Genomic DNA, 110782 nt, shown 5'->3' on the forward strand with positions numbered 1-110782 from the left:
CCATTCCCAAAATAACTAGCAGAACAGGAGCTTAAAATTAACTAATCAACCACCGCTGTGTTCATAAGAGCGCTTATTAAAAATCGCAAAATAAATACCAAGACTGAATATTATGGATCGGATTGTCTCTGCCATTGCCATGGCATGAGGTTGCCATGGCAACGGGTGTGCCTAAATGACAGAGAGACACGGAGAATAAAAAGGTGCAAGTTGTTTAGAGTTGATCACCTGTTCAGATTGTTTTACCTTTGTTTACCTTTGCCTTGATGCATCACAGCCACTGTAGTTTCTGAGGTTCAATAAACGACAAACTTGGACTAATTACCTCGTTCTGTGTGAGTATACATCATTTACAACAAACATCAAACACGGTAAATATGTTTCATTAAGTATTTAACAAACAAATGGCTTCTACCGTGATAATTATGTGAAATTTATTTGTCTAATATAAAAAAATAGTTTGATGCTGTCGGGCTCAGAGTTTGAGTCTTTTCCTTCATCAAACAATTTTTTTCCCTCTTATTTAGTGGAAATGTTGATGTTGATGAGACTTAATGATAACCTTTTTCAACCTTTAGAGCTCCACTGTTGAAAATGAGAAGCTAACATTCACAAATGACAGTGGCATAAAATCCAGTGCAACATCTGGTTTGAGGTGATTCTTCTGGAACCTGTTGGAGGAAAAATATCCCAACTTCAGAAGATGAGCTTTAACTTAACAGAGCTCTGTGGTTCCTCCTATCAATCAGTATGAGAGTCGGTGTGAGGAGGCGCCATGTTAGGAAGATGAAATGGAAGCTGAAGGATCTTCAGAACAAACAGGTCATGATTCTGAATTACTGATTATTCCTCTTTCAGGACACAGGATCAATATAACCAGTTGAAAAGCTAAAATTAATGGTTATATGCCAGACATGGGAAAGTGGGATGCACTCCATGCCATGATGTTCAGAATTTAGGTCTCGTGGCATCTCAAGGTGTCAACATTGCAGCCAGTGGGCTGAGGGAAATACAGCCTTATTTTGTAGCAATTCAAGAGCTACTCAGCTTTTATCGCTTTGCAAAAACGTTAATCAGCACAGAAGCTCCAAAGCTATATTTATTTATTTATTTATTTATTTATTTATTTATTTATTTATTTATTTATTTATTTATTTATTTTTGTCATCGTACCCCCAAGATTTTAAAACTACTTTCACCCCTGCCTGTATGTAAATGAGAACAGTCAGAGGCAGGTCATTATCAGGTTATTGTTAGGGTCTGTGTTTTTTCCGTTCGTCTTGTGTGGTTTTGTGTTGTCTTTAAGTTCATTTTATGTTGGGTGACGCCTGCTGCTTCCAGTAGCATCCACAAGATGCCGCCAGTGACACCACTCCTGTGGAGTGCCGCGTTACTACCTTCCTCACCTGCGGCTGATCAAGAGGATGATTACTGGGCTTCTTAAGCAGCAGTCAGATGTCTCCTCCCCGCCTGAGTGTTAACTACCACTGGTAACACAGCGTTCGGAGCTAGGCCCTCTTGTTGATCACCTCGTTGTTGACTCTTCGTTGTCCTCCCTTTCAGATCGTCCTTGTGCCCCCTGCGTGTGCCGTCTGCCCCAGGAGCTCCGTGATTCTGGTTCCCCGTCGTCTGTCTGGATCTCTCTGTGCTGCTGTCGGACGCCGCAGTACCTACCTGCCGTTATTCGGATCCATCTGGGGCTGTTGTCCTCCGGACCAGTTGTGCAGCCGCTCCGTCTCAACTGAACCAACCATCAGAACCAAGGAGACAACCCGTTGGCTGATCCAGTTCGTGTTTTCCACCTCTCCTTCCCGATCACTTATTAAACACCTTAACTGATTCTCTGTTCCACTGAGTCGTGTTCTGCATGTGGGTTAAATCCCTTAAAACCACCATGACAGTTATTGCTTTTACTGAGGGCAATCTGTGTCATGTGACTAAGCTTTAATAGTAACATGACATGTGATATAGATATATAATGTAGATATGAGGATATAGATATTCACATTTACCTCACAATATTTTAAGACTGTGTATGAATGTTGGTCCCTGTAATAATTTGGTCTTTTTCGTGTCAATTTCTGTAAACCTGAAAATTCATCAGATATAAACGTTCTCTCTCTGTAAGGGAGCGAGTTCATCATCAGCTCATATAAAGCTGGTAAAAGTTTATTTTATTTGAGATGTTTCACTTTAACAAGTTGTACACAACAAGATTAAAAAGGAACAGGAGCAACATTCAACTCAACTCGTCATTGATGACGTCATCCTCAGGTAGCATATTCAAAGCCCGAATCACACGTCACATATTGACGTCAATGAAGGACTGAACCAGAGTCCTTGAATGTAGGTATTCTACCATCATTTGGTCACTAAATTTCTTTTCGTCTTGCAGAACGAACCAGTTAGACAGGTTCTCAGGAGTTTCTCCTTCCTGTCTTGAAGGTTCAGTGTTCCCACACAAGACGACAAAGAACTGGCGCTCTGCAGGATGGGGGGCGGAGGAGTTGCCCCTCCTGCAGTCGCGCCAGGCCCGGCGACATGGGCTGCCTTTGGCGCCCTGCGGGATGGGGGGCGGAGGAGTTGCCCCTCCTGCGGTCGCCCCGGGCCCGGCGGCATGGGCTGGCATTGGGGGGGCATTGCCCCCCCTCAGAGTCAGCCTTGCCCGCCCTGGATGGGAACCTTTTTTTTTTTAAACCTCAGAGTGGCCAAAACTTTCTTTTCTTTTTTTCCTATCTCCATTGGTCAGTCATACAAATCAACCAATCATGACAGGCCAACTGAAAATAAAGTGGGGCGGGTCTTTAGGTCACTTACTCATGGAGCTATAGCGGAAGTTCAGGCTGGAAGACTCCGCCCCCTCCGTTCGCCCATCGACGTGATGCTCATCTCCGACCTCAGCTCTGGACCTCACCCGTCTCGTTCAATCAGCAATCAGGCTCTGCATAAAAGGATCCACACCCAAGCCGTCAGCCAGTTCCCAGCTGCGTTCCTCCCCTTCTCCACCCACATACTTCGGCTCTCTAGGATAGCACCCTTTCCTGACCACCACCACCAGTGTCCAGCCCCGGGGGAGAGCATCCCTAATCGGTTCTCGGGATGTTCATCGAGTTCACATCAAATCTCAGATTAAATCAGCTACCGGGGCCCGAGCGCCAAAGAACTGTTATTCATTCATGTCATTACATTTTTTAATTGTTCTCTTTTCCCCGTCTGAGTCTTTAGATTGAATTATATTTATGTTTATCTTTACGAATAGACCTGCTTTTGTTCGTGCAGCATGGCTATTCGGACTTATTGAAAAACTAATAATCGGAGGACAAAAGGTAACAAATATATTTTTAAAACAAATAAAAGACTTTGTCTTAAAAAGATTAAAAAAAACTTACACCTTCCCGCATGACGGTAGGAAACTGGCTCTCTACGGGGTGGGGGAGGAGGAGTCGCCCCTGCTGCTGTGGCGCTGCACGTCCTGGAGGGCAGACCTGCATGCAGGGGTGAAAGTAATGGGGTACGGTAGGGTACTGCGCACCCCTATAAGATTTAGCGGGGGTACTAGTACCTGCAAAAGATGGGAGCGGCTGTCTGCTGTAAAAAAAAATCAATGGGTTCACTGTGCAGCCGTGAGTGCACCCACTAATCAGCCGTGACTGATTAGTTTTTCATGAACAATCTAAAACACGACTTAATCAGTGAATAAATAAAATTTTTTCCCCCATTTCATGTTGTTTCTGAACTGTTCGTGTTTTACTAGAGCAGCGGTGCAATAAGTCGATCGTGGGAGGTTTTGAGTCGATCTCGGCATTAGGTGACAAACTGAACGCCAGGAGGCTGAGAACCGCACGACCTCTTCTGATTGGCTCATCAAAACGTTCTTAACTTTATTAAAGAACAACAACAAAAATCAATAAAACGTGTTCAAATTAATGACCCAACAACAATAATAATCTCTGTAATTATTGTTTCAACAAGGTGTTGCGCAATTCTGTGCGTTTCGGTTCCATTACCAAAATAACTAGCAGAACAGGAGTTTAATATTAACTAACCAACCATCGCTGTGTTCATAAGGGTGCTTATTAATAATCCCAAAATTAATACCAAGACTGCCGTTGCCATGGCATGAGGTTGCCATGGCAACGGGTGTGCTTAAATGACAGAGACGGAGAATAAAACGGTGCAAGTGGTTTAGAGTTGATCACCTGTTCAGGTTGTTTTACCTTTGTTTACCTTTGCCTTGATGCATCACAGCCACTGTAGTTTCTGAGCGTTCAATAAACGACAAACTTGGACTTATTACCTCGTTCTGTGTGAGTATACATCATTTACAACAAACATCAAACACGGTAAATATGTTTCATTATGTATTTAACCAACAAATGGCTTCTACCGTGATAATTATGTGAAATTAAATTAATTGTCTAATATAAAAAAATAGTTTGATGCTGTCGGGCTCAGAGTTTGAGTCTTTTCCTTTATCAAACAATTTTTTTCCCTTTTATTTAGTGGAAATGTTGATGTTGATGAGACTTAATGATAACCTTTTTCAACCTTTAGAGCTCCACTGTTGAAAATGAGAGGCTAACATTCACAAATGACAGTGAGATAAAATCCAGTGCAACATCTGGTTTGAGGTGATACTTCTTGAACCTGTTTGAGGAAAAATATCCCAACTTCAGAAGATGAGCTTTAACTTAACAGAGCTCTGTGGTTCCTCCTATCAGTATGAGTCGGTGTGAGGAGGCGCCATGTTAGGGAGAGGAAATGGAAGCTGAAGGATCTTCAGAACAAACAGCTTCTGAAGATCAAGGGTAAGGTAGGTTCCATTGTTTACCTTTGCCTTGGTGCATCACAGCCACTGTAGTTTCTGAATTACAGCGGTGTAATTCAGAATCAGTTTATGATTCTGAATTACTGATTATTCCTCTTTCTGGAACACAGGATCAATATATCCAGTTTAAAAGCTAAAATTAATGATTATATGCCGGACATGGGAAAGTGGGATGCACTCCATGCCATAATGTTCAAAATTTAGGTCTCGTGGCATCTCAAGGTGTCAACACTGCAGCCAGTGGGCTGAGGGAAATACAGCCTTATTTTGTAGCAATTCAAGAGCTACTCAGCTTTTATCGCTTTGCAAAAACGTTAATAAGCACAGAAGCTCCAAAGCTATATATGATTATTTATTTTATTCATTTTTTTTGTTATCGTACCCCCAAGATTTTAAAACTACTTTCACCCCTGCCTGTATGTAAATGAGAACAATCAGAGGCAGGTCATTAGCAGGTTATTGCTTTTACTGAGGGCAATCTGTGTCATGTGACTAAGCTTTAATAGTAACATGACATGTGATATAGATATATAATGTAGATATGAGGATATAGATATTCACATTTACCTCACAGTATTTTTAGACTGTGTATGAATGTTGGTCCCTGTAATAATTTGGTCTTTTTCGTGTCAATTTCTGTAAACCTGAAAATTCATCAGATATAAACGTTCTCTCTCTGTAAGGGAGCGAGTTCATCATCAGCTAAAAAAAGCTGGTAAAAGTTCATTTTATTTGAGATGTTTCACTTTGACAAGTTGTACACAACAAGATTAAAAAGGAACAGGAGCAACATTCAACTCAGCTCGTCATTGATGACGTGATCCTCAGGAAGCATATTCAAAGCCCGAATCACACGTCACATATTGACGTCAATGAAGGACTGAACCAGAGTCCTTGAATGTAGGTATTCTACCATCATTTGGTCACTAAACTTCTTTTCGTCTTGCAGAACGAACCAGTTAGACAGGTTCTCAGGAGTTTCTCCTTCCTGTCTTTCAGTGTTCCCAAGCAAGACGACAAAGAACTGGCGCTCTGCAGGATGGGGGGCGGAGGAGTTGCCCCTCCTGCAGTCGCGCCACGCCCGGCGACATGGGCTGCCATTGGCGCCCTGCGGGATGGGGGGCGGAGGAGTTGCCCCTCCTGCAGTCGCGCCGGGCCGGCGACATGGGCTGCCATTGGCGCCCTGCGCTGCGGGATGGGGGGCGGAGGAGTTGCCCCTCCTGCGGTCGCCCCGGGCCCGGCGGCATGGGCTGGCATTGGAGGGGCCTTGCCCCCCCACAGAGTCAGCCATGCCCGCCCTGGATGGGAACCTTTTTTTTTTTTTTAAACCTCAGAGTGGCAAAAACTTTCTTTTCTTTTTTCCTATCTCCATTGGTAAGTCATACAAATCAACCAATCATGACAAGCCAACTGCACGAACAGACCTGCTTTTGTTCGTGCAGCATGGCTATTCAGACTTATTTAAAAACTAATATTCGGAGGACAAAAGGTAACGAATATGCTTTTTTTATATAGGCTTTGTCTTTAAAAACACCCCAGACTGAATGTTATGTTTTTAACGTAATCTCTGGTCGGCTTGTGGAGCGCAGGAGGTTGCCATGGCAACGGGTGTGCTTAAATGACAGAGAGACACGGAGAATAAAAAGGTGCGAGTGGTTTAGAGTTGATCACCTGTTCAGGTTGTTTTACCTTTGTTTACCTTTGCCTTGGTGCATCACAGCCACTGTAGTTTCTGAGCCTTCAATAAATGACAAACTTGGATTAATTACCTCGTTCTGTGTGAGTATACATCATTTACAACAAACATCAAACACGGTAAATATGTTTCATTAAGTATTTAACAAACAAATGGCTTCTACCGTGATAATTATGTGAAATTAATTTAATTGTCTAATATAAAAAAATAGTTTGACATCTGTGCTGTCGGGCTCAGAGTTTGAGAGGATTTTCCTTCATCAAACAATTTTTTTCCTCTTTTTTAGTGGAAATATTGATGTTGATGAGACTTAATGATAACCTTTTTCAACCTTTATAGCTCCACTGTTGAAAATGAGAAGCTAACATTCACAAATTAGAGTGACATAAAATCCAGTCCAACATTTGGTTTGAGGTGATTCTTCTGGAACCTGCCACTGTGCAGCCCATCAACATCAATATTTCCACTAAATAAGAAGCAAAAAGAAATTTTTATAGATGAAAAGCCTCTCAGACTCTGAGCTCAAAGCAAGATGCCAGAGAGTAATGAAACTATTATTTTTGAATTAGACAATTTAATTTCACATAATTATCGCGGTAGAAACCATTTGCTTGTTAAATACTTAATGAAACATATTTACCGTGTTTGATGTTTGTTGTGAACAGTGGCGCAAAAAGTGGGTATGCAGGGTATGCAACGCATAGGGGCGCAGCACTAGAGGGGGCGCCAAAACCCCGTCTCGAAAAAAGTTTTTTTCTTGTTGGCATTTTCTATATTTAACAGAATGAAATGATCATTAACAGGGAAACCGCACTGATTAGGCGCCCCTCAGCTCCTTCACGTCACTCTCCCTTCCCATACAGGTGGCTGTGCACTTGCCCCTAAGAGAACGCAGGCGCGCCTTTTGAATTTTTTTATTTTAGATTTCCACTCGTAGTGCACTTGACAAAATGGAGCGGCAGAAAAAAAAGCTGTCCGGGGCGCAAAACAGAAAACGGAAAAGTGAGAAGGATAAAGATGTTGGTGGGATGAAAAAAAGCCTTTCAATGTGGTTGAAAGATAGTAGGTAAGTACCGTCAGTGTATTAGCAGGACAGGAGGGTGGTAAATAATCAGGTTAGCTAAAGCTAGCCTAATACGGAATCGTCCCATATTTGGCTGTTAAAAGTTGCATCCCCTATTAAACCATTAAGGGACGCGATTTGTTTCGTATTTCTATGAATATCTGATACATAAACCTGTCACAGACACATAACCGCACACTAGTGTAAGAATGACCTAAATAAAACTCAGGAAATATTAACACGGGAAAGCTAAAGCTGTTGTGGCAGTGCCCAGCTATGGTCCAACACTTAGCTCTCCAGGGCGTAATTTTTTCACTCATGCATTATGGATTCTTTAATTAAAGATGAGTTGTTCAAGTTCATGTGTGTATCAGACAAATTCCTTAGAGTCACTTTAGCCCTTAGACTCAAAAAGGTTGGTTACCTATTTTACCAACCTTTTTGGCAGGGGGACACTTAAGTTTAAATGTCTTATTCAATACTACTACAGTGGTGATGTGATGTATCTGATAAGTCAGATTAGATGCAATGTCCAATCAGTAACTGTTATCCAACAAGGAGATGATTTAAATTAAAGTTTCATTTATATTGTGGTTTGACTGCTGTATTTTTTAAGCCTATTTAACACAAGATTTATGTCATTCAGCTGTGATGGTGGAGAGAAAGAAGAGAAGATGATGAAAGAGGAAGAATCAGGACAGACAGGGGAAGGCAACAGGTTGGTCTAATGCAGGTGGAAGTGAGGGAGCAACTAGTCCATCTCAAGGACTAATTTTTAAACATTATTTTTAAAAACGGTATTAAGATCTGTAATTTTTACAACTAATATGTAATGCTTTTTTGACCACATGACTTAGTGACACCCGGTGGGAAGCAAAGCTAGACTCTGTCAAAGCTATACGTTTCCAGATGGGGGGAATTTTAGATGCACTACAAAAGCTTGAAGAAGTGGCAGGAGACAGCAAAATTGTCTCAGAGGCAAAGTCACTATCTAATGAGATTGTTAGTATGGAGTTCGTTGTGTGCCTCATAGTTTGGTATGACTTATTATGTGAGATCAGTTTTGCAAGCAAGGCACTACAAGCAGCAGATGTGTCAATGGACACAGCCATTAGGCTAATCGAGTCTCTAAAAGAGTTTTTGCTCAAATATAGAGAAGAGGGCTTTCAGAAGTCACTCAACATTGCAGGCAAGATAGCCATTGAAATGGATGCTTCTCCTGGGTTCAAAGAGAAACGACTTAGGAAGCAAAAGAAGTTCCCAGATGACAATTCATGCCCTGGTCATCATGAAAAGGAACCCACAAGGCACTTCAGGTGCATGGTTTTCAATGTTATTGTTGACACACTCCTGCAAGAGCTGTCTGAATGGTTTTTGAATTTTCAACTTGTGTCTGAGAAATTTAAAGTCATCACTAAAATGGAGCACATGACAAAAGCTGAGCTCGAGGAATCAGTGACCACATATGCCCTGACTACCTGTGATGTTTCCAGAGATATCATTCAAGAAATATACCCAGCAAGTCGTCTACTGAAGGGTTACAAGGCTCTAGAAAAGTTACATTTCCTCATTCAAGAAAACCTTGATTTGGTATTCCCAAATTTGACAGTAGCCCTTAGAATATTTTTAACCATGCCTCTCACAGTTGCATCTGCAGAGAGATCATTTAGCAAGCTGAAGCTCATCAAAACATACCTCCGTTCAAATATGAGCAATGATCGCTTGTCCCAGTTAGCAGTGATCTCTATCGAAAACGATGTGGCACAGTCTATTTCATTTGATGCTATAATTGACAAATGGGCAAGTGCAAAGTCACGGAATGTAACAATTTAAATTCCATAAATGTTAAAACTCTGACAAGGAGTGCAAGCTGTTAAGATTTCATATTTCCAAAACACGAAATGTTGAGCACTGAGCGCCCTTGCTGTTAAATTGCGTTAAATATTTGTACTCTAATAAACTTCTTATTTGCTTATGATTGAAAATTTCACCTGATATAATATGTGACAATGTATGTTCCAAGTGCGTGACTAAGGGAGGAAACCTGAGAAACTGGGAGGGGGGGGCGCCGATGATGTTTTCGCATCCACCTCACAAATATGTAGTTGCGCCCCTGCCTGCAGCTATGCAGCGCCGCTATTCCCCTGCTTGAATCTCTGAGCTGCCTCTCAGACTGCCAGGATCTCATCGTTCTCTCAGTCTCTGATACTCTTTGTCTGTTGCTAATAAGAATGATCGATCAGCCATTGTTATCATGGAAATCCTCACTGCGCCGCGGATTCCGGCTGGGGTTTTTTCCTGCTCAAAACAGAGCGCCGCAGCGTGCCCGCTTCGGATGTTATCAACCCATGTTCATTCTTCAGGTAATTCTTTATATACAGAACAGAAACCGCCAAGCTAAAAACTAATTATGAAGTGAATGCTACCAGTCGAAATTTGCAATAATTTTGCGATCTCACTGCTTTTGCAGCTGCTCCGTTCGCGCCGCTGCTCCTTTCCGCTTCTCTTTCCCGGTTACTTGCGCAACTTTACTTCGTTTCTCAGCAACAAAATACAGCCCATCATTATTTATTGAAGATTTCACATTTCCAAAAAACACAAGAATCTAATGTTTCGTTTCGTTTTGTACGCTTGGAAGCTCTTTCCCTCTCACATAACCGAAAAATCCGGGGAATGGCGGCGCTTTTGACATTTCTCTGACAATCGGAAAAATATGGTTTACTAATTTTAGCATAACTACGGTTATGCTTGGCCTATTAACACAATTTAAAAACTGGTGTGTAGTTTATAATGTGCACTTTAAGCTCAAGTTGTGAGAGTGAGACTGAGGGAGGCGGAGTTTTGCTGCTACGCCGTAACAAACTAGACAAAAAGAGCTATAAGGCTATGGACCCCTATGGTTTAACGGATCGGTATTCGCGGATGAAAAATCGATACTTTCCGAGGGCGGAAAATGTCGATATATATCGCCGAATCGATTTATTTATACAGCCCTAATTTATAGTGTAACTTTTGACAATATACACTAGTTTTTGGGTAAATTAACACTGAAGTGTATTTGATTTAAACTACTGTGAGTGTTGAATCAACTCAGAAATAACACATTCAAAAGTGTAACTTCTACACCATCCAGTGTGGACCTATATAGACACCTTAAAAGTGTAAATTTTAACTCTGTAGGAGTTGATGGAACACTTCCAAATTTGCTGTGTACGTGCAGTATTTGAATGTAGGCCCTTTTACTTTTTCATCTTGTTGTGTAAAGCTCGTCAGAGTGAAACATCTCAAATAAAATAAGCCTTTACCAGTTTACAGCTAATCCAGCAGGCTCAAATGAACTATGTCAGATTTAATTTCAACACTTTTAAAGTATATGGGTCCACACCAGAAAGTGTTAATTTAACTCTTTTTGGAGAGTGGGTACCTTAGCTCTTATTAAGGGTTAAATACCAAATCTGTCTGGAGTTAGTAATTTAACACTGAGTAACTCGGTATACTATACTAACTCGGTATTAGATCTTAAATATCAATTCTCCCATAGTATTTTTTAACTTCATAAGAGTTTTGTGTAATTAATACTAAACAGGTGTACATTTTATTATTTTGAACTTTTAAAAAGTCTTTGGAAAATAATCAACTAATAAAGAGGCAATGATTTTATGAGATGCATTTATTTAAAAACATGCACCATAATTAGAAAACATTTTTCAACATGCACAGTGGCGCAGTTGGTAGAGCTGTTGCCTTGCAGCAAAAAGGTTCTGGGTTCAATTCCCGGCCCCGGTCTTTCTGCATGGAGTTTGCATGTTCTCCCTGTGCATGCGTGGGTTTTCTCCAGGTACTCCGGTTTCCTCCCACAGTCCAAAAACATGACTGTCAGGTTAATTCAAATGCTTGGAAGCTAAGCTGGTGAGGCAGCAGTGAGCAGAGCTTCACCTGGGATTGCGCAGCCTCTCGCAAACTGCACCAGTTGCCATTCTATGAGAACATGCTCCTCCTGTCTGTACATCGCCAATAAAATGGTTAAAAACCTTTAATGTATGAACTGATTTTCTATAATTCAGCTTATGTATTTAATGTACTGTGTTTTTATTGTCACTAACTGTGTGTAACGTGTTTTGTGTGCTGAGGAGCGATCAGAAACGGCAGAGAACAGATTCGAGGTGAGGCAGGCAGTTCTCATGCCTCATCGCTGGGGGCGCTTATGAACTCAGACATTGTGACTCAACAATTGCAGAGTAAGAGACGGTAACAGCGAGCTAGCCATATAGTAGCTACGCTGATACAGAGAGCGAGAAAGACATGGTTTTGAGTTGTACTTTAACTGTTTCTCCCTTTGCTGTTAAGCACAGCACGAAATTAATATCTACATGTCTAAGTTTGATTGAGATAAAGGAATTATTCTGCAGCGGCGGCGCAACTAAACATCACATGTTAAAGAATAGTCTTTTTGCCCTTCAGCATTGTACGCATGCGCGAAATTTCCTTATGTAAACAATAACATGCAGGGGGTCTAGATTTGCAAATCCGATTATAATGGGGTATATGCCACGGACTTCCGTTTTAGCACTTCCGCATTTTTTTGCCACATAGAATGGTTCCGGTGCACAGGCAACAGTATGTTAACAGTGGCTCCTCAGTCACTGCAGGACTATTAATGATGCTTATATAATTATTCAGACGTCCTGAAACGCTCCAACAACAACAAAGGATTTAAGCTGGATGTGTCAAACTTCACAATAACTTTGAAGGTAAGTTAATAAATCGTTTGTATTCACCATAATGCCTCATATGTCTGACGTAGCTAACAGGGACAAGCTTAGAAAGGTGCTATGTAAACATTAGGTGTTTTGATTATCTGTGCAGTGTGCAATCTACATAGATAGATATAGATATATATCTATATAAACATATAGATCTATCTATATTGTGCCCAAGCTATCAGTCGAAGCTGAAGTTAGCTTCCGAATGTAGCATCTAATTCGGAAAATAGCTAAAGGGCACTTAATTTTTCACTATCTTGAGCTTTTTTAATGTGCTGTACTTTAAAAACTACAACACCTAGACATTTCAAACCAAACTACATTATTCTGTACTAACAGCAGAATAAATAAGACATTTGTGAAACCTTCTAATTGATTTGTGAAATTTGTAAAATGTCAATAATAGATTTCAGAACACATTAGATCTGAATTATTAATTTGGCATTGTTATTTTAGCTTTCTGTTTTCTTTCTTTTTTTAATCTTTATTATAGTTGGAGTTGGACAGGAGTTCTGCTTGATGGCTTCCTGGAGGGAGAGATTGACTGAGCTAATGTTGCCAACAACTTTTCTCCTATTAACTTTTCTGCTTTTCTTTATATAGAAAGTATTTCTATCAGTTGCTCTGTTTCCATTTTGCTCTATTTTTTTATTTTTACCTTAATGATTACCTGGTCAGTTGAGGTGGAAATGTACATCCTCTTGATTACTGACAAATGTCAGAACTACATGGACTGAGCTGGTTACATCAGATCAATCTGAATCTTTATTTCTCATTAAAACGACTCCTTGAAATTTTAAGACATTGTTATAAAATTGCATCTTTATTCTGCTGTAACGATGACTGCATTCTTGTAATTAAAAATTCTTGTATCCTGACTGTAATTGCTCCTTTACACAACTCACAGAACAGATGATTGAAATAAAGGCACTTTTTGAAAGTATATTCTGTGATTTTATTATAGAAATTGAGGACGGGAGGAATCGATTAAAATCAAATCTGGTATGAAAAAAAATCTTGTAAGTCATATCATTCAGCCTTATTAAATTATACAACAAACTAATTACTTAATATTAACATTTCTTTGCTGGTATTACCTAAATGTGCTGCATGTTAACATCTCACTTGAATTCCTGATCTACATGCAAATACTTGATATAACGTAAACACTGAGAAATGAGGAAACAAATGGTTTGTGAAATGTAGATGTAACACTTGTGATTACAGTACTAGACTCAGAACAGGACCAGTGCTAGGTTCGGCTACGGGAGTAGGGAGAAGTGCAAGTGTATCAATGCTTGGATCCAATGGAAAGGTAATCGGCACAACAATCATGGCTCAGAAACACATCACGAGGTGTTACGGTGCAAACCTGAAAATTAAAAACAAACAAAAAACTAATAAGCGTCCATATTTAGCTGCACAACGTGATCAAAACTAATAAATCCTCAGCTCTTTTTGAGAGGTTTGCTTGAAAATAAATTGACAATATCTCAGGAAATTAAATGTTTAAGTGAAATAGTTCTGGTATCGCAAAGAAACTGCAAAAAATGTTTCAGAGGTGTAACATCACTGAAGTTACTGAGTAAGAGTGAACTGAAATATTTACTACTTAGAAAATGCATGTTAAAATCTGAATACTCTTGAAAGTGTGCAGCTGAAATTAATTTTAACTACTAGCAGGCAAAGCACCGTGTTCGCCTAATATCTGTACCAACAGTAATATAAAAAATGATACAAAGAGGCATTAGTTTATAAAAGTCGAGGCAAACCTAAATTTACCATTTTAAAAACAAAAAGCAGCGGGAGGATGTAACTTCATAACCTAATTTTCTAAGCAGAATCTCAGAGGGGAAAAAAAGAGAAATTACGTTGTGTAAAGCAAGAACAGATTATAGCAGCCACCTAGAAAAATTCACTCTAACGTGGATTGTAATTATGAAACAGCAAAGGTAGATGTCATATTTTCGGGATTCGGGAAATACGTGATTTGTACCGTTTGTTCTGTGGGTTTTTTATGTGGATCGGTGCCACTTAACCGGCTGTAAAGCGAAGGTTTTGGACCTTGAATGGTAGGAGGGACCATAGACATAATATAAGAGTAGACCCCGCATTGGCTGCTCCGGCGCAGGAAATACGGCGGCCATCTTGGAGCGGTATACCCTCCTACTTTGCTCAATCAAAACAGCAGAAGATGCCTCAGCACTGAGGGATATTGTTGACCAGATCGATGGACTATTGATGTGAGAGCTCCACAAACAACATTTCACAAGTAAGATGGACATATTATTGTGTATATTCTGTGATTGGTGTAATACGGGGTTCAGCCCCGCTATAAAGGATAATTTATCCTATAAATTATCCTATAAAGGATAAAAAAAATTCATTTAAAAAAATCACAATTTTTTAATGAATTTTTTTTATAATTCATAAAAAAATGAATTATTCTCTAACATTGACTTAGATTATCTGACACAAGAGCCTACATTAGAAATGAAACAATGTAACACTTATATTGCGTGTTATAACATTCACCAGCAAAGTTTACACAGGTGGTAAAGACTATTATTTTTATGTAATTCTCTCACTCTGTCAAAAGTAAGATACATCCCAAATCTTCCGTTTTTATTTTGAAGGTTTTATAAAGACACGATATGAGGAAAAAGTGGGAGATATCTTTGAAGAGAGACAGATTCACTGCAGCACGGACGAATCTCGGATCGGATTTTGGACTCAATCTCAGGTGCGGAATCACTGAAACTAGAACTCGTCGGCTGGAAAACATAGATATATATCTATATATGTATGGATGTATATACATACATCCATACATACATATAAACATGTATCTAATATATATTATTCAGTATTAATCATTATTTATTTGTCATTATTAATCGTTATTTATTTGTGTTTGTATAGTTATATAAATATGTATTGATCCTACTAAATAAATTATTAAATAAATTATGAACGGCTGTGTGCTTTGTATTATGCTCATCATACATCATTATCAGAATATTCCATTCCTATTCTATTGTTATTGCAACTAAGCATATTTAAATATGCTGAACTAAACATACTTAAAAAATACAATTGTTTATAAATGTAGCTTTGATAGATGTTTGAAAATGGTTTCCAGTAACAAAAAAGCGTGTTATGATCGATTAAATGCGTTGATATGTCATTGTGCCTGCTAAACACATAACGCTGAGAGGAGTGGAGTACCGCTCCAAGATGGCCGCCCTAAATCTCGTCAGCGACAATAGGCGAGAGCGGTCCATGAGGCATCTACTCTTACATTATGTCTATGGAAGGGACGACCGCTCCAAGATGGCCGCCGTATTTCCTGCGCCGGAGCAGCCAATGCGGGTTCTACTCTTATATTATGTCTTTAAATCGGTGCCTCACCAGCTATGAACCTCACCGCACGTCACATCAACACACACGGTTTTTTTAATTAAATTTTTTTAACTACTTTCAACCTTGTTACTATATCTAGAACACCAGGGCGTTCAAGAGTTAGGCCACGTTGTGTCTAGAAGAAATCCCAACCAACTCTTCGTCATGCTATGAATAAGTGTGAGAAGAATTGACGTTACGTCACTCTTTACCCACAATGCAAAGGGCTTGTAAGATTATTTACATCGTTCTATTTTATTTTACTTTGAATTCCTTTTTGCGACTTTCAACGTGGCGATCTAAACTGAGAAACTGTGTGTGTATATATTTTTGCAGTGTTTACATTTACTCAAGTTGTTTTTGAAAAACCGTCAATGAAAAGGCGGTGTCAAAGAATGTCCTCTGGTTTCGGAGCTGTACTCGACATGCACTCTTGTTTCTCTTCAAATCGTAAAAATCTTTCGCCTTTTACTAAAGATTTCCGTGGAGAGGAACAATAAGAGTTTATCCTAATTTTTAGACGCCCCGCGAAAGTGGGGCTCACCTTTCTTGTAAAAATTAAAAAGAAAATTACTAAGTTCTTTACTGATTTGCTGAGTTAGTTATACAATAACGAGGAGCTATCTTCCGTTCCAATGAACTTTAGCTGAAGAAACAAACCGTATATGTTGTAATGACTGCAAGTGACCGCTAGATGTCAGAGGTTTTCTGGTTCTTTGTGGTCAATGTGTGACAATTTGCTGAGAAATCTCAGTTTTAATATGCCGTAGTTAGGCAGCAACAGACATGAAAATGTTACATTTAGAGCATTATCTCTCCTCTTTCATCACAATCCAAGTCAACGGGCGGCAACAACACTACAGCTCTGAAATGCTAAAATATTGAAGACACCTTACGAAATTAAAATCAAAAATTAAATTAAAAGGAAAATTTAAAAAAAAGTATTTAAAGTCAACAGCCAAGAAGTGCATTTGCTTTCCAACTGCTGTACAATTAATCAGAAAAACAGGACACAAAACTTAGCAAAACTTCTTCTTCTGTATTTTATTTAAAACACAAAGCTTTTTAACTTCAGCTAAGCGAAAAGGTAGAGTCATTTTTCTGTCAGAACCAGCATCAACTTTTCAATAACTACCATAGCTCAGCTGTTGGATCTGCTTGATTTAACTGTCTTGTTTTCAGGTGTTTTTATGTTTGTAGTCTGCAAAGTGCATTCTTAGATATTCAGTAATGAGTGATTAAATCCAACAAATTTGAGCACCACTTTTTACTTTTTCAACCTTCTACTGGTTGTCCACTCACACCTTCACCTCCTATATTATTTACTGAAAACTACAATGGTGCTCTGCTTTTTTTCTACGGTACAACTGGTGCACCAGAGCCTTGAAATGAAATATTTAAACAGAGACTTGGTGATCCTCAAATATTGCTCTTTGCCATCGCCTTAAATTCATCACTGTCCCACTTAGACTCAAAAGTGCAAAAAGTGAAAACTCTCTTTATTTCCCACTCTGGCACTTCATAGAGACACCTGAAGGAAAGAGAAAGTCACAAATAAATAATAATAATAAAAAAAGCTTCATACATTTATTCAAAATAAAGTTAATGTTTTCCTAAAATAATTCAAGGTGAGATTATGTTAACTTAAACAAAAAATGAATTTCTTTGAAGTCTTATTAAACACCTTTATCAGTCAGTTAGAGAGGATACAACTATAAGTTGCCTGCACAACCCTGTGAATAACATGAATTATGTCTACATGTTTTCAATGCAATGATTTAGATTTAGCTGAGAGTTGGTGCCTATTAAATGTATTTAACAGGGAAAAAAAACTAAAGTATAATTATTTATTCTCATAGACAATCATTAACAGGCTGTCTGCATTTGCTTCTTCATCTCTAGAAAGCTAGTTCCATTTTTCTACTTGTTATTAAAACCTGAGCTCACAAAATATGCAGTGCTTGCTTCAAAGCCTCTGTGTGCTATTCTGAACACAACAGTCTAAAATGCTGACGAAGAAAATAACGAAAGGTTTTTCAAATAACCAACATGTCAACGACAGAAATAGATCACAGCAAACACAATAAAAGAAAACTTGAATTTTTTTTGCAGATCTTTTTTTTTTTTTTTCTTGCGTATTGTTGCACTTTATGTGAAGGTGATCTCCTGAAGAAGATCTGCAGGGAAGTAGCCCAGCTTGCGTCCTGTGCTGACCTTCAGGTAGCCAGCTTTCTCATCTCCTTTCTTCACTACAATCTAAAAGACAATTATCTTCCTTTTATCATTTTGTTTCTTTCTTTTTATTTTAAAGAGGCGTCTCGTTGTTCACGTACGCGCCCGCTAAATTCTGGAAACTTACCTGATCTTTCTTGAGTGTAATTTGTCCCATTTCTCTGTTGCCCACAAAGGAGCGGGTCACCTTGTAAACCCGTTCAGACGCACGCACTTTAATGAGGTAGTTGGCGGGGAAGTAGCCGGTCTTCTCCCCCATCTTTCCCTGATTACATAAGGAAGAGCTTCAGAGTTCATCTTGACGACAGCGGAGTGTTATAAATCTAAACATAGGAATGAAACCCACCCTCCACCACTCTTCATTGGAATCATCCAGAACTATGATCCGATCACCAGGGCTGACCGAGTCAAAATGGAGTTTAGAGCAATTAGGGTTGATTTGTCAAATTCCGTCAACGGAAAATGTGTCATTACTTATAAAGTGGATACACCGAGACTCATTTAGATCTCTCAAACATACTGGAAGTCAAGGTCGTCTTTCTCGATGGCTTTGAAGCGGTAGAGAGCCAGGTAGTAGTGGGACCCGGTGAAGGTGCCTTTAGCCTGTTGACAAAAAGCACAGACGATGCAGCAGGAGAGAAACGATGAAATTATTTACCTTATTTAGTCGCAGGTTGAAGAACATGAAGCTCGCTCTCACCTTGTCATCTGCTTTGTCTCCACCTTTTTCTTTTTTATCTTCAGGCTTCCCTGCATGAACACATGAAACAGTAACTCAGAAACAGGCCTTGATTTTTCGTCTTTGACATCTACCCTGCACTTTGCCAAAGTAATCTATTTTTTTAATTGTTTGAACAAGTTCTTGTTTATGTCCTTTAAATGATCTACGGTATTCTCTATCTCAGGTAACATCATAATTTAAGTTTTACCTTCTCCTCCCTCTTCGTTTTCTTTGGGTTGTTGGTTTTCTTCCTCCTCCTCTTCCATCATCATCATCATCTAGATGACACGGAATGTGAAAAATGTTAAACAAAAACGATCATTTATTGATGTTTCAAATTTATGTTTAAAGTCGTTAACATCTTTAACAGTGCACTGATTGTGGAGGGTTCTGTAAATTATGCAGAAACTTTTTTAAAAATTAAAAAAATATCTCTGCCTCCTGTTCGTTTTTTTCTTCTTCTGTGCTTTTCATTTTTTTGATTGAAATATGACCAAATTACTCACATTCTTCTTGTCATTTTCATTCTTTTTGCGTTCCTTGTTGGCCATGATGACACCAACCCTCAAGGTATCAAAGACGGGGTCGTTCCGGTTCGGGTTGTCTGGTATCAGCACATTATTTTAAACCCAAGTTATGATCATTTACGGTAGTCATTTCACCAATCAATTTGCAGTGTGAGAGTTGCTTTTCCGAGTCTAGAAAATATATAATCTCAGTAAAGAACAAGTGCAACTAAAGCTTTGAAGGACTCACTTGGGTCTGGTTGGTCACTGCTGTACAGTGGGGAGCTATAGGCCCGCCTGAAGCCTGGTGGCTGCAGAAAAACACAACGCTTGAAATTTTTTGCATAACTCTGTCTTTACTGGTGCAAAGAAATTAAATATTTGAATGACTTGCTCTGTAAAAGGCATGCTGGATAGCGAAGAAAAACCCACAATTTTTCCAAAGCACCTCTGGAACTCGACGTAGTGCTGACACGAATGATGGATGTTGGTCTTGCAGTTCTTACACCTCAGACAGAATTTGTTGTTCACTAGGTGGTGTGCAAAAGGAATATCAGTGAGGAGAACCTGACAGCATGTGGTTGAAGCAGCGGTTCAGGTGCAGAATGTATTATGAGTTCGTCTCCTGCATAATACATACAAACGATCATGCGAGCACAGACGTCACAGAACTTGGGCTTCTTGCAGTAATGGTCCTTAAACTTGTGGGGTTTGTCATTGATCCGAATAACAGGATCTGGAGGAGGCTCTGGTTCCTTCTCCTCTACCTCCACCTCCTCCTCATAGATGAAATAGACCTGGAGAAACAAATAAAATCCTGAGGTAAGTTTTTATGTCCCTTGTTTCGGGCTGGGTTTGGATGTGCAGTGACATTTGGAAAGACGGCTTTATTTTTAAAACTCCCCATTTCTGGTTTGGTTATTATAATTTTTTTTTTCATCAAAGAGACAGAAAAGACACGGTGAGTTCACAATCTTAATGTTAAAAATGCCATTGAACTGTAGTCCTGCCTCGAGGTTGACGCTATTTTAAACACCCTGGGAACGCCCCTGCTAACATTGGCTGGTTAGCATGGTGCTACGACTCACAGTGTCTCCATCTTCCCTCACTACGTTGTCAGGAGCTGGAGGATTGTCATGAATATCCACAGAGTTTTTGTCATCCTCTCTAACACACAGACACACACACACACACACAGACACACACACACACACACACACACAAAGGAAAATAAAGGAAAAAACAAGAAAAGAAGTTCAGATAGTTCTTATTGGGAAAAGAAAAGTTTGTTCAGCTTGTCAGACAACAAATGCACATGTCAAACCACCCAAAGTAGGACATTAACGTAAAATATGACTTAGATAAGTGCTATTTTATCTTACATGCAGGCAAAGAGTTACCATTGTTAGCTTGGCTTAATTTTAATGGCTATTTACTCCATTTCTGAACCAATTTTGATATTTTTACTTGTAAAAAAAAACAAAAGAAAATTACTGAAAAAAAGTGTCATCTTCCATCTCTTTTGACAGTTGTGCACTACTTTCTGATGGTCACTCCCAATAAAATACATTGAAGTTTGTGGTTCTGAGGAGGTATGCATGCAAACCTAACCCACCGGTAACACTGTTGAAAGTTTGTCCAGTGCTACATTCAAGAAATCAATGGATGTTACTTTGTACAAAACAAAATGTTACACAATATGTCTCTTCATCTAAACATAGGTTTGCTTTATCTGTTATTGTGTAGAAGAAGACTAGGAGAACCGAACTGAGTGTTTAGCTGTTGATAAATATGGATATCAAACGGCGTGCAGGAGGAGAAGCATGCAGGAACTGTACTCACTGGTCCATGTGCAAGGCTAAACTTGTCAACACACCAAAGTCTAAAAGAAATCAGAATGATTTTATTGTTGCACTACCTCTCCGTCCCGTTCAGGATGCATTTTGATTAATTAAACAACTACAGGTTTGATCACAGCCTCTATGAATGATTATATTTGTTGCATGAGCCATAGACATATATATAGTCAATGCATGGAAGAACCAACTGCCGATTGACTGCCCATATGCATAAAAGCAATAGAAAATATGACCAGGACACAAATGACAGATGTTATTATTACTATTTTCATGTTGTTCCTTTACACCCCCAATTCTAATGCTGCCCAGGGAATCTGCCTTCATACTTCATATAAAAAACACAACTTAAATGTGTTGAATGTTAATTAAAGAGGATGATGTAGTGGAAACTCAAACGCAGATACAAACACCACACTACAGTGTTTATGGCAATCACTTGAAGCACACAAAGTGTTTGGGGGGCACTGGTCTGCTTAAACTGAACTATTCTTGGTTGGTGAAATTTGATCTCATCTCAGCTAAATTTGGAAGTTGCTGCCAGTCAAAAAAGAAGAAGAAAAATTACATTTTAAATCCAGCACTGGAGAAATACTGCTTCTATGATCGATAGGTGTCAACTGGACTTTCTCATAGAAACCAAGGTAGACAAACCGAAAGATCAGAGCCTCTTTTGGTCTGTAGAGAGATGTTTTAATAAAAGAATACGACATTTAAGCTGAAACACCTACCTTTAGTTCAAATGTGTACAGATCACACTGAAGTCTTCACCAGCTGGTAATGACTGTCGTATTATTAGTTCTGTGTGGTTGAGTCTAAGAAGGAAACTGACCAAAATGTTTCCTCACTTCCCAGAGCCTCAGGATTCAGTCTCTGTCTATAGTCCCTCTGATGTTTTCTTCATGTTATTTCTTCTCTGATTCCCTCTGTGACTCAAACTCTCGTAGATTTGGGAAGGTCTTTGTGATGTGTATCCATGATTTTCTGGGCGTAATTGTATGCACGGCAGGCTGAGCCCTGCTATGTGAGGTTGATGGGTCGGAACAGCTGAGGACCTCAGATTGAGCACCAGTGACGATGGAAATCAGATACATTCCCTCCGAGTGGCGACATTAAATGCACACACACACACACACACACACACACACACACGCACACACACACACACACACACACACACACACACACACACACACACAGGTCTTTTATCTTGTATCATTTGTTCACAGGCCACAGAAATACACACAGAGGCAAGTTCAGGTATTTACATAATTATGTTTACAAGCCACGCAGATTTGAATGTTCGGTAAGAAATTAAGATAGAACAATTTTTTTTGTGAAACAGCTCTATCGGTTCACCACAACAAAGTAACACGCAATCTTTTCTAATCTATCTCCATCTCTGGATTTCATATTTATTAATTTCATTTTTTTTATTATTATGTCATACACTTATTTGTCTATTTAATGATGTTTTTACCCAGTTGTTTATGGTGCTCACCCAATTCTAAATGCAAAAATAAATCTTTATTGATTGAGATTTTCTTTGATTTCAGCATTTCAACAATTAAACCATTAGTCAATGCAAATAGGTTGGGAGTCTCACAGTGATTTAAAGACCATTTTCTGTTCTTGAATTTTACCAAACCTGTCTCAGTGAGTTTAGCAATTCCCACAAAGTTAGTAATTTTATTGTGCTAATTGACAGCAATGAAATCCAAAACCTATTTCTAAAAGCCTAACTGCAGAGTAGATCTGAGACTTAGCCTCAAAGACAGAACAGTTTCAGTTTCTTTCATATGTAGCAATATTCCATGTCTTGCACCTGATCAAATAAATTTGAACTAATAAAATAGTGTTTTTCATCCATCTTTACACTTCTGTGTAATGCAGAAAAAAAATGACCTTGTTAGATATTCAATTCCTGATGAGATAACATTTTAACTCGGCCAGTTTACCAGTTTTACCCACTGTTTAATCACTTTTAAGAGGGTACATATAATTGATTTTGGCATAGCTTAGTGCTTATGTTAAAAGGTTCTGGTCTGATATGTGTCAAAATCTAAATGTCTATATATATTTTGTGAATTCTTGATACTTCTATAATGCGTTCACTTAATTTCTATTTTTTCGTCTTTGATGTCGACTGTACGTTTTTAAAATAAGGGTAACTTTTTTCTTCTTCTACTTCTTCTTCTCCTTCTTCGTGTTCTTCTTTTCTTTAATGAAAGTTCTGTGGAAAATCAAAAGCGACACAATGAGCGAAGCGCTATTTAGGAGCCAAAAGAGCCGGTTCACTTTGATGAACTGAGCCGAATGATTCGGATCTCAGAACAGAGCCACAATTCACATCACTGTTCGCAACACTACAAAGGTCCCGTTGCATGTTGGGTACAATATTCCTGAAGCACTGAATGCGCATGCTCAAAAGAAAACTCCATTATTTTTGCTCGGAATTTGTAAGAAAAAAAAAACACAGTGGGTAACTGTGAATTGGGGATTACATGGGTCGTTATGTTTTGTCGAAATAGGTTTGAATGCACCGAGAATTAGCAGAAGGAGAGACCAAAGTAAGGATCTTATAGCTGTGGAGCGGGACATCCCTCTGTCTTGCTGGGACACTCCAGAAACAAGTAAATTTCACTCTGTTAGCTCCTCCAGCTAGCCTTAGCAGGGAGCGTTAGGCGCAGTAAAATGAACCGTTATTGCCCTTTGTTTTTTTTAAGCCGGACTGGCTGACTAAACCCTGTGAGCTGATTCACCGCGCCAATACGTGGTTTGGGTTATGTAATCATCTAAATTTACAATTATTTAATAAAGTATTAATCGTTTTCGAAACATACTCTCTCCAGTTCTGTGGCTAACTGGCTAAGTCTTAATTTGAGCCCAAAAAAGAGCGAAGACTTCAAAACTTGGCCAACACACAGCTTGAAGCAAAGAAATGTTGTTCAGCAAATGTTGACGTTAGCGGACATATGCCTGTAAGTAAGTGTAATATAATGTCCAAATTATTCTTATTTTTATTGTGAGGCAGTTTTGTAAGCGGGTCAGTTCACGTATCCGTAGCTAAGACGCTGGAGTTACGCATCGGGAGTGTTTTGTGCTCCTGACAGCTGTCACGACAACAGAAGTGGATTTAGCCTGTTAGCTTAGCCGTTAGCTTACACGCTAGCTGCTGTGCATTCACTGCAATATTACAAATTTATATATACAAATACTGCGAATTTAGGTAAAGTTTAGTCTTTGTGCCAGGTTTTGTCGTATCGTTCAAGTTTGTTGTTGGTAAGGCAAATGTTCACACTGTAGGCAACCATTCAATAAACTAAGGGCCTAGCAAAACACGCCCTCATACTTCAAAATAGCCACAGCTCGCCCTAAACTTGTACAAGTTCAGTAAATTAGATGTAATCATTTTTCAGCCATGACTGGACGAGGAAATATTTACTGCACCATTTACTTTGCCCCCTCCCCCTGACAGATTACATAATCCACCTTTCTTTGCAGGCTCCTCTTCTTCCTCTAAGACCCAAAAACTCTCATGTGAGTTGAACAGATTGATTTGTTGGAAACGTCCCAGAAGTTGAGGATCAGCCTCACAGTGGTGGAAATTACAGTTGTTTTGGACAAGTCAGGTTTTACAGGCAGAGTGAGTGCTTCTCACCCACCAGCATGTACATTGGACAACGGATACCTTAGCCAAAATAGATCCTGGCTTCCCGAAGATGACAAGGTATTGAGCATCTTATTATTATTCTGTCATTTATTTGTCTTTGTCAGTTTTTAATAGATAGTTTACTGTCATTTGTGTGAAATCAATTTATTTATTTTTTGGTGTGGCCACACCCACTAAATAGGAAACACATTGGGTTCTATTCAGTCTAGACTGTTTTTAAGAAACACTTTACTTCTTGGAAAACAATAAGCAAATAAATGTTGAAAGCTTTTTTTTTTTGGTGTATGGAAACTGATATAAAACTACAGAAATGCGCATACTTTTGTGCTGTTTGTATTTACAGTCCTCCTGACTGGGCATGGTCAGGGACGAGATTTTCGAGATACTTTAGCCTTGTGCAAAAAAAAAAAAACATGGTTACAGTTAATTAAAATAATGTAGAACATATTCTAACTGCTTTCTTTAAAAAGCTACACACTGCTTCTAAAACTATCAAAATGCATAGGATACAGTAGAAACATGCAATATGTAAAAGTTTTCTTGTAAATGTGCTTATTGGATTGAACGTTACACTTATTTGCTGGTTAATTAGGCTGCTTGGCTGAGCCAACCTGCAGTTGAATGCTTAACAGACTTGCAGCTTGTAGAATACTAGCTGTAGTTTTAAGTGTTATCCTTCTCTTTTCCGTATCCGAAGTCTGCTAGTCGTCTTTCAGCCAGCAGTGCACAGCAACAGCTGGGGAGGGGCTTCACTGGCTTTGATCCATGCTCCTCACAGATGGACAAAATCTGTTCATTTCAGTGGTGTTGAAATCATAACAGTTTATAACCTTAGTTTACCTTAGCTTATGCCTGCTTACAATTCAGTTTATCCAGGGTTTTTGTGTCGAGCAGCTAGTTTAATATTTTCATATTATAACTTCATTGTAGATTCTTGAAACTTTGTATTACAGCCTTTCCATTTAATTTAGTTCTGATTTTCATTTGACTCTTATGAGCCATGAAAAGTTAGTTCCAGAGATGCACCAAGATGGCTCTGTGTGACTTCCTGCTTGTAGGCATTACTAATTGTAGCCACAAAACAAAATTTCAGAGTTGTAGGAAGCAGAAAATGACTTTTGTTGTTTCAGGAAGCACAACACTTTGAGCTGGCTGCTATGAATAGAGGTTTGGTCGACACAAGAAATCCCGCAGTAGACAGCTTGATTTTGTGCTCTTAAAAGTTGTGTGTGAAATGAGAATAGTGAAAAGACCTGTACCTTTAGTTTGTACATACTGTGTTTATTTTGGGAATGTTGCTGACATGTATTTACCTGTACTTATGAGATAACACCATACGTATATAATATTTAACATAGTTAAGCCATGGCGTTCTTTCTAATGGCTGTAAAACATCAAAAAGAGTTTGAACTGACTCTTTAAACCGAATTGTTAAATTAAACAATTCACTCTTGCTTAACTGGTTCTGAAGGCCAGTTACTTCAGAACTGGCCTAAAATGTTCTGAAGTAAAAGTGAAATAAAAGAATAAGAGAACGAATCTGTCAAAAATGTTTTAAACTCGGGTGACTTTAAATTTACAAATTCCTAACGACGTTCTTAGTTTAATTAGATTTCTAAACATTTAAAATTCCATGCGTTTAAACAGCCGTTCGTCTAATGGCGTGCGGTAATTCTTTGCTGCTTTTACAAGGTGCTGGCAGGACGCAGCAACAAAATGATGGGAGGCAGTGAGACCGTCAGCAGAGACAAGGATGCGGTCCACGCTGCTGCAATACATGTCCCCATTGGCTGGCTCCGGAGAGTGGAGAGAGGGCAGGTGACCTATGTCAGGTGCGTTGGGTCATTTGAAGACATGTAGAACAGGAAAGTAGGCTTATTTATTGATGGTCTGCTGCTAATAGACTCTGGAAATCTGTACTGTATGAACTCTAAGCAGTTAGCCTGCAATGTCATTGATTTGTATGTAATTTATTCTGAAAAATGATCTTTTGTTTCTTCTTGTAAACTGGGTGGAATTTGAATGCTTGAAGCTTTACAAAAGAAACCATGTATCAATGTTTCTGTTGCTTTCTCCAGTTTCTTTTAACCCACATTCCTAAATTAATAACGGTTTTCACTGTGTTTCTGAATCCTTGAACAGGGCTAAGTCTGTTTCTGTTTCTCATTCATTAAGTTAATGATTAAACCGAATATTCCCACTCAATTTTATTGGCATTATAGGTTCCACATTACCATGACCGTGTCCCATACTGACTCACTGATGACGCTCAGACGTGGCTCAGTCTGTCACTGCTGTGCGTTTTATGACAGTGGTTGGTATTTCTGCCTGCAGGGTTGTCTCCTCCAGGTTTCACAAAGCTGCTGTGATGCTCTAAAACACTTTAAAAAAATTTTACAAACTCTTCTGTCCTCTTCTGAGGACATTTTTATAGGAGGACATTAGCGTAGCAGGCTATTGCTAGCTTACCTCACTTTTGTAGTGACTCTTGTAATTTGACTTTCAAAGCGTATTCCTGTGTTTTCAGGTAATTATCGTTAGTTAAACTTACCAAAAGACGTTTCTTTTCCTTCATCCATTTTATCACAAAAATAAATATGACCAGAGGTTTTTTGGAAAATGTGGTGGATACGCAGTAAGAGTCAACAAATTCCTTGATGTTTCCTGTTTTGAAGCTGTTTTCCTCCTCGTTTTCTGCTTTGCAGCATTTACAAGAAAGTAAACTTAACCTCATTTACACTGATTTTGGAATCGCGTTGAGTCTAAAATTGAAATAGAGCTAAAAGAAATCTCTTCAGCACAAGTCAGTCTCTCTTTGATTACTAACATTCTTTGCCTTCCTCGCTGTAGTCCCAGTGGCACCACCCTGTCCACACTGGATGAGGTCAAAGCCTACCTGCTGACTGATGGTACCTGCAAATGTGGTCTGGAGTGCCCACTCATCATTCATAAGGTAGAACTATTACTTTGCAGTCTGTTTAATGCATCAGATGCAAGAAAGTTTGGCAATTTTTCTGGTTCTTTTGGACTTTTGAATGTTAGAAAATTATTTTTGATTCTCTGCGTTCAACTCTGAGGGTGTATTTAAAATGCCAACACATTTATATCTACATATAAAGCAAAAGAACCACAAGTAACTGTTTTAATTTTCTTCTAATTCATCTGACCAGTGCAAAAAAAATAAAAATTTTCCAGAACAGGAATGAAAAATGCCTGCTATACTGCCCTCAGCTGTGATTAGATTCCATGCATGATGTTTGTCTTTAACTTATTAATCATTTCATCCTCCTGTTAACTTGTGCCATGCAGGTTTTCAACTTCAGTGTGGGTGTGAAAGTGGAACAGAACAGTCAGCCGTCATGTAAAGCAGAGCAGGACATGACCAAATTGTGCAATCACCGCAGGAAAGTGGTAGCGATGGCTGCTCTGTGTCGGAGTATGCAGGCCTCACAGCTTCCATTCACCAACTTTCATCATCCAGGTAAACTTTAAAGCCCTACAGCATCACACCTGGGGCAAGCTGCTGTTTTAAGGAGACAGACAAACCTACTAAGTTTTAACTCACAGGGACAGATTTTTTTTTTTCAGTATTAAAGAACAAACAACAAATTGTTTTCCTTCCAATATAGAACTAAAAAGCTAACAAAAACTTTGAAGGATTGTAGGAAAGTTATAGGAGTACAAATATAAAAACTTCCCCCATATGTCATTATATCTGAAACTTGAATTCAGGAAATGACTCTTCTAGTGATGTGGCGCTTTTGATTATACATACCTCTTATGGGCACCAATTAACAGATTCTTGTCTTGGAATTGATGTGTTTAGAAATGAGAGACTGATGGTCCTTCGCTGTCTGAATGATCTTTTCCTTTTAGAAATGAGATCGTATCAAGGGTCAAGCTAGACAGCTTTACTATTGATCAGACTCTTTCGCACTAAGAACGCTGAAGTCTTGTTCATGTTTGACTTTAAGACTGTGTGTTTTTTTTTGTTTTTGTCAGATGTAACTCGAGGGGACAGCGGGGATCCAAAAAAGGAACATTTGGAGCGCAAAGAGGACGAGCGAGGACTTTTTTATTCAAAACACAATCCAGTACCCACTCGGGGGCACAACAACCTTCACCCGAACCCTTCCCCCAGCCCCAAATCCTCCCATCACTTCATCTACCCTTACAATGGTTCCTCCCCTGTGCCAAATACAGGCACAAACTGTCATCACCCCCTAGATGCTTTTAGAAGACATCATCATCATCCTCCTCTCCCAGCAGCCTCCACTGCTTCCACTAGCTCTTCGTTTCCACCTCACAGCCCTGCCCAGAGGTCACCCCGCACGCCCACGCCTCAAAACACCAATCAAGGTCAAATAACACCCAAAACCCCTGAGACCCCCAGCTCTCCTTGGTTAGGTCCCCTGTCATCGCCTCCTCCCTCTTCCCCTATGACTCTTGGAGGAGTGAGAGGAGGACAGACTCATTACCCTTTAACTCCCCTTTCTCCATCTAACTCTTTCTCTCCCTCGGTGCACCCCATGGGTTTGACTTCTCATCAGCGATCCCGCCACCCGTCGGCCTCTCCTTCCTCTGCATCCGAGCATGGAGGAGGCTCCACGCCGGCCGAAGGAGGAGGAGGACTGATGGGAAATAACTTACCCCACAGGAGGAAGTCTGCCTCTTCCTCTCCGCACTCCCCAGTCCCCGGTGGGTCCCCTCTTCCCAGCCCCCACTTCCCCAAGTACAAGCTGGACGACATCTTGGAGCAGTTTAAGTACTCAGGCAACAGCAGCACTAACAACCACCACATCCTGAACCCCGCTAACCCTTCTTTAGCCACCAACCAAAGCAGCAGTCACCCTCACACCGTCTCCTCAAAGCCCACCAAGGGCACTGCGACTCCTGCCGACAGCGCGGGACCAAAAGGTTTCGGTTTGAGTCAATCGGCGCCTTCTAACTTGCCTCTGGGGCCGCTGCTGAATCACCACTATAGCCATCAGGGCAAGCTGCCACACCCAGTTTCGTTCCCCGCCAGTACCCTGCTCTCTGCAGCGGCTAAGGCTCAGCTGGCCAACCAGATCACCCAGGGCTCAAACGCGTCCAGCAGTGCAGGGAACTTGCACTCCTCTCTGGATGTGTTGAAAGAGGCCCAGCAGCAACAAAAGGTAACAAACAGCACTTTACATAACAGCATCTCTTCCTCTTCCATCGCTTCTGCTAGGCTTCCTCATCCTTCCCTCGCAACAGCTTCTGCTGTTCTCTTTCCCCCGTCCCAAACTCTGGCCCAGTCCCTCGTGTCCTCCTCGCCCCGCCCGCCCCCGACAGCGGAACGCGGCGCATCGCACAGGAAGAGGCGGCGGCGATCCCCCACAGTCATCAGTGCGCTGAGAGACACGCCGCCACTCGCCAACGGAGTCCGAAAGGCGATACCTGACGAGGCCGCATCTGCTACGGTTATCAACCTTTCCTCTTCTTCCACATCCTTCCCCTCCTCCTCTTCCTCTTCCTCTTCACACTCCTACTCTACCTCAGTTGTGCAAAATCAGAGTACAGTCACTTTGGAAAACCATCATCCCAGACTCTCCGCTCCTCCAGGACATCTGTCCAGGTCTCCTCGGCCGAACGAGACTCGGAGTTTCACTACAGCCCCCACACCCATTCCTCTTAGCATAGACCCCCCAACCCAACCGCTGTCCGCTTTGTTACACCTGCTCAGCGTTCAGAACGCTCAGGCCTCTGTGTCACACTCAGCCTCAGCTCCGTCTAGACCCGCCGGAGGTGGTGGACACACTAACGAACCGACCTTGAGGCAGTCCCCACCTTCTCCTTCTGCTAATGCCAGAACCCAACAGAGTCGACCCGTATGCCAAACAGATAACACTAATCCCCTACCCCTAGTGCGGCAGCCATTTTCTTCCCCTTCCCCCTCCTTTTCTGTCACATTACAGCCCCACTCTCCTCCACAGTCGACTGTATCAACTCCTCTCCAAAGAGGCTCTCCTTGTAAGTCAAATGAAGTTTTTCAGAGCAACTCTGACCCTTCTCAGCGAACCACTTCCTCTCTCGCCGACACGGATCAGCCATCTGACAACCACATTCCTACGTCAGACTCGCTTTCCCAGGCGTCTCCGTACGCGGCCTCTCCTCGGAGAGCCGTCACCGTGGAGACCAGGAGCGGCAGCCCACCAACATCATTGAACCTGAGTCGGGCAGAAGGCAATGCTTCTGCAGGAGTACCCTCTTCTCCGAAGCCTCTGGACCTCAGTAATCACGTCTTGGCTCTTTTCTCCGCTCCCTCCACTGCGACTCAGACGGAGGGGGATTCCTCCAACCACGAAGCTCAAGCTGATGCGTCTTCCACAGAGAACCCTGCAGCAGGTAACGTTATATATTCAATCTGTGTGTTTTTCTTATAGTACGCATTGTTAAAGTGTTGATGTTCCTTGAAATCTTCCATTTTGTGTAATTTGGAGGATTTTGTGGAATGGAGCAACAACGTTGCGCATAAATGTAAAGTGGACACAAAACGATAGATGTTGTAATAGATTGTCTGGACTTTGACTGGGCCACTCTAAAACTTTATTGTGCTTTGATCTAAATCTTTGATTATACCTGTAGTTGTTTGTCTAGGAGTGTCCTGCTGGGAGAAGAGCCTCCTCCCTAATCGCAAATATTTTGCTGCCTCTAACAGGTTTTGCGATGTGTCCATCTATTTCCACATAAACTTAAACTTAAATGTTTCTGATAAAGAAAGGTATCCCCTCAGCATTATGCTACCGCAGCTATGTTTTACTGTACAGATAGTGGTGGTCTCCCAACACACGTTGCATTTTACATGTGCAGCAGATCAGAAAGTTCATCATCTTTGCCTCATCTGAGCCTTGGATCATTGCTCTCTAGACCTGCACAATATATTGAGCCATTGTCGTAATATCAGCCAGTTAATATGCATAATATATTTGACATGTTGGATGGACTCTAAACTGCCCACTGTTGACCTATATTTCTATTGGTTGAGCTACTAAACAATATAAATTTGCCTGACAAACTTCTGAGGCCTTCACAGAACAGCTGTGTTTAAAGTGAGAATAATTTAGACACACTTAGTTCGCTCTATTTATTAGTGAGATTACATTTGAACACAATTAGTTGCTTTGGATTTAATTGCAACTTGAAAATCTTGTTTAATTTTCCTTCCAGTCACAACTTTTTTTTTTTTCAAGGTTTTATTGGCTCTAGTGGCCTTTATTTGGTAGTAAATTGACAGGAAAGTGGGTAATGAGAGAAGGGGGAAGGCATGTGGCTCAGGGAATTGAACCTGCGATGGCCGCGTTGAAGACTAAGGCCTCCATATGTGGGTTGTGCTTAACCCCTGTGCTACCACAGCACACCCATGAACAACGTTTTGATAGTTTTACCACATGAAATTCCAATAAAATGCATTGAATATTGTGGCTGCAGAATTTCAGTGCTTGAATACTTTTGCAAGGCACTGTAAATAAACTTGCAATGTATAGTGAATAAGTATATTCAGCAGTTTGCAGTATTATAAATGTTGAGGTCTCGTTTCTCATCCTTATATTATTTAGCAGTGAATCCTTATATCAGTTCGCTTAAAGTTGAATACTGTTTTCAGTGGCATTTTTGTCAAAACTATTGCTGTCATGATGTTTAAAATGTTTCATTCTCTGTACACTGCAAAAACACAATCTTACCAAGTATATTTGCTCCAGTTTCTAATGCAAATATCTTGGTTCACTTGAAATAAGATAAAACTAACTTACAAGTAACTTCTGAGCAAGATATGAGAGCTTGTTTTAAGGCAATTGTTCCTTATTTTTGGTGAAAAAGTTTTAGTTCCACTGGCAAACTATTTCTCTGAAAATATGGGAAAATATCTTGTGATAAGTGAAATAATCTGCCAATGGAACAAGTGCTTTTTTTCATCAATATTAAGAAAAAACTGACTTAACAAGCTCATATTTTTTTTGCTAAAAAGTTATTTGTAAGTTAATTTTATCTGACTAAGATATTTGCACTAGAAACTAAACCTAAAACTACTTGGTCTAGTTCCTTACTTGATAAAAATGTTGTTTTTGCAGTGTAAGATATCTTTAAAATTCCTCTTCTTGTTTTTTTTTTTGTTTTTTTTACTCTGAATAAAAATGAATGCTTCTGTGTTTTTTTTTTTTTCTCCACAGTACAAGTGGAACCTGAACATTTAGATCCAAAGACGCCCCTGGCCTCCACCAGCCCCACCTTCAGTGTCTCTGCGCACCACGAGGGGAGTCACAGTCCCGCCAGCTCGTCCAGCGTGGGAGAGACCGCGGCTCCGTTGGCGCTGGCGGAAGCTTTTCCCTTCATGAACCAGGAGCAGCTGCTTCAGCTGCTGTCGTCCACAGGAGGTTTACCGTCGCTCTTGGATTCCACAATCCTAGCATCTTTGCCCTTAGGGGGGCTCTGGTTGGGAGGGCAACATGCGCAGTTACCTCCCGCCTCCGTTACGCCGCAGCCACCGCCAAACCTTGCAGAGCCGCACCAACCAGAGCAGCCGCATTTACTGGTGCAGGAAACGCAGCAACAAAACCAAGAGCAGCAGCAGAAGCAGCAGCAGCATGTTAACAACAACCCTCTGTTTCCTTTGCTACCCCTGTTGAGTAGCGGGCATGGGGAGCTGCCGCTGAACCTTCTGGGCCTGCTGAACCCGCTCGCTGCCTCGGCGCTGTCTGCAGGACAGGAACCGGACCTAACAGAGAGATCAAGTCTTCAAGCCCTGCTCATGGCCTCTGTTCTGGTTGGGCAGCAGCCCGCCTCCTTGTTGCCTCTGTCGGTGCTGGGTCACCTGAACCAGATCAGCTTGGAGGTTCCGATTCAGCACTCCCAACAGATCCCCGCCACTCTGGAGGGGCTCAGCCTCGATAAGACCTCTGGCCTCCTCGATCCGACCTCAGGCCTCTTAGACATAACCCACGGCCTTCTTCCTCTTACTGCCGGAACGGAGAACCCTATCCAAGCTCTGCAGTCTCTGCTCCTTCCTGCCGCTCTTCCTCCTCCCCCTGCAGCCTTCCTGCCCCTCAGCCCCGCTCTGCTCACAGCTGCCCTGAGCTCTGCTGAGCTCCACTCTCCTCCCAACACCCAGTTAGCTCCTGCACAGCAAACCCAACATGCCCAGCCTCAGGTAGGCTCCGACCTCCTGCTACCTCTTTCTACTCGGCTCATTCTCAATTAGGGCTGCAACTAACCTTTATTTTAGAAGTTGAATTTATTGTTTGACACCGTACAGTGAGATTAAAGTCTGCTCCAATACTACAAACAATGTAGGAAATATGTACAAGATAAATATGGTGATATTTACAACATTAAATCAAGCAAATATATATACATTCACACATGCATTCAGTTACAGATTAATCTATTGATTATTCTGATTCATCAGATCAAAAAATGTCACGTTCTGAAGATCTCTCATTTAACCACTTAAGCCTTTTTTTAACATTAGAAAACCTTTTTAAATACAAAAACAAATATTGTCTAAAATGCAATAACTGAATCTGAACCGGGTGAAACTAAAAGTAGCCTAACTATATACATATGAAGATTTTGGCTTAATTACTGCTTTGAATATGTTGGGGTTTTTTTTTTCGTTTGGCCTGTTTTAGTGTCTATACTCCAGCTAACAATTAATTGATTACAAAATTTGTTGATAATTATCATGATTAATCCGACTAATTGTTTCAGCCGTACGCTATTTAACCTTCAAAGTCCTGAGGATTTTATTTATTTTACTGCTCTGTTGTCACTGTTTGTTCAAAATAAATCTTAGTGTCCGTTGTTTTTTTTTTCTTTAAGATTTTAGTTTCAAAAAAAAAATAAGTTGAGTTTTGTTTCCAAGAGATGTAAATGAAAACATTTTAGATAAATTTTCAGCATAAAGCATGTGTGGGATGTTTATACTAACAATGCTGGTAAAACAGAAATCAAGTATTGTATGAAATATAGTAATTTCAGGCACCACCTTTTTGTCTAAATAGTATTAAAAAAAAGGATTTAAATATTGCATTTTCAGATCTGGTTTAACTCTTGGGACCATTTTATAATCGCCACATCTGTTCCAAAATGTTAGCCATCATCAGTGATCAAAAACAGAAATGATAATCAATTAGGAAGATGGAAGTTGTTGGAATTTATTATAGAATCATTTTAGTAAAAATCAACCTGTTTATTTTTGGATTTTCAGTTTTTCGATAGTAGTCTTTTTTTGCTAAAGATGTTGAAAGTGTATCTTGTTCTGTACGATGCTCTGCTATGCAGGTACCCACTGATGCAGCTGTTGACACCCTCATCCCAGTATCTCTCCAAGGCAAAGATAATTCTCTCCTCCAACAATTACTTCCCACTTTGCTTAACCCGTCTATGTTAGGTGAGTCGGTGTCTAAAATAATTTGATGTTTAAGTTTAGAACATTAAGCATTTAGCTATTTTTTTTTTCCAGCAACATATGAGCAACCCAGTGCCTTTGTGTCTCTTTAGGAGACGTTCCCAGCATCGCCGGGCTCCAGAACATGGTTGGCCTCGGAGCGGGTTCCATTCTTCTCTCCCCAGTTCAAGCTTCTGCTTTGGGTTTGCTGCAGAGCCCTGATGGAGGAATCAACTTACTCAACAACATCCAGGTAGGTTATTGCTGCTATTTAGACTTCTGACATTGGGTGTTTTTGTTCTGTCAGCGTATCACTGCTTGTGTTGCAGCATCGCTCTTGTTTGTGACACTGAAACCATGAAACCAGACGTCTTGCTACACATGCATAAAAGGACAAAATTGAGTGTATACCGTTTGAGAAGAGTGAAGTAGCTGGCCTACAGGCTGACATCAGTGCCAAAATTCAGCTTGAAAGCACTAAGATCAAACAGGGCAATCTTGCAGTGCTTTGTTCTGCCTTCCTTTTATCTGCTGAAAGTCTCACGCTTCTTATTATTAATACTGAATAACACAACTATTAACTAGCAGCATCCACACTGAAGAGTGTTGTTGTCTGGAAGGCTTGGTAGTCTTCATTTTGTTGCCTTTACTGATTAAAAAAAAGATATTTGAGTTCCCAAGTGAACACTCTTTAGCGCTTCTCAAGCTACATATCGACTTTCTCTCTTCTTCTTCGGCTGTTAACCATGTCGTTTGTTTCCTGTCCAGCTGAATCTTGCGTCTCCCTCAGACGGGGAGAAACCCGGCTCTTTGCAGGAAACCCAAAGACCAGCCGTACACGAAGGTTTACCGGCCAGCGAAATCGCTCCTGAAGTATCTCCATGTCCTGTTTCGGCTCTGGCTCCTCCTCCTGCTCAAGAATCGCCCCCACCCGCTCAGAGGGTGTCGGAGGGCAGGTCCGTCATTGACCCTTACACCTCTTTCATGGACACCATTTATACCTCTTTTCTTCAAGTGAGTGCTAAAGAGCAGGAAGACGGGGCTCAGCTGGGGCCATCAGACCCTACTTCACCCTTCTGTGCCTTACCGCCGGTTTCTTTCCCCCTGGAGCACCAGAGCTCATCCTCCAACACCCCCACTCTACCCCAGGCGAGCGCCCCCGTCTCCCTGAGCCCACGGCGAGCTTGTGCGCTCCGCAACTCGGACTTATCACGACTCAGCCTGGAAGCTGCCGCTCATTCTCCGGCCCAGGGGACGCCCAAGCCCACAGAGGACGGGCCTACGTCACCCCTACAGAGGAAGCCAGTCATAGAGGGACACACCCACCTAGAGCCATCTTTGCACCCCGTGTACTTGGAGGAGGCCAAGACGGACTGTACTGGTCCGGCAGCAGCAGTTTGTCCATTCGTGGAAATGGGCGTGGACAGGCAGGGACAACGTCCCCACGCAGGATACCTCAGTCCCAGAGACGGACGCAGCGAGAGGCCCAGCGAAGAGACAACGGAGACATTGCTGCTCACTGGACAGGGAATGGTAAGCTTTTACGTCTTCTGTCTTAAGACAGAATTTATGTTCCGGTTCTGAATTATTTACTTCTGTGCCTCTAATAATAATTTTATATGGACTTTAAAAAAAAGGTGGACAAGGTATCATGATTAATTAGAATTGCCACCAAGATATAAACTCACGAGAATGTTGTAATCTTAATCTGTGGTTCTGCTTCAAGGATCAAGCAGGGGCTGCAGGTGGAGCCAGACGAGGAAGGAAAAGAAAACAAACGTAAGTTCATCTTGGAGATTCTCTGGACACTTTGCTGCTTTAATTTAAACATTTGGAGTAAAAGTCTTTCCCTCAGTCAGCTTTAATTGTAGCGTTTCTACTTTGTTAGGCTTCAGAACGTGTTAGAAGATTTCAGAGACATGGATGCTACAGCACTAGAGGAAACCAAGGCTACAGTAAGACACACCTGCCCCTTTAAGACTGTTTATAAGTTGTATTTCATTCTTAATAAGATTCTTTCCAACATGTCTTGTTTAAATATCTTTTATTCCATCAGAATTAACCAATTAGGTGTTTATATAATTTAGTACATAGTATCTTCCACATGTTGTTTTTCCACCTTCCCCTCATTGAAATGTCTTGTCTATTGAACCCACAAAAGTTTGCATAATATAAAGTTTGTGACTTTATTGAATCCTGGACTTTGCAGCAACTTGAGGAAATCTGCAGTAAATATAAATTCTTCTTTTTAATTATCCTTCAAGTTGTTTGAGCTGTTCATCCTGAAAACCTTAAAGGAAATGACATTCCTTCCTATGAGTAGCGCATTTAAATTTCTGTAAACACTCATGTAAGTAATTTAAATATTCCCACAGTTACAGTCCAGAAATCATGTTTCATGAACACAACAATTAGGTTGAGCTTTGATTTAAAAAGTGTAAATGCTATTGGAAAAAAAAAAAGAAAAAGACTCATTGACTTTGGTTGTTGAGAAAATGTTTGCTGCTTAGATGAATGCAGGTCCAGTCTGGCTGAGTAGATTGGATTTAGCCAGACTAAATCCAATCTACTTAGCCAGGTCTGAAAATCATCCAGACCTGGATTATTTTCCAGGTCTGGAACGAGAACATCAGAGTTCCCTGTAATATTTGTACTTTTTTCAACCCATTGTTAAATGACACCCTTCCTCCTTCAAGTACTTCCTCTCCTTTCCTTGCTTGTGTCCTTTCTTTGTGTTTGTGAAGGACTGAGAACTTGGGATAATTGAGTTTTTTGAAAGCTGGATTTAAAAAAAAAAAAATTTTTTTCCCCTTTTTTACTACAAAGATGTGCTGTAACTCTGAATTTATTTGTTACGGGAAGAGGTGAACGTTGCGCTTACTTGAGGCTCTCTCCCGTTCCAGGCGGCGCTCCTGAAACCCGACAGGTCTGTGCGCGGCAGGCGGAGACGAGGTACCAGATCTCAGAGGCAGTGATTAGTGGAAGAAGACATTCAGCAGTAAAACGGCGGCCAGGCGCCTCCCGACGCACCCCATCCATCTCTCTGCTGTCGTCACTACTGCTTCGAGCATTTTAGTGGGAGTGGAGACGAAACAAAATAAAACAAAAAAACAACTGCACTAATAGGATGCTGTCGTCGGGTCAACTTCAGTGTGGCAACCACTATTTAAAATAACACATAGGAGAAAGATATAGTCAGATGAATTTATTTTTTAAAACTGTGTGGGAGGGAGGGGGAGATTTTTGTGGATAGTTTTTTCACTAGATTTTCTCTTAAGTCATGAAACAATGTCTGGACTTTGTGATCAGAGACCGTTTCAACTAGGTTGGTGTTACATCAATGAAAAACAAGCGAGTACTGTTTTCTTCTCATCAGTGTGTTACTATGAGTCAGGATAAAGCCCGTCTACTTGAATGATGTTCTGTGTTGAAAATGTGTCTCCACAACGTGTGTGTGTGTGGATTTTGTCTTTGTGTGCTTGAGCGCGTGCTGCTGCTGAGCCCCAATCGTGTTTGTCAAAAATTTGTTTTGGTATCAGTATAGAAGAACCAGTCTCTCATAGCTGTTGTGTTTTTAAAGGCGGTGGTTGTATTCGAAAGAGAATGTTTTTTAAAAGTTTGAAGGAAGAGCTGAGAAGCTGCAAGAATGAAATGAATCCCTTTCCTCTTGAACTCAGATTTGACGTTGCTAAGGAAACGGTTTGGTTTGGGTTTCTGTGGCTGTTTACATCAACCATCAAAAAGAAAAAAAACAGAAACATAGCCGTTCACTAGCTAGAACTGTTTATTACTTGTAAGAATTGCTCATAATTAATTGAGACGCAATTTAACATTCTTTTGTACACTATTCTAAATCTTCTGTTTTTTTGTGTTTTTTTTCCGTTAGTAAGCCCGGGTCTCTCTAACTTCCTTCTGAAATGACTGAATTTGTGAGATTTTTTGCAAATCCACAACAAATCTTGAACAGTTCATGATATTGAGGTGCATTTTGTGACTTTTTTTGGCGACTAGTTGCATTTCACGTATTATTAAAATGACATGTAGCTACGGTGCGATGGAGAGTATTTCAAAGGCCCCTCCCATCCACGCATTATGGATCTAAACATTTGCACAAACTTTGAGGTTGCAGAAAGTACTGTATGTCTTTTTAAAATTGGAGAAGCGGCTTGCAAGGATAACGAGACAGAGCGTGATGGTGTGTGTGTGTGTGTGTGTGTGTGTGTGTGTGTGTGTGTGTGTGTGTGTGTGTGTAACTGTTGAGTCTGTGTGTGTTACTGTGGACTTGGAGTGATGCGTTTATCCTCCATGTGTTTCCTCATATCACTCTCTGAGCTCTCCTCCACTCACTGCCCCGCCCCAGGAGTTTTTGGCATCTCTCTGTCTGTATTTAAAAAAATATATATAAAAAGAAAAGTGAAAAGAAAAGCAGATTATGCAATTTCTATACTTGGACATTTTGTATATATGTACAGTTAATGTGTTTGATTTTATATTGTCAGAGAAACACCAGAGAAAACAATTGTGAATTTTCTTGGAATTGTAATTATTTTTCTCATTCTACCCCCTTTTGCTTTCAATACCTATGTTTAAAAAAAAAAAAAAAGGAAAAAAAATAAGACTATTAAATTGTGGACTGTAGCGTTCTTTTTTTATATGGGAGTCATTTTTTATTTAATATTAAACTATTTACACAAAAAATGTTTTGCTTTTGTTTATTTCTGTTACTGATGAGTGCCATAAATTCGAGAGGCAGTTGACCAAAAGATTTTTGATAACATTCGTAAATGGATATTAACTTTAGAAGATTTCAATTTCGGTTGTATTATCGGTGTTGATACAACCGAAAGGTCAATCTGAAGGTCAATAGTGCATTTATAAATCAGAATTCTTAACGGTATGTTGCGGTGTTATCTATATCTCTTTCAATTTTGGATTTGCCATGCTTCTCCAAAAACCTTAAGAAATTCTTGAGGCTTTTATTTAGCAGACCAGCCCAATCTTGAAATGGATGGATACATGCTTTCTAATTCAGATTTTTTTTTTTTAAACAAAATTTTTAATTTGGATTTGAATTCACAAGAGTAACATTTTTTGAGGGGCTTGTAAGACTTGGAAGGTTGCACTACATTTTGCTCCATTTTTTTCCTCATTGTTTGCTTTTGCTGTTATATGACTTGTGGTGAGCAGTTAAACCTGTGTGGGGTTTTTTTTTTGTTCCACAAACGGCCAATTTATGGAGTATACTAGGAGATTTTTCTTACATGAGCTGCAGCTCCTCCAGAGTTACCATGTGCCTCTTTTAGCTCCCCTGATTAAGATCCTCTCTGCCTGCATCATCTTTCTTGGTTTGCAGTTGTTTCGTACTCTTTCTATTTTCAGACGATGGATTACAGCAAACGGTGCACAAGGAAAACTTTGGAATATTGTTGCTTGCAAAACTGCCTGACTACAACGCACACTACACTTTCCAGGTTTAATTTTTTCTTGTTTTTAAAATTCATATTTTCTTCCAGTTCACAATTAGGAATAAATTTGTCTTGGTCTGTCACATGAAACCCCCAAAATCTCAAATTATATCAATACTTTTCTGAGGCAGTGCAAGTCCTGCATTAGTCATATGAACCTGAGCCACAACTGGCACAAAGGTTTGTCGGACAATACATTCATCAAGTCACCAGGTGTTATTTTGTACTTTTATTCTGCTTCAAAATAAAGTCATGTACAGTGTGCCTTTACCATGACCCCGTCCCAAATAAACAATAACCACGAATAAACATTTCTGGTTTCAAAATGACAGAATTTGGAAATGTTCTAGATGTGTGAATACTTTTTCAAGGCACAGCACATCAGAAAGTCAGTTTATTTTTCCACCATATTCACCTGGAGCATTTACGCTCCAGGTGAATACGATTTTTAGCAAAATTTAGCGAACAATTTTTAGCAAAATTGTTTGCTAAAAAAACAATTTTTTTTAGCAAAAAAATTTTGTGAAACAAATCACAATTTGAGAGAAACGGGCTAAGATCTGAATCAAAGTACGTTGTAACATTGTCAGATTTATTAAAGTTTGTATATGACCAAAAAAAAAAAAACTACAGTTGCTACAAATACTTTTGGGAAGCATTGCTCCTATTTGATATCATGGCTGTCCTCCACAACACTCCAAGTTGTGATGCAGCCTGAGAATTAAATAAACCCTGCAAGCAGCCGATCCAGTCTGCTAACCTAAACGCGTCTTAAAGCAGTCTGTCCAACATTTTAATGGGCAGAGTGTGTCCTCAGGCTTCACATTCCGCTGAATCATATTCTCTCACCATCAATCACTGTAATACATCTTCAAAGTGAAGCTCAGTCAGTAACAATAGCCTCTCTCCGCCCAGAAAGCCTCTTTTATTTATTTATAAAAAAAATTTCAAAGTGACTTTATGAGATCAGAAAGCTTCCAGAAAATGATTCTGAATGATGATTATTAAACAATTTTTTTTTGTCTCCTAATCAGTTCGGATGCGACGCTCCTCGTGTTGGCTCCGACTTCCTCTTCCTATAATGATGCGGCTCTGAGTCAAGATGATGATGCTGAGGCTGTGGGTACCGCTTTAAAGAAGCGGATGCTGACCACGCCCTTCCGCGAACCACCGATAGAGGGCGCCGTTTCGTTCCCAAGCAGGCCGAAAGAGCAGCAGCTTTTACCTCACTGCCCTTCCAGCAGCATCTCACCTTCAGCCGGCCACACGCACATCCGCCGACGCCCCTGACGGAGACCACCGGAGGCAGGAGACACAAGCCGCGTCTGGAAGAGATAGACAAACGAGGCGAAAGCGTTCAACGCCAGGGCCAATTGATTTAATAATGTAGGGCTTGTTTTTGCGGTTCGACATCTAATTTAGCCTGCCCGCTTCACTGCGACACAGAAATCCCGCATAGATCTACCGCAACCTTCTCCTCGGCTTGTCACGGTCTTGCCTTCGTTCCTTCCCGGACGCAAGCAGTCGACGTCTTCCGCGAATCCGTCGCTGTTTGGGTTTTTTTTCTTTTCGGCAGTCAGATCAGGCCGCATCTGCTCGCCCTCCAGCCTCAGCAGCATCTTTCCAGCAGCAGCAGCAGCAGCAGCATCATCATCCTTCTCATCAACGCCACCCTCGAATCTGCGCAATGGCCGACGTACCAGCGGAGTGCAACATAAAAGTGCTGTGTCGCTTTCGCCCCCTCAACCAGTCCGAGATCGTACGCGGGGACCAGTTCCTGCCCAAATTTCAAGGGGACGACACCGTCATCGTGGGGGTGAGTGAGGATGGGGGAGCCGCTTTGTTGCAGGCCCTTCATCAATAAATCACCAGCCGGTGCGACCCCATCTGTTTTGGGTCGGAGCTCAGCTGTTCAACGCGACGCAGCAGCAAATTAAAACGCCGCGCTCTTTTCTCTTATACTGGCGTCTATTGCATGACAAAGCGCAAAAGTTTAGCATTCATGTGATGTTTCTGAAATGCGCACATTGGCCTGTTGCATCAGCTGACTGTGGTCTGCGCGGTGCTTAGATTGTTCTTGTGTTGTTGTTTTTGTGTTTGTTTAAATGTTGAGATTATTGCAGGGGTTTCGTTGAGAATCGTTGATTCTTATTAACGAAAAAGAAATACGGAAGCTCGTCTCGTTCATCTTTGCCTACCTCGCCTCAGTGTTAAAGAGGCCCTGGGTGGTGTGTCCCCCCCTGACTTCAGTGCACTGAAGTCAATTCTGCCTTTTTAAAATTTGGGTTGATGACATCACAAGAGGCACAGCAGTGAATTCCTCATCAAGAACTACAAGCATGCAGATTTACAAAAAATTTAAAACTGACCATGTTCCTCTTTCGTATTGCTTTGGACCTATAAAAGAAGAAGAAGAAGAAAAAAAAACAGTCACTGTGCACTTAAGCCGCGAAGGAAGACTTTATTTTTGTCAGTTTACAATTTTTATGGAGATAAACTGTCCCAAAAACATTCAAGCATAATATTTAATCTTATTAGATTGTACATTATTATAATTAGAAATCTTTGCTATGCTCTATTTTGATTTATTCATTTTCTAATCCTTTGTGGTCCAGTCGACTTTTATAAAATGTGACTAATTTTGGCCCAAGCTCTTACCAAACATAACAAACTTCTAGTGGCAGATATTATTATTTAAAGTCAAAACAGCTCATGGTTTATGACACATTTTTGTACCCAAAAACGAGCATTACTGCAAACATGAAGTGGGAAAAAGGGTGAAATGAGCAGCACCTGAATCAGGCTAGGTGGCATTAGTAAGCACTAGTGTGGAAAAGCGACTTTTGATAGATTTCATTATATAGATTTTGACATTCTGAAGCAGATAAGTTGCATTAGAGTAAAGGCAGTGGCCAGATCTTGATTCATTTGTCTTAAGGAATGCAATTATTTCTGACTCATGAGAGTCAGAGAAGCAAAGTCTAATGTTTTTTTCACAAGCAACAATGGAGGAAAGCCTGCAGATCCACTGACAGATAATTCAAGTGCTCTCTTTGGCCTCCAGGCCAGCAGGGGGCTTCAACCAGGAAGTCACAAAGTTCACTACTATGTCAGGTTGTAAATCCTGTTTTGATTTTCTCTCTAAAGTAATGTAACATTTGGACAAGTTTTGACAATAGGAAATTGTCTACAAAGATTACATTGATGAAAGCTATAAGCAGAGGTTGGCATATTTTTTTTATAATAGTAATGTAGTCTGCTTAATTCTGCATAATAATATAGTTTGAGAAACAGGTTCTGATTAAAAGCATGGAACGAATCTGGCTTGGAAACAGACTGTAGTTGGTAGCTTTTCTATATTTTAGTTTATACGTAATTTCAAAAACATGGCAACCTTTTTGCATGTACTTTCTTGTTGATTAAATTGTTTTTAAACAGACTAAATTTAGTACCATATGTACTAACAATATAAACTAATTGACTTAGCATAATCTGAATGTTACATTGTTCACTCTTGGCTTCTGCATATGTCAAACATAAAAAGGACAACAATAAAATAGTGTGCCTGCCTAAGGACACGTTCCAAAAAATGAGAGGATAATGTTGATTTAGATTCTCCCGTATCTTTGAACATGAAGAGAGACAAACTACAGTGAAACTATTTCCAGTGATGAATGCAGAGATCTCATCTTGACCTTCCTTTCCTCTGTTGGCATTAGGTTGGACACTAGAGCCAGAAACCGATCTGTCTAATTGCCTAAAGAGCAGATCAATAGTTGTTCAGAGACAGCATGCATTACCGCCTGACCTGGTTTTTCATGTCTCTGGCTTTTAGCATCTGTCTCCTCTTGGGTCTTCTAATAATTCTTTGTTTTTCATTTCTTGTACTGTTTTTTTTGTGTAAATCATCCTCTTGGCTTTCTTTATTGCCTCCCTTTATAAATTTGGTTTCCCTAACGCTTCCTTCAGAGAGTGACTGTCTCTCCCTCGTAAATCACTCTGACATGTAGGCGGACTGCAGATGAGTCAATTTGCTAATGATGATTAATACAGCTCAGTTTCTGGCTGCTGACATTATTATAGAAGGCTGGCCTCAGGTTCAGATGGGACAGTGATGGAGGTTACTGAGTCACTTATCAGCGTGTCTCACAGAGGCTGCCTACATTTGATGTAATTAAACAAAAAGCATACCATTCTAGATTTAAGCACCAGCATATGGATAAAAGTACTCTCAGATAAAATGACACCAGTTCAAGAGTCAGTATTTGTTTAGAAGGTCTGTATTTTATTCAGACATTAGCATCTTGTTTGGAAAGATATGTATATATATACACACACACACACACACACACACACACACACACACACACACACACACACACATATATATATATAGACAATGGAAAGTAGAAGTGATATTGTGCCATATGTAGAGTTTAACTAACCAAATAAATAATGACAAAATTATTTGGAGATGACATTTTAATCTGACATTTCAGTATGTAAATGTATCAATTAGCACAGCTAGCATCACTAAAACAGTCATCTTTCTAAGTGTACTTCAGGGAATGTAGATCTTTGTCTTATGTCTGAGATTCACAAAAAGATCCCAACATTCCCAAATCCAGCATTTCCATAACAGACAGAGGCTAAAGATCTGAAGATTAAAACAGAGAAACTGTTTTATACCTTTAGCCTTCTTGTTATTTGGTGAAAAACATGTTCTCTTTTGTTGGCCGAATGAACTGTAGACATGTCTTGACATGTTGCGGAAACAGATGCTTTCTACATCTCTATGTGCTGAGACACTTAGAAACTGCATAAAGAAGTTACTAAGTGTTGTCCATGTCAGCTGACGGAGTTTACATGCTGTGTGTTTGTTTGGAAAAAGATTGTGTTTTTAATTACGGTGGTAACTAACCAGTCGGGGCTAATGAAAGTGAAAATCCTCAAATTCTGGTCCGCATCTGATTTCTCAGCTCATCTTTATGAAAACATTTTTTTTTTCTAATAAAGTGCAGCAGCAGCATGTCCTTTTGGTTATTGTACTTTGTTTAACTTCAGTTTTACTATGAAAACTGGAATCTACTGAAGACAGATCCACATGGTTTTGCCAAGGTTTTTTGGAGCATGGTCATGTCAGAAGTGGCAAAAAAATGGGGAGAAAAATTTAAAATGGTTCCTTTTTAAAAAAAAAAAATCTAATTAAGGAATAGCACTGAAAACTCACTTAGGTGTAGATGTGTTTCAAAACCTGTAGGAGCAACAAAACAAAATTCACGTAAAAAAAAAAAAAATGGTGTTAACATCCTGGTAACGTTCACCCATTAAGAAAGAAGCCCATGTTTCTTCAAAGTAAAGCACTTTATCAACCATCTTCATTGATATGCCGGTATGTTGGCTTATCAACAGGTTGCCCAGAATCTAGTGTAAAACTACAAAAAATATGTTTAGTCAAAATGTATTTTCCAAAACGTTTTCTTCTCTGGTTGCATTTCTAACTGTTTGCTTTGCTTTTGTTTTGTTTTGTTTTTGTTGCAGGGGAAGCCGTATGCATTTGATCGTGTGTTTCCAACCAACACCACCCAGGAGCAAGTTTACAATACCTGTGCCAAGCAGATCGTCAAGGGTAAGGTCAAACCGAGGAACACATCCACTGCTAAATCTACTCACAACATTACAGAAAAAAATCTGACAATCATCTATTTGTCGTTGTGTCTTTCTACATGCAGATGTGCTCAGTGGATACAATGGCACCATCTTTGCATATGGACAAACGTCCTCTGGGAAGACTCACACCATGGAGGTCTATATTATATTATATTATATTATATTATATTATATTATATTATATTATATTATATTATATTATATTATATTATATTATATTATATTATATTATATTATATTATATTATATTATATTATATTATATTATATTATTGTGTTCTGTGTCCAGTGGAGAAAATGACATATTTCTGCTCTTACTCTTTCGTATCTTGTTCAGCGAAAACGGTGGACAGAATAAGACAATTATAGAGAATCTAGTTGAACTGTTTTTACATTTGCATGACACCATTTACCCACTGCTTTGTTTTTGGTTCTGGTTTGTTTTGTTTCTGCTCCAGTTGATGGAAGCTGGACAATGGTTTTAACAGAAAATATCTATTTTAACAACTGATTATCTGTTGTCCTGAAAACAAGACAATTGTTTATTTTTTTTAATCACACATCTTGCTATTTTTCTATCATATCTTGTTATTTTTAGTGTCTTAAGAGTGTTATTGTAAAAAGAGCTTTCATCAACACTTTGATCTGGACACTAATGGCCGTCTCACACCTTCTCAGTGCTGTTTTTTCATCTGCTTTTTCATCTGTTTCAGGGAAAGCTGCACGACCCTCACCAGATGGGCATCATTCCTCGCATTGCTGAGGATATTTTCAATCACATCTTTGCGATGGACGAAAACCTGGAATTCCACATCAAGGTCTAATTTTAGAGTTGCTCCATCTTGTGTCGTGAACGTTTCTCGTTTAGGAAGAGTGTCTTATTTAGATGTGAACTTTTTTTTTTTTTTTTACCTCCTCTCCATCTTTATTTGCTGTTCCCTTTTTCTTCGCTTTTTTCTACGTCAGGTTTCCTACTTTGAAATCTACATGGACAAAATCCGTGACCTGCTGGATGGTTAGTGAATAGAGATAAAAGAACAATTTGCTAATGTGAACAAGTATTTGTTTTATTCATTTTGTTTTCTTTTGGCTATTTTCATGTTTCGTTTCTTTTAGTGACGAAGACCAACCTGTCTGTCCATGAGGATAAGAACAGGGTTCCATATGTTAAGGTTGGTAACGCAGATGCTCTATTTTCATCCTTCTATGTGAACCTCTGGCTGGATTATTACGTCAACGATAACATCTCTGCCTCGTTTTCTCCTCCACTTAGGGATGCACCGAGCGCTTTGTGTCCAGCCCTGATGAGGTTATGGATGTGATTGATGAAGGCAAAGCGAACCGCCATGTTGCCGTGACCAGTGAGTATCAGTAAAATCCCATAGAAAGCATTTATACGTACAATGATCCACACTCTTCTTTTTCTTTTTCTTTTTTTTTTTTACAATGCAACCTCAAACATTAATAGATATTGGGTTTTTATTTGATAGACCACTACAAAGCATGAGAGACTGTGAAGAGGAGGGAAAAGGAGACATCATTTTCACAATGTTTTATGAAAATATTTGGTTTTTAGGGCTAAAAATCTGAAATTGCAATCAACTCCCTGCCATGAGTGAATACTTTGTGGAACCGTGTTTTACAGCATTCGCAGTTTGTCCTTACATTTCAAAATTATGCTGCACTTTGTCTTGGTCTACTGCAGATAATCTCAATAAAATACATTGAGGTTTTTGATTGTAATGTGACAGGATGTGTGGATCATTTTCATAATGTAACTGTTGTGAAGATCTGTGTTTGGAGAAACACTCACAGCTCCTACTGTTGCCAGTGTCATTGATAATAATGTGTTGTGAGTAAATGATGGTCAAGTTTATCTGGCCCAACATTGTTCCTTGTAATGGAAGCTCCTCGATACAGGAAAAAAGTCATATAATATTTTCTTAATGAAAATGAAAACATGCGCAAAGATTCCTGGGTGGGGTTTGAACTTGATGAAAAGATGCAAAATTTTAAAATGCAGTATTGTGAAAAGTCAAGAAAAACAAAATTGACCCCAAAAAATAAATAAGACTAACAGAGGCAGAAAATAAAACTTGAACATCCTGCCATAAAGGTTACTAAGTTTTCAATAAATGGGACAATTGTGTGTTTTGCTTTATTTTTGCACTTTTGTCACTTCAACCTTGAAAATTCACTTCTCTGTTCTGTTTTTGTCTATAAGTTAGTGCAATATCACAAGCTTATGATTAAAAATGATAGTTTACAATTATTGTAAAAATGATAGTTTACAATTATTGTAAACTATGGTGATAAAACCAAAGGCAGACTGAAACAAAAAGGGGAAGCATCAGATGAGTTTTGGGAACCGGTGCATTCAAGACGTACGAGTCTCAAACTCACAACAGCCTCGACCGTGGAGGGAGCAGCACGCCAGCAGAAGCTGCTCTCAGATGATTTGCTGAAAGCCGCATTCCTGTGCGGCGCAGGGTTGTCCGGTTCCCGTCACCGCCTGCTGACTCACGGTGCTGCAGAGTGATGTTGCTGATAGCAGCCTAATGGGGCCACAGTCTGCCGACGCGGAGCTGATGCCCTCAGATATCTACAGAGAAACCTGAACTTTCAGCCTGTGAGGCGGTTCGATCAGGAGAGTCATTTAGCAGAGTGCTGCTCATTTATCAGCCGCTCGCTGTGAAATGGGCAAATCCTCCAGCTGTGATGTTGGCTGCTTTGATTGATTTGAGACTAATTGAAGGGATATTTTTAATTATTTAAAAAAAAAAAATAGGTTACCACTTGCACTTCGTAACACTCTTTATTATGAAGAGCTTTGTGTCTTTAAGTTAGATGATAACATGGCTGCAGTGTAGTAAAGATAATTAAGTTGCCTTTCATTCAACTCTAATTACATTAGCATAATCTCAAACTCAATCACTGGCTTCTGATTTCCAGCAGTGACTTTTCCTTATGTTTTCCTTTCATTCTTTTCCAGAAAGTCGGGTGAGTTTCTCCATTTTAATTGGTTGAAGGGGGTCAGGAGAGGATAGCATTAATGTCAGAATCCCCAAGGCAATAACTAATTTGCTAATAACTAAAACTAATAGCTAATTTGCCCCATATAAGAATAATGTCTGCAATTGTCTATCACATAAAACCCTAATAAAATAAGTTGAAGTTTGTGGTTCTAACCTGAGAAAATGTGATAAAGTTGAAAAGGTTATGACTAATTTTACAAAAAGAGCTGAATGTTGGGTAACAGACTGGTGGCTACACAATGTAAGATATGTCAGGGAGTACATTCGTCCACTTTCTTTATTAAAAAGTTAGTAACAATGCACCACATTTCAAAGTTGTCTTGTATGGGCGCTGGCGCATCTTGCGCTTTGTTTTTGTTTCCCAAACTTGAATGGATCGTTTTTAGTCCCAGTCACTATAAATCGCATTATGATTTTCTTAAGCACTTCCTCTGTTTTTTTGTTTTTGTCCTTGTCCAGACATGAACGAGCACAGCTCCCGCAGCCACAGCATCTTCCTGATCAACATCAAGCAGGAGCACGTGGAGACGGAGCAGAAACTGTGTGGGAAACTCTACCTGGTGGATCTGGCTGGCAGCGAGAAGGCAGGAGACGCATGCAGGACACGCTGCAAATATTCAACACCAGTGAATTCTCACCAAATTCAGATCGGTGATTATTCTTCTCCGTGTTCGCTTTCCCCCTCCAGGTCAGTAAGACCGGAGCTGCCGGTTCTGTCCTGGACGAGGCTAAAAACATCAACAAGTCTCTTTCCGCTCTGGGGAATGTCATCTCTGCCTTGGCCGAGGGAACGGTAACCGCATTCGTTTTTCTCTTGATTCCGTTTGCCATTTTTGTTTGTTTAATTACTTAATTAAAAGACAAACAACAACAAAAAAGATTTTCTCCTCAATTGTTTTAAGCTGTAAACTGAAAGATTAGTTAGATGTGTTTTAACTCAAAGAGGAAAAAGTCTTCCTGTCCTGCTTGTTGGCTATTTCCTTTCCTTTCCTTTCCTTTCCTTTCCTTTCCTTTCCTTTCCTTTCCTTTCCTTTCCTTTCCTTTCCTTTCCTTTCCTTTCCTTTCCTTTCCTTTCCAGCAACACAGATTTTTCCATGAACATAAAAAAAAAAAGAAAAATCAGTTTCTGTTCTTGTTTTGTATCTCGCTTTTCTCCTGCTCTTTGTCGTTGATGTATCTATACTCCGATGTTTCATCTCCTGCAGAAAAGTCACGTTCCGTACCGCGACAGCAAAATGACCCGCATCCTGCAGGACTCGCTGGGCGGGAACTGTCGCACCACCATGTTCATCTGCTGCTCTCCGTCCAGCTATAACGAAGGGGAGACTAAATCAACTCTGATGTTCGGACAGCGGTAGACTCACAGTCAATTCAGCTTTGACAAATATCTAATTCTGTACAGAGTGGACAATAATAAAAAAAAAAGCTTGCATTAAAAACTGAGCTACAATAAATGGAAGAAGTTAAAGAAACAGGAACACATTTAAGGGAATAATACTTTAAATTAATGCTATTTTCATGGAAATGTTTTCAATGTTGATTTTCTTTTGTTAGACTATATATTTTTTCTCCACTTACTTACTTATATTTTACAAAGCATTTAAAACATCTAATATTTTTATAACTTTTAGTTAGTTTTTACAATCTAAACTGAACAGATTTTAAAAAACGTCCCTCTGACGTTACTAATGTTTTTTTTTTTCATTTTGATTCTGAAAGTCAGAGAGGTGAAGAACGTGCTTCACTCTTCAGATTAAAATGCATTCTCTGCATTTCTGCTAAAGAAAATGTTTGCACAAAAAATCTTTGCGGCAAGATTTTCAAATGAAGCTTGGACTATTGTTAGACTCATCCCTAATGACATATTAGACATTTTATTATATAATCGTGGTAAACCATAAAAATGGTTTTGCACAGGAATGAATCAGAACAGTGAAGTCTTTTGGTCTTTTGTTTTTTTGTTCCTTTTCCTCAGCCTGGATTTCAATTATATCTGTGCATGTCCAAAGCATCATACTGTGAAGTTACAAAATGTGGAAAGAAATTCTTATTTATGTGATAAAACAGTCTTAACAAAGCGATTCTTAATTCCAACCTGTATTTATTCCCTTTCCTTCTTCTGGTCTCAGCGCCAAGACCATAAGGAACACGGCCTCCATTAACCTGGAGCTGACTGCCGAGCAGTGGAAGAGGAAGTACGAGAAGGAGAAGGAGAAGAACAAGACGCTGAAGGAGACAATTCAGAAACTGGAGGCGGAGCTCAACCGCTGGAGAAACGGTGCGATCATCTCTTCCAATCAGGTCGTCGTTTTGGCTGCATAACTTCTGATCAGACCTGAGACCCAACATCTTGTCTTCTGCTTCGCAGGAGAGGACGTACCCGAGACTGAGCGGACCACGTCAGACGTGGTGACTCGCATCGAGACCGTGGAGGAGCGCCCCGTTCTGGACAACGACACCTCCTCCATTGTGGTCCGCATCTCCGAAGAGGAGCGGCAGAAGTACGAAGAGGAGATCCGCAAGCTGTACAAGCAGCTGGATGACAAGGTTGAAACCCACAAACTTAAAACAGCGCTTATGTTGTTATATAAACTATGTTAGTTTTATATTTGAGTAGACGTGCAAAGCTTCCCTGAAATTGAATGGGTATTTAAGACTGATTATGTCCGTCCAACTAAACTAGGGAGCATAAATCAGAGAGACCAACAAGATCTGTGTGAGACTATACACATTTAAGTCAAATTATTACATTTTTGTAATTTTGCTAAATTATACTGTCAACAACGTGGCGCCCAACGTGGGGCTCAAACCTACGACCCTGAGATTAAGAGTCTCATGCTCTACCGACTGAGCTAATCGGGCTCTGTCAGGCGTTTTTAACATTTTAAGGAGTCAATATTCATTATGTCACGTTTGTTGCAGGACGATGAGATCAACCTGCAGTGTCAGCTGGTGGAGAAACTGAAGCAGCAAATGCTGGACCAGGACGAGGTGAGAAAACTCTCCCAAATGATCCGATTCTGCCTTTGGCTCTTAAAACGTTCTGTTGTATCTTTTACCGTCTTCACGCCTGCAGCTCCTGGCCTCGTCCCGGGGAGACGGGGACAAGGTCCAGGCTGAGCTCGGCAGGCTGCAGGTGGAGAGCGACTGCGCCAAGGCCGAGGTGAAGGAGGTCCTTCAGGCTCTGGAGGAGCTGGCCATTAACTACGACCAGAAGAGCCAGGAGGTGGAGGAGAAGGGCCTGCAGAACCAGCTGCTGGCTGACCAGCTGTCCCAGAAAATGGTATGTATCACCGTGACGCGATTGGTGGAGGGAGTCAGATAGAAGGAGAACCGAGCTGAGAGGCAGGAGGGGGAACAGAAGGTCCATTCTGGCTGCGCTGCAACAAAGAGACAAGCAAATGTTACAGTAACACAGTTTCAGTGAGTGGAAAGCAGTGCAGGAATTTTATGAAATTTAAATATTGGATAAGAAAAATCTCTTTATATTTTAGATATGTGGAAGTTATGTTTGTACTTCTGTTAGTTTTTTTTTTTTAATGGATGTTTGTAAAGAAATGTAAAACAATTTCTCCGTCATTGCAAAATGATCTAGTAATAATCTTTGTTACTTTTCACTATAACGCTTCTATCAGCGATCCTGAGTCTGGACCCTGTTTTGAAATTACTGTCATTTTTATCAAGTCTGCAGACCTGTCACTCACTTTGACTACTATAAAACATACCAAAATACAATTTCCTGGCTAGAAAGACGTCCATTACAGCTCTACGGTTGGCTTGTGTGCTTCTCCTTTCTCCCCCCTGCCCCCAGGCGAGTCTGATGGAGCTGGAGGCGGAGCTGTCCCGAATGCAGGAGGTGAGCGGTCAGCAGAGGAAGCGCATCGCCGACGTCCTCAACGGACTCATGAGGGACCTCAGCGAGTTCAGCACCATCGTCGGGAATGGAGAGATAAAGCTGGTGAGCACAACTGCAGAACTGAGGTTTCATGTGGAGGTTATGGAGGCAGATCACCTTAAAACGTCTTAAACTCAATTATCTCAGGTTCAGGCTTCAGTAGGCTAAGATTCTCCATAATAGATTTTATTTCAGTCATACATCTACATTCATCCATCTTTTTTTTTAATACTCTGTGGCATTAATTTGTTTTATGTGCTGGAGTTTTGCCTCAGGAATTTGGTTGTTGTCCCCTAATTTGCAAAAAAAAGTTTGTTGTGGTTGGCTGTTCTTTGTCCTGGTATAAAATTGGACGAAAACTCGTTTATGTTTTTTCGTGTAGCCGGTGGAGATCAGCGGCGCCATCGAGGAGGAGTTCACCGTGGCCCGCCTCTACATCAGTAAGATCAAGTCAGAGGTGAAGAGCATGGTGAAGCGATGCCGCCAGCTGGAGAACATGCAGCTGGAGTGCCACCGCAAGATGGAGGAGACCGGCCGGGAGCTCTCCTCATGCCAGCTCCTCATCTCTCAGGTGCCAACGCAGAGTAAAAAAAGAAGAAGAAATAAAATAAATAAACTAAAATAATCATGGGCAGATGGTTGAAGGGGTGGAAGGGTCTTCATGGTTCATGCTGTTGTTTGTGCTTTCTGTTCGTGCAGCACGAGGCTAAGATCCGCTCTCTGACCGAGTACATGCAGAGCGTGGAGCAGAAGAAGAGGCAGCTGGAGGAAAGCCACGACTCCCTGACCGAAGAGCTGGCTAAGCTGCAGGACCAGGGTAACGGGCAGCACAGAAAAGCTCAGGAAAGCCTGTCTTGCAAAATAAATTCTGCTTTCTCGCTTCATGTGGCTTTTTTTTTTGCTGTTTTTTTTTGCTTGTTTGCCACTGAACTTACAGATAACTCTGTGCTTGTGGAGAAAGACGGAGAGAAGGGTGAGATCGAGGATGGAAATACGAAGGTAACAAAGATTTTACTGTGTGCGTTTAGGAGAAAGTTGGTGTACTTTTCTGTAAAAATGTAGTAATTCCTTTAAACCTCACAATAAGTTTGACTCAAATTACACTCCTGAGCTTCACCTGCTAAAAAAAAACTATACCAGACTTTTTAGTAATTTGATATGATTTAAGTGTTTAACGCTCAGACAGGAGAAACCATGGCATATTATCAGTCAGCATCTTTTAATGCACGTGGTTTTCCCAACTTCCAGAAAGCGCTTCGTCAGCAGGGGGAGTCTCACCGCGGCCTCCATCACAAGCAGCTGGCCCGCCTGCGGGATGAGATCAACGAGAAGCAGAGGGTCATCGATGAGCTCACCGAGTCTGACATCATCTTTTCTTTTACCAAAAGATTGTCTTCTATCCAATCTTTTAATTTCAATAGTTATTTGCTATTTTACCTGTGTTTTCCATTGAAGGAACCCTGACTTATTTCATTTTTTTATGCCCTAAAACTTCAGTCGTAACTCCAAGCTGGAGCTGGAGCTGGCTCAGGTGCGCGCCGACTTTGATCGCCTGAAGAGTCAGGACAGCTGCAAGAGCGAGCGCCTGGAGGAGCTTTCGTACGTATCTGGGAGTTTTAGTTTCACTAAAGCTAGATTCGGATTAAAGTCAGGATCCTGATGGTCAAAAAAAGGAAATAAAAAAAAGAAATCATGGCCATTTAGTATGTAAATGAGTAATTATGCATATTTGACGACAGAGGTGATTGATCTGAGTTTTATTCCAGCAAGAGAACAACTGAACAGATGCTTTTACTGCTTTTTGTTAGATTCCTGCATGAGCGCCATGAGCAGACCAAGCAGGACTTGAAGGGTCTGGAGGAGACTGTTGTGAGTAAAACAGACACGACTCTCCATCTGCTTACAACTCCCAGAGTTTCTCCCTAAAGGACGACACTGTATAAGTTTCGCACAACAGAAAAAGTAGTTGTTTTTACCGCAGGTCTGCAAGACCAAAACAGTGCACATTTTTTGATGTAGCAGCCCTGGGTTTTGTAGTGTTTACAAGCTTATCTTATAAAAACTACAAGAACTACAACAGTTTTCAATTGTTGACATCTGGGCAGACAGCAGTCGTGTGATTGGTCCAAGTTTTGAATTGACCGTGGTTCACACGCCGAAATGCTGCAGTGGGAAACACTTATGAAGACTTTCCAGAGACTCTGCACTTGAGTTCTGTCTTATGGAGTATCTCTAGACTTTAACCGTCTTTCCGTCTTCCAGGCCCGCGAACTCCAGACCCTCCACAACCTGCGCAAGCTGTTCGTTCAAGACCTCACGTCGCGGGTTAAAAAAGTAAGGAGCTCAACTCTCAAGAAACCTGTGAGCTACATGCGCCTCACAGAGGCGTATGAACATATTCACACGCCTTGAAATTCTTCACATTTTGCCACATTACGATGACAGATTGTAGTTTTTTTACTTGAAAATGATGTGATAGATTAACACAAAGTAAAGTATGATGGTAAAATGGAAGGAAGAGGATTCATGGTTTGGACATTTTCACTTTTAAAACATATATGAAAAGCAGCAGCTCAAGGGGGAGAAAAGACTGAAGAGTGGCAAAAAGAAAAGCAATATTTAAAGAAAATAACTGACCACTTGTCTACCTGTAAACACATTACAGTCATGAATAAAAAAGCTGTTTTAAAGGCTGAAACTGGGGCACTAAACAATGATAACAGGGTTTGTAAAAAAAAAAAAGATACAAACTGCTAATAATTTATCTTCCGCTCTTCAACTATGCTTACTTACTGTACCGCAGCAAACTACTTTGTGTTACTTTAGATTTTTAAAATATTTCTACAGAAATATATATAAAAAAAATATCGCAGACAATTCATCAGCTCCTCCGTTAAGAAGCTTTCCCCTTTTGATTTTCTCTTGTTTTTTCTTTGTTTCTGTCTCTGCAGAGTTCCGAAATGGAGCCTGATGATAGCGGGGGGTCTAGCACCCAGAAGCAGAAGATTTCCTTTCTTGAGAATAACCTGGACCAACTTACAAAGGTTCACAAACAGGTGAGAAGCGCATAGAAATGAGACGGGTTGTAATAATAAGCGATGTGGTCCTGAGGGTTGGAATTAGAGCCAAGAGAAGACATACGACATTAATACAGTAGAGTTATCTTGATGCTATTTTTTACTCACTTTTTGCACCAGTCATTTTTGGGTCATTTGCTCCAAACAACACAAGTAGATTGTGAGTTTGAAAGTAAAAAATGAAGATCTCTGCGAACCGTTTGTTTATATTGTTTCTGTGCCTTTAAATCTGTTGTATTTCATCCTGTTTCCTGTCTCTCTTCCCCCCCAACCCACAGCTGGTTCGTGACAATGCAGATCTGCGTTGTGAGCTTCCAAAGCTGGAGAAACGGCTTCGGTCTACTGCTGAGAGAGTTAAGGCCCTGGAGACTGCACTGAGGGACGCCAAAGAGGGCGCCATGATGGACCGCCGCCGCTACCAGCAGGAGGTGGATCGGATCAAGGAGGCCATGAAGTCTAAAATTGCGCTGAGACGCCCCCATGCTGCACAGATCGGTACAGTTCCCTCACTTGTCCTTCGCAACACTCAAGCGTGACGGTGCGACTACAAACAGGTGACAAATCTTACGTGGCGCTCGTCTTTCCAACAGCAAAACCAGTGAGACCAAAGCAGCTGCCCGTCTGCTCTCCCACCAACCCGTTCTACGCCTACATCCGGGCCACCGAGCACGCCAACGCCTACAGCAACGCCCTCTTCCAGAGCAGCACGACCCCCAAGAGCTCCTCCAGCATCGACTGCAACCTGAACTCTGTGCAGAGCAACACGTGAGTTAAATACTCCCTCGGTCTGCTCCATCTTTGACCGGAGCGCTTAAACGTTTTTCCACATTTTTCCATGTTTAGATCAGAAACTGCAAAGTCGTCTACATCGAATGTGACAGACCAACGCAAGGCGGTAACTGTGAAACAGAAGGAGAACACATGATATTAGAAACATTGTTTACGAAAGTAAAGCACATTTAAACAAAGAGGTTAAACCAACGTGCTGCCGGTTAATATATGGAATAAAATATGTGACACCAATGTTTGTAAGAATATTTTTATAAAAGTGATAGGTATTTTCCTAGAACCTACATAAAAGAACCACAGACAACGTATATGAATTTTATGACAAACTTTGCAAAGGAGAAGACTCTATCAATTGCTCCTCCGAGCTGTTCATAGAGCGTTCTGAAAACCTTCAGTTTGTTTGTCTCTTTTATTAGCAGAAGAGAGAAAGGTGTGAACAGGAATGGAGGGGGTGAAACCCACATCCTATATTCACAGTAGGATGTGAATTCAGACAGACAGAGGGGAGACACAGAAACTAAATTAACACATACTAGGTTTTACAGCTCAGGACTTTCCCAGGAAGATCTAAGTCACCATCTGTACAAACATGCTTGATTAAGGAAGATTTAATTTTGTCTCCCAAGTTTCAACAAGTTTGAACACTAAACCTCTAAATATAAACTAGTAACATAAACTTATAAATATAAGAATGATAACAAACATAATAACTCTAACATTTCCCCCTGTTTAACATTCTTATACAAAAGTCACTCAACAACTTAAAATGAAAAAGAACACATAAAAAAGAAAAAATGAATTATAAACGAAACAGTAGAAAACCAAATGCAATTTTCTTTCATCACAAGCACCACTTGTTTTCACATTTTCAGTGTAGGCGTCATAAAACATTTGATTCCATCTGTTTATTAGTTACAGGACATCGTCATACATTTTTTTTTTTTTTTAGTTCATCTTCATCTCTCTGAAGAGACATGTAATCTTCATCGGTGTCAGAGATTACCCTGACCATCTGATAGTTGATCATGGCTGTGTTAAATGTCTTTAGCATCATGCTACGAAGGCATGAAATGATGCAAGTTGTAAACAGGCAAAAAAGAATCAACACAGTCAGAATTGGTGTAACAATCTTCAACAGTAAAGTCCACCACGGCCCAGACGTGAACCAAGACAGAAAGTCAAAAGGATGTGATCCTTTCGTAGCACCGTCTACACAATGTTTAAGTTCCTCCAGGCCATGTAGAGCATCAGAAATAGTTCCACCAGCTCCTGTTTTATCCGGAACAAATGTACAGCACGCTGGGCCAATGATTTTACAAACACCTCCCTGAGAGGCTGTGAGCAGGTCAAGCACAACACGATTTTGCAAAACCATGTTTCTCAGTTCAGTCAGCTCTCTCATGGTGCCATTTGCCAGCTGGTGTGTGCTGTTGATGAGTCGCAGTAATCCATATCTGTTGATTTCAACGTGGTCCCGAACCTCTCCTACTCCGACCCATGGAAATATGCCTTGCATAAACTTTTCTCCACCGGTCCAAATCCTGAATTCCCATGGAACTCCAGTGTCTGTTGTGAGGCCTCCCCAGCGTTTGACCTCTGGCATAACTTCACGCTTGGAGCGGGCAGCCAGAATGTGTCGTCCTTTCCTGATGAATACAATCGGGTACAGGAAGTACCAGTCTGCCATCACCCGTGAACCATAGTCTCCTGGCACTATGGTACTGCACAGCGTTGTCTCCTGTCGTCCGATCTGTGATGTTGAAACACCTCTCCTGACGTATGTTGTCACAGTCTGGGTTGTCCTTCCAGACTTTGCAGTGTGGAGTCATCCTTTGACCCCTGCAGGCTGTGCAGTCGATGTAATCCGGTGTCGTCTTGCAGTATGTGTAAACTATGTTACACAGGTTTCCAGGTAACATCCCAAGAGAAACGTGTCCGTTGTTGAACACGCAGCTCCTCAGAGACCCGGGTTTAGCTCCTGCTAAAGAAATGGTCTCTGGTATTTTCCATGCGGTTAGTGGAAATGGAAATACGTCAGCATTAAAGGAACAGTTCATAGATCCAAAAAGTTCCTTCACGGCATCTCCTATCTGAAGTAGAACAGAATAGTCATTTTTCCACCGTTTGCATCCCTTTGGCATGGGGACGCTGAGTCGTGGTTGTGTGCTCAGGCCATAGAGACACATCTATTTGTCATCCGTGATGTGTCCTACACGCAGACCTGAGTTGTGTGTGGCGATTGGCAGCTGCGCACACACATAGCAGTTCACAGCATGTCCCTCGTACGCGGTTCTATTCATTAGTTTCCACCACAGGTTGATGCTGCAGTCACAGCGCAGTAGAAGATTCATCTGGCATATGGAGTCCCCATTGCTGCTCGGCGCACAGAGATGTCAGAACCCCCAAACTAAAGACGGGGGAATCTTAAGCGTTTCTTCACCGGGTTTGAGACGAGCTACCCTAAAAAATAGCCCCCCTTTGAAGTCCGGTCTTCCTCCCTCCGCCTACTTAGGGGTTCAACACTCCCTGCAGCTTGCAGTGACTGAGATGTATCCAGCTGGGTCTTTACGACTGTTGGTGTGGTCATCAGCACCTGGAAGGGTTCTTTTATGACCTTTATGTAGACCCAGTTTCCTGGCTGGATGGGGGTGGTTTTATTTATTTCCTGTAGAGGAGAACAGTCAGACGGCAGTAAATTTGCATTTAACACCTCTTTCTGTTTCAGGATCCTGATCATATAATCTACCAATGTTTGTTCTTCATCAGCTTTCTGTAAGTCTGGAGCAAACAGAGGCAATATGTAAGCTCTCCCATAAATTATGTCAAAAGCAGGCTTTGCTGGAACTACTTCAACTCTTTTAGAAAAAGCATCAATCATCACCAAACAATATTTATGTGGTCCACTTTGTGTGAGTTCAATAAAGTCCATATGCATTGTTTGAAATGGATGAGGGTTTTGGGAAACTTCCTCTTCTTGGTCTAATGTTTCCTTGAGGATTGTTTCTGACACAAACTGGACATGCAGTACAAAAAAATTTTTTAAGTAAGAATTTAATCCATATGTGGTAAAATGCTGTTGTAGCATAGAGACCATCCCCCCTGTTGACACATGACAATGTCCATGTGTCAAAATTGCTGCCGCTCTAAATAGAGATTTTGGAAGGACCGACTTCTATTTACTGAAAAAATGTTATCATCATTCAGTGTCGCCCCTTTAGTTATCCACATTTGCTTTTCTGCGTTTGGAGCATTATCTTGCATGTCTCTTAACACAGCTTTGTCTATTACTTGAGGACCTTCTGTCTGTATTGAGAAATTGTCTCCCCCATGCTTCCCAGTTGCAGCTTCCTTTGCTACTTTATCAGCTAATCTATTGCCATTTGAAACCTCATCCTGTCCCGTGGTGTGCGCTGCACACTTACAAACTGCTAGTTTAGCTGGTAAATGTATGGCCTGCAAAAGATTCTTAAGCAAGGATGCATGGGTGACTGGTTTCCCTGTAGATGTTATCAAATTCATCAAAGCATAACTCTTCCTAAATAAAAATGACCATCCTGAAATTAAACCAAAACCTCAAATCCTCTAATTTTCCATTTCTTTTTGAATTTATTGACTATCAATCAAATCTGGATTAAAATGTTCTAGACTGAAGTCTAGAAAATGTTGCTTTTAATCACAATCATCAGTTTTTAGTAGCCGTTTACAAGGTTGCTTAAAGTCTCAGACTTTCCCTTAACCTCGCATTTCAGACAAGTTTACAATGTAAGTTTTTTATAAAAAATTAATTGTCAATAATTTTATCCGTTACTCAATTTAGCAGTAAAATTTCTCTCTTCTCAAAACAATTGTCATTCATCCCAATATAAAACACACAAACACAATCCCAATCAATTTATAGATACTTTATATAATTAAACTCTAAGTTAAGTGTTTCAGTTAAATGCAAAGAAATACTTCATAGTATTTCAACACTGCAATATCAATTAAGTTCAACACTGAGATATGTTTAATTTAGTTCCAAACTTGTATATTTATTTCAAAGAAAATAAAACATTTGCAAATCATTATTAGTTTTGAATCTAATAATTTTAGTTGGTGTAATTTAGCCGTATCACACTCAGTTTTTTATTTCTTTCTTAACTTTTAACCATTACAGTTTTTTCCTTCACAGTTTCCCAATCTATGGCTCGTGGGCCCTAAGAGGATCACTGGTCCTTCTGTTAAGGACTGAGTTAATGGGTACAAAATGAAAGATTTTTATCTAACATTGTACCTTAAAACCTTCAAAATGTTCTTTTCTAAATAGATAATTCCTTCCTGCTAGTAAGTAAGCAAACAAGTCCTCATTACAGTAGCAGTGTGTGTCACAGCAGTGTGTGTGTATAACTTATCTGCATTTCTCCTTTCTGTCTTGCTTCTCGCTTCCCCCTCCTGCTGCTAGCGTCACTGCAGCTGGTCCTCCCTCTGTCTCTTCTCCAGCTCCCTGTCAGTCCAACTGGCTCTGGTGTTGGATTATTTATAAGTTGTCCAGACCGTCCCTTTGTCCACCAATGAAACAAGCGGCAAACAGTTCAGTTTGCTTTCTTTTTCCAAACGTCTAGCAGGACTCCATACAGTAGTTTTGCTGCATGGCAGTTCCCAGATGTCAAGGAATTAGGACCAGTGGACACTTTATTGCCTTCAGTGTCCAGTTGGTAGAAATCGTCCTGTCCTTTTTCGCTTCTTTATCAACTAGCTGGTGATAAAGGAGGGACTCATCTGATTGGCAGGACAGATCTGAGCTGAGGTCAGAGGTCAGACGCAGCGCAGCGAGGCTCAGACAGAGGAAAAGGAAAGAAGCAAATAAGAGTCAATTATAACTTTCTTTTTTTTCATCGTATAGCTTTTAGCCACTTATTATCCAACTTTTTAAGAAGTCATAAACCATTTCCTTATTCAAACACATATAAACATGAAACATGTTAAAAGCTGTAGTCTCTTTCATCATGTTCACCATTAACTTGTAAAATGTAGAATGTAAGTTTAAGTTAACTTCATCTAAGACACGTCTCACCAGAGAACAATGGATTTCTCTAAATTTGTTGATCTCAGTGCTGCAGACTGTGAAGTCAGCGGGCAGCCCTCCTCTCAAGGCCTAAGAGAGTTACGAGGCTGGTTAATGTCCAGGTCGGTACCTTACTCTGACCGCTGACCCCTCCAGATAGACAGCTAAGAATCATTTCACCAATTTGGTGTTATAATATTATTCCGACACAATACATTAAACATTGTTCTCTGACGACAATTTTATTATTTTGTTTTATTTTTCAGCTTCTCCTCCTTCAGGAAGTCATGATTCCACTTTTAGCATACAAAGAAGTTGTTCCCATGTTTTTATTTCAGTGAGACCTCTCTTTACTGGTTTTTCTTTAAAGGTGTAGGAATGCTCAAAAAAGAAAAACAAAACAAACACCAGTATTTCTTAAAACAAATTATTTCTCACTTGTGAGGTTTAAACCAAATTTTGTAGTAACATTAAAAATTATTTTGCATACACTGATTTCTTGCAGGAATTCAATTTCTTTTATGGTTTTACCTAACGTGTCCCAAACTGCATGCACATGTCTCTAGCATTTCATCAATTTGGACTGGGGGTTTGTGTTGTTGGAACAGCAGCGGCTGATACTGGAGCAGACGGAGCTGCTGAAGCAGCAAGGGGAGAGGTGGCTGCAGGAGCTTGCACTCCTCTCACCGCTACAGCATTCCGTGTGCTTGGAATTACTTTATTTTCTTCCTTCTCTATAATTAAGTTTTTAGATTCATTTAACCATAATTTAGCACACCTCAGCTCATTCTCCTTTTTAGATTTTTTTTTTTATTCCCATTTTTCTTTCTACACTACTCTCCAAAATTCCCACAATTGTTTGCCATTGATCAATTTTTAGCTTTCCATCTATTTTATATTTCTTTCTCCATTTTTTCATGTGTACAGTGCTACCAGGAAACCTGGACAGCATGTACTTTTCATCCCCATTGGGGCCCTCAATAAGTGAGGAATTACAAGAATGTTTATTTCCCATATTTAAAACACTTGCAATTTCAGCTTGAAAATATTATTTATTTGAATTTATTTAAATTTGGTCCAGGTTCGTTGACTCCTAGGGAGTCCTATGAACTGGAGATCTTTTCAGTGGGCCAGCAATTAAAATACCTTGTTGTGGTATTCCCCGCTTCGACTCTTTCGAGTGGGAGAATCTTGCCTATTGCATCCACAAGAGGTTTGCTGCTTAAATCCACTGTTTTATATGAGGTAAAACACAGAGCGGTATTTAAACCTCCAATCACTCTCACACACACAAAGCAGCAGTAGCAAACCAGCAATATAAGCACAGTAATGACTCTACGATTTAGCGCAACATTATCTGTTTTTGTCTTGTCAGATAACTCAGCACCAGTGATATTTTACCCATCAAAAAATCAAAACCACACAGCAATGACAAGCTTCCTATCCGCCTGAGGACTTGCCCTTATGGGGTCTCCTCGAACAGAGTTTTAGCAGAGTGACATTTAACAAGGGAACTCAGACCTCAGAGTTTTAGCAGAGCGAAATCATACAAGGATTCTCAGACCTTAGAGTTTTAGCAGAGCGAACATCATACAAGGGAACTCAAACCACAGAGTTTTAGCAGAGCGAACATCATACAAGGATTCTCAAACCACAGAGTTTTAGCAGAGCGAACATCATACAAGGGAACTCAAACCACAGAGTTTTAGCAGAGCGAACATCATACAAGGGAACTCAAACCACAGAGTTTTAGCAGAGCGAACATCATACAAGGGAACTCAAACCACAGAGTTTTAGCAGAGCGAACATCATACAAGGGAACTCAAACCACAGAGTTTTAGCAGAGCGAACATCATACAAGGGAACTCAAACCACAGAGTTTTAGCAGAGCGAACATCATACAAGGGAACTCAAACCACTAAAATAGCCATTTTAAAATTCACCTACGTTTCTGTAGTTTTCGGGTTGTCCAGTCGGATCTCGTCATTCCGCCGTTGGCAGACAAAGTCGGACCTACGTCGCTGGCCCAGCGAAGAATTCTACTTCCTGGGTCTTTCTTTCCAGGTCCAATTGACTCTGGCCATGCATGGATTCAGCGCGTCTTCCTCTGCCTGACAGCGGTCGGTATGAGAGATCCCGGGTTTCGGCACCAAAATGATAGGTATTTTCCTAGAACCTACATAAAAGAACCACAGACAACGTATATGAATTTTATGACAAACTTTGCAAAGGAGAAGACTCTATCAATTGCTCCTCCGAGCTGTTCATAGAGCGTTCTGAAAACCTTCAGTTTGTTTGTCTCTTTTATTAGCAGAAGAGAGAAAGGTGTGAACAGGAATGGAGGGGGTGAAACCCACATCCTATATTCACAGTAGGATGTGAATTCAGACAGACAGAGGGGAGACACAGAAACTAAATTAACACATACTAGGTTTTACAGCTCAGGACTTTCCCAGGAAGATCTAAGTCACCATCTGTACAAACATGCTTGATTAAGGAAGATTTAATTTTGTCTCCCAAGTTTCAACAAGTTTGAACACTAAACCTCTAAATATAAACTAGTAACATAAACTTATAAATATAAGAATGATAACAAACATAATAACTCTAACAAAAAGACTAATTTTAGAGACTGGGGCAGAGCTTCACTTTCCAGTAGAAAAACAACTGAAGATATGCAGACACAGAAACAATGAAATCCCTTATTCATGTTTTAGAATGGCCCAGTCAAAGTCCAGCCATAAATCCTCATAGAATACATATGATAAAACTTGAAAACGGTTCTTATTAGAATTTTCAGACTTTCGGAAATATTCCAGTAGCTTGTGTTGGTCTGTCAGGACAGCTGAATCAGCAAAATACTCTAATAATAGTTAGAGGTGATTATGTGACAAAATACTAACAGATACAAGGTACTACTTTTGTAATGCTTTGTACATAAAGGCGCACAGAATCAAGCGAGTTGATTTTGTGCTGTGAAACGAAGAGATCTCGCAGGTTACTTCATTTAGTTTCAATGTTTTCCTGTTTTTCAGAGTTTCCACAGCTCTGGGCTACAGAGCAGGGAGATATAATGGAGATGTGCTGGAGTCCTACCCACTCAACATTGACAACGGTAAAAATAAATTTATAAAAACCTCATCTGTTGTTGAGGACAGCTCTAATAATTGTGTTTTAACATCTTGTTAAACTCCTGATTTTTTCCTCCAACAGGAAACAGCATCAATGAAACCAGAGACATAAATGACAACAGGTGAGAAAATATTCACCATTTTATTCAACAAAGGTTTTTAACCCTTTTTTTTTCTCCGTCGATAAACTAAAAATGATCTTAAGCAATCAGGTTGTTGACGTCCTTATTAAGAGTCAGTCAGCTGACCTTAACGCAGCGCTATAGAGATGAAACACACAATGTTTTTGTGTCTGCTTCATCAGAAGTGACGTTCACTGTGGCAGCGAGGTGGATGACTCAAACAGGCACAACAGCATGCAGCAGCCGCAGACTGCTTCAAGTTGTAAGTTTATACGAATGTAACCTTTAATCTAACGCCTACATACCTGATCCTAGACTCTCTTTGAATTTTAGATCTTGTTGCATTAACACACTTCACTTTCTGCATAAAGCGATAGATAATAAAGGGCAGAATTCCTGGTGTTGTCCAACTAAATACGTTTCCCCTCTCGGCTATTAAAGTAAACAGAACTGCAGTGGATGCAAAAACCCAGTAAAAAAAAAAAATAACTTCTGTGTTTGATCTTGTTGTTTGTTTATTGAAATTGTAGGGAGTTTTCCCCCCCCATCACAATTATTCTACTAAAATCGATGACATTATGTGGAAATATTGAAGCAACATCTAAAATATCAGCCAGGATGCTAAAGCTTGGGCACAGATTGATATTCGGTGCCCAAATGGGACGAAAGTCCAGCAAACTATAGCAAAAAGCTTGTGGAAGAATAAATATTTCACCAAAATGATGCAGCCTAAAGGCACTTTGATCAAATATTAAGGAAATGTGTGTAAAATAAAATGAATCTGCATGGATTCTCTTTATTGTTCTGATATTTAGTAGGCACAAATGTTTTTGCCATCCTAAATGACCGAGGGTAAGAATAGCTTAGTTGCATATAATGTCAGACACTGAGGGAAAAATCTTTTTTCTTTTTTTTTGCAGTGTATTTAAATATCAGGCTTACATTGAAGAAAATATCACTGTTCCACAGAAAATATAGTGTACTGGTGAAAAGTTTTTCTTTCATAGCTTCAAAAGAATAACTTTATGCATTAGATTGACATACAATAAGCAAGAGAACGTAATCAAAGACTATAATGCATCTAGAAAAAAATTGTTTTTTGTGATTTAATGAGGTGTTACAAGCACTTAAACATTTTGGAATTTTGTATGTTTTGTGTGCTCATTTGAGACACAAAGAGACATTTTACATAGTGACTAATGAATGGCATTTACTTCTCTCTCCAAGTAAAGCAAGAGGCAAAATTAAATGTTTCTCTGAGATCTAAAGCCAGGAATTAAACTGCAAAACAAAACACAGTCCAACATAACAGTGCTGAGTGGTGTTTACCAACCAAAATCAACCCAAATTAATTGATTATTTAATGTTCCTTCCTGTTATTAATCTCTATTTGATTGTCTTTGCAGAGCTCAACCAAACACTGTAACCCTCGGAGAACCCTCCCGTTTCGTTTGCATGCAGCCTCTGTGACCTCCGTCCACCGCCTCACCACTGAAGATGAAGATGAAGATCTGTAGCCCTGTGGTAGATGAAGCCCCCTCCTGTTCCCACGGTGACCTTTCTTGCTCTCCGTTTTGGGCTCCAGTCCCTTCCGGTTCAGCCAGTGCTGAGCATCTTCTCCCAGGCTCTGCTTTATTCAGACAGCCTAATCGCAGACGAATCTAAATTATTGATGAGTGAGTTCATCGACGGGGCCCAGCAGATATCACTGCCTGAGGTGGCTGAACCGAACCAGGACTGGACCCAGATTGCTCGATGCTCACACTTTGTAAATAGTAGTGCTGTATACTCCTGTAGTTCTTTTTCTTCTTTTTGTTTTTGACCAACAACTGTTTGTCCAAATTGCCACACTCGCTCCGCCCCCTTTGTGCATATTTTCTTCGCGACGCGGGTTTAAAAAAAACCCAAAAAACAAATGCGAGTGACCATGAATCTTTTATTCTGTCATAAATAAGAGCGTATACCAGCTAGTCAGTTGACACCTCAGTCTTTTTGTGCATGTCGCTTAAGTTTCCTGGCCAAGCTTTCAAATCTCTCTGCATGTGTCCTATATGAAGCTGGTGACGGATGCAAGAAACAAGAAACGAGAGCGGGATGATTTCCCTCAGTCCAGATCTTGGTGTCAGTGCTGTATGTTTTCTATCTCAAAGTAAATCTCAGTGCAGATTTAAATCATTGTAAATTAAAAAAAAAAAGAAAGGGAAAAACACAATGAATATACATGTGAATCCCAGCTCAGTCTCGCAGTCGCATTGAGTGAATCTCGACTGATTGCTTTGATAATGCTGCAGCTGTACGATGGCCCTCTGTACACTCCCTGCACCGCTCGCACACTTCAGTGTCCCCTTTACTGAGCCTTAACATCAACTGACACTTCACAGTCAATTGAACTCGCTGGCATTTGCATAAAGTACATTTGTAATTACTACCTCTAGAGCAGCTTGTTATTTATGAATACCTTTCTTTTCAAATGCTGATTAAAAAGAGAGCTGATCCTAGAGTTTCTACAGACAGTTGTAACTTTAGAATAAGAGTATGTGTAAGTAGATTTTGACGTATTAACCATAGCTGTAGTTTTCGCCTCATGCCGGTTCATAAAATAAATAAAAAAAGCATTTTTATTTCTCCAGAGCTTGGCCGACGCGGTGGTGTTTGCAAAAACGGCCTTTTCAGCTTTAAAAAGACAGCATGCAGCTTTGGTGTCATTCTTTGACACAAGATTTGACTTTAGATTTTTGTGTACATCCACTCCCAAATGTGCAGAAAAGCAGAGGCAGTTTTTTTTTTTTTTACATTTGACATATGGGCAGTTGCCCAGGACGGCATTAGAAAACGGGCGCACAAACACCATATCCAGTATGTAACCTATTTATCTGTTTGTCGCGTTCTCTCAACAAGTTTTCTATCGTTTCCTTACATGTGCAATTACATGAGAATTGGTACCTCCATGTTGTGGCCAGTCCTGCTCACATTGGGATAGAAGGGCGTATCTGCTGTCGGTCACTTTGTGGCCACATGGGCTTAGGCATAAGCTATTCTGTGACGCCTTGTTTTCCTTTAGGTAAAGTGGTTGGGTGCTAAGTTTGTCTTTGCACGACTGGAGAATGAAACTGGAACTGTTTCCATGGGTGTTTGTATCATGGAAAGCAGAATCGGAAGGGAGGAAGTAGCAGTGAATGTTGGGGGGCGGCAGAAGGAAGTGAAGGATCCTTTAGAGACAGTATGGAAGCTGTTACTGAGGGTCGAAACATTTAACGCTTCAGGTTTTATTCCCGACTGAGTAGCCACCAGTCTGGGACTTTTTGAAGAAGTTGTGTGTCCTGTTGTTGTTCTTCTGCAAAATCCTGACCAGCCAATCAGGATAGAGGAAAGCAGCATTTCATACAGGTGGGAAACAAGTAGGTGTTGTCTCAAAATGGAAAGGAAATAGTTAAAAGGGAAGGTGAGCAGCTACGCACCCAACCATCTTCTGTCTTCTTCAGTAAATCTGACAGAACTTTAGAGTTTAATTAGCCAATTACACACAAAAAAAACAACAAAACAAAACCAGATTTAAAAATGCTCAAACATTTATCCCGTGTGAATTCCTCCGTTCTTTTTCATCACATTTCCGCTCAGCCTGATGCTCTTGCTGGCATTAATAACATCTCAGGGCTTATTACAAGCATAATCAAAGCAGCCATTGTCTTCCTCCTGAGCTATGTGATTGCTGATGAACAATCAATCCGATAAGTATCAGTGTATCCTCCTTCAATCTAAGCAAAAGAGCGAGGTGACTCTTGAGAATGGAGGAGATATGTATGTAAATCCAAATAAACCCGCCTCCGTTCTAACTCATAGCCTTTCAACCCTTCAATCTTATATCATATTTACATTGTTTTTTAAAATAGATCTGCATTAGAAGGATTGTGTAATATGCCGTCATCTGCTCTTACACTGTCTGAACTCAACATATCTACGATACATGTGCTATATATTGGTAAACCTGTAAGTAAAAAGGCGCATCATGACATAGTAGGATGCACGCTGACCTCGTTCAGAGAAATGCTCCTTTTATTTGTTTCTGTATGCTTCTAATTGTAATGTCGACATGATTATGTGAAGAGTCACCTTGCAGAATATCTGTAAATATAGATTCATCACTATGCTGTATGTAAACCTGTGTGTTGTAGTAAAAAAGTTCAATAAAACTGTAAAAAAGGTGATTTGGTGTCGTTCTTGTTCACGCCGTGCTGGTTTGGATGCTGCATGAGAACAGATGGAAATGGCGCCATCTAGTGGTTCTGATGGTTAAGGTGTAAAACCTTCAGATTTTATTGAATGAATTGTAGGAGATATTGTCATTTCTCCTGCATTCGTGTTCAATCTTTCTGGGTAATTACTTTGTAGGGCCACTATATGTAGTCTCATTCAGCTTTGCACTATGAGAAATGGATTTTTTCCAGTTTAAGCTCAATGAGGTTGGATGAGTACAACTTGTGATCATCAGTTTTCAGGTCGGTCCACACATTTTTGATAAGTTTTTAGGTCTGGACTCACAAACTGAATGATCTAAGCTCTTATTTTGGCAGGATGTTTAGCATCACTGAACCTCAGTCTCAACTCTTTTTTTTTTTTTGACTAACATTTTCTAACAGGATTGCAATTTCTTTTGCTCCATTAATTCCCCATCAACTCTGACCAGCTTCCCTGTCTCTGTTGAAGAAAAGCAAACCCATAGCATGATGCTGCCACCACAACGTTTCACCATGGCGATGCGTTCACATGTGTAGGTTAGTTTTCTGAATGAATTGTTTTGCATACAAATCAAATGGAAGCAAAGATTTGTTTTGCTCAGCTGGCTTTTAAAAACAGCGTTAGTGCAGTGAGACATAATTCATGTTTGTAGCGAAGGGTTAAAAATACTGTCACACAAAAAGAGGGACTCCCTGTCGTCTGGAACATGCAGTTATTGCATATTTTCCAGTTCATACAGTGTTTCTTGAAATGCCCAAACAGAAAATTGCAACTCCTTTCAGTGACTTCATTTCCTGCTCTCTGGTGTTATCGCAACCTCTGACCTAAACAGGAAACTGATGTCAAATGATCTAAAAATGGAGACTTGCCAAAGAAAAGCTGAGATCAGAGTAATGTCAACGGCAGAGAAATTAATGAATTAAGCTGCAAGCACTGAAGACACAATAAACACAGATTTAAAAGGTGCTAAAAATATATAATATACACTGGTGGTGCAGTTATACAGACTCTGCTTTTGTCAGCGTTCACAAAATACTGCTGATGAAGTAAAGCTTTGCCTTCCTTTGTGTTATTTAAAATAAGCTCAGCTTCATGGTTCCCACGAGAAAGGAAGCAGTGATGTAAACAGCAGTGGCATGTGAAGCATCTTCAGGCCTCTGTGGGGTTTAAGTAAATAAGAAGGATGCAGATTAGCTGCTCGGCACAGCTAGCCTTAGTTCATATGATTGGAGTTGAATATGAGACAGATTTTTACTTATCTTCTTTTTTTTAAACTTAAATATCATTCTAAGTTTATAGCATACTGCATGGATGGATGCTTATACTGTACAAGAACCAACTACGGTGAATATCTAAAGCAACAATTAGATGGAAAAGTTTGCATTTCATGTCGATTTTCTTTCATTTTAATTTTCTTTCTTATTTTTATGATGTTATTGAGAAATCCATAAATATTTTTGGACGTGTAAATTTTAAACAAAATTGTAAAAAAAAAATTGTTTTGTTTTTATTAAAGATTTAAGAGGTATCTTTTTCTATTCTTATCAGTCACAAACATCTTGACTGAATAAAAGTGAATTAAAATTCAGATATACATTGAATTTGAATAATTTCAAATGTGTGTGCATCTAATTAAAAAAAGAACAACGCATAGGCTGTATGCAATTTCAAGATGGAAAGAAGAACAGTTACTATTACAAAATTTACACCAATGATGATGTGTAGATGCGAACCTAATGCTAATTCAAAATACAAGAACATGAAGCCTAACTATAATCTGATCCATAATCTAATAATTTAATAAATAAATCAAAATACAGATTCAGCTACAATTTCACCTTCATATGTTGCAGCCGAGTTGTAAAGTTGACTCGGACCGGCTCGGTAATTAACAGTGCAGTGTTCAGCTTTGACAGTAATTGATTTTGGGGGGTTCGTGCGCATGCCCGCTGCGCGCTCCCGCGCCGCTGTGGGATCGATCGACCGACAGCTCAGCAGCGGGGCTGAACGGACGGCGACAGTCCGCGGCAGGCAGGCGGTCGGTCAGTCCCCCGTGTCCCTCATCCCGGTGGATGGAGCTCGGCCAGTAGCGGTTTCTGTCGCCTGCCGGGTTCACTGCAGCACGGCAGAGGAGCCAAGCCACAAGGTAGAGACTGTCAATGAACGAGCTGGTGGTTGTTTCCGCTGTAAAGCTGGAACACCGTCGTTTGCCGTGTTTTAGAGGCAGAGAGTTGCTAAACTGAGAGCTGCGGCGCTGAATTGCTTAGTTAGTAAAATGATAGAAACGGTCGCATGACGGTGCCAGGCTTGGTCTACCATTCAGGTTTATTTAGGATTTTGTGGACAGCCCTGTTATCCAATATTTAACTCATTTGGCTTTAAGTTTTCATTTAATTGTTTTTTTCCCCAAAAAAATGTCTTACTTAGAGCAGCTCTAACTTAAGCTGCTCTAAGTTAGAGCTCTAGAGCAGCTTGCCACATTGAGAGAGAGTTACTGCAATGTGTCTGTAGCTTGGTTACATGCAGTTACTTACAGATGTGAAGCTCTGAAAGTCTGCCGCTGCAAGGAATTATTTATCTGTACATTAAGGTGGTTTCTTTAGCAATCTTGTCTTATTATCTACTATAATCGATAACTACAGTTGATGAAATGCTGCTCAACACATGCACTGAATTTATATCACCCAATACTGCTGCGCTAATAGCAAGTCACTGTCATCCTGCCAAACCCACCAGCACTCTGAGGATTGGATTTCACTTCAGCGAAATCAATGAAAAAAAAAACAAACAAAAAAAACTGGGTTGAGTGAGCAATGAGGTTGATGTTTTTAATCAGAAGCCATGGAAGAGGTGATAATCCTGGCTGCTTTAATTCTTCTGGTCAGTCCGATCAGTTGCATAAACCCGAGACTGATGATGTGTTGACACGCAGACACCCTCACAAGTGCAGGACCCTGTGGTTCGGTGTCATGGTGGGTCCAAATGAACTGAAGATCTGATACCGGCTATTCATCACTGCTGCTCGGGTCTGCAAGGAGATATTTGTGAGTGGGAGTGAGACTCGTGAAATGGGCACTGACTTCTGTTATATCCAAGTGTCTGCAGACTTCTGTTTATTTTGGACACCACTGTGATTAATCATGTCAGAGAGTTTTAAGAGTGTTTGATGTTTTGCTTGGGCTCTTACTTATGTAAATTTGGCTAAAAGCAAAACTAGAACAACATACATCACAAATAGGTCTGGTTGGAGAATGGGAAGGTGTTTTTTTTTTCTTTTTTTATTAATTGACAAAAAATGTTTCCAACGTTGTTATTTTTGCAACGTTACTTACCAAAACTGGACACCCAACTAACTGATTTTGGATTTGAAATTTGTGCAATTTGCATCGACAGCCAGTTTTAAGAAACTGAATTGGATCATTTTGGGGTTAAATGTTGAGTCTGAAAAGAAACTCATGTAAAAACGATTCAGAAACATGTTGCAAGTCTGTCCGCTGTTCGACGGCTGATTTCTGATGAACCGTCCGTGTGACCTGAGCGCCATCTCTTTATTCCTGCAGCCAGTTGTTACTGTCTGTCTGTGTGTGTGTGTGTGTGTGTGTGTGTGTGTGTGCTTGTGTGTGTGTGTGTGTGTGTGTGTGTGTGTGTGTGTGTGTGTGTGTGTGTGTGTGTGTGTGTGTGTGTCTGTGTGGCAGCGTCTCCTCTGCTACAGGTCTCCTCCTCTGCTGTGTGGGCGAGGTTATAAATAAGAGGCTGCAGGCTTTTTTTTTCTTGTTGTTTTTTTTGCGTGTGTGTTTTGTTTAACCAGCTGCCGGAGAGGTTTGTTTGCCTCCTCTGACTGCAGGTGTGCTCCGTGGCCTCTAGATGATGTTCTCGAGCCTGTTCTGGTTGGTTTTTTTTGTGGTTTTTTTTACAAGTGTTTTTGTCTGTTTGCTTTGGATCAATGTCACCTGTTTCCTGTACTCTTAGACTGTGTGTCTAAATGCGCTGCCTCGAAAAAGCGTTCTTACCGATTAAATGTTTTTGTTTTGTTTTGTTTTGTTTTTTTTTTAGCATTTTCACACCACAAGACTTTATAGGGAAAAAAAAAAAGTCATGCACTGCTTTTAAAAAATGTGCGAGATAAAAACGGAAAATTTATCACAGAAGCTGGTCAGTTTATGGGAACATGGGTGGAGTTAAACGCAGTGCTAAAGGCAGCAGAAGATTTAAGACTGCAGGTTGAGAAAACATTCGAGAAATATTAAGACTTTGGCTTTTTTTTTTTTTCCAAAATAGTTATAAATACAGCACAAATGTGATTTAGGATGCAGATGAAGAGAGTCAGTGTGTGAATACATAAAATCCAAGGTCTGTAAACTGTTTGCTTTGCTAAGATGCCGTGGATCTAAATAACAACCATGACTGGAGGGAAGTTTTGGGAAGAGGTCTTTTTAGCTGTGAGCTGGAACAGATTGAGAGAAAACAAACTGAAAGTACTGAGCATAGAGACAAAGTTCAGTAACTCATACTTTGAGGTTTTTCTTCGGAAAAATTATACCCTTGTGATGTTTTTGTCTGAGAGCGACCTGGTTTGGACGGAAGTGAGCGTGGGACGTTTTTCAGCTTGGACCGACAGTTTTAAAGTTATTTGTCCATTTCAGCCCCATGAAGTAGGATGGGCTGGTTCTCATGTGTTTTTATCCACGATTCTTCTTTAAATTTGTTAATAAATCCTTATCGATATTTATTTAGATGATTTGAAGATGGAGGATGTTGTGCATTGAACTGACAAAAAGGAGAAGGATGACAGTTTCCACATTAAAAGTAAAAAAAAAAAACTTTATGGAGGAAACATTTCTAGAAATTAAAGTCTAACATAAATCCAAACCAGCATAAGCTGCCTCTGTATTGTGATTTTATGTTTGTCTCAATTTAAGGTGGTTCTAATTAAGAAAATGCTTTTAACATGTTGTGTTTTTACACATCAATAGGACTATTGGCGTTGTGAACCATAAACTAAGTCTTAAGGGATATTTTATTAGTGTAGTCATACAGCTCATGTTTAATCAGTATAAATATTTAAGATTTGGGACTAGAAGCAATCAAAAGCATCCAAGAGCCCTTTAAAATCGTATTTGGTCTAGTGCTCAATGCTTCCAAATCTAAAGTGTGTTTGGATTCCAGCTGTTTATGGTCATATTTTCACCACTCTCCATTTAATGGACATGGAAGAAAGCAAAATAAAAGATAAAACTAATTCAGTCACAAGTGACAAATTAACTTTTAACTTTTTCCAAGTGCTTCACCCTCCACAGATAGAAAGGCGCCCTGGGTGGTCACCCAAAAAATGCCAGTGGTTTACTCTTAGGGAAGTTGATTTATATTATTAAAAATGGTAACTCTAGGACAGCTTGGAGTTACCAGAAGCTGTTTCACGTAATATTGTATTACAATATCTCCAATAAATAATAATCTATTTTAAATAGAACAAGTTTAACCCCTCTTACTTCTTACCTGATTTACAGAACATCCTTCCCTCTTCAGCTCAGATCAGTTTGTTTCTCTCTTTAGACAACACCCCTAACTCTCTGAACTACTCTCTGTTTGCCATTTCATTTGGCCAAATTGCTATTGGTGTCTGTGCCAAATGCAAACACGCGCAAACGCTATATGTTTAAAAAGAGTCGAGTCAGCCTCACAGGCCATTGTGAATGACTGGAGCAGCTCATGTTGATTGATGGCAGTGACTGGTGAGCAGCGGGGTCAGCTCCAGAGGAGGCCCGTCGGGAGCCACACGCTCACTTAGAAGTCTAAAATAGACTCTCCACCTTCCCTCCCCAATGGGCCAATTCGTCTGTCTTTGCTCTGGGCTGCCACTATGTTGTCAGCTAAGTTACTAATGAACAGAACTAAAAGCTTGTGTGTAACTCATCTTTATAACGTGCTTCACTTTGAGTTACTGAAATAAGTGAATGTTTCAATCATATTTTAATGTATGGAATATGAATGAATATATTTGCCCCTTTGATGGTCTAGCGACCTGTCCGGGAGATGGGCACCAGGTCTTGCGACACAACAAGGAGAAGTTGGTATAGAAAATGGATGAACATTTGAAGTTGAAAAGATATTGAAGATGCTCCTTCCTCAGTCATTTTTTTCTGCAGAACAAAAATCTGAACACGGATGCATCTCACACTTTTCTGGATTTTGTATGAAAAATAAAAAAGTTGAATACTTTTTTTGAGGCATTGTAAAAAAAATATAATAATCAAAGACTTCTAAATGGTCAATAATATTTTAAGTGCCTAATGAATTGTATAATTTCATCTTGTGTTTCTGTTATTTTGGGACTGAAATCTGTAGATTGTCCTCATGTGAGGCCTAATTACAGATGAGTTTAGTAACAATGTTGTAACACATCTCTCATATTTACATAGTTTAAAACAGAGTGCACAAATGACAAAAATAGCCATAATTACTATTTTAACTACATAAAAGAGTGAAAACATCAGTATTAAGTCTCTTACAGTTTATATAGACAGACTTCTTCATGAGTATAATGCGAGTGGATTTAAGATTAGCTGTGCTAAGGGAGCTGTTGCACTTTTACCCCACAGAAAAACAAGTTCCTTGCCAGCAGTTTCTACGTTGCCTTACTCACCTTGAAGAAATCAAACTTCCGCTTTTCTTAAGAAAATATTCATGGGAACAAAATGGCATAAAATAAGTTTTACTTTACCTTCGCTTTTAGTTTTATTTTACTGTTATAGGACAAGTAACTATGGGAACCCAGGAAGTGAAAGGAGAGATCTTGCAGAGAAGAGAAGTTTGATGATGTAAAAGTACCGGGGGTTGCCAGAAATTATAATTATACTCTTAACTCTTATAGCTGAGTGTTAAATGTATCTAAGACGGGTTGTTGTGGCCTTAAAGATCCGTAGGTAACCCTGTGAATACTGACTAATCCAGCACCATTTAATTTACTGTCTGGTTTCCCTGAAGAATCCTAATAAAAACTGGAGACGATTCTGTCACTGAATTCCTGAGAAGACTTAGTGTCTAAAGGAAGCCTCACCTGAGGGCAAAAAAGTGCATTTTATTATCTTCTTTGCACCACTGTAATTGGATGACATACATGAGTGACTGTCCTGTGGGTTTTATTAAATAAACAGCAACAAAAAAAAAAGCTAAACAAACCCAGTTACTTTACAAGCTGTCAGTCAAATGAACTTTTGACCCTGGCTTGCTCATTGAAGGAAATGCATCTCCAGCTATGCTAACTGCTCTACAGAATGGTAATGAGGTGTTAGGTGCCTAAGCCGGAGCTCGGGGCGAGGCGTGCTCCGAGTGCTGAAGATACTGGAGGTAAAAATAGAAGGCCAAAACTGGAGGTGCATTTGTTTCCATCGGGGGCTTGGATTAGCCGCTTCAAATCTCTCCATTCAGTCGCAGCTATCAAGGCAAAGTGCACCAACGCATGAAAGCCTGCACACCTTATTAAACTATGCGCTGACACAGTTTAACTGTTGCAGCAGCAAGACTGTTGACTTTCGGATCATTGAGCGTGCTTTATCGGCTGTTTTCGTCCGTTGTGCGGTTCTTGATGTCACCCAGACCTCCTCACTGAGGACACATAGAGTAAAGATGGAGAAAAAATACACATTAAAAAAGAGAACAATTTGTAAAAGTGTCATAATCATTTGCTGAAAGATTTTGGTTCTTTCCCGTTACCTACTTTGTTTTATCATTGATGCCTCCATTCAGAAGTTACAGGTATGGGTTAAGGTGTGCCAGTCTGGTCCGTCTGTAGGATTTCATATCTTTGACACGAACAGACGTAAGGCTACGTATTTAATGAATTAAAAACAAAAACGTAAAAATGATAATCTGACTGCTTTCGTTTACAAATTTAATCAACAAGTAAAGTTTTTCCAGCTAAAATACAATGACATTTCAGCTTAATAGATATGAAGCAAACTTCTGCTAAACCCCACTATGGTTCGTAGCAGTTTTCTGTTAAACCTCCTCATTGAAAATGATCCCGTTTTGCCGATTTGCTATTTAGAAAGTAAAGTTTGGAGTCTAACAAGCTCAAATAAGCTCAATCAGTCAGGTTACTTGCTTGGGTAGCCAGCCTGCAGTCAGCCTGACAGACATGCCGCTCATGACTTTCCAACTATAGTTTAAAAACAGTGTCGTATCAGTAAGAGCCTCTTTAGTTTTGTACTTAATGTTTTTGGGGGGTTTTTTACAACCAAATTTGTCTTTTATATAATGAAAGGAAAGTGTAAAGGACTTTAAACTGCAGCAACAGTTTTTAGTATCTGATGTTTTCAAACCACAGCTTTTTAAACCTGCACATTTTGATGTAGGCAACCAGTCCATTCATAGTTGCAGATGTTAAATAAAACGTATATTAATATTGCGATTGATGCCAAAAGCACATCTGCTGCATTTCTCTCTACTTCACAGATGCTGTGACAATAGCAGAGGCTCAGTAGGGGATGAATTGAAGCTTTTCTTCCGAAGTTGATGCTTTTTCTCAACTTCTAAGGTAAAATATTAGAACTGACATTAAGGCACACTTACAATAATTATGACTCAAACTTTCTGTCTTTGTATGACTAAGCAACAGCAAAACACAAAAGTGGCATTCAAGATGGAGAAGTAGTTGAATGTAAAATATCAAAGAAAAATAAATTCATATTACTCAATATCCCATAGATTATGGAGAGCCATTTCAGCCAAAATTAAATAAATAAATAAATGGGTGAAATAAATCAAAAATGAGTAAAATAAATCAAAAAATGAAGAAAATGAGTGAAATAAATAAATAATTTGTTAAATAAATAATTTAGCTTTTTCATTAACCCATTTTTTTTATTTATTTATTTTTCATATTATCAATTTCTCAATTTCCCTTTTTCATTAATCTATTTTTCATTTACCCACTTTTCATTAATCTATTTTTCATTTAACCATTTTTTAATTTAGCTTTTTCATTAACCCCATTTTTCATTTCTTTATTTTTCATATTATCAATTTCCCAATTTCTCTTTTTAATTAATCTATTTTTTATTTATCCCTTTATCCATTTACCCATTTTTCATTAATTTATTTTTCAATTAACCACTTTTCAATTTCCCTTTTTTATTAACCCAATTTTTTCATTTATTTATTTTTCAGATTATCAATTTCTCTATTTCTCTTTTTCATTAATCTATTTTTCATTAATCTATTTTTCATTTGTCCATTTTTCATTTATCCCTTTATCTATTTACCCATTTTTCATTAATCTATTTTTTAATTTAAACATTTTTTGATTTCCTTTTTCCTTTAACCCGATTTTCTATTTCCCAGTTTCATTAATCAATTTATCATATATCCCTTTTTTATTTACCCAATTTTCTTTTATCTATTTTTCATTCAACATTTGTTTGAAAAATCTTTACTTTTCCCATTTTCCAATTCCCCTTATTCATTTAGTATTTCCTTATTTTCTTATTTATCACATTCTATTTCCCCCCCGCAAAACTTAGGAAAAAATAAATGCAAATGAGGAGAGGCACGTCATCAGGCTACAACTTCCCCAATTGGTTGGTTAGCGTCACACCCATACTTTACTTCAAGAAAGATGGCGACCTACTAACGGGTTATCAATAAGCTGAAGCTCATTAACTTCATTAGAAAATAGTGTTATTACTCCTGACTTTAGTTTTCGTGTGGCCGCTCAGACAGAACGTGTTTCAGTTGGCGGCTCTCATGGACTCAGAGCTTCACCGTCGGGAGTTTTTATAGTTTGAACGAAGCGGCCGCTGAAGTTGGCTTACGATTGAAGGTTCGGGACACCTTCGTAGCTACCAGCTGTGATCCAACTATAAGGAGCAACTTTACTGTACATCGTAAGTGAACTGCAATATCCAGAGGCAGCTCTACGGAGCATCGAGCTGAAAGAATGAGAGTGGAGAGCCTTGGAGATCTGCATCGGAGGCCATCTTTCAGACATGCACCGCTGCTGTCCGTCCAGGATCCTCCGGTTGCCCAGACGTTGCACGGTAAGCTACTAACGCTGATGTTTGTTTTCCAACTACAGTCATATTTAATCAATAGGGCTCAATTACGATCGTGGGAGGTTTTGAGTTGATCTCGGCAGTAGGTGACAAACTGAACGTCTCCAGGATGTTGAGACCAGCACGTCCTCTGATCCAATACATCTTATTAAGGATAAAATCAACAAAACGTGTTCAAATTAATGGCCCAACAGGTTGATTAAAGACAGTAAAAAGGTAGGAGTGGTTTCGAGTCGATCGCCTTGTTTTACCTTTGTAAACAGACAACCTGAATACAGTGACCTTTAGTGAGGGTTCAGAATGGATAAAAGCTGAACTCCTGCTACAATCTTTGCGTCTCTTGGTTACATCCCTGAGGTGTGCCAAGTGTGGCCCACATGCATATAAAGTAAATATGACTATTAATTTAAGTATTTCTTTGTATGTATAACTTGCCCACCTTAGTTTGCCTGTTTTTGGTCAACATGTGCCTCAACATTTGGTTACTGTTCCTTAGAGGTGGACAGAGGACCCACAATTTATCCTGCAGGAATAACAGCAGCACTTCAACATGTTTTTACTCAAAGTAAATCATAGATGAATAAGAAATTAAACAAGAGTAAAGAAGCATTTGGTAAAAAGTTGATCAGTACTGAGTAACTGATCAAGTTATTATTTCATATCTAAAAAAAATTACACAATTAGAAGGCCCAAAATATTAAGTTCAGTGGAAATGTTGGTATTTTAAAGACAAAATGAAAAATTAGTTTAAATAATAGTGATGCTTCATAATAAAATGACTTGAGTAAAAGTAAAAAGTTCAGCATAGTAAGAGTATTCCTAAAAGTTCATTTGAGTTTCAAAAAGTTACTCAACTATATTTAAGTAAATGTAATTAGTCACTCCTAAACTCTGCCCTTCTGAGGGAACAGGAGAAGGAACTGTTAAGGAAATAAATTAATCTTATTTTGATACTAAACATTGTTTCAATTAACAAATGAATCATAACACCAGAACATATTCTGTTATGTTTATTCAAGGGTGAAGGAACAGAATGACTGGAGATCCTGGCTGAGAGGGACCAGGCCTGACACGGCGAACAGTGAGGAGAACCGTCTGCACTGTGAGCAGCACCAGAACTCCTGATGGGTCTCCTTCAGGAAGAACCAGAGAGATGGCCGACCTCCACAGAGAAGAGTTCACCCAAACATCAGAGGAAATATTAATGCTGGTGCTCAACAGAGCAGCCTCTTTTCTTAAACCCAACACACACAGGGTGTTGTGGCCCTGATTAAAAACCTGCTAACTTCAATTTAACTGAAACACAGAACATCCAGAAATGTGATGAACTTCAGCTATAAAGTGAAAATGACAGTGAGATGAAAACATTTGTCTATATCACTCTGTTATACAGGACATTAACATTTTAAAGTGTTTGTTCCAGAGCACCTGATACAAACGATAGCATTAGCTCATCCATCAGACATTTACTGAGGCCTGAAACATGCAGGGCAGACGACCTGAGGACTGACTGGTTAAACTATTTCATTGATACTTCAGATTGCAAATTTCCAATTGAAGGCGTCCGTAAATGAACACAATCATTATTCAATAAACCAAGCTGTGTAAAATAACTGCTAGGGTTGCTATTAAGAACCCAATATGTCAGTTTGTTCATTTCTACGTTGTCGTACATACAAGGTACTCCACTCACTGTTTAGCTTCATGTTGAAGAATCTTCAGTGTAATGAAACCAAAAAATAAAACGGGTCCAAAACTTTCAATCTGTATTCTATTTTTGTAGCTTTGTTCTATTAAGATTGTTTCGTTTACTTTAAGCCACAAACAAACAATCATTTTATTGTCTCTGGGACGTGAAAACATGAGATTTGATTAAATTAGAACTTCACATATTAGAAGGAACACAGATTTCATAATAATCAAACAGTTTGTTTATTCAAAACGGTAAAATACAGACGGTTAATGCATATCAATGGTATAAGAACAGCCACATTTCTTAAATGAATGCGTCACCAGTGCATTTGGCCGAGTGTTCCTGCTCCAGAAAGGCGAAGGTCTCTGGTCATCCTGAAGCTGTGAGCCCACTGGGAGTCTGAAGGGAAACACTGAGACCAGAGGCCTGCAGGATGGTCTGCATCTGAAAACATACATGATGGAAACATTAATGAATGTGCTGCGCCAAAAAGCTGTACTTTTGACCTGGTGGCGATGGAACCAGTTATGGTAGATCTGAACTTTGGTTTGATGACCTAAATATGAGAAGCTTCAGACTGACAGGAGTTAGGTTAAAGCCACATCTTGTGAAGTTGGGATATTTTTCCTCCAACAGGATCCAGAGGAATAGCAACAAACCAGAAGTTGGACTAGAATTTATTTCAATGTCATTGTGAATGTCAGCTTCTCATTTTCAACAGTGCATATGCATGTGGGCCACACTTGGCACACCTCAGGGATGTAACCAAGAGGCAAAGATTGTAGCAGGAGTTCAGCTTTTATCCATTCTGAACCCTCACTAAAGGTCACTGTATTCAGGTTGTCTGTTTACAAAGGTAAAACAAGGCGATCGACTCGAAACCACTCCTACCTTTTTACTGTCTTTAATCAACCTGTTGGGCCATTAATTTGAACACGTTTTGTTGATTTTATCCTTAATAAGATGTATTGGATCAGAGGACGTGCTGGTCTCAACATCCTGGAGACGTTCAGTTTGTCACCTATTGCCGAGATCAACTCAAACCCTCCCACGATCGTAATTGAGCAGCTCTATTGATGAAATATGACTGTAGTTGGAAAACAAACATCAGCGTTAGTAGCTTACCGTGCAACGTCTGGGCAACCGGAGGATCCTGGACGGACAGCAGCGGTGCATGTCTGAAAGATGGCCTCCGATGCAGATCTCCAAGGCTCTCCACTCTCATTCTTTCAGCTCGATGCTCCGTAGAGCTGCCTCTGGATATTGCAGTTCACTTACGATGTACAGTAAAGTTGCTCCTTATAGTTGGATCACAGCTGGTAGCTACGAAGGTGTCCCGAACCTTCAATCGTAAGCCAACTTCAGCGGCCGCTTCGTTCAAACTATAAAAACTCCCGACGGTGAAGCTCTGAGTCCATGAGAGCCGCCAACTGAAACACGTTCTGTCTGAGCGGCCACACGAAAACTAAAGTCAGGAGTAATAACACTATTTTCTAATGAAGTTAATGAGCTTCAGCTTATTGATAACCCGTTAGTAGGTCGCCATCTTTCTTGAAGTAAAGTATGGGTGTGACGCTAACCAACCAATTGGGGAAGTTGTAGCCTGATGACGTGCCTCTCCTCATTTGCATTTATTTTTTCCTAAGTTTTGCGGGGGGGAAATAGAATGTGATAAATAAGAAAATAAGGAAATACTAAATGAATAAGGGGAATTGGAAAATGGGAAAAGTAAAGATTTTTCAAACAAATGTTGAATGAAAAATAGATAAAAGAAAATTGGGTAAATAAAAAAGGGATATATGATAAATTGATTAATGAAACTGGGAAATAGAAAATCGGGTTAAAGGAAAAAGGAAATCAAAAAATGTTTAAATTAAAAAATAGATTAATGAAAAATGGGTAAATAGATAAAGGGATAAATGAAAAATGGACAAATGAAAAATAGATTAATGAAAAATAGATTAATGAAAAAGAGAAATAGAGAAATTGATAATCTGAAAAATAAATAAATGAAAAAATTGGGTTAATAAAAAAGGGAAATTGAAAAGTGGTTAATTGAAAAATAAATTAATGAAAAATGGGTAAATGGATAAAGGGATAAATAAAAAATAGATTAATTAAAAAGAGAAATTGGGAAATTGATAATATGAAAAATAAAGAAATGAAAAATGGGGTTAATGAAAAAGCTAAATTAAAAAATGGTTAAATGAAAAATAGATTAATGAAAAGTGGGTAAATGAAAAATAGATTAATGAAAAAGGGAAATTGAGAAATTGATAATATGAAAAATAAATAAATAAAAAAATGGGTTAATGAAAAAGCTAAATTATTTATTTAACAAATTATTTATTTATTTCACTCATTTTCTTCATTTTTTGATTTATTTTACTCATTTTTGATTTATTTCACCCATTTATTTATTTATTTAATTTTGGCTGAAATGGCTCTCCATAATAGATGACTGCAGAATAAAGCACAAATAATGTAATCTGTTAATTAGGAGAAAACCACAAACAGAGTAACCATTTGTTGCAGAAATACTTTATATATTTAATTAAATATATATATATATATTTATAGATGTATATATTTTTAATTAAACAGAATCAGCTAAAGTTCAGTATCTTGCAGGACAAAAGCTTTACCACAGTTAAAGAGTTTATTTGTGTATAGTGTATAATTTTTTCGGCACTAAAGTCTAATCAAGATAAACCAAGAACTCCTTCTAAGGCCTCAGTTTGAAGCACTTTCAGTGGTTACAGGGTATATCAAGAATTGTTAAATTAGTTGCAATCTGCAAAATTGCCACTAGATGTCACCTAATTCCTCACATTCCTTCCTTTCTTTGCTTATACCAGCTCATTTTGTTCTCTGCATCTCTGTCTGCTGGTGAAGTGATACGGAGGCAGGATACACCCAGGTCAGGTCACTCACATCTAACAGCCTCTTCCAGATACCGGTTGCTCTATAGCGTGCAGTTTTTTCAGTCTGTGAGGTGGGAGGTTGAGCAACTAGTTTGAAACCACACATGAATAGGAAGAACACGCAAACTTCCTGCATATATTCCTGAAGGATTTTAAGTCTATACCTTCTTGCTGTGGTGGCAGTGATGCTAACATCTGCGCTCGTCCAGCCCCTTCCTCGCGATGCTTCTTAATTTTTGATCAGACAAGCAGGCTTTGTGCAGATTATAATTCACGGTGAGATTCCGGATTAATAATATGTGCATGGGATTGAACTGTGTACGAAAGGGATTTTGCAAGACAGAGAGAGAGAGAGAGATGGAAAGATAAGGACAAGGACGACAAGGCCCTGTCTACGACCAGATGAATCAACAGCTTCCCTCCTCTGGCGAGGACACGCTCGCTTTGCTCAAGCCTAATACCACGGACATGCTGTCACGCATGAACAATTTTTTTCTGTCCCTCATCCCCCCTCTCCCTGGCGCTTTTTTCCCCCTCCCATCCGTTCTCTTTGTGTCTTTCTCTGTCCCTTTGTGACTTTTTCACATTGGCCTCGTTAGCCAGCAGATTCACTGCAGAGCCTGAAGGAGGGCCCTGGAGAGGGACAGGACCATAGCAACAAGGGTAGCTCTTTGTAGCACACCAAACTACTTTGACTCACAAGTTTTTGTTTTTTTGTTTTGTTTTTTTTTTCCCTAAAACTTGTTTACAGATAAAGCTAACACTAAGAACTTGTGCGTCTTAGACGAACAAATTGTTTTCTTGCATGGTTGAAATTTCTCCCTGCTGCGTGAAACAGACACAGTGTTTGTTTCAAGAACAGTTTACACAGTTACTCAGCGACAAGGAAAGGAAACAAAATGTGTTTAAATGTTGTTTAGAGGTTTGGCATCCTAATGTCCACTGGCCTCTTATAAATTTCTGGTAAATTTTGTGCTTTTGTAGTTTTTTCAAGGCTGTGAAAATAGCAAAGTTTCCATCGATTGGACCCGTCAACGCCGCTTGACAGCCATTCAATTTTAACTACACCTCTTCTCAAGGTGCCTTACAGACACGTTCAGGCACTTGACACTTTTCACACTTAGTCAAAAGTTTTCAATGGATTTTATTGGAAATGTATGTATTAGACCAACACAAGAGTGGCACATAATATTGCAGGGAAGGATGATTTTTGCTTCAAATAAATGAATAAAGAGATGTAAGTCTGAAAAGTTTGGCCTACTGAGTAAAAGCAAATAAATCTGAAAAACAGCTGGAAGCTGACAGAAAGTCTCCATTTATTGGACTGAGCTTGAGCTATTTTTTGAGTCCATGCAAAGCTGATGGACAAAAACAATTCAAAACATGTCATTTTCCTTCCTCCTAATTATTGGTCTGTTTTGTGAGATCCCAATAGCCTGCTCTAAGACCAGCATAAAAATAGTTCTGCTCCAAAACAAAAAAATTTTTTCTGCTTCATTGCTGTTTATTTGTCCTTCGTTTGAGGTCATACAGTTTTATAGTTTGTCTTTCTGACTCTTAACAGAATCCTTCAAAAAGTTATGTTTGGTGTACCTGAAATTTTAATCAGTACAGAGACACGACTCAACATAGACCTCATTAACTATTGATGTTACTCTGGATCTAATATATTTTTTATTCAGCCTTGGCAGAGACATGCATTCTGAAATGCTTCCTGTTTATGTTATTTTAGCCTAAAGAAATGAAATGCTCTACATACATACTAGGGTCGAGTATACTGGAAAATTGCAACAAAATAAAAAAAAAAACTTAGGTCGCTGCAGTAAATGCAATGTGGGTGAGAGGTTGATGGAAATATATTCATTGTTTTCAACATACTTCAATAAGAAAACATTTTAAAGTTTGGTGAATGTTGTTGTTGAATCTCCTTTAGACTCAAATCCTTACAGAAAATCAGAAAACCTGCAAGAATATAATGGAGCAGAAGCAGTTTTTAATAGAGGAAAAGTTACTTTTTAAAAAAAAAAATCTCAGCATTAATTGTAACATTATCTTTTATCACATGTTACCCCGAGAAATGACCTCAAAGCATGAAGTTGGTGCATGATAAATGTGGAAAAAGTTCAGTTCTGTGAATCCTTTTGCGAGGCAGACAGTCTGCTTCTTTCTGTCTCTCTCTCTCTCTCTCTCTCTCTCTCTCTCTCTCTCTCTCTCTCTGTTAATGTTTGGCCTCACTCCCTCTCAGACAAACATTGCAGAGAGCACTTGAGGGGCTGTGAGAAGGAAACAACCACAGAGAGACAGAAAACCAGAAAGCAAAGAGCAATCAGAGAATCGGAGCGCACAGGGGGGAGAGAGGGAGGCAGACACACAGAGTCATTGTGGACCGGCTGAAGACTCGCCGATTGCTCATCAGCCCACCGTGACTCAGCCTTGGACGCGTGTCCAAGCAGAATGGATTTCATTTGGGTTCAGCTGCCTCTGAGCTCCGCGCAGGATTTTCACTCCTTCTGGATTATATCTGAAAAAGCAGCCGGTGTCATGAGCGGGGAAGCCAGCGAGCAGCAGGGAAGATGGTAATGTCACTGTTCTTCAGTGTGAGATTACTTTCATCCTGCTCTTTTCTCTCTTTTATGTTTTCTTTTACAGATTAACTGAAGCAGCTACTTTTAAGAGTATAATGAATTTGCATCTTGAGTTTATTTCACAGCTCCGCTTTTATCTCCTGAAGACCTTTTACATGTTTATAATCTTCAGCTGCTACAGATGCGTTATTTCTTAATCAAAACACTATAGTTGACATATATGTAGGAAGAAATGTTATACTGTTACATTTAAGTTAATGCTTTCTCTCACGCCTGAACAAACATGGTGTTTTCTACATCCTAAACTGCTGACAGGTGAAGTTTTGCATCAGAAGCGTGATGTTCTAACACCACGTCTCCAAACATTAGTACCACAGAGGGATTTGTTTAGTGCGTCCTGACAAGAAGCTCTTTATGCTTTAACATCCGTGTACTCTGACCACATTTCTGCCATAGCTAACACTCACTGCTGCTGCTCTGCCCGAGCAGCCTGACTCAAGGTGAAGCTCTCAGGTTACCGAGCATTAGTCCAGGTTTTACAATCCATCCCCCTGTGCCTCCTTCCTGCTCCTGGCCCTACAAGATGTGACTCATGCAAATACAAGCAGAAAGTTTATTTTTTCAAAGTATGGGTGGCTGTCTGAAATGTGGATTTAGATTTTAAGCCTGGAGGAAATGTCTGTTTGATTTTGTCCGTTTCAGGAAAAGTCTCAGACGAGCGTATTTTTCATTCGACGTCAGAGAGGGTGTGCCTCGTTTTGTGCATAAAGCTGAATGTGTTTGCCGCCGACAGGCTGCTGGGATGTAATGAAGGGAGTTGAATTTTAAATTACCCGCCCAGCTCTCCCGTGGGTTTGACTTGGCAGGAGTCTTTGTGAGTTTTCCCATCCTGCTTCCTGTATAAGTTTTCCGTGTCGTCGAAACCAGGGGTCCATTAGCTCCGTTATTCCTGCTTTCTGAGTGGCCTCCATGTCTGGGTGTTCGTTCCCATGTTGACTAAGTTGTACAAAGCGTCTCCTTTTCCCTCTGCAGAAAGACAACTTGTCCTGTCTCAGTGATTCGATGGAAAAAATACACAAAAGTCTGATCCAAATTTCTGCTAGTAAACCTACAAATCATCATCTCCCCTTTACTTGGATTACCATCATTACCTTCATATACAATGCCTTGCAAAAGTTTTCATCTCCTTCAGTATAATTTTATTTTATTTATTTATTTATTTTTCATTTTTGTAACCATATAATCAAAAACATCAACATGTTTTATTGGAGTTTTATATTATCATACATTGTTTTCACATGTTTTACAAGATAAAATCTGAAATCTGTTTTCATAATAGCTCAGTCTCAATCAGACTCAAATTAAGATTTTGCCTCTGACTTAACATTGGATTTAATTTTGGACTTTGACTGGGCCATTCAACTGTGTTTTCTTCAAGGGCTTAATTACTTACATTTATTTGTTCAGACAGCACATGGTAATTAGTACAAAATAACTGTTTTCCAGCAACCATGATGCTGTAACATCAGTGTGTCATAATAGAGATCAGGGCAGAGCTAAGTGTTTTCCTTTGCTTAGTGTTTTGCATGTAAAAAGTTTAATTTGTTTCTCATTTGACCAGAGCATCCTCTGGAAAACTAGAAATCGGACATTTTGATCATTTTCTTTTCCACTTTCCTTCCACAAGAGTCAGATTTGAGATGTGCTTAGCAAATATTTGCCCTGTCTCTAATTCTCTCCTGTGAGTTGTGGATATATCTCTTGGCTACTTCTCTGATTGATTCATCTTCTTTTCCAGATTTTGTCTTTATATCGGGACATTTTCTTTCTGCTTATGGACAATCTCTGCATTGTTGTGCGAGATGTTGGTTATTTGTTTTACAATATAACCCATAAACGTCTCCATGTCCTCATCACTGACTTGTCTGCTGTGATGCTTGGTCTTCATGGTGCTGTTAGTTCACTGATGTTTTCTCACAAACCTTCACAGAAACGGGTTTATATTGAGATTCAATTACACAGTGGTCGGCTCTGTTCTCCATTAAAATGGCTCCGTACTTTAAGGTATCATAGTAAAGGAATGTTCACCAAGCTTTTTTAATGTGTGAAAGAATAAGAAAATCATGTATTATTTTCTTCACTTGTTATGTGTGACTTTTTTTTGGACTGTCACGTAAAATATATTTGTTTTTAAGTGACAAAATGTAAAAAAAAAAGTTCAAGGGGTCTGAAAGATATATTTTTAAAAAATCAAAGAAATGGCAACAAATGTATGATTCAGTGTTTTGATGTTTGCTCGTATCGAAGTGGTCACTTTTCGTTGCTTGTCATGAAATCTGTAGGTTACAGTTACATTAAGCACAGCTGAGGCCTAATTACAGATGAGACGAGCATGTCAGTGAAAGCTAAGCCACACTTTGATATAATAACATCCCTCACATGGACACAGCGTACGTACGTCAGCCGCGCTCATGGTGATTTTTATAGACGGCTCAGCTCATTCACAATTCCCTCACGTGTTTTCGATGACCCAGACTGAACCGCCGACTGCTACTTTACGGCCATTTTCAAATCGCTCTGCTGATCGAGACCGTCATGATTGGTGTTTGTCTCCGGTGAGCTCTGGTCTCCTTATCCCACTGAAGCTGCTAAATATACCGTCTGGCCATCGCGCAGCCTCTGTGGTTTTGTACGGAGGATTTATGGCTTACGCCAGTGTAATTTGGCTTGAGCTTGAGAGGAGGTGACATCAGGTGTGTTGAGGCACAGAGGGATAATATACAGCAAGACTGAAGAGAAATAAACAGAGAGAAAATGAGGATTTTTGACCTTTTTTTGTTGCCGTTTTCTTCAAACATATAGTTTATAGCTGAAGAGCTCAGTGTTTTACCAACTAAGTTGATTCATTCAGAAAAAGACTGGAATTTGAGCTTTACAGAGTAATCTCTGTCTGCTCTGTGTTTCTAAATAGCAAACTAAATGAATCCCAAATGACTTATGTCTTTTGATCTCGTACTGTAGCTCTGATTAAAATGAACTGATAAGGAAACTGATTCATTTTGTGAATGTTTCGCAGAAAATTCCACATTACGGTTGCCACAAGGCTTCGTGTGCTCTGTTCATCGGCTTGTTTTCACTCATTTTTAGGGTGGCAGCTAATCTGTTTACTGCACAATTGAATTTCACCTTAATATCACATTTGTTGTCGTCCATAAATGTGTCATTTTCTGTGAATGATGCAACAGATCAGCAGACTGAAATCCTCCATTCTGAAGAGAAAAGCATGTGTTGAAGATGTTGAAGCAGTGTGCTTGTTTGTTAGCTAAACTACTGACATCAACTATTTATAACGCGTCTATGACTTTTACTCAATGTTCATTTCCAATGGCCTCTTAAAAAAAAATGCAGGATTTGTGGTCATACATTTGTCCATCCTTACAGTCATCTGTTCAAACCTAAGGGACATTGCATAAAGTGTGAGAAACTATTTACATGTTTTTCTGTTTTTGCTTTTTCACATCCTAAGGAAGGAAAATTTTTTGTTTTCTCATTTTGAAGAGCGGCCAAAAGAAATGGCCATGTTTACATCATTGGTTATCTAAAATGGAGATTTTTTATTTTGTTGTTGACAGAGGAATATGATGGATTTTCCTATTATCTGATAGATTTTAACACTCTGGTCATAAACAGATGGTCATTTCTGTCGCATGTCTGTTGTTTATTGAAAATCTCTTTCTTCCAACAATATGGGTGAACAACAATCAAGGATCGGGTGCTTCAGCTCAGATTGATATTTGTTATTTGTTATTGTTGAAAAATGCGGGGGGAAAAACTTCCTTATTGTCATCTGATACAAAAGAGTGAAAGATCTTTTGAATCTTTCACTCTTTGTTTAATTTAGCTTTTTAAACAATCTGTTTTTGTAATGTTAGACATGTCCTTTATTCTGATGAGGGGCAACTTTAGTTGATCAATTTAGTCAAGTTATTAACAGTTTGAAAACATACAGTGTTGTTTATTTGAAAAACAAACTATATTTGCAGATTCATCATTCAAACCAGAGGACATTATGCTTATTTTCAGCCTGTAAAGCTAAACATAATGCTGTTTAAAGAGCGTAATGCAACAATGAAACGGGAAAAGATTTGCTCCTTTCTTTAAGTCGCCAGCATTTCTCCCTGTCCTCTCTGCCCAGCAGCAGTGAACAGTTTGTGTAATCCAGCGGGGAATCAGTGAGTGTGAGCTCAGATGAAAAGCAGCAAACATCAACACAGGAAATTGATTCTTCTTGTGCTTATGTAAAGTTTATCCAAGTGTTAGAACAGTGGTTTCTTATAGTGTCTCACATTTTCTCATGTATTTAGTAATATATCAAAAAAAGACAGGCACAGATCCAAATTTTGCCGATTTCTGTTATTTGTTTTGTTGTTAAAGTGGCGATGTGACGTGAGTCGGTCCTTTCTCCCAGCAGAGCAAACGGTTTCGGCTCCTGATTTACAGACCTTTGTGAAGGCAGAAAAGATCAGATTCACGTCGTCGGGCTGCTTGACAGGTCTTTAGCAGTGACTAGCACAGTTAGCACCACTAGCGTTGCGATAGCGACAGCCCGCCAGGTATAGCTTCTTGAGATTTTTGTAGAAGAATGCTGCCAGAGCTTGATCTGTTACAGACAAAATGGAAATTTCTCTCATAATTCAGAATGTATAAGAAGAATCCATCTCCCTACATTTCCTGTCACGTTCCAGATGATGATGATTAAACTGAAAAAGATTAAGTGTGCATTGAAAACATGCAAGATCTCCATTAGAAATGTCCAAGTCTGCATGCAAACTTTCTGGTTTTCTCAGTCCAGATTTGCTTGCCCTGCCTGGAGCCGGCTTGACATCAGAAATGCTCAGGGACTATTTTTGTTTCATAATGATACTGGATAGAGATATTCAAACTGTCTTTGGCCGCAGCACTGAGACATCTTATCCACAGCAATGTGAGGGTCGTAATTTATTTCAGTGACTTACTGGGAAGGATCTGTGTGTTTTTGAAGCCAAGTAGTTCTGCATTAACAGCAGTGTGCTGCCAGGACAAACAAATAAACTTTTGGTTTTAAGTGCAGAAATGCCTGAAAAATGTTTGGGTTCCCCTTCGTGGGTCAATACAGGCTGTTTCTGAAGAAGCAAAGTGTAATGTTGCCTTCCCAAGGATCCAGTGAACACAACTTTAGATATAATTTTGTGCAATAAAATTTTTCAAGCTTGCTAGCTTCTTCTTACTGTGAGGGAAACAAATAAACAAATTAATCAATATTTCTTTTGGGGGTTTTATGTCTTTTGAGGCCTGGAGGCCAGCAGGGGTTCTGAACAAACGAAAGATCGTTTACACCTGGGGCCGCCGCTGACCCAGATCTATCCGACAAGTCATTTCACTAATGGAATGACAGAATTGATGACTGAAGTGTTTTTAGTCCTGTGGAAACAGTTTAATTAAAAATGTATGAGCTGTAATCTATATTTACTTCCACTAAGCTGTGTGTTTCTGAGCTGCAAGCAACAACCGTCACCATCCAGCCTTCGGTTGTCGTCCCCTTTCCATCATTCTCATAATTGCCGTCCCTGTCTTTCTTGTTAACGTTATGTTGATGAGGATTGTTGAGGTTTGCCCCAGCGGGGTGTGGCAGAAGCCACCACAAAGCTCTACGTCAGACATGTTGTTCCCTGAGCTGTGGGATCTGAGGACAATCAAGGAGTTTCGGAGGATAATGTCACGGTACAAGATTATAGAGGCGACTCGCCAGTTCAAGAAATGTTGGGACTGACGGCGTCTTGCAAGACTTGTCATCTCCATTGAATATTTTCACATTTTGCAATACTCCATCCCCGATAATGCATTTTATTTGAATTTGGTTGTAGTGCATAGATGTGAGGAAAAAGAAATACAGTTTTTGAATTTTTTTAAATTGTACAAACACCCAAAATGATGCTGCTACACACTATTTTGTGATGGTCTATGTCAAACATAACCGGTTACAGGGAAGATGTAACTTAGACATGATTGACGTATGGATTTGACTAATTTTGTTAGCTTAGACAACAGATTTAGCTTAAGAAACATCTCTGGTGTTCCCATTACCATTACTGTGTCTGATTTTACTAAATCTTACAAGGTTTGCATGGGTAGAAAAACAATCTTCAGGCCATACATCAACGTTCTCACATGCTGTTTCCTGGAGTCAGGTTCTCCTTCTGAAACCCACTGCTCTGGTCTTAGTGGCGCTAAATAAAGCAGGACCTAAATGTGGGGTGGGAGGCACGGGGGGGAATACATGAGTTCAGGTCAAAGGGAATGTGAAACCGTTTACTTGAATATTTGTCCACAGGCTGTCTGCCTCCACATAGAAGAACGAGAATTACTTGAATGAAGCCATATCTCTGATGATGAGGCATTTCTAGTTTACTCTGAAACAAAATTATTTAATGAACTGTATGTTTGCTGCTTAACACTACATATTGCTGAGACCTCATAGATCAAATGTAATTAAATTGGTGGGTGAGAACAGAAACTTAGCCAAAATCATGTATTGGCATTTTGGCAACAAGGCAGTTCAAAGTGCTTTACATGATAAAAAAAGAAAACATATTAAAACAAAAAGAAACAAAGAGAACTAATAACATTTTGAAATCCCGGCTTGAATTAATAATCTATGCTCACTTTTTAATCAGACAATCCTAAACAAACGGGTTTTTAAATTGAGCTAAAAAGAAGAATTGTTGTATTTGAATAAAATTAAAATGGAAAACAGTGAACCAGGTAAACACCTTCTGACTGCTGATTATAGTAATGTGCATAAGTTCTGTTAGGACAAATTAATTTGATTTAATTAGACAATAAAATACCCTTTTATTGTCTAATGTCTAAAATTGACATTAAAAAATAAAACAATTCCTGCATTATTTTTTGCAAAAAGACAGGAATTTGTATTTTTCTTATGTACATGTATCCAATTTTACTTAAGTGATAACAACGATGACTTTTTACGCCACTGTTGAAAGTGTTTACATTATGCTGTTGACTCTATGGCAATCTACCGGATGGTCATTAAATCGATAACTCGAAATACTTTCAGAAAATCAGAAAATATTAACTGGAGAACTTCACTTAAATAGTTCATTTGAATATCTACAGGGTAACTTGGTGCTTCATCAGCTTTTTGTTAGTAAAATATTGAGTAGCTGCACCGCTGTTTCTGTTTCATCATCAGTTTCCAGGTTTGAGCAGCTGACATGAAATAATATGCTGAATGCAAAAACAGTAAATGTTTTTAGCAAATCTCATTAAAACTTTCCTTTTCAGAACCTTGATTCTGTGGAGGGATCGATCCAGCACCTCCTCTCTGCGCTGTATCCCCCCTATGAAGCCACCGCCCCCACCCTCCTCAACCAGCTCTTCCAGATCATTGACAGCCGCTACCAGAGGGACGCCCTGCGCTGTTTTCTGGACTTCCTGGTACCGGCCAAGCACATTTTAGATACTGTGCAGCAGGCTGCATGCGTAAGTTATTCGCCGAGACTCTCATACTGTCTAAAACAGGATATGAATCACGTCAATTACATACATGTGTAATAACGTCATCATACTGTCCACGTTCAGGCCCGATACTCCAATGTGCTGTTCCTCTGCGAGGGCTGGCCTCTTTGTTTACGTGACCAAGTGGTCGTCCACCTCGCTCCAATCGACCCCTCCCTTCTTCAGCCAGGCGACTTTTACCTCCAGGTGACTCCATTCTGTGACCAATCAGCTCGCATCGTGGTCTGCAGCTTGCTGAAGGAGGAGGGGCTTGGCGTGGAGGTGGTAGAGGAGACCCCGGTCCCTGAGACGTCCTATCCTTGTATCTTCAGCTCTGGCTGGCTGGACGAGATCAACCAGGACCGCCAGGGGTTGCCGCTCAGACAATGCCTTGTCGCTACTGAACGAGGCGTGGTGAGGTTGCCATGGGAACGGGTGGCTGTGCCTGATTTTGTGCAGCTGGCACGTTGTGCTGGGAGTAGCATGGCCTCTGCTGCTCCATCAAATTCACCTTTAACTCCGCCTCCTCCTCCACCTCTTCCTGATTCGTCCAAGACTTCCTCGTCTGATAATACCTTCACTCTTTCCTCTTCAAAGAAATCTGGGCAACGTGATCCTGCGACTAGTCAGAACTCAGTTTTAACATCTTCCCCAGCAGCTTTCTCTGTGGAAACCAGGATATGTCCTGCAAAGCACGGCATCGCTGTGTCACTTTGCCTGGTAGATGCTAGAACTTCGTCTTTGTCGCAGCTGGTAAAAATTAAAGGAAGCGAAGCAGAACATAAGCCAATAGGCTGGGTGTCCCCGCATACATGGGACAGTCGCTTCACTGGGACAAATCAAAACACAGCCGCAAAAACGGAAAAACCCAACCTCTCGGGTGGCAATATAATTGACTTCAAAGTTGGGAATAAAGGTGCTGTAGCGTCTGAAAATATATTGGAAGATAAACAGGGAAACTCTAAAGCACAGAGAATGAGCAGACATAAGCCAGTAGCTGTTGCAACAGCGGACTACATTGATATACTGCAGGCCAAAATGCTCTTCGATAAAGATCGGTCATTGACTGAAGAACTACAAAGCATGCAAGTGCACACCAAAGCACAAAAACATCCAAATTGGCAAATTCAGCCAATCACGCAACCGTTCAGCACACAGTCGGAAGTAAATTCTCAGACAAAAGCACAAGACGTGTCTGGAGACGCAGGACCTCAATGTGTTCGTGACCATTCCCTGAAGGAGCACCCTTCCTCCGACTCCCTGGACCCCCCTCAGTGTATCCGCACTGTGCGCTTTGCAGAGAAGCCCTGCACCCCATGCTTGGCCAGACGACAGGGTGGGAAAGTCACCAAGGCTCAAGAGCTGAGATGTCGATACAGAGACTCATACCAGGCCGCCATACAGAACCCTGTCACCTTTGGGGCTGAGAATAACAGAGGGGCTATGCCAGCCGTGGTGGAGGAGGACACGGATACCTCACAGAGCGCCGACAAACTGAGAGCTGAGGATTTGTGGAGAGATGTTCAAGACCCAAGATGTGATCCTGGAAGCTGTAATCAGTCTCCTCCACAACTAGGTGGGGACATTTGTAAAGAGTCAGGAGAAATAAACTGCGTCCCATGCAGAAAACCAAAAGAAGTAAATGTCACGCCCTATAATGATGGCAGAGTACAATCTGTCAAATCTTCTGGCAACTTTCACAACGTGAGCACGACGAATCCAACGTCAGAAATGAGGACACAGACTACAAACGTTCTGTCAGCTGCTGATGGTCTCAGGTACCCGGACGACTCAAATAAACAGCGCAGATCGAAATTTAGTTCAGCTGAAACATCTGAGATCCGCATGCCTTTCAACCATCTTGAAAGCCATCAAACCAGAACCACTTCGACGACTACGGCTCCAAACTTTAAGTCTACCCCAGCGCCGCAAAACAGACGAGACACCCACCCAGACAGGAGATGTTCATCTCTCTCCACGGCGGTGGTGGACACCTCGGAAAAGTGTGAACTGATCATTGTCGAAGGCCAAAACATCCGGAGAAAAGAAACCTCTGAGCCTCGCGCAGAGATTCCTCAGCTGCATGTGGTGAAATGTAAAAACAGCACAGCCTTCAGGCTGGTTTCACCTAAGATCAACAGAAAGAAAAATCCTCTTCCAGGTAAAGAACTGTTCTTGCTTTCATCATCACAGTTTGGAACATTTTTACCACACATTAAAAGGCAATAATAATTAAAGAAAAAGAAATGTGTTGCAGTTGCAGAGCAGCTTGGCACCAGGAGAATCAATAGCCATGTAACGGAGAACCCATCCCAGATGACTCCATCATCCTCCGCCGAGACCAAAAGGACCTCTCGGCAAGCGTCTGGTCGCCCCAGACCGGACCACCTCCCTCTGGGATCACCAGACCCCAGAGCCCATCCAGTTTACTCTGGGTTAGCCTCTCTCACAGGTCATTTAAAAATTCTTACCGCTTTAACCACAGATATAAATCTTTGTGCATGTTATAGTTCAACACCTCTAAGCAAAGGGTGACCAAAAACGTTCACATTACAAAGTGAACACTAAAAATGTATTCCTACACATGTAAACATAATTATCTCATAGATGATAAAATACCGTCTACCAAAGTTTACCCAAACATCTATCAGTTTTTTTAGAGATTGGTTACCTGGTTCAGATGAAGCCTGACTACATTATTTGACTCAACAACTTCTGATTCCCTCCGTCCACTACAGGCTGCAGAGACAGGACAGGCCGGGCGATCGTTGAACTCTACGGACACGATCAGGGATGGGAGTCAACAGTGACAAGCCACGAGTTGTTCCAGATGCTGCTCTATTTCTACTCCATCACCAGGTGAGAAAGAAGCGTCTCAGATGGTGGAGCCTGAAAAATCAACAACATGGGAACTGGTTTGTGGCAGACACTCACTTCTCATTTTTAGTGTTTTAGTGTCTGCAGTGGCTTCAGTGTCGATAAACAGGTCTGTGGTCAGTTGTCTACACGCACGCTTTTAATAAAACGTACATAAAAACGGATGAAAGCTATTTAATGTCAAAACTGATATTTCTTTTAATTTTTTTTTATTATCTTTTGAGAGAAGCCTCTTATTTCCTATTAGAAACAAACATCTTGGTTAAATAATAACACTTTGGAATCAAATTTTCCAGGAGTATGAATCATTTTTGGACTCTATTCTAAGTTTTACCAGGATGCCATGTATGTCAACATCAGTCCAAAAGCACTTTTGCTTGTGCCTGTTTGCAGAAAAGAAATCAGAGAAGCCGGAATGACGTTAATATTTGACGCAAGGAAGAAAAATCCTCAACCACATTTCTACAAGGCTCTGATGGCCCTTCATGTAAGAAGCACACAAAGTATATTTCTGGAGAACGCTGCAGGTTAATTACTGTTTACATGTAATATGTGACTGGAGGGCCACTATTAGCATCTAAAGACTGGTAAGTAATGTTAGGCACAGTACGACAGCCTGGAGTAAAAATACAACAGGTTATGCAAAAGTCACACAAAAATTCAAACTACTACAAACACAAACCATTACCTAATTATTAAACACAAAACATTCTTTAAAAAAAAAAAAAAAGTTTATTTTAGGAATTTTACCGGGTTGACTATTGATGTTGCTTTGCATTTTTTTTTATCAGCTTAATTCAACAAAATTGTTAAAAGGTTGTAACTTGTGTTAACCTGTTCCAGGAGTGGTCACCTCATGCTGTGAATAGTTTGGCTCTGCTGGTGGACAAAGACAACAACCCTCAGCCAGAAAGATGTCCCGGCATCCAGGTTGAGTTATTTCATCCAAACACCCTGCATTTGCGTTTTGTGCTGAGGATGTGTGTTCACAATCGTCTCTGAGCCTTAAGCCACAAGGGACATCACAGAATGGATATGATTTGAGGGATATTGTAAAAAGAAGTGACATATGTGTCTAATGTTGATGCAGACTGATTTGGTGACATCAATGAAAGCGTTACTCAAGCTGGTGGAGGCGAATCAGCTGAGCTTCGGTCTGGATGGCACAGCTCATGGCTACTGTGACTGGTTGGAGCTTCATCAGGTAGGAATTAAATATCATATGATTGATTTTGTTTTTCTGCTTGACTTTACCTATAAGTAGGGAACTTATGCTTTGCTCATATGTGTGTAAAAAACCAAATGTGTGCGGGAAAACGTTTCCTTTTCCCAACTTATTTTCTTCTTCAAAGAACGTAGATCTAATGTTTTCTAGTAAATGCAATGGTTTTTACTTAAATTTATGTTTTTTCTTTGACTTGCCAAACCTCACTTTCCTTCAGTTTTAACATTTTACTCATCAGCACTTTGGTTTTTAACTTGAGGACTGAATGCACACACTACTTGTTTAATCACCAGTTTAATTGTAGTTAAACTGGACCTCAGCTGCTTACTAATATATAGATTTTTAATTTGTACAAAAGAAAATCAAAGTACCCAAACTGTGCAAAGACTGAATCTGGTCTTTATAGGTAACTCAATGTGTTTAACAATTTGAAGAAGAGAAGATATAAGTTACTCCTGATGACAACAAACAAACCAAAAAAATCAAAACCCAACTACAATATCAAAGTTAATATTTTGTACTCAATGTATGTTTAGAATATCTCAGTGAAAATGTGCAGGAACCCTATTATCCTCTCTATTACAGGTAATCATTCATTCATGCATCTCCAAATCTTTGATTTTCAGAGACTTTTCCCTTTCGTTAACAATCTCCACGAAGCTTCCAGCCTGTTACTGAGAGCCATCAGTAAGTTAGAGGAACTGCAGATGACCGAGTCTGTGCAGGTAATTTTACTCTCCATTCCTTTCCTCTCAAAGATGCCATTATGGCAAGTTTTGTAACTCGGGTTGAGATAACTGTTCTACGTGTAAAAGTGTTAACACTCTGGCAAACAGGCTGTACAGCAATGCATGATGGACCAGAGGACTCTGATGAGGGACGTCTTGGAGGACAGTCGATTGGTCGGCCTGCAGCGGGAGGGCGGGGCCATCCTGGCTCGGCTGAGGAAGGAGAGCGACTTGAAATACCCTCACTGTGAGGACCTTAGGTACCCAACCATCGTCATGTTGTCGTTTTGAACGCTTACAGAAAGCGAACATTCATGACAACCAAGATTTTTTTTTTCCTCCAAGTCAGAGTCATAAAGGCAAACTGAAGTTGAGATCTTGAGTTTATCTCTGTAAATGTTCAGAAATGTTCTTTCAACAACTTGTGATTATCTCTTCTCTTTCTAAAGTGATGCAGTGGACTCAGTTACTAGTCTGTACAACTACGTGGAGGAGCAGGCCCACATCCTGGTGCAGAGGACGAATGCGTCACTGGAACATCTGGAGTACCTGCTGCAGCTCAGGGAGATGGAGGGACACTTCATGCAGGTCCGTCATGCTTCTCTCGTAATCTCTGATTTTCATGCATGTCTGAACTCTGGTAATGTTTACAGTGCTGTACGGAAGTTGCATCCACCTATGAACGGCATGCAGCCCGTGTCACTGTCGAGGTTTAGAGATGCTTTTTCAAGGTTTGAATAATTATTCAAGAAACAACGTTTTTTAATATTGATTCTGTCATAGCACTGACTTGATATTTGATTTTTTTTTTAATGCAGAATTAGTTCCGATTTTTTTTTACATTGTTAGGTATAGCGCTTACATTTTTACTACATTTTTACTACAGTTCAGGTGGGCATTATAAATGCCTTCTAAAACAATAAAACGGGACAAAATTTTTGATATTTAGTCACATTGACAAGAATGTTTGGATGAATTAAGGTGAGGCTTTTAAATCCAAAACACTGCTACAAACTGTCGAGCGCGGTGGCAGTACCATCATGCTGTGGGGAATTTCTTTTATTCTTCTGTCAGCGTTACTGGTGTATAACATTCTCAAGAAGGAGAATTAGTCATTTATACAGTTCTCTCTTCTAGTAACTACTGAGAGGCTGTAGTTAACTAAATTGGTCATAAACTGTTTTTACATCTTGCGTCATTTTTCATGTACAAGGATTATAACATGTTAGATCACAGACATTCAAACAAATCTGAAAGCTTCAAAATGTTTTCATCTGAATAACAACTTTGCTCTGCAGATTCAGCAATGGTTTACTGTAGAGGGAGAGCGCCACCTAATGGAGGTCGAATCAGTCGAGGGCTCGGGAGACAGAATGGAGCAGATCCTAAACAGCTTCACTGGTTTCCTAATTGAAGCTAACGTGAGTTGAAATCTCCCTCATGCCTTTCTCTTTGTGTTTTACTGTCTGTGCGCCTCCCTGAAGCCTCTCCCTCCCTCCTTCGTCCCCCAGGACCGCAGGCACCACGCCATGTCCTTGGTGTCAGAGGCAGAGAGACTCCAGCAGAGTGGGCTTTCCTACCCAGAGACGGGGACCTTCAAGACCCTCATCGGCACTTTCCAATCGGACCTGGAGGACTTCCTCTGCAGGGCGGAGGCATGTGGCCGAGAGCTGCAGATCATGGTTAACATATGTGATTTTTGTGAGCAGGTGAGATGGGGATGCTTGAGTGCCCAGTGCAAAATGCAAAAGCACAAAATCTTACCAAGCATTTATTTTTTTGGTCATCTCTAGTGAAAACCTGTCAGTACACTTGACATAGGACAAAACAAACTTACAAGTAACTTTTCAGCAAGATATAGGAGCTTGTTTTAAGTCAATATTTTCTTAATACTGATGGAAAAAGCCTTAGTTCCAATGGAAGATTATTTCACTTCTAATAAGACATTTTTCCCATGTTATAAGTGAAATAATCAACTACTAGAAATAGGAATTTTTTTAAACAACATTGTCTTATTTTAAGTGTACTGAGATATTTCCAGGAGAAACTAGACCAAAAATTATTTGTAAGACTTTGTGTTTTGCTGTGATTTAGGGTAAAATTTAGAGTAGAATATATAATTAAATTCTGTTTTTTGTTGTTGTTTTAAACAGGCTGTGGAGCTTGCCAACGAGTGCACTGATTATTTGAATCTTACTGAAGCCAGAAATCTCACAGTCCAGTCCCCTGAAAGCACCTCATGGATCAGTCAGACAAACACTCGGCTGGTGCAGAAGCAAAGCAAAGACCCCGGCCTGAACGCCACATCTCTTTGCCACTCCGACGTCCAGGCTTCTCCTGACCGACTGATTCTCCAGTCTTTCCAGGAAAGGTTCCTCCACTTCAGCCCGGAGAAATTTCACGAGGTGAAGGCCCTCGCCGGCTCCCTGCAGGGATCTCGAGGGATGCACGTCTGGAACGCTGCCTGGCTGAGATTTCACGAGGCCCAGCAGCAGCTCCAGGAGAGGATGCAGGAGCTGGAGGAACTTTGCCATCCGCCAACAGATCCCAGCAGCAGCTGCGAGGGTCACTTTGTGGATGTGGTGAGCACCAACATCCAGACGGCCTCTCTGGGGGGACAGAGGTTGGTGGTGCAGTCGACCCCGGGGCCTCAGCGTTCTCAGTGGGAGGGCGTCTTGTCCAGTGCAGAGGATTTGGGTAAAAGGAGGCCAGTTGTGGACGGCAGCAGCCCTAATGCAGCAGCAGCAGCAGCAGCCTGCAGTAGCATTACCGTCATACCGGAGGGCAGCAGTGACGCCGGGACAAACCAGGAGTCAAAGCAGTCGTCTCACAGGTAATGAACTTCCTGCTGGGCACTACTTTGACTTTTAAGCTTTTATAATGTTGTCATTTTCCTAAAATAATGGTTGATGAGATTTTTTTTTTTTTTTTTGCCAAAATCATTTTGGTAAAAAAAAAAAAAAAAAAAGGTTATTTTTCTTTAATTATTATTGCCATTAACACAAATAATTGAGTTCAAGACACATTTAGAGCCCTGAAACATTAACACCAAAGTCCTCAATACTTTTTACTGGGATTATATGCAATTAACTAATACAAAGTAGAGCATAATTCTGAAATCTGAAGAAAATGATACATAATTTTCAACAGCTTTAACTGTTTTTATTTAACTTTAGTGCAAGCAGAGGCCTTTAGATGTCAGCTTTGTTACTAAACCTCAGTATAAACTCGTCTGTTCTATGAAAGCCTTAGTGTTTGTTAGAGAACAAACAGCATCCTGCAGACCAAAGTCCACAGCAGACAGTTGAGTATGCATAGAGGTGTTAATGAAACAATAGCTACAGCTGTAAACCGTTCAGTTCATCCTCAATTTTTGTGGTTCAAAGCTGGTGATGGGCCAAAACCACTTGCAGCGGAAGTTTGTTCTTCAAAATATCTGAATCCAAATACGCTCCACATTTTTACAATTATTTTTATATGTACACAAACAATAAAAGCAATATTTTCCTTTCCCTTTCAGTTCACAATTATGCACTACTTTCTGCTGATCTGTCAATAAAATACGTTGAAAATGAAACGTGTCACAAAAAAATTGTGATTTAAACTTAATTCCAACAATCCATTGTTGTGGTTTTCTTCGTAACCTCCACAAACATTTTAAATGAAGTTACATGACTTTGGAGTTAGTCCCTAAATCAGTACTAACTCCAGCTGGTGAGGTTGAAGGGAAATATTTCAGTAGATCCTGTAAGCACAGGTGTCAAACTCAAGGTCAAATCTGGCCCTCCGTAGCTACTTATGTGGCCTTCTAGAGTCTCTGAATTTGAAGATGACAGTTGTGTGCTTAATTATGATTATATCTGTCAAATTGAGTAAGTCTTGATTTAGGATCGAATTACATCAATGTGAAAAGACTTTAAAATTGTTTCATTTTTTTAACAGTTTGTTAACGGGTAGCTTTATCAACACACTCTGCCACACCCTGCCCTATGAGGACATAGGGCCTTGATGTAGACCCAAAAAGAAAAGGAGGCTGTAGAAACAGTAAAAAGTAAAAACTCACCCGTTTGCTGGTTTGTTTCATTCTTAAATAGGTCAGCCAGGAGAATAGAGAGGGAGGCACGAAAGAGACACACAAGCAGAGCCAGAAGCGAGAGGGATGCCGCCGCTTTATCTCAGTCCCACCCCGTTGGCTGCCAGTGGTTTCCATGGAGACGGGGTCTCGGAGTGAGGTCGGTGAGCCAGGACTCGTGCACCGCCAGTGCCGCAGCCGCTGGCTCCACACCTGAAGAGCAGGGGCCTCAGTCGCCGCCGTGCTGCTCCCACCGCGGTCAGCCGTCTTGCCGCATCCTGCAGGAAGCGCAGAAGTTCCAGATTTCCCGACATGGGAGCTTCTGCTCGGACAACTCCTGTGTGAGCGACGGTGGCGCTGCGGGGGCCGAATGCTGTAAACACTCCAGCCTGCCCCCGGAGACATATGGGAGAGCATTTTGTTTGTCAGGTCCACAGGAGAATGCCAGCAGTGCTCTGTAAGTTGACTATCAATGACTTTCCTTGCCTCTCATTCTTACTTACTTTACTCGCTGAAGTTTAATGAACTCCTTTCCGTCTCTAAGCTGACAATGAGGAGCTTCAGGTACTCTCTCCTTGTGTTTTCATTGTTGAATTTTAATCCATGTTTTTAGGAAATAGCAATCTTATCAAGCTTAATCTCCAACACTTCCAGGTTAAAGATTCAAGTTGAAAGATTTACTGTCTCTTCCAAAGTATCCAGAAATTTGATTAGTTTGCAGGATGATCAACTAATATTTTGTATGTATCAAAGAGGCAGAAAATTGTAATTTTTTTATTTATTTTGGTGTTATTTATCAGCACTCTTAGCTGGTGAGGCCTACGACTGTAAATCAATAAGATGGTGTCACTTATAAAATACATTCTTCTAACTGATTAATTTAAAGTTAACAAAACAATTACGGAAGCATCTGTTTGGAAGTTCCATATGAACAATTTCTGTTCTGCATCCTCAGAATCAAAACATGATTTTAAACTGAATTGGCATAGTTTATTTTATCAGAAAAAAACATTATTAATGATACCAGGGCTGTAGTAATACATGGTGTTCTGCTCACGATACGATATATATCACAATATTGAGCAAACAGTGCGATTTGATACAATTTAAAGGTCTTCTGAAAGATTTGACAGGGACAGAGTGATTTTGGTGACATTTTGTTTCTGTATATGATTGTTTCATAGACTTGGATTGAATTAATTGAACTTATGGTGTAATAAATGTTGTTTTTGTTATACACTTGCTTTGTTTAAATGTTAATTGTGTGACTTTGTGTGTTTGGTTATGCAGAAAATTGACCTTTTTTGTCTTATTCACTTATATTAGATAATGCAGTTTATCTATTTCATTTCATTATTTAATTAATTGTAACTGGTTGTTTCATTGCATGTCATGTTTAATGTACATGTGAAATAGAGTAAAAATGTCATGTGTATAGCTGTCATTTAATTCCTGTGGATTTGACATAAAACTCAAAATAGGATTTAATGTATCAATACTTGTGGATGAAAAATCAATACTTTCTGAGGAAAAAATATATTAATAAAGATAAAATTACACAGCCATAATATCAAGTTCATTTAACTGGCAAAGGAAAAAAATTCATCTTCTTGCTGTATGCAAATATACATCTCCACTAGTATTGGTTGTACATGCATCTGATATAAATATTGTTGCATAATTTATCTATCTTCTCGTTCACACACAGTTTTTCATGATATTTTTTAAAGTTCAGCTAAACCGTAAAATCTCAAGAAAATAGTCGCTTATATGTCTTCTGAAGCATGCTGTGTTTCACCCTTTACACCTGGCTGAAGGTAATGGAGTTTTAAATCCCCCTTTGTGTCGCCAGGAGGGTGCAGCATGTCATGGAGGAGCTGGTTTTCACCGAGAGGGAGTATGTGCGCTCTCTGGGTTACATCCTGACTCACTACCTCCCCCTGATGGACAGGTTGGACATTCCTCAGGATCTCAGAGGCAAGAGGGGGATCATCTTTGGCAACCTGGAGAAGGTTTACGACTTCCACAGCCACTATTTCCTCCCAGAGCTGGAGGCCTGCGAGAGGCAGCCGGCCATGGTGGCCCGCTGCTTTCTCAGACACGTAAGGAAAAAAAAAAAAAAAAACTATCTCACTCACTGTGCAGTTTTGAGATTTTTGTATGATTGTTTAAATTTGTTGTGACAATAATCCTAACCTGGGTTTCCTGCAGAGTGAGAGTTTTGGCCTGTACGCCTTATACAGCAAGAATAAACCTCAGTCAGATGCGCTGATTCTTCACCGCCGCCATGACATCTTTAAGGTCAGTTTAACGCATTTCCTGCCTGTTGTTAGTAGGTTTTGATACAACACTTCTTCTTGGGGGGATTTCAGAAGAAGCAGCAGGAGCTCGGGGACCTGATGGATCTGTCTTCCTACCTGCTGAGGCCCATCCAGAGGATCAGCAAGTACAGCCTGCTGCTGCAGGACATGCTGGCTTTGGTTGGACCCTGCAGATCGAAACAGAAGGACACCGCTGTGTGCACACACGGCGTGTGCAGCCTGGCTGCACCGGATCTGACCTGCGTGGAAAGAGACAGAGAGAGGAGTGAAATCCAGGCTGCTGCAGACCTGATTCAATTTCAGATGCGTCATGGCAACGACTTGCTCACCATGGACGCCATTCAGGATTGCGATGTGAGATATTAGCAGAGCAGAGCGCTCGCGCTTTGACTGCCAGCGTTAGACGACATAAACAGAAACTTTTTTTTCCTTCGTCAGGTTAACTTGAAGGAGCAGGGGGAACTGATCCGCCAAGATGAGTTCACAGTTTTCTTTCGGAAGAAGAAATGCGTCCGGCGAGTCTTCCTCTTTGAACATTTGATTCTGTTCAGCAAAACCAAGAGGACGGATATCGGAAATGATGTTTATGTCTACAAACAGTCATTTAAGGTATTTATCCACTGGCTTAAAACAAACAGCTGCTGAAGTCTGTTCACAGACTACTTGTATTAAAGTTTGCATACATAATATTGTGCATTTTGCAGTAAAATGCACATCACTGTCACACTTTACCAGTAAAATTGGGACAATGCGGCTTCATAAGAAAGCCTAAAAGTCTTTTCTAAATAATTCTGTTTTATGACCTCAGAGCAAATGACAAACTTTATTATTTTAAGCATTCCTAAAGCTTTTAGTTTCTGTCATTTCAAGTAGAATCTTTACTTTGCATATATTTCTTACATTTGATTATCACTGGCAAAGATCTGCTGGCACAGGGATCATTTATCTGTTTGTGTGTGTGTGTGTGTGTGCGTGCGTGTGTGTGCGTGTGTGTGTGTGCGTGCGTGCGTGCGTGCGTGCGTGTGTGTTTTCCAGACAAACGATATAGGAATGACCCATAACTCTGGCGTGAGCGGTCAGTGCTTTGAGATCTGGTTCCGCAGGAGGAAAAGTGAGGACACTTACACTCTGAAGGCCTCAAGCACTGAGGTGAAGGAAGCCTGGACCACTGACCTGGAGAGGATTCTGTGGAACCAAGCTGCTCACAGTAGAGGTGTTTGTCACAATATTACATTGAAATATATATTTAGAGGTTTGTTTGCTTTTTTTAAAAAATGCTCATTCTGAGAACGTAGTTTGTGTTCCAGAGCTGCGTTTGCAAGAGAGAGTGTTTATGGGAACGGGTTGCAGTCCTTTTATGGATATTCAACCCAGTGACGCGGCGATTTGTGACCGAGCCGTCAGCTGCGTCCAGCCTGGGAGAAGTAAGAAGTTTGTACCATTCAGAGTGTTATACATTTTTAATTATCCTGATCCTCCACATATTACATCTGAGAGCATTACAGTGTATCTAATAGCTAATACTGTTATTTTGTAATATTTGTTTAATTTGAAAAATTTTTATTTGGGACATAAAGTTGATGCATTTTTACATGAGACTACAAAATCATTGTTATAAAATTACATCTTAGACCAATTTATCTAAATTGAAGTAAACATTTGGTGAAAGCACAAGGACTTGGTGAAATTTTCAAAGCTAGTTTTTTGTTCAGAGTTGAACAAATTATTTGTTTATTAGAATAAGTGAGAAGACAGTGTCTTGTAAAACCTTTAACACATTGCAAGCCTAAACATCCATGTACTTTATAGGAGTTTCATAAGACAGACCAACACAAAGCTGTAAAGTGGCGGTAAAATAGAAAATAGTTTTTGGGAGGAGTTTTGTACAAATACAAATCTGATTTAGAACAGAGCAGGCAGGTCAAAAATAAAGTTGTGGAGCAGTTTAAATTATAAAACAATATCCCAAATTTCCAACATCTCACTAGCCACTTGATTTAAAAGTAGAAAGAGTATGGTACAACTACAAAACTACCAAGATGTAGTTGTTCACCTAAAGGCATAATCACAAAGCCAGACAAGAGGCCCAAGGTAACTCTGAGGGAGCTGCATAGATAAAGGGCTCCAACCTGTTAACAGGCCATGCATTATTAGTCCAAATGTGACCAATAGATGGCCTTAATTAGGAGAACATCAAGCTTGAAATTTGTAGTCTAATTAACTGGCTGGATTCATGTATGAATGTAGCTGAGTATCAGCAACATGTCAGTGAAAATCTGTCTCATGTTGTCTGATCATTTTACCAAGTAGAAACCTAAATATATAATGTAAAACGTGTTATATTCTCATTGATTGCATTTATTTGTGTGTCGTTAGTCCCTGTGGCGTGTTGTTCACACAGGGGCTTAGATTATCCCCGACCGCACTCCATTGGCTCTGGCAGCACCGCCTCCACCACCGTCAGCCAATCATCTTCCTCCTCTGGCCGGGGTTCGCTGCCCCCTTCTGGTTATCTTGGGAACACCAACCCTGGAGTTGGATCATCCCCTGAGGCTCTGACTGAAAACGAACTCAACAGCCATCATCTTCTTCAGCACCAGCCTCATCCTGACTGTGATCAGTGGAAAACTCGCTGTCCTCTGAGTGAGTTTATTGCTTAGGTTTAGATTAACATCTTTTGAAAGAAGTTATAAATTCACAACTTAAGTAAAGTCGAATTTAATAGTTTTAGACATTATTATATTGTGTTTGGTGCATGTCTTTGTTTCAGTCGAGAGCACTGACTCGTCTGGAGAAAGTATGAATCTGTACAGCAGCCCAGACCACAGCTGTCTGTCTGCTATCAGCGGAGAAGTAGTGGACGACTCTTCATCGGTGTCCCAGAGGTCAGAACAGAAATCAACTCTTTGTCGGACCCCCAGCCTCAGGAAAAACAGCTCCCCTGCAGCTACCAGAAAGAAGCCTGGTGTCCCCCCCAAACCTCCACATCTAGCTAAACCTCAGGTAAAACTGAAGATGAACTGAGCAACGTCGTGAAATTTTAACATTGTCTTGAATATAATTTACATCTATTGCTCTGAACTCCAGATATCTGAAACTACTTGTTTTCCTTGAACAGTTATGAATGTTTGCATTCATGGTTTGCTAAATAAATACTATTTGTTTATTAAAAAATCTAAGTTCTGTAGTAGACATTGTCCACAAAACATATCAACAAGAATTTAGGTGCTTATATAATGGTATTATTTTCATCTTTGATTAAACTGAACTGTATTTTTCACTGCAGGGGAAGCTGGGAAGATCAACGGAAGTTTGACCCTTATTTCTAAACTGAAGGTAATGGTCATTTAACAACTTAAATTTAAAGTTTACAATGTTTTAAATAGGAATTTACCAGTCATGGTTCAGTGGACGATTTGCAGTCTAATGATACCAAGTGGTGGTAGATATTTTTGCCATCAACCAGTCATGTCTCATCAAGCAGATGTATCTCTGATGTGAACCATGTTCTATACAGAGCAATATTTTTATAACATTTGTGTATTTTATAAAATGGTAAATAGAAATGTATTAATGAGTAATAATAATTGAGACTTGTGGCTTTGGAAGGTTTCATTTTAATTTATTTTATCATTTAGAAAAAAGAAAGGGAGGTGTAATTAATGTAATTTTTTTTTTTTTGCAGATGAGCAGTCAATAACATAGCTGATGCCTGCTGCAGACTCTATGAAGACAGAAGGATTGAATGCATGGAAACATTTCTATGGGCTTCACAGCCATTATTTCTTATCAAAAAGACTGTATTTTTTTATTTATTTATTGAATCGGTTTTGGTGTCTCAAAACTATAGATACCACCAGTGTGGGATCTTGTCATGCACAATTTTTGCAGGTTTATATTTGCGGGGATCAAACAAGTTTATTAAACAAGTTGGCGTCACCAAGACCAGCATTGTTATCCAAGGTTAGCTTGGTCAGTGTTTACATCGGCCCACTGTCCAGAGTGAAGACATAAAGAAGAGGTTGACCTTAAGTGGAGTTAAGTATGTGGACATTGGTACTGTGGAAAAATTGAAACCGCTTGGCAAATTTTTTTGTAAGAAAAAGATTTACCAAATACACAGTAAATGTTTGTACTTTTTCCAATTTTCAATTTGAAGGTTTTGTTAATGTGGTGCCTTTCAGTATTTAATGCTTGTTCCGACATTGTTGTGAATGTCTTTTGTCTTCTTCTGATGGGACAGACCACTAGCCTGTGTGTTTGAGTTGTGTTATATTTTAGACGCATCCAAAAGGACTGGGATGACTATATATGCATGATCTTCAAGAAGGAAACTCAAGCTTCTGCAGAAGAATGCACAATTGCAAGACAGCAGTCAAAACCCACCGGGATCCACAAATCAAATCAGTTTCACCTAATTTTTGGGATTTAGTTAAGTGTTTGGTTTTTTTTCTTCATATTGTCTTAAACATTAGCCTACTGTTGTACACTTGAAAGTGTCTGGATTTTGTTTTGCTGTTCATACAAAATGTGCATGTGCAAATTATGACATATTAGACCATCGTTTTCATACTTTGTGTTTTATATAACTTATGTGAATGTCTTTTTTTTTTCAGTTTTATACTACCTTATTTCTTTTAACTTTTGTAAGCAGTGTCTGGTTTGAATGTCAGGTTTCTTCCCTCTGAGTTTAAAATGTTTGATTGCAATAAAATGAGAATGTGATACCAGATGGGAGCTGATCCCTTTATTTATCTCTTTATTAAACTTCTTTATTTTAGCCCAGTGAACCAAACCTGACTGCTGGTACATGACTCCAAAAACTAGGCTGCAAAGACATCAAAAGCACATCATACTGCTAATGATGTTGTGTTCTGTGTTTTCTGTGTAGTTATTTTTGAGGTTTCCTGTCCCTGTCCTGTCTTCCCTGTTGATTGCTTCCCAGGTGTGTCTCATTCCCTGATTACCCTCCCTGTGTATTTAAGTCCACCTGTTGTCTTTGTCTCTTGTTAGTCTCCCTAGTGTCACGTCGCCTGTCTGTTTTCCCCCGAGCTGCTTGCATCTGGTCCGTTGAGCTGTTTTCTACATTAAACCTTCATCTTCTTCAACCTGGGTCTCAGCGTTCTTTCTCACTACA

General features: G+C 39.9%; 4 protein-coding genes, 4 long non-coding RNA genes and 2 other non-coding genes across 18 annotated transcripts; 6 read left to right on the forward strand and 4 right to left on the reverse strand.

The window, feature by feature from the left end:
- Window positions 1-246: 246 nt before the first annotated feature.
- Window positions 247-1840, forward strand: LOC145552204 (uncharacterized). The gene is made up of 3 exons (XR_014088161.1): window positions 247-335; window positions 579-1490; window positions 1564-1840. It is a non-coding gene; the product is annotated as an uncharacterized LOC145552204 (long non-coding RNA).
- Window positions 1841-16180: 14340 nt separating this feature from the next.
- Window positions 16181-16293, forward strand: LOC145552381 (U5 spliceosomal RNA). Its single transcript, XR_014088416.1, has one exon. It is a non-coding gene; the product is annotated as a U5 spliceosomal RNA (small nuclear RNA).
- Window positions 16294-16771: 478 nt separating this feature from the next.
- Window positions 16772-22129, reverse strand: stac3 (SH3 and cysteine rich domain 3). Of its 2 annotated transcripts, XM_008413461.3 has the most exons (14): window positions 21799-22129; window positions 21054-21093; window positions 20300-20378; window positions 19852-20008; window positions 19644-19741; window positions 19462-19522; window positions 19212-19309; window positions 18914-18983; window positions 18685-18734; window positions 18505-18587; window positions 18331-18382; window positions 18112-18249; window positions 17900-18008; window positions 16772-17283 (listed from the first exon to the last, which is right to left on the reverse strand). In XM_008413461.3, exons 2-13 carry the CDS (start codon window positions 21059-21061, stop codon window positions 17901-17903), a joined length of 1002 nt encoding a protein of 333 aa, XP_008411683.1. In that variant the 5' UTR covers window positions 21062-21093; window positions 21799-22129; the 3' UTR covers window positions 16772-17283; window position 17900. The 2 variants fall into 2 exon arrangements, with proteins under 2 accessions (XP_008411683.1, XP_008411682.1); XM_008413460.3 differs by having other exon boundaries at window positions 16772-18008.
- A 1342-nt stretch (window positions 22130-23471) lies between these two features.
- On the forward strand, window positions 23472-39764 carry mbd6 (methyl-CpG binding domain protein 6). 4 transcript variants are annotated; one of them, XM_008413464.3, is made up of 13 exons: window positions 23472-24052; window positions 24572-24797; window positions 26433-26572; window positions 27591-27693; window positions 28050-28221; window positions 28743-31109; window positions 32933-33909; window positions 35043-35151; window positions 35262-35401; window positions 35917-36681; window positions 36875-36927; window positions 37037-37103; window positions 38052-39764. In XM_008413464.3, the coding sequence occupies exons 3-13, from the start codon at window positions 26457-26459 to the stop codon at window positions 38121-38123; spliced, it is 4941 nt and encodes a 1646-aa protein (XP_008411686.2). In that variant the 5' UTR covers window positions 23472-24052; window positions 24572-24797; window positions 26433-26456; the 3' UTR covers window positions 38124-39764. The 4 variants fall into 4 exon arrangements, with proteins under 4 accessions (XP_008411686.2, XP_008411684.2, XP_008411685.2 ...); XM_008413462.3 differs by having other exon boundaries at window positions 23472-24048; XM_008413463.3 differs by having other exon boundaries at window positions 23472-23700.
- A 1936-nt stretch (window positions 39765-41700) lies between these two features.
- On the forward strand, window positions 41701-69580 carry kif5aa (kinesin family member 5A, a). The gene is made up of 29 exons (XM_008413465.3): window positions 41701-42429; window positions 46155-46242; window positions 46346-46419; window positions 46996-47100; window positions 47249-47297; window positions 47399-47454; window positions 47556-47643; window positions 49777-49901; window positions 50006-50110; window positions 50523-50671; window positions 51447-51595; window positions 51686-51864; window positions 52240-52308; window positions 52394-52600; window positions 53129-53275; window positions 53595-53783; window positions 53912-54029; window positions 54150-54211; window positions 54461-54570; window positions 54710-54811; window positions 55021-55081; window positions 55475-55546; window positions 56164-56268; window positions 56568-56784; window positions 56880-57054; window positions 65158-65237; window positions 65336-65375; window positions 65558-65637; window positions 66782-69580. Coding segments are annotated over exons 1-29 (3132 nt in total). The 5' UTR covers window positions 41701-42300; the 3' UTR covers window positions 66784-69580.
- trnak-cuu (transfer RNA lysine (anticodon CUU)) lies at window positions 52107-52179 on the reverse strand. Its single transcript has one exon. It is a non-coding gene; the product is annotated as a tRNA-Lys (tRNA).
- On the reverse strand, window positions 57389-64738 carry LOC145552205 (uncharacterized). Its single transcript, XR_014088162.1, has 2 exons — window positions 64070-64738; window positions 57389-61859 (listed from the first exon to the last, which is right to left on the reverse strand). It is a non-coding gene; the product is annotated as an uncharacterized LOC145552205 (long non-coding RNA).
- Window positions 69581-71495: 1915 nt separating the features above from the next.
- LOC103467253 (pleckstrin homology domain-containing family G member 4B-like) lies at window positions 71496-110377 on the forward strand. 5 transcript variants are annotated; one of them, XM_081608865.1, is made up of 25 exons: window positions 71500-71757; window positions 94210-94407; window positions 94507-96583; window positions 96680-96874; window positions 97161-97281; window positions 97693-97786; window positions 98143-98229; window positions 98390-98503; window positions 99151-99249; window positions 99361-99512; window positions 99702-99840; window positions 100551-100673; window positions 100764-100961; window positions 101406-102085; window positions 103347-103781; window positions 105177-105426; window positions 105536-105625; window positions 105697-105999; window positions 106084-106254; window positions 106681-106858; window positions 106941-107069; window positions 108022-108288; window positions 108416-108648; window positions 108932-108981; window positions 109331-110377. In XM_081608865.1, the coding sequence occupies exons 1-24, from the start codon at window positions 71554-71556 to the stop codon at window positions 108959-108961; spliced, it is 6567 nt and encodes a 2188-aa protein (XP_081464991.1). In that variant the 5' UTR covers window positions 71500-71553; the 3' UTR covers window positions 108962-108981; window positions 109331-110377. The 5 variants fall into 5 exon arrangements, with proteins under 5 accessions (XP_081464993.1, XP_081464994.1, XP_081464991.1 ...); XM_081608866.1 differs by having other exon boundaries at window positions 71501-71757; window positions 106953-107069; XM_008413466.3 differs by lacking the exon at window positions 71500-71757 and adding an exon at window positions 86127-86856.
- Window positions 78319-81426, forward strand: LOC145552206 (uncharacterized). The gene is made up of 2 exons (XR_014088163.1): window positions 78319-79648; window positions 80683-81426. It is a non-coding gene; the product is annotated as an uncharacterized LOC145552206 (long non-coding RNA).
- Window positions 81059-83804, reverse strand: LOC145552207 (uncharacterized). Its single transcript, XR_014088164.1, has 2 exons — window positions 82482-83804; window positions 81059-81800 (listed from the first exon to the last, which is right to left on the reverse strand). It is a non-coding gene; the product is annotated as an uncharacterized LOC145552207 (long non-coding RNA).
- Window positions 110378-110782: the final 405 nt, after the last annotated feature.

The sequence above is a fragment of the Poecilia reticulata genome, chromosome 7, assembly GCF_904066995.2.
Source record: "Poecilia reticulata chromosome 7, P_reticulata-male-v2, whole genome shotgun sequence".
NCBI lineage: Eukaryota > Metazoa > Chordata > Actinopteri > Cyprinodontiformes > Poeciliidae > Poecilia > Poecilia reticulata.

Bases quoted from the DNA above. Each gene is read 5' to 3' on its own strand.
- LOC103467253 (XM_081608865.1), top strand. From the start codon at position 71,554: ATGCCCGCTGCGCGCTCCCGCGCCGCTGTGGGATCGATCGACCGACAG. The intron at 98,504-99,150 runs GTAGGAATTAAA...TTTGATTTTCAG, and splicing joins ACTGGTTGGAGCTTCATCAG to AGACTTTTCCCTTTCGTTAA. The intron at 108,649-108,931 runs GTAAAACTGAAG...TTTTCACTGCAG, and splicing joins CACATCTAGCTAAACCTCAG to GGGAAGCTGGGAAGATCAAC.
- kif5aa (XM_008413465.3), top strand. From the start codon at position 42,301: ATGGCCGACGTACCAGCGGAGTGCAACATAAAAGTGCTGTGTCGCTTT. The intron at 49,902-50,005 runs GCAGGAGACGCA...TTCCCCCTCCAG, and splicing joins ATCTGGCTGGCAGCGAGAAG to GTCAGTAAGACCGGAGCTGC. The intron at 54,812-55,020 runs GTACGTATCTGG...GCTTTTTGTTAG, and splicing joins GAGCGCCTGGAGGAGCTTTC to ATTCCTGCATGAGCGCCATG.
- mbd6 (XM_081608863.1), top strand. From the start codon at position 26,457: ATGATGGGAGGCAGTGAGACCGTCAGCAGAGACAAGGATGCGGTCCAC. The intron at 36,928-37,036 runs GTAAGTTCATCT...CTACTTTGTTAG, and splicing joins GGAAGGAAAAGAAAACAAAC to GCTTCAGAACGTGTTAGAAG. The intron at 37,104-38,051 runs GTAAGACACACC...CTCCCGTTCCAG, and splicing joins TAGAGGAAACCAAGGCTACA to GCGGCGCTCCTGAAACCCGA.
- stac3 (XM_008413461.3), bottom strand. The intron at 18,735-18,913 runs GTAAAACTTAAA...GTGTTCATGCAG, and splicing joins AAACGAAGAGGGAGGAGAAG to GGAAGCCTGAAGATAAAAAA. The intron at 18,009-18,111 runs GTAAGTTTCCAG...ATTGTCTTTTAG, and splicing joins TTACACTCAAGAAAGATCAG to ATTGTAGTGAAGAAAGGAGA.